The 144,179-nt window shown below is 39.9% G+C and overlaps 3 protein-coding genes across 5 annotated transcripts in view; 2 read left to right on the top strand and 1 right to left on the bottom strand.

The window, feature by feature from the left end:
* The window catches only part of atp5mg (ATP synthase membrane subunit g), a gene marked incomplete at its 5' end in the record, with an annotated part of 4,837 nt that extends 3,435 nt beyond the window's left edge, over positions 1-1,402 (top strand). The window contains 2 exon segments of the mRNA NM_001170504.1: positions 675-835; positions 1,234-1,402. Coding sequence (NP_001163975.1) covers positions 675-835; positions 1,234-1,332 — 260 coding nt within the window. The 3' untranslated portion in view covers positions 1,333-1,402.
* A 29,647-nt stretch (positions 1,403-31,049) lies between these two features.
* On the top strand, positions 31,050-126,088 carry kmt2a (lysine methyltransferase 2A). Of its 3 annotated transcripts, none has more exons than XM_031906666.1 (37): positions 31,050-31,487; positions 51,774-51,843; positions 52,491-55,105; positions 57,263-57,440; positions 58,010-58,244; positions 58,333-58,397; positions 58,487-58,888; positions 64,297-64,370; positions 67,143-67,268; positions 67,410-67,523; positions 68,079-68,225; positions 70,782-70,826; positions 71,647-71,739; positions 74,381-74,501; positions 79,350-79,463; positions 79,589-79,773; positions 84,643-84,816; positions 85,647-85,757; positions 86,282-86,355; positions 89,396-89,586; positions 93,155-93,261; positions 94,483-94,620; positions 96,864-97,022; positions 97,217-97,334; positions 97,450-97,528; positions 98,200-98,372; positions 100,076-100,258; positions 100,431-104,427; positions 106,477-106,557; positions 109,667-109,737; positions 109,937-110,104; positions 116,010-116,084; positions 116,629-116,803; positions 118,115-118,222; positions 118,543-118,626; positions 120,839-120,968; positions 122,906-126,088. In XM_031906666.1, the coding sequence occupies exons 1-37, from the start codon at positions 31,200-31,202 to the stop codon at positions 123,179-123,181; spliced, it is 11,544 nt and encodes a 3,847-aa protein (XP_031762526.1). In that variant the 5' UTR covers positions 31,050-31,199; the 3' UTR covers positions 123,182-126,088. The 3 variants fall into 3 exon arrangements, with proteins under 3 accessions (XP_031762526.1, XP_031762525.1, XP_031762527.1); XM_031906665.1 differs by having other exon boundaries at positions 71,644-71,739; XM_031906667.1 differs by lacking the exon at positions 70,782-70,826 and having other exon boundaries at positions 71,644-71,739.
* Positions 126,089-135,318: 9,230 nt separating this feature from the next.
* vps11 (VPS11, CORVET/HOPS core subunit) overlaps positions 135,319-144,179 on the bottom strand; it is a 22,471-nt gene continuing 13,610 nt past the window's right edge. The window contains exons 9-16 of the mRNA NM_001127407.1: positions 143,971-144,114; positions 143,415-143,579; positions 142,438-142,599; positions 141,777-141,916; positions 140,377-140,579; positions 139,760-139,931; positions 139,130-139,352; positions 135,319-136,804 (exon numbers count right to left, since the gene is read on the bottom strand). Of these exons, the coding sequence (NP_001120879.1) occupies positions 136,640-136,804; positions 139,130-139,352; positions 139,760-139,931; positions 140,377-140,579; positions 141,777-141,916; positions 142,438-142,599; positions 143,415-143,579; positions 143,971-144,114 (1,374 nt within the window). The 3' untranslated portion in view covers positions 135,319-136,639. The remainder of the gene's footprint in view (positions 136,805-139,129; positions 139,353-139,759; positions 139,932-140,376; positions 140,580-141,776; positions 141,917-142,437; positions 142,600-143,414; positions 143,580-143,970; positions 144,115-144,179) is intronic.

The raw sequence follows: 144,179 nt of genomic DNA, 5'->3' as shown, positions 1-144,179 counted from the left end.
TTTCTGGGGAAAACACCCCAGTTGTACCTGTGCAGGGCAGCAGTACATTATATTCTAATTACTTTCATTTTTTGGCATTACTGTTCCTTTAAAACAACTGGCACACGAGGAGACTAGTTGCCTGGGATAAATCTTCACTACCACTGGTGATTAGTCTCCTAAATGCTTTAATTCCGGTAATAAAGTAAATCAACAGTTTTTAAAGAGTTGTCTAAACCATTCCTACTTGCTGCTCCTTATATTTGGAATGCCATCCCTAAATTTCTCCAAAGAGAATCTTCCCTCAGTTTCTTCAGAAGTAAACTCAGACTACCTTTGGGGGACAGTTCTGGCACTTACATTGCTGTGTAAACTACTGTAACTTGCAACACTTCCTCTCTGTGTGTTTATCACCCACTTAGATTGTAAGCTGTATGGGGCAGGGACCTCTTTCCTCTTGTCTTTGACACTTAGCACTTAATCTTTAATGTAACTGAATTTATTTGTAATATTGTAATGACCCACGTTTTGTTCTATTGATTTATATACCCACACCTGACAAAGCTCTGTAACTAATTGTCACATCCCCCTATACGTGCTTGTTTCTGCTTTTATTATAAAGTAACTAAATCGATTTAATAAATTTTACGATTAGCAAAATGTGCGAATTGAATAATTGCTTCTCTGTTTTGCAGCTGCTGTCGGTTACTCCCGTCCACGCCTTGCTACATTCTGGTACTATGCCAGAGTTGAGCTCACCCCTCCAAGTCCTGCAGAGGTCCCCAAAGCTATTGAGAGCATAAAGGGTCTGGTCAAGTCTTTCCAGAGTGGCCGCTTGTCTGAGCTCACTGTCCGGGTAAGAAATATGGAAGGAATGTTATCTTGATCACTGAAAAGAACGGGTTTTAGGATGTCCACAGCATGTCTTTAAGTGCCATTGTACAAATTTTGATTAAAAGTGAATTGACATTGTTTATTTTCACTAATGACCACATTTTTTCATTTGACTAATGTACCTGTTCTTTTGATGCTGCATCCTTGCACATATGGGGATGAACAGCAGCAATTTAACTGTATGATGGTATTAAAGGTTGATGCTGTTGAAATGGGCACCTGAGTGGCCCTTTGGACCTTCCTATCCAACCTTCAGTGCACCAAAGTGTGCAGGAACCATGGATAAATTCAAAATGGTTTACAAAGTTTTATACTTTTAGTACATGCTGAGTCTAATTTTCCTCAATCTTGTCTTAACAGGAGGCCCTGCGGAATGGTCTGGTAGCTACAGAGGTCCTTATGTGGTTTTATATTGGGGAGTGCATCGGTAAAGGTGGCCTTGTAGGATACAACGTTTGAGACTCTGTTTTTCCACTTCCACTATTGTGATAATGACATCATGGACTCAATAAACAATATTGAAGCTCTTCTTCCTCAACATCACTCCATTTATTTTGTCAGTCATAAAGGATCTTGTTTCTTTTTCTAGATGGCTGTATTATACCATTATGAAAGCTTAGCCCCTTTTTTCCCAGATGAGTTCAGCTAATTTCTAAGTAATGTGAGTCACTGGTAGTGACGAATGTAATGTTTTGCTGGTTTGTTTGGTAACTAAAGCAGTAGTACTCCTGTGTTTAACATACAGTTGCAAAAAAAGTAATGCGTAAAGGCAATGGGGGTTCAAAATTTTTCATGATGTGTGTTGCTTGTGGAGAACAAGGTTTTGTTTGATTTTTTTGGAGGAACTTAGGTGAGTAATCATTGCCATTTCTAGTCATATGAATAAACACAGATATGCAGATAAATCAGACTCTCTTTAATTTTACAATACAAAAAAGGGGAGCGCTCACTGGTTATTATGTGGCAAAAAATATGTATATAATTTTATTTATTTATGCAACATTATACCCAGTAAATTCTCCCCTTTTGTGTATTGTAAAATTAAAGAGAGCCTTATTTAAGATATCAAGCACTCGCTCCATTCTTTTAATTCATGGTATAATTGTGTGTGTGTGTGTGTGTGTGTGTGTGTGTGGGGCCAAGATTGCTGAACCAACCTTTAAGATTTTAAAGTACAGATAACACCTAATGACTGCTACATTGCTGTATGTCTCCACCTGCTGTGGGAATGGGTGCCCATAAAACCAGAGCCACAGGTCCACAACACAGTACAGCACATTTTAATACTGACCTTTAGTAGAGTTCTGTTATTATATATATATTTTATATATTTTTTTTTTTTTTTTCTGTTATGAGAGATTCTGATATCCGGTATTTGTAAAGGTTATGCAGTCAATGCATTTGTTTCTTTTTAGCTCAAGTAAAAGTGGCCATAAACGGGCGATAAAAGCTGCCGTTGGTCTAAGTCGTCGGCTTATCAGCCTGTGTGCAGGGCCCTCAGACAGGGCTCCACCTGACTGATATCTGACCTAAAATCACCCAGATGTAGATCAGCCAGGTTTAAAAATCCGGATGAGGTGAGGAGCACATTGGGAGGATAAGGACCACATCAATGAACCAATGGCCTGCCTGCATTCTGCCAATGTGATCTGATTGTTTGGCACTTGGGTCAGTCTAATATTGGCCACCTCATGCTGGCAGTATCGGTGAAAAATACTTATGACACTTAAACAACTGGCACATGGGACATATCTGTATCATGCAGTGCATGATGGCTAGGTTTTAAAGCCCCTGGTCAGTTGTTAATTCTCCTTCTTAGTCAACCACCAACAACAAAGGTTTCTTTCCCTCTTAACCTTTCAGTTAACTTTTAGAATGTTATAATGGCCTATTCTCAATAACTTTTCATTTGGTCTTCATTTTTTGGGCTTATGTCTGACGGGGAGATTAGTCGCCCACGATAAATCTCTGCTACCATGAATTGTGTTCCCACCAGCATTATTGTGAATTGCTGGTGGGAAAGCATATGCACAGCTAAGTCACCTAAAGTTTTCTCGCGAAGGAAACTTTGGGCGACTTAGCTGAAGAGAGGCAGCAGAGAATAATATAATGAAACAAAAATAAATGCCAATTGAAAATGACTAACAATAGGACATTCAATAACATACCAAAACAAAAAAGTGATATTCTGACATTTGCAGCTCTTCATTTCTTCAGCTGTTCATGTATTTTATTTGTGATTTTTTTTAAATTTAGCTTTTTGTTTAAAAGTTCACTCATTTAGAATTTCAGCAGCTGTCTGGTTGATAGGGTCTGATTTTTGGAGAGCTGCTGAGAGGAAAAAAAGCTAAATAATTAAAATAACAAAAAGACCAGTTACACTGCCTACATCATACTAAAAGTTATTTTAAAGGTAAGATGTCAACCCAAAATGTAAGACTTTGGGTAATGTTTCTATGCTTTGCTATGAAGTGCGGTTATTGGGACATAAAATTACCTTATTTCAGACAATGTTGTTCTCCAGCAATCGGTTATTCTTAGGCTGTATTCTTCTGAATCCCCAGGAGTGTGGGAGTGACTGGCAATCCCTGACTCACACACAGTGCATTTCCACTACTTAGGAACGCCAGTCCTCATAATTCATTACTACTTACATCATCACTTCTTCCTGACACATATAGCAAAGGAACCCTAATCCTGAGCAGAACAGTAACAGGTTTAGCAGTAACTTTTGGATGCTATTCACCATCTTTTTACCCAGGATGCCACAGTGTACATGTAGTAGATGCGTGTTATATAATAGCACCCAGTGCGTCAAAATGTGCCCAGTTGTGCTGGCATTTTCACATGAATCTTGATGATGACTGTCTTCACTGTGTTCCATGGTATATCTAATGCCTTGGAAATTCTTTTGTACCCTTCTCCTGACTGATATCTTTTAACAATGAGATCCCTCTGATGCTTTGGAAGCTCTCTGTGGACCATGGCTTTTGCTGTGGGATGCGACTAAAAAAATGTCAGGAAAGACCAACTAGAGCAGCTGAACTTTATTTGGGGTTAATCAGAGGCACTTTAAATGATGGCAGGTGTATGCTGACTCCTATTTAACATGATTTTGAACGTGATTGCTTAATTCTGAACACAGCTACATCCCCAGTTAGAAGAGGGTGTGCACACTTATGCAACCAAATTATTTTAGTTTTTTTTGTTTTCTTCCCTCCACCTAAAAGATTTCAGTTTGTTTTTCAATTGAGTGTACAGTTTATAGGTCACATTAAAGGTGGAAAAAGTTCTGAAATGATATATCTTTGTCTCATTTTTGTACAGCACAGGAACCTGACATTTTACCAGGGGTGTGTAGACTTTTTATATCCACTGTATGCTGTACCTATTGACATAGTCATAGTGGGAACCCGGGAGGAGGCAACAGTAGCTCCAGGATTCCCCTGCAACAATAGGCGTGCTATATAAGGAAGTGGAAGGGAGTGTCTTGGATACAAGTATCTCTAATGAATAGTGCCAAGGCATATAACCACTGCATCCATTTTTCATCACCACAATTGCATTGTAAATGAGCCCTATAATCTGCACAGTTACTTTCAGTTCATTTAATTGCAGCAGATTATAGAGATCTGGACAGATATACCAGTTAGTTTTTTTTTTTTTTTTTTATAAGCAACCATACACTTGCCCTAAATGTTATTTCAGCATGGGCTGATCTCTCTAATTCTACATCAATGAATAGTACATTTACAGGCTAGCAGATTTCTCTATCTCTTTATCCTATTGTGAAAGTGATCCTTTAAAGGAGAAGGAAAGGAAAAGTCACTTGGTGCCAAAATGTTAGGCACCCCCAAGTGACTTGAATTGCATACCTTTTACCCCGGGCTGGTGCCCCTGTTCAGAGATAACAGCACCAGCCTGGGGTAGCAGCGATCGCTTCCTCCTTCCTGTATTGCTCACGCACGCATGTGCATTAGAGTGAAAAGACGAACTTTAACAGCGAAGTCGGCTTTTCACTCTACTGTGCATGTGCCTATCTCCCAGGTGCTTGACATCCAGCTTGGGCCAGTAACAAAAGTCCTAAAGGCCAAAAACTGGCATGAAATTGGCCAGATCTCGATCGGGCAGGTTTATAAATTATTCGGATCGACGGACACCTATACCCGTTATTCTAATTCGATCGTTTGTCCCCAGCGCCAAACAACCGAATTAGCCCACCTTTACAGTAGGTGGGGATATCAGGAGAAGATTTGCTCACTTGGTGACCTCGCCAAGTGAGCGGATCTTAGCGTGTACGGCCACCTTAATGTTCAGAGCTTAATTAACAAAAGGATTCTGCCCCTATCTGATGATTTAGTACTAAATATTTGCCAGTGCTCGGGCGCTAATTGTTTTCCAAACGGCTTAATCAACAAGACTACCAATATCCAATGCCTTTGCTGAAATCAGTCGCCATGTCTCCTGCCATACACTTACCGGTTATCTTTCATTTGATATTATTGATGTGTGTATGGCCACCTTTAGGCCCCTATAACATTTAAACTATGGTCAATTTTAACAGGAATAAATAAACTTGCCTGTATGTTTTAAGAGAAAACCCATGCAGAAAACATACAAACTACTTGCAGGTAGTGACCAAGCTAGAACCAAACTCTGCAAAGCAGATGTGCCTACTGAGCCATTGTGCTGAGCCATTGTGCTGCCCTAAATTTAACAACAAGGTAACAAAACAAACAAAGTATTCTCAGAGGATATAACATATTACACAGTTTGTTATCTACAAAAATCCCAAAATCCTTCTCAATTAAGGATACCCCAAACACACATCATTTGGTGTATAACTCTCATTAATGTTTTTTTCTAATGAGATGCATAACCTTGAATTTATCAACATTGAACCTCATTTACCATTTTGCTGGTCTCAATCTAATTTGGTAGCATATACTAGATCAGTGCTGTCCAACTGGCGGCCCGCGGACATCCTGTGTGGCCCCTTACCTGTCTGGCTGCTGTGACTGCTTACCTTTGTGTAAGATTTAAATGGTATCAGTACTGAGATTCAGGGCTGGAACTAGGGGTAGGCAGAAGAGGCACCTGCCTAGGGTGCAACGGTGGGGGGAGGGCGCCAGGCATGTACCTCTTCTTTCACCTACCTCTAGTTCTGGCATTTTCCCCCTTAACTGCAGTTCCACCGCCAGCGGCCACAAACCTGTCGCCCTGTGTCGGCTTGGCCTGGCACTGCTGAGATTAACTCGCCCCCTGCATTGTTCACACCTCAGATTCAGGCTGAAAACCCCTGGAGAAATTTGTTGAGGGCTCTGCTAAAATTTTGGTTAATAGTTTAATATCAATATTCATTACCGATATTGGCCTACAATTTGTGCATTCAAGATGATCCTTCCAAGGTTTCGATATGAAGGATTATTGAGCCTTTAGAGATTCCCTGGTACATCTTTCTCCTGATCTGATTGCCTTAAACATGTTTATTAAGTGTGGGGTCAGGAGAGTACCTAATTTTTTTTATAATAAAGCCCTGAGAGGTCATCTGGTCCTGGAGATTTGGCCACCTTTAAATTTTTGATTGCTTTCGCTGCCACTTCATCTGTAATATGAACATCTAACGATTCTGATTGTGAGGCGGATAGCGTTGGAAATTGTAATGTAGATAAAAGTTTGTTAGAGACTGTTGAGGGAAATGGTTTGCTCTAAGTATATAATGCAGAATAGTATGTAGAAAATTCTTGAAGTATTTTTTGGGGTTTACTTGTTAAATCACTTGTTCTCGTACGCATCATAGTTGGTGGTGGAGTATGATAAGCCGGTTGATTTAGTTTCCGAGCCAAAAGTGTTCCTATCTTATTGCTTTGGGCAGTGCTGTCCAACTTCTGTGGTGCCGAGGGCCGGAAATTCTCTAGCGTGCATGGTGGAGGGCCGCTAATGGAAGCCAGTTTTGACCACTCCCCTTTTTGAAACCACACCCACTTCAAACCACACCTATTTTATCACAATGGTGGTAGCACAGTAAAATCCCAAATGCTTGGTCCTTACTGTGGGGATATCAACTGTCATTCATATGTGAAAGAATTATATTATGTCAAATTAAGATATACCCTTAAATTCCATATGCCTCCCCTGTGGATAGCACAGCAACCCCCAGCACATAACTACACACCTTAGGGACCATTTAATGGCTATTTCCAACTGCTAACAAACTCCCACAACAAACCCCTGCCAGGTTCACCTCCAACAAGCAGCATAGGGCAGGCAGAGTATGGCACACACAGGCAGCTCTCTGCCTCTCCTATGCTGTCTGTGTGTGCCATACTCTGCCTGCCCTACCCTGCCTGTGTGTGCCATACTCTACCTGCCCTATGCTGCCTGTGTGTGCCATACTTTGCCTGCCCTTAGCTGCCTGTGTGTGCCGTGCTCTGCCTGCCCTACCCTTCCTGTGTGTGCCATACCCTCCCTGCCCTATGCTGGCTGTGTGTGCCATACTCTGCCTGCCCTTAGCTGCCTGTGTGCCATACTCTGCCTGCCTACCCTTCCTGTGTGTGCCATACCCTCCCTGCCCTATGCTGGCTGTGTGTGCCATACTCTGCCTGCCCTTAGCTGCGTGTGTGTGCCATACTCTGCCTGCCCTTAGCTACGTGTGTGTGCCATGCTCTGCCTGTCCTATGCTGGCTGTGTGTGCCATACTCTGCCTGCCCTATGCTGCCTGTGTGTGCCATACTCTGCCTGCCCTTAGCTGCATGTGTGTGTCATACTCTGCCTGCCCTACCCTGCCTGTGTGTGCCATACTCTGCCTACCCTATGCTCCCTGTGTGTGCCATACATAGATACATACATACCTACAGTACCTATGTCTGAGGTGTGGACAGGTGAACAATGTGGGTGATTTCAGCCTGAGCCTGAGGTGTGAACACTGCAGGGGTTGAACAATGCAGGTATTAAAAGGTGTGAACAGCACAGGGGATTACAGGAGGATTACAGCCTGAATCTGAGGTGAGAACCATGCAGGGGGCCAGGTAATCTCAGTACTGATACCATTTAAATCTTACACAAAGGTAAACCATCAAAGCAGGCAGACAGGTGGGGGGGCCACACAGAGTATAAAACCTTTTGTTTAGTCCATTGTAATTGCTTCTCAGTTGCTTGTGATAGGAGGAGATCTAAATCAGTACGTAAGCAGCTTATAGTAGCCTTTAAAGTTGGGGAAGGTAAAGATTGGTCTTGCTGTATTGTATCATAAAGTTGTTGTTCTAGTTTTTTATTGTTCTTGGAGCTTGCTTTTTCTTTCTATTTCTTTCTTTTCTATTTTTATAATTTCCCCCCTTATTACAGTTTTGTGGACTTCCCAGAGTGTAATTGGGGAGGAAACTGAACCTTGATTTTCTGCAAAGTAATTTTCTACTGCTTGTTTTATCGGAGTGAAGGTGAATTTAATTTTTAGTAGGGATCATTTAATCGTCAATTAAAGTCGGTTGGTCTCTGCCAGAGGCTGGTAAACATGAGAGTGATAGGGGAATGATCTGACCACAGAGTGGTCAAAATATGGGCCTGATAGGCATTGGGAATTAGTATTTGTGACACAAATATGTGGTCAATTCGTGAATATGTACCGTATACATATAGTTCTCCTATCAAAATAAGATATCGGCCCTGGTCATCTTAGATTTGTTGAGATATCGCCAGAGGTAAGTTTTTGCGAAAAAGCTATAAGAACTCCTTTAGTTTTGTTTGGGCCGGAGGAAGAATAAAAAATGGGGAAATGGTGAGAGAGATATTTCACGTTGGAGGAGAGAAATGTGCTTCTTGGATGCAGACTATGGGGCCGATTGACTAAAGGTCGATAAAACGAGCGCTATTTATAGCATGTATTAAAAATGTTATCACTTCTTATTTTTTGTGACTTAACGATCGATTCACTAAAAGGACAATTGTCATAATTAAAAAGCGATGTTGTTTGCGTTATTTATCTGGCTATGAGCAATTTTGTGCGTTACATTCCGCAGCGCGTGGTAATTTTCGCCACGTGCAATATATTTCAAATGCGATATTAACGCTCGATTTTCTGCACGGAAGCGTAACACTGTGTGTACCACATGACTAATGCCATTTTGTGCAGTTCCGCTGTGAGTGTTGAGATGGAGAGCAAGGCGAGGCAAGCAATGGAGAGGAGGGATGAGAGTGATGTTGAAGCCAGCAGTGGCAGTATGAAAAAGATGGCAAAACTGAAGGAACACTGAAGGTAGGCTAGGGCATGAGAGAGCCTACATGAGCCTACATGAACCAAGCAGGTTCTACGTGAGAGATTTATTTCACACCACCAAAGCTGCACAGGAAAGGATACTTGCAAAACCAACACCTGCAAGTATTCCTACTTCTGCCCTGTCACATGTCTCCAGCAGTGACAGTGAGGAAGAAAGGCCTGGCTACATTAGCAGCCCAGATTTGTCTGATATTGAAGGAATAGATAAAGATTATCAGCCAGAGGAAGCAAGTGAAGTGGAAAGTGAGGAACTTAACCCCCCTCCTCATCCAAACCAAGCAAGAAAAAAAGGAGAGCAGACTCAGAAATCTGATATTTTCTTAATTTGAGAATAAGGCTCTAATTGAGAAGCCAGTGCCTGTGTATGACCAAATAATCGGCAAATATGCATCAAAAACAGCTACAGCTTTTAAAAACAGAGTATGGAATGACATAGCTGACCATGTGAACAGTGTCAGGGTCTGTCTGAGGAGTGTGCAACATTGTAAAAAACAATATCAGGACATCAAAAGGGTCCTGAAGAAAAAACTTGCGGTTTACTATAGGTAAATATCTTACATTCATATTTCTATTTAACACTTGCTCATCTGTTTTTCTCCTCAATCTGCTTTTCCTTTTGGCTTACTGACTTTCCTTCCTTTTTGGCTTCTTTCCGCCTATCTTTACTTGTATGTTGTGTATGTATGAATGTACGTATGTATGTACATACGCACGCCTATCATTATGTGCAATACTTATGTACCAAAAGCTGTGGAGTACAACCACAAATTAAGACAGTAAATAGGGGGGTCATTAACATAATATTTACCAAAATAGTTAATGCCCTGTACTCTTCTTTATGAAGGAGGATTATTGTGGAAGCATTGTTTAATACAGAATATAAGGGAGAGCCGTGGGAGTTAGTGAGGCCACTTAGTAGCAACTTGCAGCATTTTAGTAGGGTTTGTGTCAGAGCATGAAAGAAAGGGGATTGATTGAGGCAACAATGACTAACAAAAAGTGACTAAATTGTTATGGGATTGCCTATTGTAGGCAACACAATAAAAGCATTCATATATTTTATTTAGGTCTGGAACTGGAGGAGGTCCTTCAAAAAAGGGGTAGTACACCAGCTACGAGTAGCAGCTTATGCCTTGTATCCATGGAGACAGCGTCACTGGTGTCACAGGGATCTTTGATTCTGACAGAAATGTCAGCAAAGGTAGGTGTAATAACATTAATACAAGTGTATTTTCTCTTGCAGAGAAGCTTAATATTAATGGAATACAATGTTTTCTAAAACAGATTCATCCTTACCACCACCTGTCAGAAGCAAAGGCAGACAATCCTCACTTTCTACCATTCCAGGTACTATTGTTTCCTAATTTTGTAGGACATGTGTTTTGTGTCAGGCTTGTGCAATGGCATGAGAGTGAATTGTGTCCGTGTATATTGCAGGTGTTTTAATTACAGAAGTTCAGTGTACAGGGGCGCTTCTGCCATTAGGCGAGTTGAGAAATTCGCCTCAGGCGGCAGAAGCACCCCAGTTACCAGGGGCGGCAAAAAGCCGCTCCTGGTAACTTTAAGAGCCGAATTTCCGGTTTTTAAACCGGAAATTCGTCTCTTCTAGTGCAGAGAGCGCAATTGCGCTCTCTGCACTAGCAATCTCACCACCCCCGGACCCGCTCCTGCGCTCAGAAGGTAAGCGCTGGGGAGCGGGCGGCATCCAGGAGCCGCCTCAGGTGGCGATATGTCCAGAATCGCCCCTGTCAGTGTATTAGTAATAAGATAGGTGTGTTATAGGACAAGTGTGTCTTGCTGGGTTAGGTGCAGTCAGTTCATCTTGTACTTTTGCCCACTCAATATTTTCAACTTGTTTTTGCCCTTGCACTCTGTATGACCAAACATTTTAGCATTTTTTGCTCATTTGGAAAAAAAAAACATTTTTCCAAATCAACTTTGTAATGTTGTTAAAGAAATGATAAACATTATTGTCCATGAAGTTTTCCTGCCATCATGAACATAATTGAAAACATTGTAATTAACATTTTTTTTTTTAAAAAAGGTGGCAAAAGATACTCGGCTGGACACTCCTCAAGTCAGCTCCACTTGCCACACCGACAGGATCCTGTAATTGAACAAAGAATGTTTAGTGGTGATAGTGCAAGACAGTCTGGTGAATGTTTCAGTGATGTTGCACTTTTTTCAGATGATGAGCCCTCGGAAACTCCCCAAAAACCACTTATTACACATAAGTCTAAAACCCCAATATCTCAGCTCCCCACCCAAATAATGGAAGGTGAAAAAGATTGTTTCCACAAGTCACTTATACAGTATCACAAGTCGCTCATGAAAAAAATGCACATTGTATACCTAGACTTGTGTGTTGCCACAACAGCTTACAATGACAGTCAGGCATGACAAGCCTCATACGAGGCAGCTATGTTAAACCTGCATGAGGACACTCGAAGGTCCAGCAACAAAAAATTGCTTTGTTGGAAAAACAAAATTCACTTTTAGAGAACATGAGTCATACACATACATATCAAAACTTGAGTTGTACAAACAAGTTGAGTAGTGCCAACATGCTCTACTACTATAGATAGTGCAGATAGTTCAGCAAGCACTTCTGCAGCTCCAACTAAACAGCTGTGTAAAAAAAAAAAAATAGCCATGTTTTCTTGATGTGCTGAGGGACACATTTGTTTCAATTGTTTCATTATACTTCCTCACTGTACATTTACATAAGAAATCTTATATTTTTCTATTTGTCATAGGCAAATTTGGTATTAAGCAAGAATATTAATACACATTAGTCCTATGTGCTAATGAGAAATCAAATAAATAAGCATTTCTTTTGTAGGTGTGCAACTATTTTCACTGTAAATAAAAACAGTATTGTTTGAGATGTTGTTTTGTGGTTCTTTTTTATGGTATTAAAGATTGTAGATACTTACAGGCAAAGTAATTGTTAATGATTTCTGCCTGGACTTGATTGCCTCTGTCATCCGCACTTTGGACAGGATGGATGGGATGAATTGGGTCATCCAGGTCCTCAGCCACAAAACCAGGTAAGTCATGCTGGTTATCTACATTGTGCAGGACAGCACAGGCTACAACTATCTGGGCAACTTTAGTGGGGCTGAACATGCAGCTGCCTCCCGACTTGTCCAGGCAGTGGAAGCGGCCTTTAAGAACCCCAAAAGTTTTCTCAATCATAAACCGCGTTCTGATATGTGCTTCGTTAAAAGCACGTTCCGCCCGTGTACGCGGCCTGGGAATGGGGGTGATCTCCTGAAATAAAATAAGATGGAATAAGTTGCTGAACAAAATAAGCTGCTTTCAGTCTCCCACTGTGAAAAGAGGGCCCTTTTGCAACAGATGGGACAGTGTGAGACTGATAGCTGACACTACAAGTAGCTGCTTTGACTCAACCACTGTCAAAAGAGGGCCCTTTTGCAATTGCAAACCATGCTTATGGCAGGCAGGCCCTGGTTTGACAGTGGGAGACAGAAAGCAAATGTGGGCAAGTTGTGCTAGACATGACACAAATACTTACCTAAAAGCCACCCGTGAGGCATTTGTCCGGTTTGAAAACCATCATAAAGTCCGGACTGCCTTACAATGTAAACATCGCGTGAGGAGCCTGGAAATCCAGACACAATGCTCCTGATATTCATGTTAGCATCACAGACCACTTGTATATTCAGTGAATGGTAACTTTTCCGGTTCCTGAATGCATGCTCTCTGTCTTGGGGTGGATTTAAAGCTACATGGGTGAAATCTATGGCACCCAACACATTGGGGATGCCACTCACACCATAGAACTGCCTTTTGATGGTGTTCCACTCATTTTTATCAGTGGAAAATGAAATGTAATTGGCAGACACCGAGCATATGGCATCCAGGACCTGGCCAAGGCACCATGAGAACGTGGGCTGTGACACTCCCCCATAGATCCCTCTAACCTTCTGAAAACTTCCCGTGGCAAAATAATGCAGGGAGCACAGCAGTTTGACCATGCCAGGAACAGTATGGCTTCTGCGTGTTAGTGGCTGCAGGTAAGGCTACAGTACCTCATACAGGCTGTATATTGCTGCTCTTTTTAGCCTGTAGCACCTCACTTTTTCCTCCTCTGTTAAGCCCTCTAGAGTTGACCTTTCCCTGAAAACTCTAGGATGCATCACTCTAGGACGTTCACAAACTTGCTGATCCTCTTCTTCCAAATACATCAAAAATCCAACTGCAAACTCTTGTCTTGTCTTCACAAACACTCAAAAATCGCAATGTTGTTTAAGTACCGCCTCCCCCAAGTAGGTGTTAATATTAGCACAGATTATCGCAATATTTTGTGCGTTTAACGCTTCATATGCGTTTGTGAATCATGCGTTAGTATTCTTTCCATTCTATAATTATCACAATGCGATAAAAATAATGCATTGCGGTAATGTGCTTTTTAACGCATGCGATATGAGTGATAACACATGTGAAATAACACTGATGAATCGGTACTTATTTATCGCATGCTTTTTAATGCAAAAAAACATGCAATAAGCGTTATCGACCTATAGTGAATTGACCCCTATGTCTGCGTGGGTAGGTTTGTAAAATGTAAATGCCTTAGTACGTTTGTGGGGGGAATTAAAACCTTGTACATTATGTGATATTACCTTTAAATGAGTAGCCATGCAGAGAAAAGTAAAGACTGATAATGTATTATACTCACTACCCTTCTTATCAAAGAAACCGCTTCAGACTCCCAGAGATGCTGAACCAAAATGGCAGAATCCTCTCTTACACATACACCCAGATCAATCATCAGTAGAATAGGAGAAATTGAGAAACTAACATCTAAAACATGAAAAAGTGAAATTAGCACAAGAAACCATAACATCATATACAACAGAAAAAGTGTAAACTTGGTCTTGTTTTTGTTAAGATCAGCAAATCAATCATATAAAGCATGTGACTCAAAGATCATATTGGGGGGTAGCCCAAGCGTAACCATGGAAAATGGTATAGGGAGGCCCTCGGCCATCCAGGGTAAAGGATTCAATTATGATAATATTATCCAGCGTTCAATCTGGTTTTGGTGATTGACCAGGAGAGGGTGAGGCATTTGTTGTGTTCCGGCATGTCCATAATGGAGTAAGTGCAGGTGATCCAGATGAACTTTGTGAGGTGATGGTTAATCCAGAGGGGCAAGTTGTGTTCTCTGTTGGATTTCCCATGCTTCGTTGTGGGAGGTTGGAGAGTATTGTCTGCCTTTGTATGTGAATAGAAGGTGGAAAGGGAACACCCGAAGGTAGCGAATATTTCCTTGTTGCAGAATTGTTAGGATTGGTTTGAGGGTTCATCTCCTCTGAATGGTTTGGGGGGACTAGGTCAGTAAACATTTGTATTGGATGGTCTTGGTATATTATCTGACCTGCTTTCCGAGAGGCTCGTAGCAGTAATTCCTTCGTCTGGAAAAAATGTTGTTTTGCAAGTACCTGATCTAGATTTTTATATGTTTCTGGAAGGCCTCATATTCTCAGGTTGGATCTTTGGGACCTGTTCTGTAGGTTTTCCAACTTAGACAACTGTGTCGTGATTTGTGCCCATCCAGGACAGTAATGGCATCGTCCATTTTGTTCTCTAAAGCATCTGTTCTTTGACCTAGTTCTTTTATTCCTCTGGATATTGATCTCATAATTTTCTCTGATGTCTTTTCCAGTTGGAATCGGTGTAGAATCGGTGTCAGATCCGGGTCTTTTATGGGTTTGATGAATTTTGAGGGTTTTGAGGTACTCCCTCTTGTTGGTTTTGTTGCATAGGTTCGGTGTCAGAGGCCATTTCTATTTCCTCGGATGGTTGTTGGTTTGGCCTGGAAAGGAAAGAGTCCAGTTGGTTTATTGGTTGCGCATACCACGCTGAGCTTTAGGTAATTTACCCACTTTGGTGGTATGCAGCTATTGGAAAATAAAGTCTCCCACAGTCAGTATTACAAATATATATATAGTACACAGGGAGGAGCACACCCTATACAAATCCAAATGCCCTTGGTTCAGGTCAAAAACAAAAATATAATAGAAAGAGTGCCGCACTCACAGGGACTTGATGCAAAAGAAAAAGTGTTTTTACTGAAAAAATTCCAACATTTTGAGCACAACCAGTGCTCTTCCTTAGGGACAAACCAACAGACCATATCCCAACACCCACAGTAAATACCCCCACCACATAAACTGGCGCAAAAAAAAAAATTGGCCATAGTTACCATGGCAACCAGTGTAAACAAGCCCCACACCCACCAGATCAAGGTAAATTCAAATGGCAACATATACAGGCAAATAGAATGGGAGTGCAGTGCTAAAAACAAGGTTAACTTTAAAATCATGTAGCTAGTAGGCAAATGGATACATGTTGCAAAAGATATATGTTGCAAAAAACTATACAGAGAATGTTCCCAGTCAGAGACGTCAAGCATTTCACTGTGCTAAGTGATGAATGCCTTAGTTGCTAAGAGCAAAAGATTATAGAGGATAATTATTTATTGGAGATGACAGGCGTTGGGTATTAAACCCAGGACCCATGTCCGGATGCACCAGAGAAGCAAGAAGTATAAAGGAACGCAGAAAAATCTTCAGTCTGTATATGTGATCATCATGTGGAGCAGATCATCGCCCATGAAGGCAATGCCCAGTCAAATATTGCGGACGCTGGTCGGGCGTATTCAATTAGCATGCTGAATTGTAGGGAGTGTGGGGCGCACTGTTGCCTAGTTACCATGTATACAAGGCACCCCAGCTGGCACCCCAGCTGGCAACCATATACATCAGTGTTTGTAATATATATTCTAATGGAGTAAACCAGGGGACATGCCAACTGTCACTATCTATTTATGGGCCATCAATCTTTGTAGGAGCGGGTGCTGGTGATTTTAACATTTTATATACAGTAGATCTGGTGGTTCGGCATACTTGAGCGACACGTGAAATTTCTTATGGGCTCACTTCATGGGCCCTTATTGTTCTTATGAATATCCCTGGAGTGTTACTGCGGGCCTTTCCAATTGGCCCTATAAGTCCAGGTCCTTTTTGAAGGCGGTATGCATTAACTAGAATTGGACACGTGAGAGTTGTAGTTGCGCCTGGATGCGCTCTCCACCACTCCGTGTAGCCCATTGGCGTCACTTGCTGCACTTCATCTCCTGCAGATCGCCAGGGACTGAAGCTGGACCCTTGTACTCCTCACTGTCTGCCAGCCGAACCTAGATATTTGCGTTGGTTGCCTATTGGGCACATCTAACTTGTGCCCCTGGTGCCAGATGGGGTGCCTTGTATACATGGTAACTAGGCAACAGTGCGCCCCACACTCCCTACAATTCGGCACGCTAATTGAATACGCCCGACCAGCATCCGCAATATTTGGCTGGGCATTGCCTCCGTGGGCGATGATCTGCTCCACATGATGATCACATTTACAGACTGAAGTTTAGCGATTGCTGGGTACAGTTGACAGGTGGTGGCTCTTCTCTCTGTGCGTTCCTTTATACTTCTTGCTTCTCTTGTGCATCTGGACATGGGTCCTGGGTTTAATACCCAACGCCTGTCATCTCCAATAAATAATTATCCTCTATAACAGTGCTGTCCAACTTCTGTGGTGCCGAGGGCCGGAATTTCTCTCGCATACATGGTGGAGGGCCACTAATGGAAGCCAGTTTTGGCCACTCCCCCACTTCAAACCACACCGATTTTATCACAATGGTGGCTGCAGGGATATCAACCATCATTCATATGTTAAAGAATGATATTATGTTATATTTAAGACACACCCTTAAACCCATATGCCTCCTCCTCCCCTGTGGATAGCACAGCAACCCCCAGCATATAATTACACACCTTAGGGACCATTTAATGGCTATTTCCAACTGCTAACAAACTCCCAGAACAAACCCCTGCCAGGTTCACCTCCCACAGGCAGCATAGAGTATGGCACACACAGGCAGCACTCTGCCTGTCCTATGCTGCCTGTGTGTGCCATACTCTGCCTGTCCTATGCTGCCTGTGGGTGCCATCCTCTGCCTGCCCTGCCTGTTTGTGCCATACCCTCCCTGACCTATGCTGCCTATGTGCCATACTCTGCATACCCTATGCTGCCTATACACAGGCAGCATAGGCCAGGCAGTACATACAATGTCTGAGGCGTGAAGAGGTGAACAATGTGGGTGATTACAGCCTGAGCCTGAGGTGTGAACACTGCAGGGGGTGAACAATGCAGAGATTAAAAGGTGTGAACAACACTGGGGATTACATTTTTAAACAATGCAGAGGGATTACAGCCTGAATCTGAGGTGATAACCATGCAGGGGGCCAGTTAATCTCAGTACTGATACCATTTAAAGCTTACACAAAAGTAAGCCATCAAAGCAGCCAGACAGGTGGGGGGCCACACAGAGGGGGGTCGAGGGCCACATGCGGCCCGCGGGCCGCCAGTTGGACAGCACTGCTCTATAATCTTTTGCTCCTAGCAACTAAGGCATTCATCACTTAGCACAGTGAAATGCTTGACGTCTCTGACTGGGAACATTCTCTGTATAGTTTTTTGCAACATTATTTGCAACATATATCTTTTGCAACATGTATCTATTTGCCTACTAGCTACATGATTTTAAACTTAACCTTGTTTTCTAGCACTGCACTCCCATTCTATTTGCCTGTTTATGTTGACATTTGAATTTACCTTGCTCTGGTAGGTGTGGGGCTTGTTTACACTAGTTGCCATGGTAACTATGGCCATTTTTTGTGGTGGGGGTCATTTTATGTGGTTGGGGTATTTACTGTGGGTGTTGGGATATGGTCTGTTGGTTTGTCCGTGATATAATCTCCCTGATATGACATCCCACTGGCGAAAATGTAAATCGTCGGTGTGATGGCATACGCGGCGTGGTGATTTGCAGAAATGCCCGAAGTTGACTCTCGAGGCAGCTTCGGCGAACGCACCACCGCGTATGCCATATCGGGGAGATTATATCAAATCTCCCTTGTTGCGGGCGACTAATCTCCCTCGTGTGCCAGAGCCCTAAGGGTTAATAATGTATATTGTAAAAGGCTGAGGTAATGTTTGCTTGCTATAGTAGTCCAGTGTAGGATCTACCTGTACTGGAGGGTCCTGTAACTTTGGAGAAGTAGTTGTATAAGGGCTTGGTTAAGGACCTTTTATGTAGTATCAGGTGTCCAAAAGTTGTAAAGAAGGGCCGTACTGGTTAAATGAGGGGACCCCAAGGCAAGAGTATGTTCTCAATGCGTTCCCCTGGTTACCTCACCATCCAGTTATCTGTGCAGCCTTGTCTGTTAAATTTGTGCTTTACGATGGCCCCTTTGTTGTTGTATTCAAGGTGCCTCCGATGTTGCGTCATGTAAGAAGCCCTAGCCAGTGCTCCTACACATCCGATGCATGTTAGGCCCAAAGTGCGCACTTGTTTATCTGTAGGTCGCATGGTAAGTGGACCGCAAAAAAGTTTTGGTATCCACTGGTGCGGGGACAGCAGGGGAGCTGAATGCGCCATTTAAGGAGGGTAAATCCCTGTAATATTTGGGGTTTTCCGCTGATGTAGTGTCTGGCTAAAGCAGAGCACTTCTATGGAGCAGCAGTTGTGGATGCTAGAGCGCCCTGTAATTCATCTTTATTATTGAAAATGTTTCATTTTGAAGCTACAGACTCTCTTCTGCTCTCTCGTCTCTCTTTCTAAGAAATGGGCACCCACTTGCATTCTACTCAAACAGAAAGTTCACACTGAACTGGTTACTGGGCATGTCTTCTCTCTCCTGCTTTATTTACATTTACGGTAATTCATCTGATTAGTTGAATCTAGCCAGCCTTCACCCTCATGCTTTTAGCAGGTTATGGGACTCCGAGGTCACTTCTAATAGCCCTGCTGCAGCAAAATTTTGAAAATGTGCTCCCATACGGAGCAATGGGGACCTCTCCCCACTGCTCCGTATGGGAGTTTGAAAGTTTGCACATGCGCGCTTGTGCGCGGGGAGCAGGATGGGGGCGGCCTTGGGGCGCCCGAAGTTGAACTGACACCTGGGCCCACTGGGAATTTTTCTGGTATCCCTGTGGGCCAGTCCGACACTGCTACTGCTCATCAAATAATAAGAAAGTGTAAGAAGGAGATGCCAGAGCGGAGCTCAGACAGACTGGTAGAAAAAACTTAGCAATCTATTTCACTGTTTTCACTGTGAAATAGGCTTTATATGTCCTTTAAGCAGAAGTCTGCTCAGGCAAGGTAAAAATGGCAAAACTGGAATTAAAAGGCAATCTGGCCAGAGTGAGCAAAGTCACAAAACAAGTTTCAACAACACTTATGAGCATTTCATGATGTCACTGCATGTGTCATAATGCACACTGTGGTGTAAAGAAGCATTTGCTTATCTGCAGTAGGACACTGGAGCATATTCATGTAGAAGGACACCAGAGTGCACCCAACAACCAGTGTGCCTGAAGGTAAGAAAGTGTACCAAACCAGTGTCACAGTAGACCATTATGGGGCTCCCATGGGACCAGAAAAATTCTGTAAAAGCATCTAACAAACCAGAGAGCATGAGTGTTTTTTGATTCCACCCAAGATCTCTTCACAGACAGCAACATTTATTTGCGGCAGACATCTGATGAGAGAAAGATTTTAGAAGAGCTGGATAGACACAATAACATATATCCTTTAATTCTGAACCAAAGATTCTGCAGCAGAAGCATTAGTAGTAGGTAGAGCCTGAAGGTGTGCTAGGGGAAGACAAAAAAAGAAGAAACCAGAAATTCATGCCTAAGATTATTGTGAGCAAACTCAGAGCAGGGAAATAGTTTGGAAAAATTATCCTAGTTAAAAGACCTGGAGTTTGCACATAAGCTAGGTATGATGAAATGAGCAAGTGATAGGAAGTGGTGATCAGAAGAACTGTGAAATACATCATAGCACAAAATTATTAGTATGATATTATCACAGGATCCTGGATAGAAGATATGGGCATTTGATTGTAATGGCAGTGTGTCTGCAAGTGCAGTTTTTTTGTGACAACGTTTTCTTGCTGAAACAGTTTTACATGTACAAGTAAGAAAAAAAAGAAAAAGAAACAAAGGAGAAACAGAGCAACCATAAGCCACAAGATTTTTTTTAATCAAAGCATGACAGAATTTACTGCATGTGTGGGCCAAGGTGATCACCGCATCAGAGGCCACCTTTTTAGATTAGAGGAAAGGAACTTTCATTTTGAAGCAGCATAGGTGGTTTTTCACGTTGAGGACAGTGAGGTTGTTAAGCGCCTTTCTGTCCAGCACTGCAGGAGTTAAGGAGCTGGGACACAACTGGCCAATCAGAGAATTAGACAGGGAGATGAATGGAAGACGACATTCAGGCTCTGTAACACCCCCACAACGTTTCAATTTTTGGTTATTGACATTTTCTGGGATCTTTTAGATCAGTATGTTATATATATATATATATATAGTATAGTTTATCTTGATGATATATTAATTTTCTATAGTACCCTTGAGGAACATAGACGGCATGTAACTGAGATCCTTACAAGATTAAGGGCTCACCATCTCTATGCTAAGTTAAATTTCGAAATGACGCATATTCATTTTCTTGGGTTTGGGATCTCCCATAAGGGAATTAAGATGGATGAGCGCAAGGTTTCAGCAGTTCTCCAATGGTCTGTTCCTACTAGTATTAAAGAAGTTCAATGATTCATTGGCTTGGCCAATTTCTATCGGAGAATTATTAAGAATTTTTCTGCCATTACTTCACCCATTACCCAACTTACCCGTAAAGGTAGTTCCTTTTCTTGGACTTTGGCAGCACAGAAAGCCTTTGATGAACTTAAGAAGAGATTCACAGCAGCACCAAAACTAGTTCATCCGGATCTTTCAAAGCCCTTTATTGTGGAGACAGATGCCTCAGATGTGGCCATTGGTGCAGTATTATCTCAGCATCATGGTCCGAAGAAATTGCTACATCCTTGTGTGTTTCTTTCAAGGAAATTAACTAATATGGAAAGACACTACTATATCAGGATTAAAGAGCTTCTGGCGATTAAAGGGGCTTTCGTAGAGTGGAGACACTTTTTAGAGGGGGGCTCTAGTCCAATCCTTGTATTTATGGACCACAAGAACTTGGAGTTTTTAAAATCAACTAAGAGGCTAAATACCAGGCAGGCTTGGGCCTTATTCTTTTCTCGATTTAATTTTGTAGTTACCTACCGCCCTGGGAAAGCAGACTCTCTTTCCAGGTCTACTTCAAGGGAACCAATGCTCCCTAAGTCTGAAGTTCCTATCTTGGTAAGGAGATGCTTCCTTTTTTCACAAGTGCATGTGGATCTGTGGAGTCAGATCAGGGACTCACAATCCAGGGACTCTGAAACCAAACTTCTTGTCAGTTCGGGATCATTGATCCTCCATGGTGAATTTTATTGCCATGATAGTTGTATTTTCGTTCTGTCTGATCTGAGGGAGAAGGTTATTTCTCTGATTCATGATTCCATAATTGCCAGTCATCCTAGAATCAGAAAGACGAAGAGTCTAGCTGGTAGATACTTTTGGTGGCCCAAGATGTATCTGGATATCCGCGACTATGTTGTGTCATGCTGACATGTTGCATCTGTGCAAGAAATAAGGCTGTCAGGAAGTCGCCTGCAGGTCTGTTGGTACCCTTGCCGGTTCCTAGTCGTCCGTGGGGGTCAATTGCATTAGATTTTATTATGGTTGTGGTTGAAAGGTTGACAAAATTTGCGCACTTCATTCCCATTAAGGGGGTTCCATCAGCTTCATTTACAGTGGATTTGGTGATGCGAGAAGTCTTCAGAATACATGGTGCCCCAGAGACGTTTATTTCGGACAGAGGAACTCAGTTCACATCTAGATTCTGGCAAGAATTTTGCAGACTGTTGGATGTTAAAGTCTGCTTATCCTCGGCTTACCACCCTCAATCGAATGGTCAAACGGAGAGGGTTAACCAGATATTTTAACAGTATTTGCGGTGCTTTGTCACCTTCCTTCAGGATGATTGGTTCTCTTATGTACATACTGCAGAATTCGCCTATAACAATTCTACTCATTCCTCTACAAATCAATCTCCTTTTTATGTGAATTACGGCTACCATCCAGCAATCCTGCCGCAAACCCCCGGATCATCCTCTCCGCCTGCTGTGATGAATAGGGTTGAGTTTTTACACCAACTCCAAGACAGGCTTATCCAGGAGCTGAAGGGTATGCAGAAATGAGCGAAGAAGTTTGCACATTCTAAGAGATCGGTAGAACCAACATTTGCAGTGAGAGATAAAAGGGTTGATTCACTAAAGTGCATTAAAACGAGTGCTATTTAAAGCATAAACATTTTATCGTGTCTAATTTTTCGTGTCTTAACGCACGATTCACTAAAAGTATAATTTAGATGCAATGCTGTTTGCGTTATTTAAGTTGCGAAGACTATTTTTGTGCGGTATTTGATGCAATGCGCGCTACTTGTCGTGCACGCTAATTAATGCAAATGCACTACTTTTAGTGTGCACGCCATATTAGCCATACACACCATTACGTTCGTAAAACTACTTTTTTTGAAAATGACCATTTCCCTGCAAACTGGAGGCTGCATCACTCTAGGGCCAACTCATACTTGAATAAATCAAACTGCAAAGTCCATATTGTGTTGCCAAAAGCTCATGAACTGCACTTTTCTATAATTACCGCCTGCTCCAAGTAGGTGTTAATTTTTGCATAGTGTAATGCGATATTTAGCGCTTCTAAGTGTTTGTGAATCATGCGTTAGTATTATTTCTGCTCACTAATTGACGCAATGCGGTAAAATTAACGCATGCGGTTGCACGCTAATTAACGCATGTGATAATACTTTAGCGAATTGCGTGTTTTTTCGCGTCAATTTTAACGCAATAAAGCATGCGCTACCGATTATCGCACTTTAGTGAATCAACCCTAAAGTGTGGCTGGCTTCTAAGAATCTGCGTCTGAAGATTCCGTCACCTAAATTAGGGCTGAAGTTTTTCGGACCTTTTCATGTTTTGAAACAGATTTATCCAGTAACTTATCACCTTGAACAACCCTCTACACTGAAGATACACCCAGTGTTTCATGTCTCCCTCCTCAAGCCTTGGTGACAGACTCGCTTTCACTCATCAGACACTACGCCTCCTCCACCAGTGGTGATCGGAGATCAGGAGGAATTTGTAGTTGCAGCCATCTTAGACTCCCGTATTGTTCAGGGACAACTGCATTATCTGATTGACTGGGAAGGGTTCAGTCCCAAAGAAAGGTCTTGGGAACCACTCAAGAACATTCATGCAGGTTGACTACTTGTGGATTTTCATCGGCTACATCCAGATAGGCCGGGTCAACCAGTGCCCAGAGGGCACTCCTGAGGGGGGAGTGATGTCCACTCCATACCTTTCTATCCAGCACTGCAGGAGTTAAGGAGCTGAGATGCAACTGGCCAATCAGGAGGAAAGGAGAGGCTATTTGTAGTCCTTCCGCTCATTGACAAGTTGCCACTGCAATTCGTTACTCGTAGTTACAAGTTGCTACATATTGTTGGCTCCTGTTAGAAACTAACTGTTCCGCTGTCATCAGTTACCTCTGATCCCTTCCCTCTGTTCGGCTCCCCGCTCGGCTAGTTCACGTGCCGTACTCGGCTATTTCACGCGGCGGTGCTCAGTGCTTACTGCACTAATTAGGCTGCCCACCCAGCCCCCCATACTGCGGTGCTCATTCCTGCAACCGGGCTCCGTGTATACACTAACAGGTTGTGGAATGCCCTTCCTAGTGATGTTGTAATGGCAGATTCTGTTAATGCCTTTAAGAGGGGCTTGGATGAGTTCTTGAACAAGCATAGTACCCAAGGCTATTGTTATACTAAAATCCACAGTTAGTATTGATGTTGGTATTTATAGTTTATTGATGTGAGTCTATAGATATGTCAGTATAGATTTGTGTGTGCTGGGTTTACTTGAAAGGGTTGAACTTAATGGACTCTGATCTTTTTTCAACCCTATGTATGTAACTATGTAAGGACTTTTATGGTTGATTTTATATGTAATAAGACCTTTGCATGGTTCTGTTAAAGGAGAACTATACCATAAAAATGTGTATGGCTAGAAATGTAATTTTTTATATACTGAACTTACTGCACCAGCCTAAAGTTTCTATAGTAGTAATGATCCAGGTCTTCACAGTTGTCACAGAAGCTTCTTATTTTGGATTCTGTTAGAAGTATCTGTGACTCTCACATGCTCAGTGCAATCTGGGCAGCTTTTGAGCAGCTAAACTCAGGGGTTGTCGAAGATTGTCAAGCAAAAAATGAGGTTTGTCGGTCATGTAAGCTGATGCTAACTGCACAGGTTTCTGTGCTGCAATGTAATGTGAAGCTGAATTAATTACTAATCAGCCTTATATGTATATGAGTAAGAGGCACAGTAAAGAAGGTGTTTAGGTAGGTAGGATTTATGCTTACAGTGTAAGAGGGTAAAGTGTGGGTAGGTGTAGGAGGGTAAAGTGCTATTAAAGACTTTTGTTTGAAGCATAAGATTAAATTGTATTCTGAAAGGTAAGGGAAGGCATTTCAATGAGTGGACAAGAAAAGAAACAAGTACGAAAAATTATGGCAAAAAATATAAACTATTAGATGAAGAAGAAAAAGATAACCCCTTAATTAGAAAAATATAAACTATAGTAAGGTTTCTGAAGCAAACACACAACGTTTACCAATGCAGGGATATAGTACATAATACAGTATAATAATTATTTTGATACACTTTCATTTTTTGGTGTTACTGTTCCTTTAACAATGATTCTTGCTAACAAACCAGTCACAACAGAGGGTAAAGGGAGGGGGTGCATAGTAGTCATTTAATTATCTACATCACAAGAACCAAACATGGAGTGCTTCTGTCTCTGTTAGCCCTGTTTAGTGCAAGAAATTACACAAAACACATAGGGGTTGATTCACTAAAGTGCGTTAAAACGAGCGATATTTATAGCATGCGGTAAAAATGTTATTGCTTCTTATTTTTTGCGACTTAATGCACGATTCACTAAAAGCATGCTTGCGTTAATTTAGACGCGATGTTGTTTGTGTTATTTAAGTTGCTATGAGTGTTTTCTTGCATTATTTACCGCCGCGTGCGTTAATTCCTGCTGTGCGCAATATATTTTGCCGCCTGCTATATTAGCACACGAATTAACGCATGATTTAACGCGCGTAACCATTACGTTCGTAAAACTACTTTTCTGAAAATCACCATTTCCCTGAAAACTAGAGGATGCATCACTCTAAAGTCCATGTTGTGTTGCCAAAAGCTCACAAACCACAATTTTCTTTAAGTACCGCCTGCCCCAAGTAGGAGTTAATCTTCGCACATACAGTACTCATGCGATATTTAGTGCATCTAACGCTTCATGCGTTAGGACTATTTCTATGAGCTAATTAGCGCAATGTATTAAAATTAACGCCTTGCGATGATGCGTTATTTAGCGCATGCGATATGCATCTTAACCCATGCGAAAAGACTTTGATGAATCGGTACTTATCGGGTCAATTTTAACGCAAAAAAGCATGCGATAACGCTTATTGCACTTCAGTGAATCAGCCCCATAGATTTTTTTGTGATTACAACAATAAGCAAAAGTATGCTCAGCATGACCCTACATATTGCACTCATGATGAAAAGTGGATTCCTGATAATGGCAGTTGGTTGTTATGTGTTAACTGAAAGGATAAGAAATCAGACAAGGAAAGATAGATAGGGAATGCTGGACCCAAATGAGCTGAAAAGAGCCTTGTGGCGCTCTAGTTGATAATGGCAAATAAAGAATGGTTTCAAAAATGGTTACAAAAAACCTGCATAGTTTTCAGATAGTATACCAGTTGATTTAGGAATACATACTCTAGGATAAGTTATAAATTCCTGGTTGTGCACCGGAACTTGAAAATTTGGGTAAACAAAGAGTACTCTTCTCAACAATTCCTAAACTTCTTTTTGTGTTTTGCTAGCCCATGACATGCTTTCTCCTTTCATTGTGTTGGGTTGAAAAACCCAACATACTGTTCTTCGACTTCAGCTTATTCTTCCGCTTTTTCTTCTTCTTCTTAGCACCCCCCATTTTCTAAACGCTACTCCTCCTACCGTTTTAGGGATACAGCACCCAAACTCTCCACACTTCTTTGCCCTATAGCGGAACAGGTGCTTGTGCTTTGCTAAGAGATCCGCCCCCCGTCTTTTTGTGGTTGCTCCGAACCCCCCAATCAGGGGCGGGCCAAGCCGACCGGGTGCCCTAGGCAACCCGGTCGGCCAACTCCACCCACCTCCCCACCCCCCACCGAACGGCGCATGCGCGCCAAAGCACAGGAGAAGGTTCGGGGGGCGGAGCGATTAGATCGGTCATTGCCTCCGCCGCTAATGACAAGCGGTGGAGGCAATGACAAAGTAGCACTAGGGGTAGGCAGGAGAGGCTCCTGCCTGGCGCCCCTCAATCGTTGCGCCCTAGGCAGCTGCCTCTTCTGCCTTCCCCTAGTTCCGGCCCTGCCCCCAATTTTCCCATTGATTTTGACAGGGAAGATTTTCAAACTGCTGCCACACTTACAGCTTTGAAGCTACACTCCGCAAGCTGAGTAACATAGTAATTGGGTCACCCCGAATGTCGCAGAAACAGCGACATTTGTTGGATGACCCCAAAGTGGGAGGGGCCAACAGCAGCCAATCAAATTTTACCCATTGGCTTTTATGGGGAAATTGAAACTGCTGCCAATCTTACAGCTTTGAGGCTACACTCCCCAAACTTGAATCACATAGTCATGGGGTCGGCCTGAATGAAAATATTATGATTATTTGATGCCCAAATGTGGGCGGAGCTGTGAAGAGCCAATCAGATTGTACCTATTGACTTGGTAGAAATCCAACGTGCTGCCATTCTCACAGTAATAACACTGGGGTCCCCAATCTTTGCAGGATTAGGCACCAGGTAACTGCGGTTCAAGGTTAGAAAAACCGGGCAGAGCCACCAACAGCCAGTCAGATTTTAACTATTGACTCAGTGGGGAAATTCAACCTGCTGCCATTCTCACAGTATTACAGGTGTGGGATCCCTTATCCGGAAACCCATTATCCAGAAAGCTCCGAATTACAGAAAGCCCCTCTCCCATAGACTCCATTTTAATCAAATAATTTAGAATTTTAAAACTGATTTCCTTTTTCTCTGTAGTAATAAAACAGTACCTTGTAATTGATCCCAACTAAGATATAATTAATCCTTATTGGATGCAAAACAATCCTATTGGGTTTAATTACTGTGTTATTGATTTTTTAGTAGACTTAAGGTATGGAGATCCAAATTATGAAAAGACCCCTTATCCGGAATACCCTTGGTCCTGAGCATTCTGGATAACGGGTCCTATACCTGTAACACCAGGGTCCACAAACTTTTCACAGTTGGTCACTAGGGCACTGCAGTTTTAAGTTTTAAAAGTGGGCGGAGCCACCAACAGCCAATCAGATGTCACCTAATTTAATCTGCTGCCATTCTCACAGTATTAACACCAAGGTCCCCAAACTTTTCTCAGTTGGTCACTAGGGGACTGCAGTTTTAGCCAGATTTCACCTATTGAATTTTATTGGTTTGATGCCAGGGTTCCCAAACTTTGCACAGTCAGTCACTGGGCGACTTCGTACTTAAGGTTAGAAAAAGTGGGTGAGGCCACCAAATGCCAATCACATATATTTCATTGTTTTCAGTGGGGAAATTTTAACTGCTGCAATTCTCACATGTTTAATGTCAGGGTCCCCAAACTTTGCACAGTTTGTCACTGGGTGACTATGTTCCAAGTTTAGAAAAGTGAGCCAATCAGATTTCACCTATAGACTTCATTTGTTTAAATTTAAACTGCTGCCATTCTTAAAATATTAATACTAAGGTCCCAAAACTTTGCAGAGCTAGTCACTAGGGGGCACATTTACTAAGCCACGAACGGGCCGAATGCGGCCGATTGCGTTTTTTTCGTAATGATCGGTATGTTGCGATTTTTTCGGAAAAATGTCGCGACTTTTTCGTTACTAATACGATTTGTGCGAAAAAACGTGAGTTTTTCGTAGCCATTCCGAAAGTTGCGCAAAATCTGGCGATTTTTCGTAGCGTTAAAACTTGCGCAAAAAGTTGCGCTTTTTTCGTAGCGTTAAAACTTGCGCGAAACGTTGCACCTTTTAAGTTTTAACGCTACGAAAAAGGCGCAACTTTTCGCGCAAGTTTTAACGCTACGAAAAAATCGGGCGATTTTGCCCAACTTTCGGAATGGCTACGAAAAACTCGCGTTTTTTCGCGCAAATCGTATTGGTAACGAAAAAGTCGCGACAATTTCCGAAAAGTCGTAAAGACGCCGAAAAAATCGCAAAAAATACGAAAAAGTCGCAAAATGTTCGTTTTCAAGTCGGAATTTTTCCAATACGGTTCAGATTCGTGTCTGCGATTCAGAGTTAGAAAAAATGGGTGGAGCCACCAGCAGCCAATCAGATTTTAACTATTGGTTTTGCATTTTTAGGTTTTAAAAAGTGAGTGGAGCTACCAACAGCCAGTCACACTTCACCTATTTATTTTTTTTTTGTTTAAATTTATGTCAGGGTTCCCAAACTTTGCACATTCAGGGTTAGAACAAGTGGGCAGAGCCACCAACAGCCAATCCATTTTCACCCATTAAATTTTATTGGTTTATATTTAACTGATGCCATTATTTAAGTATTAATTCCAGAGTTGTTAAACTTTCCAGAGTTAGTCATTGGGTATTTGCCGTTCAAAGTTAGAAAAAAGTGGGTGGAGACACCAACAAGGAGACTACTTTCACAGATCACGCTAGGGCAGAAGTCCTCAAACTTTTTAAACAGGGGGCCAGTTCACAATCCCTCAGACTGTTGGGGAGCCGGACTATAGTTTGAAAAAAAAAAACATGAATAAATTCCCATGCACACTACACATATCTTATTTTCTTATTTGTAGTGCAAGAAGACATAAAAGAGCAATACAATATTTTATGTTTTTAGGGCCTGACTGGCAGCATTGATGGCCTGCTATTGTGTAAGCAGCTAGTAACTGAGCAGCTAGTAGTAATAGGGGGCCCTGTTCTGGGCCTGGCTACTACCTGTCTTCATAGTGATGGTGACTCGGCTCAGCATGTCATCATCCCTGGCTACTACCTGTCTGCCTCAGTGTGGTCCTCAGCCCCAGTGCATCATTTCACCACGTCACACTGGCTGGACACATCAATAGAGTCAGCTGGTGCAACGCGGTGACGTGATGCGCTGGGGCTGAGGACAGCGCTGAGGCAGACAGGTAGTAGCCAGGGGTGAGGACACAACAGGGGTGGGGGCCATGTAAATGACCTTGGGGGGCTGTAGTTTGAGGACCACTGCCTTAAGGCTTTTGGCTTCTAGTCAAGTTTTGACTTGGAAAGTGGTGTTTTGGAGCAGCCTCTGTACAGTTCAACCTCAGAACTGACTTCTTGCTATAAAGTACAAACTTGTATTGCAAAGAGGTTGTCACTGAGATTAATAATTGGCCCTGGCATTTCCAGTAGCCCAATGACCCGTAGTAAAACGTAGGGAAGCAGGGGCATGACAGACACGTTGGACAGACTTAGCCACTCCCAGTTGCAGGTGATTGGTTAGTTCGTAAGGGGTATAAAATGCTGGTAACTGTTCCCGCTTCTCACTCCATTTTAGTCAGCAGAGTAAAACGCCCACCCTCCCTCCCTATAGAGGTGGAGGTAGTGGAGTGTCGTTGGCGGGGTGATTAAGTTGGGGGAAAGCAATGGTTGGGTTAGGAGGGGAGTTTTATAGTTAAGTGGGGCTGGCATGCTTGGAACCTCAGGGGTAAGAAAGTGGATTAGGAGGTGAGTTTTGTTGGGTAGTTGGTTCCGGGCCAGAAGGGCAGCTGGCAGCGCCAGTTGCGCTGCGCAGTTATTGGATTGTTACAGTGTTTGGCTATTTAAAAGTTGATTTGTTTGTTATACAAACATTTGTGTTATGTTTGAGATGTTGTTTCACATTTGTTATTTATGTTATGTTTTAAATTAAAACTTCACTTGTTGTTAATAAATTTTCTGCGGCCATTTTTATCCCAAGAATTGGTGTCTGTGTGTTTATTGGGGATGGTAAGTAAAGAGGTAAAAAGGGGGTTGTTGGTTGGGAGAAGGGCGGGTCAAGTTCCAACGTTACTCATGTCAAGTACAGAGAGGCTCAAGCAGCCCCACACGGGCCCAAAGTAGTAGTGGCTGTGTAATGCACCTTACAGCAGCCCCACCAGCATTTAGCCAGGGAAGTTGACAGTCCAGGCCTAATTACACAGAAATGTTTTCAAATTAGGGCGGCACTATATAAAATCGGAATCCTTTAATTTAATTGGCATATTTTAATTTGTTTTGAAAAAAAACCCAAAAAACATAATTTGGTTGACGTCATTAGATCAAGCTTCACTGCCGAGCGAATTTACTCTTGAACAGAGTAACTGTTCACACAACTGTGTGAATTCTCAATTATGCCTACAGGCAGAGAAAACGTGTCGCACCCAGACAGTTCAATTACTGTATTTTGCAAAGTGTGACTTTGAAAGCCCGTTGGCGATTCAGCCCATTCAGTCTGTCTGGCCCTTTACTAGACCCCTACTAGGACTGTTTACATTGAGGTCTGTATGTATTCACATGACTGTGTCTGTGAGGAGAGAGCGTGTTACGGCACAGGAGGAGGGTTCTGCTCAATAAACTGTCTGCAATCCCATTCCAGGGCCCCACCTCTGCCCTAGCCAGGCCCTCTGTATGTGTAAGTCATAGCCAGTGTGCATCGCTAGGCCTGTGCTTATTGTTACAGGCATTTTCAGGGGCGCCTACTTGTCACAGCCCTGTGCCCTGCTTATCCAATACGATGTTCATAGACTCACATGGGAGGTGTTTCCTTCTCCATAGTCTCGGCATCTGAGTCTCTCCACCCCCAGCCCCGCTCAGTGCTGCTGCGCTCCAGCCCGCGGTGATAATAAGATCCCAGGACACAAAATGGCGCACAGCTGTCGGTGGCGGTTCCCTGCTCGGCCCGGGACTGGCCGGAGGCTGGGGGCCCGGCACCGATTATCAGCTATACTGATAGACGATGTGAGCGAGTACAGAAGCAACCCTGGCGCCTCTGGGAGCGCTGGCGCAAGCTCTGCGGGCACATTGGCCCCCGGGGGCCCTGGGAACTGTTTGGGGGTTGCACTCGGGTTTGATGCAGCGCTGCAGGTGTCGGCGGCAATTGGAAACAACCTGAGAAGATTTAGGGACGTGTCCGGAGGAAGCAGCGGAGAGGTGAGAGGAAGGGCTGGGCGGGGGTGTACGCAAGGGGGATAGACATGTGTGCGTTAGGCGAGGGGGCTAAGTGTGTTTACTAGATGGAAAGGGGCGCCGAGGTGCGCACTTGGATGAAATAAGGGGACACGGGTGTGGTGGAAGAATAAAGGGGGCACAGTAAGAAAGGAGGTGAATGGTTCTGTTTGTGTGAGTCAAAGGGGGTGTGTGCGCGCCACTTGCAAGGATGGGTGCAAGGATTGCAACTTGCGGCCCACTAGCATTTACTGCGCTACAACTCCGAGCGGCACTGGCGGGCGATGTGGGATTTGTAGCTAAAAATCTTTGGGGTGGGGTTGTAGGCTTGGCAGCGCTGGAGTTGGGCATCCTTCTCTTGGTGATTGGTACTAGGGTCTGGGAGAAGGATGTAGATGAACTGGTTCAAGGGACAAGTGGAAGCAATAGGGGCTAAATGGGGGGAAGCGGGGGCAAGTGGCTAGAAGGGGCGGGAGCAGGGGGTACACGTATGGGGGAAGGGCTGAGGGGTAGGAGTGTGACAGATCATTTAGCAGTGGATGCAGCTAATGATAAGCGTCAGTTAGGGGCACAGATATGGGAGCGCTTTCCCCGACTCTTGCCTTAGGGGCTGGAGGACATTATTGTACTTATGTTTATGCATAACAGGGATTCCATGTGGAACCCCTAATACTCGCATGTTGCAGAATAATGGCTCTGCTGCGTACATGGAGATCATAGACATGTGTGTTGCGTACCAGAAGTGATTTTATGGCCGCGGGCATGTCTGAAAAGCTAGTGTGGCAAGGACTGGTGGTGGCTGTAAGCGCCTGAGTCATAGAGCACAGAGGGCAGTGGGGGAGAATGGGGGCAGTGTATAGCAAGGTGCCGCACATGCAGCCAAAGGGGGTGTGTGGTCCTTGGAGAGAGGAGCGCGTCGCGTAGGCATGGGGAAGTGTGTGTAGGAGAGAATGAGATGGAAGCACTGGTGGTACAGGGGATGCTGAGAGGTGGGTGTGCTGCTGGTACACGGGGTGAGAGCCTTTGGCAGATGCAGCAGACAAAGGTGTTTGAGGGGGTGTGTGCCACTAGCAGCGGGTCTGTAGAGCATAGTGCGTATGTGTAGCGCGGGTGTTGCCTACACCAAATGATGGAGAGGCGGGGTCGCTTCCCTGTCATTCTCTATCCTATGTGTATTTAGGGGAGATGCTTAGAATGTTGGGTCAGAAAATGGAGAAGTTCATGTGAAGGTTGCAAGGGTACCATTATCATACTAATAAGGTGCCTGTATGTGTGGAGAGACCGTGAGGGACATTATTAACGTTACCGGTTGTAACCCGTTATGAAAACACGGGATGGGTTGGTCTGCCTGAATGGATCCCTCTCTGCCATCTCAGAAGTATATCACTGCGCATGCATTTCTCCAACTACAACTCATTGTAAACAATGTTGGTGTGTACACGCTGTATGCATAAAATATACAGGCCCGTGGAGATGCAGCCGCGCTACTCGGAAGAGGAGACAATTCCTTTCTCGTGTGTCTTCATTTGTATATTTCATGCAAATCTGTGCTATTAGTGCAGTGGTGCAATGTGCGCCGTTTATGTACTATACGGGAGGGGGTGTGTCTCAGATGTGTAACGTGATGCTCTATGGAAATGTTTCTTGCTGTATAGCCCTGTACAGTCCTGAGAATTTGTCTGTGCTCAATAAACCATGCCGCAAATGCCGCTTAATGATAACTGTGTTACCAATGTTTTGAGACACTGTATCCAATCTGTAGATGTTTTTTTTTTTTGAGATTCTGTATCTTTATATAATACTTGATTTTGTGTGTGCTGTATATCTGTTTGTGAGTGATTTATATATGGATACATACATTGCTGCTTGCTCTCTGCCTGTTTATATAATAAATACATATAAAGGACGCTTGGCAAATAGCTCTTTAGTCAGATTGGCATATTTCATAATGGGCTATTTGCAGAGGTAGTAATTGTTTTCACTACCTACAGATACACTATTTAACTGCACCTGTGGTGCTCGGTCTTATTCTGTATTTTTGAGTTTTCCCCAGTAGTTGCTGTACCTCCTGATCTCATACTTATAAAATGTTTATGAAGCATCAAAACATGGTGCGCTGAAGTAGTAGAGGTGGAGTTTTAAGTATTTCTAGTGCAGTTTACCTGTTTTTGGTGACCTGACTTATTTTTTAGTATCTTTTGCAGAAGCATGTAGCATTAGCAAGACTTGTGTTATAGGTTCCAAATGGCAACTTAAAAACTAATGAATAGTACTGTTTTTAATGTCTCATTTCCCGTAGACTCCCATTTTAATCAGATAATTCAGATTTTTAAAAAATGTGCTCCTTTTTCTCTGTAGTAATAAAACTGTACCATGTACTTGATCCCAACTAATATGTAATTAATCCTTATTGGAGACAAAACATTTGTATTTTGTTTATTTTAGACTTAAGGTATGGAGATCCAAATTTCAGAAATACTCCTTATCTGGAAAGCCCCAGGTCCTGAGCATTCTTGATAACATGTCACAAACCTATATACAATTATATTATAGTGTGTGTTTATATATTGAGGCACAGATTGCCTGCAATCTGTGCTTTGCGTGGCATATGTTCAAAAAGGAAGACTCTCTTGTATAAGATCAGTGCAGATTTTAGTGGTTCTAGTGTTATTTACAGTACACAGTTGTAGTTATGATCTGCTGCTTGTGCACTACGCAGTTACATATTCTGAGGCTATGCTGTGTTTCTATTGCTTTGTCACTGTAGGAACACGTGAGAAAGAGGAGGAGGTGTGGCTGAGTTACTGCAGCTTCTATCCAAGAAAGAGTTCTGTGTGTGTATATGTATGTGCTTTGTACTAATTTGATAATGTTTGAAAAATACATATACTGAATCCCTATGTATCTTTTATCAATAAATGTATTTAGCAGCACTGTATATGTTAAGGGTGAGTGTTTCTTACTGTATACTAAAGATGTGTAGAAATTTTAAGATTGCTTAGCAGCAGCTTAGTAGCAGCTAACCAGTCTTGTATAGAGCATGGTGGCTCAGTGGGTAATACTTGCAGCTCCTGAGAGGTCCTGAGCTCAATTTGTGCTTGATCCACTCTGTGTGCCAGTTCAGTGGCTCTGGGTGAAGGCACATTAAGAAGCTTTTAGGAGCATAGGAGTGTATAATGCAGGCACACGCATTCACATTAGTATCAGCACCTGTGGTACTTACAGTCTTTAAAGGAACAGTAACACCAAAAAATGAAAGTGTATAAAAGTAATTACAATATAATGTACTGTTGCCCTGGATTGCTACAACTGGTGCGTTTGCCTCAGAAACACTACTATAGTTTATATAAGTAAGCTGCTGTGTAGCCATAGGGGCAGCCATTCAAAGGAGAAAAGGCACAGGTTACTTAGCAGATAACAGATAAACCCCCATTATATGGGGCTTATCTACTAGTTATCTGCTATGTAACTTGTGCCTTTTTTCCAGCTTGAATGGCTGCCCCCATGGCTACACAGCAGCTTATTTATATAGTAGCTTTTCTGTAGCAAAAACACAATTTTTTTGCAGAGCAACAGCACATTATATTTTAATTACTTTAAAACACTTTAATTTTTTGATGTTACTGTTCCTTTAACAGGGGTCCCCAGAGCCATTGTCAAATGTAAAAAGACTTGGAGAGCAACACAAGCATCATATAAGTTCATGCAGGTGCCAAATAAGAGTTAAGATTGTCTATTTGGCAGGCTTTATGCACACTATCAGCTTACAGGAGGCTTTATTTGGTAGTAAATCTTGTTTTTATTCATCCAAAACTTGCCCCAAGCCTTGAATTCAAAAATAACTACCTGGTTTGGGGGCATTGAAAGCAACATCCAAGGGATTGGAGAGCAACATGTTGCTCACGAGCCACTGGCTGGGGATCACTGGTCTATAAGAAGCACGCCTATTCTCCTGAAAGCTTCTTGATCTGATGTGCCTGCACCTGAAGCTATTGCTTTGGCCATTGCTTAGGACACAGAATTGTTTGACAATGCAATTAGCTGCAGGCACGCTAATAACTTTTAGGAGTGTGGCAGTAGCCTAAAGCGGTGCAGAAATGCGTTAGTGATATATATATATATATATATATATATATATCACTATCACTATCACTATTTGTTTGCATTAGAATTTATGTGCACAGGATGTTTTTCAGAATATTAAACCTGTAAGCAGAACTTTACATTTACACAATTTTGTGTTTCCTGCATAGTCAGAACAGGACAGAGTGGAATGAGCTACATGCAAACCTCAGAAGGTCTTGTGACCAAGCTCATCTGTGGGTGTATTTTATATACACATTAAGTTTTAACTGTCAGCTACTGCTGTGCAGTAAGTGACTGCTTATATGATTACTGTATCTTTGTACTATTAGGGCAGTGACATGCAGGGAGACGTGTACGCAGCCTAAACTACAGTTGGCTACAAATCTCCCTGAAAATGTCTTGCCATAGGCTGCCATTGGAATTGCTGGGAGTAAAACATGTTATTTGCGGTGATCTGGCTTATTTGTGGGAATTTGACTCCCCTCTACCTTTGTCGAGATTTGTGGCCAACGGGCTACGAATCTCCATGTGTGTCATGGCCCTTAAAGATGCTGTCATGGTAGCCAGCTGAGCCTCTGTTTTATAATAAATTCTAACATCCTTTCATCCATTACCCTTGATGTTGTTGACTTTTTTTTCTTTACTGCTCTGCACAAAAATCTTATCAGTAGATCTCACAAATAGTTTACTACTTAGTTTTCCCAAATAACCACTAGAGGGTGTGCACAGTATACGTTCTTGTATAGTGCTAACCTAAATCTGTTATTCATCTAAATCAGTGCTGTCCAACGTCTGGTACCAAGGGCAAGAATTGTTCTTGCCTACATAGTGAAGGGCTGATAATGGAAGCCAGTTTTGACCACTCCCCTTTTTTAAACTGCTCCCACTTCAAACCACACCCATGTTATCACATGAGCTTTTAAGACCATACCCACATTAATTGTGGTAGCGCAGCAAAAACCTAAATGGTTAGTGCTCTCTGTAGGGATATCGCCCTTCATTCATATGTGAAATAATTATATTATGTCATATTAAGACACACCCTTAAATCCATATACCTCCTCCCCCCCTGTGGATAGCACAGCCACCCCAGCAAATAATTACACACCTTAGGGACCATATAATGACTATTTTCAAATGCTAACAAACTCCCAGAACAAACCCCTGCCAGATTCACCTCCCACAGGCAGCATAGGGCAGGCAGAGTATGGCACACACAGGTAGCATAGGGCAGGTAGAGTATGGTACACACAGTATGTCTGTGTGTGTCATACTCTGCCTGCCTTATTCTGCCAGTGTGTCTCATACTATGCCTGCCATATTCTGCCAGTGTGTCTCATACTATGCCTGCCCTATTCTGCCAGTGTGTGCCATACTCGCTGCCCTACCCTGACTATCATAGGCGGAGGGTGACTTTTTTTGTTTGGGGAGGCTAAATATGGGCCGTACACAGACTGACCTACAGCTAATGTGACACTTACTGAATTCGCTGCTGGCATAAAAAGTTAACCTCCCAACTACCTCTTGCCGTTCCCACTGACTCCCAGGGATACTGTACAAAAGTGCGGGTGGGGGTGCTTTTTTTACCCTAAAATGTTTAGGATGTAAAAGTATTCATCATACGCGCACTTCTGTTAGGGGATCTGCAAACATTTGTGTTTGTGATCAGTTAGCTTAATGGGGTAGTTCGCATTCGCATTCACTTTTAATTTTAATGGTTTTTCAGTTATTTAGCTTTTTGTTCAGCAGCTCTCCATTTGGTATTTCAGCAGCTATCTGGTTGCTAGGGTCTTATTTACCCTAGCAACCAGGTAGTGGTTTAAACAAGAGATGGGAATATGAATAGTTAAGGGGCCTACTTGGAAAAATAAGTAATACAAAATTATAATAATAATAATAAAATTGTAGCCTCACAGAGCAATATTTTTTGGCCCCCATTTGAAATCTGGAAAGAGGCAGAAGAGAGGCAAATTATTCAAAAGAATTAATTAGGAAGACCAATTGCAAAGTTGCTAGGAATAGGCCATTTTATAACATACTAAAGGTTAACTTAAAAGTGAACCACCCCTTTAGATGTGTTTATGTTAGTTTTATAGAAAGAAAGGCAGTGGGTACTGACTCCCCATTATATACAGTGAGACGCAGTCCTTATTTACAAAACCAGCACATTATATAAAGTGAAACACAGTGGGTACTGATGGCAGATATTCAGGCCCTGGCACTATAACACTGGCACTGATACACAGCATTGGCCCCACTGTAACTTACTATAAATGAACAAAACAATGAAAAAAAAAAAAATAGTAAGTGCAAAAAACAACAACAAATATATAAACACACAATGAGCTTTTTCAGAGGGAAAGAGTTAACTTACCCTCCATCTGTTAGGGTAGGGGATAGATTATAAATTATTATAGATGTCCGGTACCTGTGTATAGTGCCTGTGTATAGTACCTGTGGGATGAAAACTGCAGCAAAAGTTGAGAGTTGGTTCTTAGGTAAAGTTACAGCTGCAGATTCTTCTTTTCAGTCTTCATTTCTGCTCACACTGCTTCCAGTTTGCAAAATCTCCCGATCCCTGTGTGCATCTGTGCTCTGATTGGTCAATTTTACTGTCTGTCAAGAAAGCTGTGCTCTGATTGGAGAATCCACAAGAAGAAAGATCCAATCGGAGCACAGCAAAACGGGCTTGCAGGTACAGATTTCCAGCACAGTACAGAAACGGAGTAAGGTTTTTTTTGTTTTGTTTTTTTTGTTTTTTAATGTGCCAAGCAGGTTTGGGGAGGCTTAGCCTCCCCTAGCCTTATGGAAAATCCGCCTATGCTGACTATTTGTGCCATACTCACTGCCATACTCTGCCTGCCCTATGCTGCCTGTGTGCGCCATACTCTGCCTGCCCTACCTGCCTGTGTGTACCATACACACATGTACTAAAGGTGGCCATACATGCTACAATTACGACCTTTCCCACAACCATTGGCTGTAAAAAAGATCATTTGTCCACTCTACTAACGTTAATAGCTGAATTGTCAGATATGCAGGTAAAAACAAAGAAATTCTTTACCCCATCACGATTCAGCATTAACGTTATGATGTTAGGGTACCTTCAAAGGCACCCGATCAAAATTCTGTTCTGTCCGAGGCAAAAGAAGGCTTTTACTGATATCAGTCGGCTTGTCTCCCACCATACACACACGGATTATTGTGGGAAATAATATCTGTGCGTTACACTAAAAGATCTGCTTGTTTGTCAACCTCACCAAATGAGCAGATCTTTCCCAACATATGGCCCACCTAATGTGGGCCTTATCGTTCTAATCCAGTTGTTTTGCCCTAGGGCCAAACAATTGAATTGCAAAGAAGGGGATACAATGACCGCCTCTATAAACTTGCCTGTCAGAGGGCAGGTAAGCCTGAACTGGTTTGAAGGACCTGAATAGGTAGCTTAAATCTGCCTGTGTATAGCAACCTTAAAGGTACTTTTCAGAATGAAGCATGATTGGATGGAGCAAATAACAAGTGTACATTGCAAGATAACTTGTTTGGTCATTTGAAAACAAAGAATTCATATTTCAGTAGCATGATGATTAGATGAAAACTATATAGATGAAAATTATATATTGCCTAAAGCCTTTACTGTAGCTTAATTGAGAAATGTAGAGTTATGTAGCTTCACTGGATTGAGGGACTTAGTAATAGGTAAAGAAGAACTGATAGAGGTATTTAGAGTATTTAGTTTACTGATACTAGTTCCATTTATGATAATAATGCTGCTGGCTATGCATCCTTTGACAAAGACAAAAGTGTGTTACTAGACTTGATTTAAATATAATGCATGGGGTGGTGAAGCTGATAATCAAAAGCTGCTTTGGCTTGCGATGTAATGCACAGATGATAGATTCTGCATCTCTCAACTCCCCTTAAAGGCATACTGTCGTGATTTTTATGGTGTATTTTTTATTTCTGAATTACACTGTTTACATTGCAAATAATTCATTTAACATTTAAAATGTTATTGTTTAACCAACAAATGTATTTTTTTTTTTTAGTTGTAATATTGGTGTGTAGGCAGCCATCTCAGTGCATTGTGCCTGATTCTGGGCTTTTCGTACACATTAGAACTGTTTTCAGGTAACCTATTGTTTCTCCTACTCCCATGGAACTGGAGGAGTCCCAAACTGGACTTGGGTTTCTTACTATTGAGTCCTCTGATTGGCTGCTGGGGGGAAAGGGAGGGGTGATATCACTCCAACTTGCAGCCCAGCAATAAAGTGTGACTGAAGTTTATCCGAGCAGAGGTCACATGACTAGCACCCTGTGAATTGAAGAATATGGCTAGCCCCATGTGAAATTTTAAAAATAAATATTAAAAAAATCTGTGTTTTAAAGAAAAAAAAAATGGATTTCAATGCAGGATTCTGCTGGCGAAGCTTAATTAACTGATGTGTTTTGACAAGTTTTCCTAAAACAGTATTCTTTTAAAGGAGAACTACACCTTAAAAATTAATAAGGCTATGAATGTCATATTTTATAATATAAACGGACTGCACTAGCTTAAAATTTCAGCATCTTTATAGTAGTAATGATATAGGTTGTTACAGTTGTCACAGGAGCTTCCTATCTTTGATTCTGCCCCCCCCCCCCCACAGTGGGCTCTGAGCAGCTGTTGAGAAGCTGAGCTTAGGGGTCGTTGCAAATTATGAAGCAGAAAATGAGTGTTGTCTGTCATATAAACTGATGCTACAGGGCTAATTATTCAATTCTGATGCTAATTGCACTGGTTTCAGAACTGCCGTGTAATGTGAATCTGAATGAATTATCAGCCTTTTACTGTTACATTTATATTCTATATATACAGTATATTGTGAATTGGCCCCTACGCTCAGTAACTGACAGCAGCACAGAGCATGTGCAGGAAGTCATTAAAAAAGAAGATGGGCAGTTTCTGGGGCATCTTTGGGGGCACAGATCTTCCCTGCTTTGAGGGCTGTGGTTACCTTGGGCTGGTACAGAAGCTCCAACTCATAATGTACAACATTTCTGCCCTACTTCTTTAGTTAGGCTTTAGTTCTCCTTTAAGTTAATAGTTTGTTACGGGCTTGCTATAGAAAGCAGAAGCACTCATTTACAGGCAAAGGTATTTCAGTGTGTGCTCCATTTGATGTAGGTTTTTTTTTGTATATTGTAATGTATATTTCATTTGTATGCTGTTTTAGATTTTTTTTACCCTACTCTCTAAGTCCATTGACTGTGGTTTTCTGTTATATGTAAGGGTTAAACCCTTCCTGCTAGATTTATAAAAAGAAAAGCCTTTGACTAAAATAGCACTTTCAGTGGCACCAAAAGCTCAGAATAGAATTTTGCCCCATGTGCTTCTCTGCAAGCCTATAGATACAAGCAGTCCTATGGAACAAAAGGTTTTACACCCCCACATCTCTCCCAGTACTCACTACTGAGTAGTGTTTTTCTTAAACTGGGTCTTGATGTGTGTTCTATGTTTGATATTTTTATAAACCCTTCTATAGGTACTGCTGTTTACAGAGAGGCTGACTAAACAGTGTTTATGTATGAATGTATTGCATGTATGTAGTTGTCTTCTCTATTTGTAATACCTGAGATTTGACCAAAATAAGCAACATTTGTCTGGTCTTTCAAACAGCGCAAGTACTAGAATATTGTTTAACCCTTTAAGTGCCAGCAGAATTTCACATCTCAATTACAAGAAATGTCAGATGTTTTCAGAACAGTTTATGCTAAATCTACCTGAGTTTTTGTATTTTTCCCACTTTTGGAACTAGATTTAGAGCTCTAAATACTCCCCAAAATCATTGCTATTTTTATGATATAGCTATGTATACCAGAAAAATTTTATTTTATGGAAACCATACATTTTCAAAACTACACATCTTGCCAGATCTAAAATGGGTAACCATGTCTTTCTAATCCTAAGTACCAAACAGCAAAAAATTCTAAAAAAAAAAATCACCTCAAAGCTTCCACTTTCAAACATCTTATCTCCCACATAGCATTTGGTATCAAGAAAACCATTGTAAATATGAATGCCGGTGGGCCACTGAATAGATTGATGCCCATTGTACAAAGGATTGCCAAAGTATCTGGCATTTAGAGACCCCAAAATAAAGTTAGTGCATACAAATTGCCACTGTGACCACTTCAGGCACTGAAAATTAACACTTTTACTGCAAATGCGTTATAAAATAAAATACATTGACTCCCCCAAAACCATATATTTTTGGAAAGTACACATTCGGACGAATAAAAAAAAAATATGGGCACCCATGTCTTTCTACTCCAAACTTCAGTCACAATGCTTTCCCAAAATTCGCGATTTTGATGAAATACCTGAAAATTGCCTCAAAGCGTCTGCTTTCAGGCATCTCCCACAAAGCATTAGGTACCAAAAAAAGAACATCCAAGATATGAAAGTCAAGGGTCCACTGAGAATGATGCCCAGTATGCATAGATTTAGCAAAATGTGTGGATGAAAATAGTGCAAATGAATTTTCACATCTGACACTTTGCTGCAATATAAGCTCCCGGTATGTATGTATGTATATCTTTATTTATGAAGTGCTTCTTATGTACGCAGCACTGTAGCGGTATGTGTATTATCTGCCATAAGACCCACTAACAGTGCGAAGACCCTAGAAGACCATATATTTTCCAGAATTCCACATTCTGACAAAACCGAAATGGGTAAATGTCTTTCTACTGCGAACTACCAAACTACAAAGCTATGCTAATCATAATGGTTTTAATTAAACTTCTGAAAATCATCACAAAGCTTTCAATTTACCCCATTATATACCCCACATTTTGTAAAGTACCGACATAAACCATCCTAAATATGAACACCAGGGGTCTACTGAATGGTTTGATGCCCAATATGTATAGATTTACCAAACAGTGGCGTACAGGGGCATCCAATGAAAATAGTGCACATGAATTTTCATGTAGACACTCTGACTGCTGCAATATAAGCACCCGCACCCGGTATGCATATTATGTGCCTTAAAGGGAAAGTAACACTAAAAAAGTTTAAGTAAAAAATCTATTCTACCCTGCCCCAATAATTGCCCTATCCTGCAAACCATTTATTTTTTTGAATGCTTTATTAGAAAATACCTGTTAAAACTTGGCTTCCGGTCATTTGAAAAAAGGTGATACTGCAATGCAGGGGAAGCGTCCACTATGTGACAATCGATTAATCGATCCTAGCCTTCCTTCTGTATAGGAAGGAGTCAGGCTAGGATCGATCACTTCCAGGTCTGGAAGCAGAGGAGGCTTTGTGTCGATTTTCAGAAATTTCATAAAAAGCACTGCATTTAGCATAGCTTTGCCATTTGGTTTCCATACTGTTAGGGCGTCTTAAAGGAAAAGTAACACTAAAAATTTTTAAGTAAAAAATCTATTCTACCCTGCCCCAATAATTGCCCTATCCTGCAAACCATTTATTAATTTGATGCTTTATTAGAAAATACCTGTTAAAACTTGGCTTCCGGTCATTTGAAAAAAGGGCGATACGGTGATGCAGGGGAAGCATCCATTATGCGACAATCGATTGATCGATCCTAGCCTTCCTTCTGTGTAGGAAGGAGTCAGGCTAGGCTCAATCAATCGATCGCCACATAGTGGATGCTTCCCCTGCATCGCCATATCGCCTTTTTCCAAATGACCGGAAGTCAAGTTTTAACAGGTATTTTCTAATAAAGCATCAAATTAATAAATGGTTTGCAGGATAGGGCAATTATTGGGGCAGGGTAGAATAGATTTTTTACTTAAAAATTTTTAGTGTTACTTTTCCTTTAAGACGCCCTAACAGTATGGAAACCAAATGGCAAAGCTATGCTAAATGCAGTGCTTTTTATGAAATTTCTGAAAATCGACACAAAGCCTCCTCTGCTTCCAGACCTGGAAGTGCAGCAGAATGTAGAATCTATATTTGATTTGGATTGTTACTGAAAAATCCCTCATTTCCCTTTGATCTCTTGCACTACAGCTAAAAAAGATACAACTTTAATTAAAAAGTAGCTTTTGGCAGAGAGCCCAGAAATCTTAACTAGCTTCAACTGCACTTTAGAAACATTGCTTCTCACATTTAATTATATAAGTGGGCTTTTGGCAGAGAGCCCTGAAAGGTAAAAAGCCCCACCTGCACTGAGATACAACTGTAACTAATAAGCTAAACATGTCTATTGGGGGAATTGAGATTTGCAGCTTAAAGGGCAATTTCACCTTTTTTAACAACTGTAATAACACATAAAACAAAAACCCCAGAAATGTGTTTAAACTTTAAATAACCTGCCAAATTTAGTCAAATGGGAGTGGTATTTAGGGGGTGAGATTTAAAAAATGGGCATGGCATTTCTTTTTGTCCCTCTTTCCATTTTCAAAATGTTGGGAGGTATGACTTAGGTACTTTTATGCACAGAACTTAGATTCTATGTTTTATGGCACTTAGAGGGTTAAGTGCGCATAGAATTGTAAGCAGTTTTGCTCTGTCCATTTTTATTAGGAAATATCTGTTTATAAAATATATTGGGCTTATTTACTTTGTGTAATACATTCAGTAGTAGTCTAGAGCTTAGATGAGCATATAGGCAAAAGGGAGGGGCAGTGAGTAGAAGAGTGGTTGCCAAAACCAAAAATAAACTTTAATGGCGTATCCTGTGAGTGGAGTTTGAACTTGCTAAAAATTCTTATGTAATACTTGGCTTTGCTGAAAGTTTATATAATGTTTGGAAGTAGTTATACTGGAAGGGCAGTTCTGTTGCTTTCTAAGATTTGTCTGCTAGTGATAGCATACAGCTTTCAGCTTCTCTTCTGTCTAATGTGTAGCATTATTGAAAATTACACATTACAAAAAACATTACTTAAAAAAAAAAAAGTTACCCCCAGAATCTGAAAAACATTATATTTTAGTAATATTGAATATTCTACGCCTACATCTAGCTAGCTATTCTGAAATAAATACTTGGATATATCTTACTTGTTAATTAATATACATTTTTTTAATTGTTCATTTGTAATTGTCTTCCAGAAATATGGCAAGCAGATCATGCATACACTATTTCCTACACTAGTTTCTCTTTTTCAGCTCTCTAACTTGTTAGTCGGAGACTAGAAGCGGGGCCATATATGACATAACATATGTTAAGTTAGTTTGCTTTTGATCCTTAGCACCCAGGTCACATTCAGAAGCAAACAAACTAAACAATTATGTCCCATGTGACTTCCCTCAAGTCACTGGTTACTTTTAAAAGGCAAGAGAGCTGCAAAGGAGAAAGTAGTGTTCTGGCTATTTCATTTGGTATCTGTTCACACCAGCCTTTATAATTCACATCAAAAAGGTAGTTTATTTATGGGGTCCCCACACACTTTACAAGTTTGTTATAAGGCACTTGCTGTTTAGTGCGGTTACAATATTTTACTCTGGTCATGTATCTAAGGTCATACCTAGGAATTTAATCTCTTCTTTGGAGTAAGGGATGACTACACCCAATCTATTTTTTGAGTTTTGATTACTCTGCAAGATGTACTTCTATTAAAGGAAGTTTTGCCTTTATAAAAATATTATCCAATACAGAATTATTTCCATTGTTCTTTTTCTTAAGTTGGCAGTGTTCTATTGTTCTCTAATTTGAACATTCTAAACCACTAATCAAAGCTGTGGAGTGGGAGTTGGAAGCAATTTTGGGTACCTGGAGTCTGGAAATAAATTTAAATTGTAATGAAAATAAATATAATATGTTACAATGTCCTATTTCACAGATAGTAGTCATAATAAAGTACTTCTCGGCTGTAAGAATAAAGCCCATTGGTTAGTTGTTTCACTAGTGTGAGGTCCAGCTGAGCTATTATAACCTTATTTTTTGTTTTGTTTTATTCATTAAACCTAAAGTTTTAACAAGTTTATAGTTTCTTTAATAAATAAAAAGCCATAACCTTAGTTATAGATTTAGATTCATACTTAAACAGTATCTTCACTCATGTTGGCAGTGATAGACTTGGATTTCCAATAGGGTAGTGCGTCCGCTTGACTACCAGTAGTTCTTAGTTTTGTACTCAAAAGCAGGCTCCATCTTTGCTGAGCTTTGACACCGATGAAATGCCTTGTATGTTGTGTTCTTTCAATCAACAAAGATATTTTGGTAGCATAATAAGTTTTTTATAATCATGCAAACTCTGATCAATAAATACATTGCTGAAAGGATGTAAGTATATTTTTTTAGTGCGGGAAGTGCCTAACAAATCACACCATTGATTTTGACTTTGATTTTCTTGTCCTTTGATACGTTCCTCTTTTTTTTTTTTTTTTTTGCCTGAAATTAGTTATACATAAGGGAAGGTTTTATGTTTTTTCATGACCTAATAAGTAAATAAAGTTTGAATTACTGTCCTATTAAACGTAGGATCCCTTTCCATGGTTGATATCAATTCTACAGATGGCTATTGAAATTTCAGCTTTTGTTGATGTAATGGCTCAAATCAGTACAAATTCAAGATTTTTTACCTTTAATAATAAATGTAGCAAATACGTATTTGAAAGGCAGATTAATTGTAGCGATAAAGATAAGTAAAATTTTCTTTGCCTTGCTTGCGAAGTGTACACGCTCTTTAAAATAATTGTTTAAAATGGTGTTTCTATTTTAACCAAGTCAACCATCACTTACAAGGGTAATTTGCCTTCACCTGGGATTGATTCAAGTGATTATGTTTAGCCCTAATTAATGAAGTGTTCCTATAGATTTTCCCAAAAGGATTCTTGAATGTACAAGAGATAACTGTGATTCACAAGAAGAAGAAAAAAAGATTTATGGGATCTTACTGCTAAAATGTATCAGCGGAGGGGATATAAATAATTTCTAGGGCATGACACATTATGGGACACAGAAAATTATTATCAACAAGTGAAGGAAATTTCACTGCACCAAGATAAAGAGGAGGATACACCTTATGACAGCCAGGTAGAAAGCTTATCAGGGAACCAACTCAAGGCTGATGTCCCATGGAGCGTGTTAGTCACCCTTTGCTTCAGTTTTTTGGTGAGAAGTTTCTTCCAGATCTTGATCCGGCAGGTTTGATTTTCCAGTGGAACAGGGATTGCATCAGTCCTTAATCAGACGGAGCCTATGCCCGCCATTATGCTTATTAAGCATATGCTAATTAGGATTCGGTTCGGCCAGGGCTGTTGATTTGGCTGAATCCGAACCCTGCCGAAAAAGGCAGAATCCAGGCCGAACACTGAACTGAATCCTTGATTTGGTGCATCTCTACTTTGGAGGTACGGGTCTTTACTGCTAAAGGTTTTGGTTGCCTTGGGCTGGTACAAAAGCCCCAAACATAATGTACAACATTTCTACATAGCGCCCAAGTGGCCCAATTTTCTCGGTACAAGTCTTTTGACAGCTCAACCCGCAGTCCCGGATTCTTACTAAAAAGTCCCTCCTTTCCCTTTGATCTCCTGCATGAACTCTAAAAAAGATACAAATTTAATTAAAAAGTAGCTTTTGGCAAAGAGCCCAGAAAGTTGAACAAGCTTTATCTGCATTTAGATTCAAACGTATAGAAATCTTAACAAGCTTCACCTACGCTTAGAAACATTGTTTCTCACATTTAATTAAATAAGTGGCCTTTTGGCAGAGAGCCATAAATTTAACAAGCCACACCTGCACTTAGATACAATTGTAACTAATAAGTTAAACAAGACTCTTGGGGGAACTGAGACTTGCAGCATAAACAGCAATTTCAACTTTTATAACAAAACTTAAAAAAAACAACAACATAAAAACAAAACCCCCAGAAATGACCTTTCCATTTTCAAAATGTTGGGAGATGGGCTAGAAACATATTCCTTTAGTTAAGCTTTAGTTCTCCTTTTAGTCCCCTTTATCCCTTTAAGTGCCAGCAGAATTTGACATTTCGGTTCCCCAGACGTTTTGTAAACATTCTGTGCTCTCTCAATTTAGGGGCTTTTACTGGGGGCAGGGTTAAGTTTAGGTAGTCAAACTATATATTGTTTTTTTCAGGAGAACCTGAGCTTTCCAAATCTGCCTGAGTTTTTATGTATTTCCACTTCTGGAACAAGATTTAGAGCTTGAAATACAAAAAAAAAATTAAAAAAAAAAATGCTATTTTTCATGCTATAGGGAGTTATACCAGAAACATATTTTTTTATGGACAAAAATTCAACTGATTTGGAAAGCCTCATGTCTCCCGAACGTGCCAATACCTGATATGTATAGTTTTATTGAGATTTCTGACTTCTATAGATCAAAAACTCCCAGCAGTAAATTACTAAATTTTCAAAGCATTACAGCAGAATACGGCATACTTTACATTCCAAAGCCAAAAATCCTGGAACATTAGGTTTACCCCAGGAAACCATACATTTTTGAAAAGTACACATTCTGACGAATCCGAAATGGGTAACTATGTCTTCCAACTCCTAAGTACCAAACGGCAATGCTTTTACTGAATTTAGCATTTTCTATAAAAAAATTATGAAAATTCTAAAAAATCGCCTCAAATCTTCCACTTTCAAGCATCATATCTCCCACATAATATTAGGTACCAAGAAAATACATCTTAAATATGAAAGCCAAGGGTCCACTGAACAGTTTGATGCCCATTGTGCATAGGATCACCAATGTATCTGGAATTTAGAAGCCCCAAAAGGAAGTTAGTACATACAAATTGCCCCGGAGATCTCTTTAGCTACTGAAAATTCAACACGTTTACTGCATTTTCTGTGGGATAAAAACACAAAAAAATACATTGACCCCCCAAAACCATATATTTTTGGAAAGTACACATTTGGACGAATTCAAAATTGGTACCCATGTCTTTCTACTCCAAACTACAGAGTCGCAGTGCTTTCCCAAAATTGCCAGTTTTGGTGAAATACCTGAAAATCACATCAAATCTTCCACTTTCAAGCACCTTATCTCCCACATAACATTAGGTACCAAGAAAACACACCCTAAATATGAAAGCCAAGAGTCCACTGAACAGTTTGATGCCCATTGTGCATAGGATCACCAATGTATCTGGCATTTAGAGACCCCAAAAGGAAGTTAGTGCATACAAAATGTATACGCTGCAATATAAGCTACCGGCATGTGCATTATGTGCTATAAGACCCCCTAACAGTAAGGAGACCCTAGAAAACTATACATTATCCGAAAGTACACATTCTGACAAAACAAAATGGGTAAATACATCTTTCTACAGCAAACTACCAAACTACAAAGCTATACTAAACAGAACGTTTTTTTTTTTTACATTTCTGAAAATCGTCACAAAGCTTGCATTTTTTCCACACTATGTACCCCCACATTTTGTAACGTATCAACATAAAACATTCTAAATGTGAACACCAGGGGTTTATTGAACAGTTTGATGCCCTATATGCATAGATTTACCAAACTACAGGGGCACCCAAATAAAAATAGTGCATATGAATTTTCACATAATATGCTCCAGCTCGTGCAAATTTTGCACCCGGTATGTGTATTATGTGCCATAAGACCCCCTAACAGTATGGACACCCTAGAAAACCATATATTTTCCAAAAGTACACATTCTGACAAAACAAAAATAGGTAAATACAACTTTCTACTGCAAACTACCAAACTACAAAGCTATGCTAAACAGAACGGTTTTTATGGCATTTCTGAAAATCGTCACAAAGCTTGCATTTTACCTCATTACGTACCCCACATTTTGTAACGTATCAACATAAAACTTTCTAAATATGAACGCCAGGGGCCTACTGAACAGTTTTGTGCCCAATATGCATAGATTTCCCAAACTAAGTGGGGTACACAGGATGCCAAATTTAAATACAGCAGACAAAATATCCATGTGCAAATACAAGTAATAAAAAACAATATGAAATGCAATAAAATTGATTAAAAATAAAGAAAAATCACTAAAATCATATTTGAATTATTGGAGTCACCTTTATCACATGCAGTCACACATTCTGATGCTAAGCCTTTTTCAGATTTATTTTTCACTAGCTTACCATTAATTAAGGAAGGTATGACACTTTTGAAAGAAACCTTTAAGGCAAGCTTATTGCCTATGCCACAGGGATCTAACACGTGTATCTGTGAAAGTAGTGACACATGTTTCCTTCTTCTGCTTCTTATGAAACAGGGAAGAAACAGCGTCCAGACTTGAGTCAGCAATGCCAGGTACACATCCCTCTCTGCCTTTGTCAAAAATATACATACTCTGCATTTTACAATCACCCTCTGCCTTAAAATATACACATACACCTTTCTGCAGCCAGCAATGTTGACTTTTCTAATAAACTTTTGGCTTAAACTTTAAGCAAATGATCACCAGATACACTCTGCCTTCTAATAGCATTTACTTCTTGCCCATAGATTTGTGTCATAGAGTCTGGCACACATTCATTGTTAACAAGCAGTAAGCATTATTTGTATCAGCATTTAACCCATTCTTTGACCCTTTCTATCTGCAAGACTCATTTCACAGCAGATAACATAGGACTGATGACTTCACCTTTTCAATTTTAAATTGACTTCACTTCCTTCAGAGTCACCCCATTACTACCATTGACAACCACATAAACATGTGAAAGCTTGAATAATCTGACTTGAATCCAGCATAGCCTCTCTACCTGGCATGCTGCACTTGTGCCTATTGCTGGGGCTCCAACCTTGGGGCATCACCTCTTTAGCCTTTTGTGTTACCTCTTAAAAACTGTTTTCTAACTTTCATTCAGATGTAGCGGCCTCCTTTGCTCCTCGCAAATTCTTTCTCACTTTCTTTGCCATCTGCTGCAAATCCACAGGCTACTTGTTCCTTTTAAAGCTACTGGTGCAAGGGTGTATCTCTTTTAAAGCTTCTTCCTGCCTGCATCCTCCACCAGTTGAGACAAGCCGTCTGCCCGCTTTTGGGGGAAATGAGCTATGGTAGGTCGAGCTGTGGAGTCAGTGTTGTTGAGTGGTAGGAGTCGAAGGATTTATGTATTGAATTCACAGCACTGATCTTATGCAGGTTAGTGTAGGATCTGGAGCATAGAGACAGGGACACCACGTTTTTGGGCAAAACATAGGTTTATTTTGGCCGAACTCTGAATATTCTGGCTTCTCACTAAGCCCTGCTGACTCTCCCCTCCAGGGATACCAGCTCACCTTCTGTTGACCATCCCCCTCATGCTGCATTCCACCTGTTTTTGCTGTTTACATGCACCTGTATTAGAACTTTTAATTACACAGTGGACTCATATATCATATATCTGTATTGTTGATCTGTCTGTTGAAATATGTTAGTTAAAAATTGTGTTGTGTACAAGATTCTGCCTCTGACTTGCAATGACCCCCCCCCCCCCCCCCACACACCTCTCTTAGACTGGCAAAGTTTTTCATCCCTCCCCACCTTGTTCCATGAGGTGATGGATTTAAGAACACAAAGTCCCTCTTCTCTCTAATTAATCTGTGTGCCACCCACCATAAAAATCAGGCACACTTCAAGTCTCAAAATCTTTTCATTTGTAGTATGTTTAGACTTTAAAGGAGAAGGACATTTTGACATTTTACTGCCAATATATTTGCCGCATTAGTGCCACCTAGAACAATATATTTATTCTGCAGAAAGCATTTCCATACCCGAGTAAAGAGCCCTAGAAGTTTTCTCTGTTTGCTTAGGACAGCAGCTGCCATTTTAAATAGCTTTCTGCTCCAGCTTTAGCCCTTAGAGCTGAGATCACACATTCCTAAGGGTGGGGGAAGGGAGTTCTTAGCATTCTTATGGGAGGGGTGAGCAGGCGAATGGAGGGAGGAGAGACCTGCGCAGACCCTGGCCACAGGAATTAAGGATGTTTCTGAGAGAGGAAGTCAGACACCCAAACAACATATTTACAAAAATGAAGACAAGACATCCTGTGTTTCTTTTGATAGAGGACTCAGTGCAGCGTTTCTGTGAGTGGTTATGGCTGTACTTACATAGACCTTTCTGGTATAGCTTACTTAGTTGTTACCATTCCTTCTGCTTTAATTTGAAGGAGACCATAATATAATTGAATTTAGAAAGTTTTGGGGTTTGTCACAGTTGTTTACTTTTGCAGTCAAAAATAATACAATGTAAATGCTAATGGCAGTATACTAATTTAAGTATATTTCTCTGTAGGAGGAGCAGTTTCTAGGATTTGGCTCAGATGAGGAAGTTAAAGGTCGCAGCCCTGCAAAATCACCCAAAGGTAACTGAAAACGGATGGAGAAATATTATAGAAGAATTGACAGGATTCATGCATTGTGCTTTGCAACTGTTTTATGCATGCTTATGCTTATTTGAAACCTGATATGTCCTCTTTAAAGAATGTTAGATACATTTAATGGACTAAAAATTGCTCTAAATCCTGATGTGGCAACAAAAACTATTTGAGTAGATTGGTGACTTGATAGATTAACTCAGTGGTTCTCAACCTTCCCAATTCCGCAACCCTTTCATGTTGTGGTGACCCCCAACCATAGAGGAGCGGTGTTTCAGTTCCTAAGACCATTGGAAATATGTGTTTTCTGATAGTCTTTGGCGACCCCTGTAAAAGGGTCATTTGACCCCAAAAGGGGTCCTGACCCACAGGTTGAGAGCCGCTGGATTAAATGGTGGGAATAATGCATGTGTCGTCTTCTGTGCTTTTATTACTTAACTCAGTGGGAACATGGTTTTACACCTAAGTGATAATGAGTATAAAAGGGATTAAAACATTGACAGTAAAATGCTTGTTTGATAAATTACTAAAATATGGCATGCTTTATAGGGGGAATCCCTTTTTTCTGAATAAGCTTAAATAGCTTTAGCTACTTTGTGCCTTGTGGTAATTTGCTCTTCAATCTTTTATCTTAGACCAGACAACACAAAGAAAACCTCGCGGTAGACCCCGCAACAGTCTGTCCCGGTGTTCTGATGCGTCATCCAATCTTTGTGAAAACACCACATCAACCCTAAATAAACAGGAGACCAGACTCTTAGATAAAGTAAAGAAGCCTGAGAGTAAAACAGAAGAGAAAAAACGGGGAAGACCCCCAGCACATGGCAATGTTAAGTTTAAACTGCCACAGGAGAAAAGGGATGGCACTGAATCCATCAAAGCTCCCTGTGAAGAAAAATCAAAAAGGAGAAAACCATCTGCCACATTCCAGCATGCTGCCAAAATCAAGAAGCTCAGAGCAGGCAAACTATCTCCTTTAAAGTCAAAGTTTAAGAGCAATAAATTAAAGTTAGGTAGAAAAGGAGGGGTCTCTATTGTCCGAAGGCGTGGAAGACCACCATCTTCTGAAAGGTTCAAGACAGACACTCATGGTTCATTTCCAAAGCAGGTTCCCACAGATCGAAGTCAACGGGGTAATAAGGATGTGTCGCCACAACCTTCAAAAGAAGATACCAGAGTGTCAGTAAGGCAGAGCCCACGTAGAATGAAGCCTGTGAGGATTATTCCTTCCTCCAAGAGGACAGACACTGCCATTGCCAAGCAACTTTTGCAGAAGGCCAAAAAAGGGGCTCAGAAAAAAATGGAGTTGGAAGCAGCAAAACTTCAAGGCCGCAAGGGTGGGACGCAGTTAAAGAATATACGTCAGTTCATTATGCCTGTAGTTAGCACAGTCTCATCCCGTATCATCAAGACACCAAGAAGGTTTATTGAAGATGAGGACTATGAACCTCCAATAAAGATAGCTCGTTTAGAATCAGCCCCCAACGGTAGTCGATTTAGCACTGCCTCATGTGGATCCAGTGAGAAGTCAAGTGCTGCATCTCAGCAGTCTTCACAAGCCACCTCAGATGACTCTCGCTCTAGCAGTCCTAGTGTCGACACCTCAACAGAGTCTCAAGCCTCAGAGGAGACACCAGTTGTGTCTGAGCCACAGGGACGAGTTGCTGAGACCATTACATCAGTCCCAACCCAACAACAGCCCCTAGAAAGTAATGGTGTAAGGACCCGAAGGTTACCTGTCTGCAATAAGAACTTTAGTTCAAGGCCGGCTAAGAAGATAGTTTTACGTCCATCTTTTCAGCAAAAGTCCTCTGTGTCTCCACCTCCCCCACTTCTAAGTCCACCCACACCTCTACAGCCTTCTGCCAGCCTCCCTGATCACACACCTTGGTTGATGCCCGCTATTCCTATGGCAACACCTTTTATCTCTGCCTCACGCATGCACGAGAAACGAAGGTCTATATTACGGGAACCAACTTTCCGCTGGACTTCCCTTAAACATTCCAGATTAGAGTCTCAGTACTTTTCTTCTGCTAAATATGCCAAAGAAGGACTCATAAGGAAACCAATCTTTGACAATTTTAGACCACCTCCTCTAACTCCAGAAGATGTAGGATTAGCTACTGCATCAGGATTCCCTTCACATACTGTTGTGGGGCCCGGAAGACTCTTTTCACATATCCATTCTTCAGGTGCTAGGTTTGATGTGCACAAAAGAAGCCCTCTTCTTCGTGCACCCAGGTTCACTCCTAGTGAAGCACATTCTCGCATATTTGAATCAGTCACCCTTCCACCTTCTGCTGGTCGTGCCAGCGGGACATCTTCCATGATGGGCATTTCTCGGAGAAGTAAAAGGAGGGTTTTTAATCCCATCCGCAGCTCTGAGCCTAAATCACCATCTCACTCCATGAGGACACGGAGCAGGAGAGTAGGCAACAGCAGTTTGTCTGTGCTTGCTTCACCTCCATCCAGTTCACTTACAGACATTTCAGTAAGTCCCCTTGCCACCAGTGCCTTAAACCCTAGTTTCCCTTTCTCCTCCTCTTCAGTTACTCCAGCATCTGTAGATATTGCAGAGAAAATTCAGAAACCGCGAAAACCAACCAGCACTCCTGCAGAACACTTTACTTCTTCACCCAGCAGCTCTCCAGCCCTCTTCCCATGGTTCCCTTCAAGTGTACAGATGGAGAAAGGAAAAAGTAAAAATAGGGGATCAGTGGAATCTTCCAAAGAAAGGGAAGTTGAGAAAAACAGGGAGAAAGACCGTGAAAAAGAAAATTCCCGTGATTCCAGGAGGGATAAACGAAAAAAGAGCTCAGACTCTGGGTGTAAAATAAGCAGGGAGAGAAATGATGAAGAAGGAATCGTGACTGCCACTCAGATTAAAATGTCAGTGAGAAAGAAGCCTGTCACAGTGGAATCTAATGTAGATATTTCTCCAGCCTCAATCCATACAGATCAGATACCTGCCAAAAACAAAATATCAAAAAAAGGCAGGCCAGTATCTGAAAAGACCGAGCTGGATACCTGTGCCAAATCTCCTACAGCAGAGACTCAAGCACAGCTCCCAGCCCAACCTGTCAGTGCCCTAAAGCATCCCTCTACATCTATTAGCTCTATGCTGGCTCAAGCAGACAAGTTTCCTGTCTCTGACAAACATGTGGCTACTCTTCTGAGAAAGGCAAAAGCCCAGCTGTGTAAGATTGAGAAGAGCAAGTTTCTGAAACAAACAGACCAGCCCAAGGCTCAGGTATGTAACTTCATAATCAATGGCTGCTTGCCCTTTATTACATTACATTAAGGTGGCCATACATGGTAAGATCCGCTCGCTCGGCAAGGTTGCGAGCAGATCTTTTCCCGATATCCTTACCTATGGGTGGTTAATATCAGGCTAATCCGATTTAGAATGGGTATAGGTGCCTTCGGTTCGGGGACCGCATCAACAAGCCAATGCTGTCCCCGTTCCGACAGAAAACCTGTTCGATTTAGATCTGGCCTATATCTGCAGCTAGAATCGTCCCGTGTATGCCCACCTTTACTCTTTTTTGTTGATTAAAATGTTTTTATCATAACCCTTTTTGCTTAAAATTCTAATGCTTGAGAATTGGCTTTGAAACTGACCATACATGGGCTTGTGTAACTTAGCGATTTTTCCCTTTATAACCAAATGTCCTCTTATTGGCCTGTGTATGGGGCCCGGTTGACAGGCCTGCCCAACATATATATGTCTCAAAATTGTCCATATATCTGTGGGGTAAGTTATTACCACATTAACAGGGTCCTCTCCCAACAGGTCTGCCCAGGCTTGTGTTATGAGCTGATTGTTGGACTGGTGCCAAATAACTGAATTTTCCCAATTTGGTAACCTGTATTCAGGTTCATATTGGGGATAGTGGGTCAGGGTCAGGCTCGTGCTCTGGTTTACAAAAACACCTGGGCGACAAAAAAACAATTTCTTGTCTCCCAGGGATCCCTCACAGCCATTGTGCACTGTGCATGTGCTCAGAGTTAAAAGCCGAATTTAGAAGCAAAAAAAAAGCCGCTTTTCAGTCTTCTGTGCATGTACACCCCACCAGGGCCGTTAAAGAGAGGAAGAATGTGACCTGGGGCTCCTACAGTAGTACCCCCTGGTTGTTACTGTTTTCAGTGAACAGGAACACTGGCCTAGGTTCTCTGGTAGGTGACTAATCACTGGGTGATCATACATTTCCTTCTCCTTTTATTTCTCTTGTGCATATCTGCCTGCACATACTCCTTTGTTTCAGTTGTATTCCGGTAGACCTTCACTCAAAAATGGCTTACATTTTCTACAACATTATTTTGTGGTATGACTCTTCTAGAAAAGCAGTTGTGTAAATTACACACTGAATAGTATTTTCAGGGTCTTTTAGCAGACATACAAACAGCAATACTAGTTACTTTTCTGTCATCCTCAATTCCAGCTTCTTACTATTGTATGATTGCATTTACAGCCAAACTTCCATATTTGCAAGCTCCAAAACTTTAGAAAAAATATTTAATGTGTTGTGCTGCATTGACAATAATGAATGCTCATGAGGCCCAGATGTTTGATATCAGTGAATGAAACCAATGCTGTTTGTACTTGGCTTATTAGTTTACACATGGACAATGTTTGCTATTTTTATTTTCCTTTCCTTGTGTATAAACTGCCTTTTTATATTTATATATTCAGAGCCCAGTTTTAATCTTAAAGTGATACTGACACAAAAAAACTACTTTTCAAAATATTAATGTGCATTAAAAGTTACCTATAGGTCATGTTGATCATTTTTTTTCTGATAGGCATGCTTTTGTAAGTAATTGTTAAAGTTCCTAAACCTTACTGTTTTGCCAACCTGACTGTCTTTTCTCAGCCTGTCAGTTATAGCTTCTAATGCTAACAGATTACTGCTGCACAAACATGGATGCCCCCTCATAGAGGAGCAATAGGGATCAGTTAGGTAATGTTAAAGCTTCGGACAAATACTTTTATGGCAAAATTCTAAAGCTCATGCAAATACCATTTAATGATAAATGTAAACAGTTTGTCAGTATCTCTTTAAATTTACAGCATAATAAGCACTAATAACTTATCGCTGAAATTTTAGGGTCAAGACTCAATTTGTTTCATAGGCATTGCAAATCCAGTAACTGTGTCAGATTGACGATCTTACTGTTTTAGGTAACCGCATTCCAGGGATATTTTATGAAGTGCCAACAGGGTTGTAACACAATCACGAATCATCTGCAGAGTTTTAACAACAAAGGGGTTAAAATTGAAAGATTATTTTTTCTTAAATAGTGAAATAGTGATATTATGTACAGTAAAATGACAACCCTTTACTGGAAGATGTATAAATATTGCAAGGCCTATTTAAATACATTTCAAATGTCGTGTTTACTTCAGGGCCAAGAAAGTGACTCCTCAGAGGCATCTGTTCGTGGTCCAAGGATAAAACATGTTTGTCGTCGAGCTGCTGTAGCCTTGGGGCGCAAAAGGGCAGTTTTTCCAGATGACATGCCGACATTGAGTGCCTTACCTTGGGAGGAAAGAGAGAAGGTCCTGTCTTCCATGGGAAATGATGGTGAGGTTATAGTTAGAAGCAAAATAAGTATAGGTTTTACAGTTCACTGCTTCTATTCTTACATGACAGGGGTTTCCAGCATCAGGAAGGTTTTTTTTTTTAATTTATATAAGGCGTGCTCTTTTACATGCTGTTGTAATACAAGTAGTAGGCAATCTTACCCATTAAATTTTATTTGGTGCACATAACAATTGTGACTATTCAAAAATAATGTAACCATACCAAAAGGACAAAGGTGCCTCTGTGCTGCATGGTCCCTGAGTTCCTGTGTTTTGCATCACTGGACACTTCATTAGGGGTGAAGTGTCCAATGACCTGAAATGTGTTAGTAAAGTGGAGCTTAGGGAGCACTGAGGTTCTTCTGTCCTTTTGATGTGGTTACATTTTTTATAATTTTGGATAAATCTGCCTACTTCTTTATTACTTTATTGTTTATTCAGGGTCTAGGGCAATGTTCACGAGTATATAAGATGGCTTACCCCTAAGTACTTGCTATAGTTTTATTGCTGTTAAGGTTTTTTGTATGTGTTTGCATTCAGGTCCCTGTTTGCCCTTCTTTTGTCCAACAGACAAGTCCTCCATTGCTGGATCAGAGGATGCTGATCAGCCAGCTCCACCTCTCAAACCCATCAAACAAATCACACGCAACAAGGCACAGCAAGAGCCTCCTGTGAAAAAGGGGCGCAGATCACGGCGCTGTGGACAGTGTCCAGGCTGCCAGGTTCCTGATGACTGTGGCATATGTACTAACTGTCTTGATAAACCTAAATTTGGTGGACGCAACATAAAAAAACAGTGTTGCAAGTAAGTTGTCTTTATAGCTACCTCTCACATTAAAAATGCTAAGGTGAGAAAGACATTTTTCTTCCAATGCTTTACATTTTTTCTGCAGGATGCGGAAATGCCAGAACTTGCAGTGGATGCCATCTAAGGCTTATCTTCAGAAGCAGGCTAAAGGTAAGATGTACTATCAAATTCAACCATCAAACTGCCCCAGACCAGACCTTCTACTTATGGTTAGAACTGAACATTTTTCTCTCTCTCAGCTGCAAAGAAGAAAGAAAGAAAATGCAAGGTGACTGAAAAGAAAGAATTGCTACCTGTTAAGAGCCCTTCGGAACTCATTGTAAAACCTGTCTCAGCACCTGGCACCAGCTCTCCCCCTGTGCAAGAAGAACCTGCAACCCCATCTCTGCCTCAAAAAAAGAATGAACCTCCCAAGAAACAGACTGAGGAAAAATCAGAAGAACAAATTCCTGCTGCTTCCACAAGTGAAACCAAGCAATCTCCTAATTCCCGTAAAACCACCAAGCAGCCTCCTTCACAGCCTTCCACTACCATTGCAATGACCCCATTAACTGCCACACCATCTACAAAGAAAGAGGCTCCTAAGCCAATTCCTCCAGAATCGAGGAAAAAGCAGCCACCAGTGCTCCCAGACAATACCTGTAAGTAAGACTGTATTCTTTTCTAAGACAGTGTTAGAAAGCAAGGATTGTTTCCCTATGAAAACACTGCTGGGTAAATAAAAGTTACATTTTTTTCATTAGTAAAGATTACCATTCCTTCCCTGTAAATAGGCATTCATAGTGGTTCTACTGTGGACTTGTGTATACCTCTGCTAAGTAGAGTAGTAAGTAGAGTAGTGTCTCTCTTTCATGGAAAATTTATACAAGTATGGTATGTGTACTTTTACTTTATTACAGATGTAGTAATTCAAGCACTTAACCTTATTGATACTAAATTGTCTCGAAAATGGTCTAGAAATAACTATGGTTGTTTGCTTCAGTGTTCAGAATAATTAAATTATAATTGTTTCTGGAGTGTGCTTCCCAAATAACCGATTATTATTATTAATATTATTAACATTTATTTATAAAGCACCAACATATTCCGCAGCGCTGTACAATAAGTGGGTTTCATACAATCCAAATATAGAGGAGAGCACCATAAAGCAGAATTCTGCTAAAATGCTATTTATTTCAGACCAAAATACACAACATGTTTCGGGCAATGTGACGCCCTTTATCAAGTGTAAGTATTACTTAAACAAGGTGAACCATTTAAACCATAACTCCACCCTCTGTGTCCATTGATTGATTGAGAAAATTTTGACTTTTGATGGACACTTCTGAATACCAATCAATGGACACAGACGGTGGAGTTATGGTTTAAATGGTTCACCTTGTTCAAGTAATACTTACACTTGATAAAGGGCGTCACATTGCCCAAAACATGTTGTGTATTTTGGTCTGAAATAAATAGCATTTTAGCAGAATTCTGCTTTATGGTGCTCTCCTCTATATTTGGATTGTATTGAATGGCTCAGCGGTGTGCCTTGCGAGGATTGATGCATCAAGCCTGATCTAAGGGCTGTGCGGTTGAATACCTATTTGAAGTGGGTTTTATACATTGGACATACAGAGTAAACGATACAAGAGGTGGAGGGCCCTGCCCAAAAGAGCTTACAATCTACAAGGATATAAAAAAAAGTATATGCCTCTGCTTTTTAAAGTCCTGTATCTGCAGTTTAATGGGAAATTCTCTGTAACAGACTTAAAATGGTTAACTTTTAGTATGATGTAGAGCAGCATGCGGCCCGCGACCCCCCTCTGTGTGGCCCCCCACCTGTCTGGCTGCTTTGATGGCTTACTCTTGTGTAAACTTTAAATGGTATCAGTACTGTGATTAACTGGGCCCCCTGCATGATTCTCACCTCAGATTCAGGCTGTAATCCCTCTGTATTGTTTAAATATGTAATCCCCTGTGTTGTTCACACCTTTTAATCTCTGCATTGTTCCCCCCCTGCAGTGTTCACACCTCAGGCTCAGGCTGTAATCACCCCCATTGTTCCCCTGTTCACACCTCAGGAGCAGTAGAAACCCACAAATAATCCCTGCACACTACAAAAAGAACATATACTGAGGTGGTACTGCAATTAAAAAGTTTAATATATACAGTAGTTATTGTGCAGACTGTAGGAGCAATGCCAGCATTGTGTCACTGTAGGCTGCATGTGTGTGCCATACACACAGGCATCATAGGGCAAGCAGAGTATGGCACACACAGGCAGGGTAGGGAAGGCAGAGTATGGCACACACAGGCAGGGTAGGGAAGGCAGAGTATGGCACACACAGGCCAAGTATGGCACAAACCAGCCAAGAATGGCAAACACAGTGAAAGTATGGCACATGCAGGCAGGGTAGGGAAGGCAGAGTATGGCACACACAGGCAGGGTAGGGCAGGCAGAGTATGGCACACACAGGCCAAGTATGGCACAAACCAGCCAAGTATGGCACACAGGCATGGTAGGGAAGGCAGAGTATGGCACACACAGCCAGGGTAGGGAAGGCAGAGTATGGCACACACAGGCAGGGTAGGGCAGGCAGAGTATGGCAAGTTTTTGCTGTACTACAACCATTAATATGGGTATGGTCATGTGATAACATGGGTGTGTTCAAGTGGGTGCGGTTTCAAAAAGGGGAGTAGTCAAAACTGGCTTCCATTATCGGCCCTCCACCACGTAGGTCGGAAAAATTCCGGCCCTCGGTACCACAGAAGTTGGACAGCACTGATGTAGAGAGTTGGTCCCCAACCTTTTTTTTCAGTATGCCTTTCAAAATAAAATCTAAATGTGTATGGCTACCTTAAGGGATCCAGTAAAGGTTTATTCACCAGGGAAGTTCCATCTATTAAATTCTATTCCTTGCATGTGCCAAATGCTACAAGCATCTTCCTCTAGTTCATTGGGATGCACTTTGCACGTTCTGTAAATACTTTACCAGAGCCTGGAACTCGTCAGGCCCTGCAGCCCCATGGACTAATTTTCCTCAGATGACCCTATAGTCACCCATAGAGAACCCCATGGTGCACAGACCGTTCTGATCTGGACAAGCTCATGTCTCATCTGGGCAGCCCTTAGGCCAGAACATCCAAATGCTCTTTCCCCCTTCAAAAGAAAAAAAAAAAAGTAAAGGGGAATTCTTGACCCCTTTTCTCCTCCAACGGGAACTGCGTCTTTGCGATGGCAAGTTATCCTCTGGCTTCGATCAAGAGGATGATGAAGAGATAAATAATCTTCTATGGACTGTTCTCATCCGTTTAAGAGATTCTTTACCTCTAGGAACCAGAGGCTCTCTCTAACCCCTACAAAGCCTATTGGATTAAAGCTTTTGGGGTTGTTAAGCTCTCTTATTGGCCTAAGGCATGCCTTTGCCCAGTTCTTTCCATGGCTTGGATTAGCAGGGCTGTGAAGTCTTGGTTGGACTCCTTCTTTTAGGCGATCCTTTCTGGGGCTCTTCAACCACCCTCATCCCAATAGCTTAACCGCACCTGGTTCTTAGACCTTCTGAACTTGCCAGTGGTGGGCCCTGGCTTCTTCCACCAAGATCCACTAAAGCATCCCAATCCATCCAGACTCATTGTAGGGCCTTATCTGAGTAGTGCATCCCATGTTTTTGCCTGCAAACCGCTATCTGCAACAAAAGTGTTTTGTTTGTTGCTTTGTTTTTTGTTTGTGCGCTTTTTCTCACTTGTGCGGTTCTTTTGATGGGCTGCTTCTTGGTATTGCTCAGATCACAAATTTTAGCCCTATTGGTCTTTTAAAGGTGTCTAGCTGTTCTCACAGATGTTAAAACCTTTCTATAGGGGGTGGTGCTCTGGGCTCTCCATGGGATTTCAGCATTGTCCTACACGCAGTACAAAAGCCACCATTTAAACCTATGGCCTCTGTACCCCTCTTCCTTGGCTCACATGGAAAACCGATTTCTTTTTCCTTGTAACGCATTCTGCGAGACAAGTCTCCAAGATCAGCGCATATCTTGTAAGGCCCCTTCTCCCCAAGGTTGTATCAGCATTTCACCACAATCAAGAGATCCCCATACCCTCCTTCTGTCTGACGCCCTCTAATCCTAATCAGAGTGCTTTAATTCTGCCTACACTGGATGCACATTTTTCATCCTGGCCTGGGACCAGGCATCAATGGAACATCTCTGCAAATCTTCTACTTCATCAATTTTACTAGTTTTGCAGTCTTTACGGCATTTGACACTCACTTTGGCTTGAGAATTCTTCAGGCTGCAGTGGATTCCACATAGGCCTCTTCTTTCTACCCTGTTTGCCAGTGTACATCCCTACTGTTCCTATGTCCTAAAGGTGATGGAGAAAAGATTTAATTTATTTAACATAAAATCTCCCTATTCATTTGCTTCAGGGACACAGGACTTCCTTCCCTAGATATGAGACCTTTCTTCTTGTGCAGACCGTCCTGGTGCATACATCTATGGGACCTCCCAATGCTTGGGGCCTGCAGTTTTCTGGATAAGGGGTCTTAACATAATTAAAATCCATACCTTAAACAGGACATATTTTTGTAGAAAACAATATTATGTTAATGAATTGTTGATTTTAATGAAATTTTATCCAAAACCCCACTAGTCCTGGCCATCTGTTCCACTTCCTGCTGTCTCCTTTCCCAGGCTGTGCAGAAAGGGCCGGCAGCACACTGTAATCCTACACTGTAAGATAGGAACCAATCAGCAGATAGACGGACCTGATAGGGAACTTAAATCTGTCTTTGCTTGTGTGACTGCAGGGTTTTGATTAACTATCCCCCTCCTAGTGTGCTTCTGGCAGGGACCGTTTGGACACGCCCACCCCTTTGAAACTCTGATAAAGGGGGCCAATTTTATAGATAGTATTAATATTTTAGAGCACAGTGAAACCAGCACCATATATTATTCATAATTGGTTACAAGATTAGAGGTTTTTTAATGTATCCTATATTTCTTGTTAAAATGAAAACTATACCCCCTGAATGAATAGATAACCAACAGATAGTTTATATCATATTAAGTGGCCTATTAAAGAATCTGAAATAATGCAGCTTTAACTGTAAGTGTGGAAGCAAAAGACAGAACTCTGTCCATTAATTGGCCAATGTGACCTAGCATGTATGTGTGCCTTGGCTTGTTTGTGTGCATTGGGAATCCTATGATCCCAGGAGGCGGCCCTTAATTCTTAAAATGGCTATTTTCTATTTAGGAGTACTCAGCACATACTAACAAAACAGTACAGGTATGGAATCCCTTATTCGGAAACCTGTTATCCAGAAAGCTCCAAATTACGGAAAGCCCGTCCCCCATAGACTCCATTTTAATCAAATACTCTTCTAAAAATACTATAGGAATGATTAGATTGTTGGTGAATTTTTAAGTATTAAGGCCCAAACTCATATTTTGATAAATCTGCCTTATGTGTGTATTTGGTGTAAACAAATGCTTTGGAATGGAAGACTTTTGCATATGTTTATGATGAGTGTGCAAAGTCTGTCTACCACTCTGTCCTACTGGAATTTAACAAGCATGCCTGGTAAATTATGTTGTAAGCACCATGGTTAGTACACTATGGATACAAACCCCAGAATACTAAATACACTAGTCAGAAATGTTTGTAGTACTTCGGCTACTCTTAAATACTGCCAAGTGAATTCCTTAAACCGGAGTAAAAAAAAATTACTATAAATTTTTCAAACTGTTGCCAGCTTTGACCTTTCAAGCATTTAGTATGTTGACAGCACTGTACTATCATATCTGAAATTTGATATGAAGCATCACTGAACGTTGATAGAAAAGGCTTGGATACATTCTGGCAAACTATTTTTCAAAATGAAACCACAGAAATAAAACAACTGCATGATTAACGTGAATGTTTTTAAGACTGTTTTAAGACATGTTTGATGGGGTGGGCTTAATACTTAAAAAACCGATGTCCAAGAATAAGCATGCATGAATTTTGATGGTAGATTTTTCCATGTTTGTGTTCCTTCCTAAACTGACATGTCATTTGTAACTTTTAGCAACTGAACAGAACAAACAGAAAAAGTTGGCAATGAGGCTTGGGGCTCTGCTGAAATCCAAAGGAAAGGAGAAGGTGAGGAAATATGTATGGCTGGAAGATTTTAACTTGCCACTTAAAGGAACAGTAGCACCAAAAAATTAAAGTGTATAAAAGTAACTAAAATATAATGTGTTGCTGCCCTGCACTGATAAAAGTTGTGTGTTTACTTCAGAAAGTCTACTATAATTTATATAAATAAGCTGCTATGTAGCCATGGAGGCAGCCATTCAAAGGAGAAAAGGCACAGGCACATAGCAGATAACAGTCAAACACTATTGTATTTTAGAGAACTTATCTGTTATCTGCTATGTAACCTGTGCCTTTTCTCCTTTTTTCCAGCTTGAATGGCTGCCCCCGTGGCTACACAGCAGCTTATTATATAAATTATAGTAGTGTTACTGTAGCAAACACACCAGTTTTACCAGTGCAGGTCAACCGTGCATTATATTTTTATTACTTTAAAGCTCTTTAGTGTTACTGTTCCTTTAAGAAATATTGGTAATGTAAATATCTCCCTTCTAGATGTGCCTAAAACTTAAAGGAACAGTAACACCAAAAAATTAAAGTGTATAAAAATAATATATTATGTACTATTGCCCTGCACTGGTAAAAGTTGCGTGTTTGCTTTATAAACACTACTACAGTTTATATAAATACCCTGCTGTGTAGCCATGGGGGCAGCCATTTAAATTGAAAAAAGGAGAAAAGGCACAGGTTACTAAGCAGATAACAGATAAGTAGCATAGATTCCCATTGTATTCTACACAGTTATCTGTTATCTTCTTATGTAACCTGTGCCTTTTCTCCTCCTTTTTTAATTTAAATGGCTACACAACAGCAATTTCTATTAACTACAGTAGTCTTTTTGAAGCAAACACGCAACTTTTACCAGTGCAGGGCAACAGTACATTATATTTTAATTTATTTTAAAACATTTTTATTTTTTAGTGTTACTGTTCCTTTAATGTTAAGGCCTGTTTTTTTGTTTTCATATGTTGCTCAGGTCCATGCCTTTCAGTCTTTGACAGCTGGAAAGACCCTTAATGCATTCCGTAATCCTAACCTGACTGAACTAAAGCAGTCTTCTTCTGCCTGTTCTTTGAGCCCCTTCTTATTATGTTGCTAAATTACAATGTCCACTATTCATGGATGAGTTCTGAGATTTACAACATTGATAGGATTTCATTTGACCTTTCTTAAATGAATATGGTAATTAGTGTATAACTGAAGCACAGTTAGCAAGGGTTCTGGTTAGGATATAGATTAATATCTTAATCTGTATCTTGGCTTCAACATTTAAGTACATTTATATGGCTTGTGATAAATACAAATATTAGGACAGTTCCCTTGGCATCATAAATATTTTTTTTGAAGATATGATTTCAGAGTTCTTGTTTTTGTCACCATTTTATGATAACAATCATGCCACCACTGCTACTATTGACAGGTTTGTGTTACTTGTGTGGCCTAAGGCTCAATAAGACACAACAACCCAATTGAGGCTTTGATTAAGGAACACTGTACGGGACTAAATATATAAGTAGAGCTGTATGAATAAAAATTAGGGATGCACCGAACCCACTTTTTTTGGGTTTGACCAAACCCTGAACCCACCCTCATTGATCCTGCCGAATCCCAAACTGAATGAGAATCATCTGGAAGGGTTAAAAATCCGAAACCGAATCCTTTAAAAAAATGACTGGATTCGGGCCAAATCCCGAACCGAATCTGGGATTTGGTGCATCCCTAATAAAAATATACGTACATACAACACATGTCTGAACACACCTGAGCTACTTAGTAAAATGCAATAAAACCCAAGACTTCAGCATAAAATATTTGTCACGGATAGGAATAAATGCTGTCCTAATTCATCTGTTTCCTGTGTGTGTTAGTTGGCCTTTAAAGAAAAAATAACACCAAATATGAGTCAAAGTAATAAAAATATTATGTACTGTTGCCCTGTACTGGTAAAAGCTATCAGAAACACTACTGTAGTGTAGCCATGAGGGTAGCTATTCAAATTGAAATAGCGCTAAATGGAACAGGTTACATAGCAGATAACAGGCTCTGTGGAATACAGTGTTCTTTTACAGAGATTAGCTGTTATGTAGCCTGTAGTGATGTGCGGGTTGGCAAGTAGTCAACACGCGCCTGACCCATGGCTCCACTTTTATTTATATACCCACCCTCCCGTTCTGTAATGTCAGAGATGGGGTGGGGCAGGGCAGGCATGTGCCTAGAGCTCAAGCTGCGGCCAAAGGCGAAGGCTCTCTTAGGTCCCTTCTGATGTGTGGATGTTGACCCAGACCTGCGGGTTTCGGGCTTGGCCGCACATCTCTAATAACCTGTGCCTTTTTCTCTTTTTTTTTTTTTTTGTCAACAATAGTAGACATACAGTGTTTAGCACAATGATTACCAGTTTGGGACAAAACTACATTATATTTTAATTATATTAAACCTTCTATATTGAAATGCAGCTTGAGTTAGGCCATACTTGGGCTGGGTTAAGCTGCTGATTCAGCCCCTTCTGGTTAACAGTTTGCATTTCTGGCGATGTTAGAACATAAATTTTGATGATGTGGTGGCTTTTAATATCTGATCCTGTTATCTGTTAGAAAGGCACCTCTTTTATTGCTTTATGTTTTCATGAATTTAGACCTACAACTTCATTAGTATGTCCCTTCACATGTCAATGTCTGTTTAGAAAGACATGTTTCAAAACAAGTTTATATTAGGCATTTAGGCTTTGGTTCGGTATACAAATTTTTCTGTGTTGATAAGATGTTCAACCTTTTTCTATAGGACAAGCCTCAACCCCCCAGCAAGCCTGAAGTCAGTTTTAATTTGTTGAACACTTTATGTAATGGTGGAATCACCAAACAGAAGCCACCTTCTGATGGGGTACACAGAATTCGTGTAGATTTTAAGGTATGTTTTTCCTTCTACTTAAAGCTGGTTCATGGAAAAGCATAAGGAAACAGTAACCTGTTTGATATATGTTTGTATGTTCTGTATTTATTTATAATACACTAATCTTTTGCTAAAATTGGATTTTTCCGTCCTAAACAGCACGATTGTGAAGTAGAGAATGTATGGGACATGGGAGGTATCAGCCTGCTGACAACTGCACCTGTCACCCCACGTGTTGTCTGCTTTCTCTGTGCCAGCAGTGGTCATGTTGAGGTTAGTTACCCTAAATTCCCAAAAATACTATTTCAGCATACTTTTTATAAGTACATAAAACACTGCTTGCTGTGGTGATATGCCCATAAAAATTTGAAATTTTGAAAGAGAACCTGTCATTGATATAAACATGCCCACAACTGTAGGTGTAATTCATTCTTTTTTCATATATAGGTATTATTTTCTTCTTATATTTATTGAGAGTAATTTTGTATTTGTGTTTTCCTACTGCAAACAACTCACACGTGTGTTAGTAGCGCATTGCAAATTAGAGTATGGGAAGACTGTCAGTGCCGAAACTTTTTTTGGTTGAGCTCTCAAATTGTTTAATATCTAAACATCTATAAGAAAACATATAATCGCTATTTGTGAAGCAGATTTATTAAGCTTAACAACATTTCATAAAATAGCATTTCCCCTATTTTTCTTCTTTCTTTACCATATTACTATGTGATTTGAATCAAATTCATTTGTTTCTCTGCTATATAATTTTTTGCACATCTAATTTACTATTTCTTCATCAGGTGTTCTGATTCTTTTACCCTTCCTTTTTAGTTTGTTTATTGCCAGGTGTGCTGTGAACCATTTCACCGGTTCTGCCTAGAGGAAAGAGAGAGACCTTCTGAAGACCAGATTGAAAACTGGTGTTGCCGTCATTGCAAGTTCTGTCATGTATGTGGGAGACAGCAGCAGGCTACCAAGGTATTGATAAGCTCTTACTCTAGGGTCATGTCACTTAAATGGACGTCAACCGCAAAAATAGTTTTTTTGCCTAATACAGGTATCAGACCCCTTATCCGGAAACCCATTATCCAGAAAGTTTCGAGTTATGGAAAGGACATCTCCCGTAGACTCTATTTTAATCAAATAATTCACGTTTTTAAAAATGATTTCCTTTTTCTCTGTAATAAGATATAATTAATCCTTTTTGGAGGCAAAACAATCCTATTGGGTTTAATTACTGTTTAAATAATGTTTTAGCAGACTTTAGGTAGGAGATCCGAATTACAGAAAGATCCCTTATCCGGAAAACCACAGGTCCCGAGCATTCAGGATAATGGATTCCATACCTGTAATCAAAAACATTATTCCGAGCAACTTCACCAATGTGAACTTACTGAAAATTTTTGATCTAAAGGTTATTTGTAAATGTAATTTCTATTAAAAGCAGCATTTGCTGAACTCCTGGTTGTTGCTTTTTAAACAATGTTGCAAAGGTCAGTCTCCTCCAGCAAGACAGGGCTGTCAGTCTGCTTGCTTGTTTTACATTTGTTTCAAATGCCAGATCCATCAGGGCAGAGAATAGAAAAGGACTGGCAAAAACTTCTAATAGCAGTTATATATACAAATAAGTAAAAAAATTTGAAATGAATGCATATTGCAAAGTTGCATAGAATTAGGTTTTCTTTTATTATAGCTATAATAATTCTTCTTAATGTGCACCAAAGCTCAGCAGCCCTATAGCAATAATAAAATATTTTTTTTAAAGCTGTCCACAGCAGCTTCCATCTTCTGATTCCATCTGATCTTTTAAGGTCATATTTTGCTTACCACTGGCCCTGCACAAAGCTCACTGTGGTCTAGGCTGCTGCTAAATGGGTGGTTCACCTTTCAGTTAACAAACTTTTTAAGCCCTATTTCTTCCACCGTGGATACACAGCAGCTTGTTTTAAATAAACTATATTAGGGTTTCTGAAGCAAACGCCAGCCCAAGGCAACAGTATATTATATTTTTATTACTTTAATGCATCTTTATTTTTTTGATGTTACTGGTCCTTTAAGGCTGTAAAAGGACACATTCATCTTTGAACAGTTACAGTTGTATAAAATATAAACCATACGTCATGAGGGTTAAAACCTTTTTGACACAAAGTAGTTCCAAAAAAACATGTTACTGTTGTAATAATGGCATGATGTAAACGTTGATATTCTAAGATCATTTGCAATTGGTCTTAAATTTTTAAGTAACAATAGCAATAAAATTGTAGCCTCACAAAGCTATAGTTTTTAGCTATCTGGGTCAGTGACCCCCATTTGAAAGCTGAAAAGAGGCAGAGGAGGAAGGCACATAATGCAAAAAATATAAAAAAAATAAATAGTAAAAACCAGTTGCAGTGTTGCTAGGGATAGGACACTCTATAACAACTAAATGTTAACCTAAAGCTGAACAATCCCTTTAACAAAACAGATAGTAAATATTTTCAACACATTCATTCTAAATATACTTAAATACTTTTTTTTTTAACAATTCTTTTATTGAAGTTTTTGAATGTACATATTTTGCAGTATAATGATTATAATATCATTTGTGCTTATTGTACAGAAATTAAATCAAATAAAGTAATAGAGAAAACAAAAACATTACAGTGTCATTTATATTGGTATATACATTGTCTGCCGTTTAACATTCTTCATTGTGTCCTCTTGGCGTACAGGCTATGTGTGAGTGAGTTAAGGCCTTATTATTTTACTCCTTTAAGTGTTTGAATATGGGCTGTGGGGTGGTTATGGAAGAGATTGGGGAATGAGCCCATCCCTAGCTTATGGTAAAGGAGTCTTGGGGGGTTCAGAATGTATCCATGGTGCCCATACTCTGTCGAATTTGTGAGGGCAGCTTCTTCTCATGTATGTAAACTTTTATATAAGGGTATGGCTATTGACCATAGTTTCCCATGCTGCGATTTTTGGGCCCTCAGGTGATTTCCAATATAGAGCAATTTGGTTTTTTTTTGGTTTTTTTTGCGTACATGCACAATATGAGGATTAGTGTACTTTTTCAGCTCTCCTGGGTGACAGGTCTTCTATCTGTTTGAGCAGTATTGCTTTTGGGTCTAATGGAAGTACCAGATTTGTCTTATCACTTATGGTGCTCGCTATTTTCCCCCAAAATCGTTCTGCCCGTGGACAGATCCACACCATGTGCATGAAGTCAGTGTGGGAATAGCGGCATCTAGGGCATTCCTGTCCTATTTCTGAGTTTATTTTATGTAACCTCCTGGGGTGTAAGGTAAATATACGATGGAGATATTTTAGTTGTGTTAATCTGTCCCTGCTGCTAATGACCCCTTCAAAGGTGGACTCAAGGGTGGACAAAGGTAGTAAAATATTGCAAATACTGTGCTTGAAGCAAATGTGCTGTACATATTTTTTGTCTGCATGTGTAGCAGTGACAGCCAGACCTCACTACCTGCTCAGAAGTGTTCACGTAAGCTGTCTTGGCAGGTGTGCAGCATTTTGACCTCCACTTTCTTTGTGCAGGAGAGCATCGGCAGGCAAAACACTATTTCTGACATGAGCCTAAAGGTCAGCTCAATTTAATCATCTAAGCGTTGAGCTCCTACAGTTTTTACACAATTTTTGTTTTTTACTGCAGACAGTATTGGTACAAAATCAAGGAAGTCCTCCACCCAGAAACTGTTTTTAATTCATAAGAGAATGAAGTAAAATTCTAAACAGCTTTCCAGTGTACATTAATTAAATGTTTGCAATGGTTTGAAATTAGTGAGAAAATATAATTGTTGTTAAAAGCAGTTAGGGATTCACCAAATCCAGGATTTGCCAAGATTCAACCATTTTTGCAGGATTCAAATTCAGCCAAATCCAAGTGCCTGGCCATGAACGCAGAAGTTTAAAAAAAAAAAAAATCTAAAAAAATCTAACCCTTAGTGGTCACTTTACAAATAAAAACATATTGTCAACAATCCGTATCGGCCCTTCTTGCTTGCATAATGCTTAGCATTTCTGTTTGACAAGCATGTGTTCCAAATACTAGTGATGTATGGGTCAGGAAAAACTTAACTTACATCAAACCCTAACCCGCAAAATGTTGCCACTGTAAGACAGTCTTCTTGTTCTGTAAGCTACTTGCTCATGCCTGTGGTTCCAAGACAGGGTGACTTTGGGAGCAGAGGAGGAGTGTACTTCCCCAGTCTGACCCTCACCCAATCCAAACCCATAGTGTTCTCTCAAATTTCAAACCGTACCCGCCTGACCCTTGGTTTTTGGGGAAACTCGCACATCACCACCAGATACATATTTTTTTACCTGTATTAAATATTGTGTAATTCTTCCTGCTGTATATTCTGTGGTAATTTACATGAACCTTTGTTTCAAAACACAGCAGTTACTGGAGTGTAACAAGTGCCGCAACAGCTACCATCCGGAGTGCCTCGGACCAAATTACCCTACCAAACCAACCAAGAAGAAGAGAGTATGGGTAAGTTCCTAAATGTATATAAAAACTTGCCATGCTTCCTAAGGATTATTTTAAGAGTTCTATAGTCTGCAAATAAATATTATTACAATAACTACTTTTCAACCATTGATTCAAGCCATTTAAACTCTGCAGGGTGGGCTAGTAAAGGGGGAAGTCTCTAAGGCAGGTCCATGTGATGAGAACTTCAGGGTTGCAACAAACAGTGTTTCTTTAGTTGTCTATACTCTGAGATACAGGGAGAGTAGGTAAAACATCCACCACTAGAAAGCAGATCACTGGAGAATATGACTCTTCCACCTGCTGATATACCCCCACTGGTTTCCAGGGCAATTCAAGAATTCCTTAGACAAGTCCAATTCTGCATGACGGGTTTGCCTCTCACTTCAGCCTGTCTATTGCAATCCTCTAGTGATTGCACCAGATGCCATGACAGTTAATGGGATTTCAAGCTGCATTATGTGTACCCCCCCTTCCTCTGTTACATAGTGTCCTCAGAAAAGATCAGAGACTGCAGTGCCCAGTCCCAATCAGGATGTACAAATCCAAATCACTCCCTGCTGGCCCCGGCAGGCTTGGTTTCCTTACCTAGTCAACATGAGCTGTTAACCCCATGGATCCTTCTTCCAGACCTACTTTCCCAGGGCCCTATCAACCATCCCAATCCAGGGATGCTCAATTCGACGGCGTGGTTGATTCGCTGTCGCAAAGGCTTCTCAGCCTTTGTGTCATTGGCACAATTCTTTGCAGCTAGACAGCCTATCTCCTGCAAAACCTTTCACAGAGTGGCACCTTTCTCATTATCTCTCTCCTTCAAGTCCTTTTCGACATCCCATATCCTGGACTTCCTACAGTTGGGTATGGATAAGGGTCTTTCCCCAGGATCTCATAAATCACAGGCCTCGGCCATCTCTGTTATACTCCAATGCAAACTGGCAATCTTGCTAGATGTGCACACCTTCTTCAAGGGGCAACTCAATTTATGCCCCCCTACTGTGAGCCCCTCCTTCCGTGGCACCTTAATCTCATCCTCACAGTGCTACAGGCCCCACCATTCTAACCTCTGACTTTACAGGCCAGCCATGGCATAGGGATTAAAGTGGCATTCCTCATGGCCATATACTCCTCTCAGAGGATTTCTGAAGTCTGTGTGCTGTTTGTCAGCCTCCCTTCCTAATTTTCCACCCATGCATAGTGGTGGTTCCTTCCTTTGTTCAAATTGCACAAAAATACTGGCACAACAGGACTTATTTAAACATGATAAACCATGCTGATTTTTACTAGTAGCAAACCATATAACGTTTTCGGGACACACCCCTTCGTCCTTTCTTTGTCCTTAATATGATGTCCGAATTCCACATCAGGAAATCACTATGCCCTTCTTCTGCCCCATCTGAAAAATCCTAATGAGGCAGCTCTTCACTTACTGGACCCGGTCAAGGCCCTCAAGTTCGGCCTCCAACGAATGAAGGACATCCGCACCACTTCTGCACTGTTCATCTTACAATCTGGAACCTGCAAGGGCTCCCCAGCCTCTAAGGCAGTGATCCCCAACTTGTGGCTCACGAGCAACATGTTGTTTACCAACCACTTGGATGTTGCTCCCAGTGCCTGCCTCAAAGCAGGTGCTTATTTTTAAATTCCTGGCTTAAATGCAGTCTTTATTTGCAATAAAGTAGTACCAAACAAAGCCTTATGTATGGTATTAGTTCAGATAGGGGCTACCAATAGCCAACCATAGCCCATATTTTGCACCCCCAGGAAATTTTCCATGCTTATGTTGCTCGCCAGCTCTTTTTACATTTGAATGTGGCTCACAAGTAAAAATAGTTTGGGTCCCCTGCTCTACCAATATATCAGCAAGGTCATCCACAGACCATATGTGGCAAAGGAAATATTGTGGCTGCAATCTTCCTCCATCCACGCCTTCACCAAATTCTGCAATTTGAAATGTTTTCAACGTTGCGGTATCTGACACACTTTGTAGGAAGGTGCTGCAGGCCTCAGTTGTTTAACGGCCTTGCTTCCTCCCTCCCTACTTCGGGGGCTGCTTTTGTTTATTCAACTGTCCCAGTATCCCACAGACAGCTGTAAGAGGAAATTAGCTTTTTGTGTTACTTGTCCTTAAATCCTTTTCTCTTGGCTTTTCTGCAGGGCACATTATGTCCTGCCCTGGAAGTGATCCCTCTGTATATTCCTTAGTATGGGTTAGCGTAAGCATGTAAATAGCAAAGGGAGGAGTTATCTTTATCTTCTTTAATGTTCTGCCTCCTAGTGGCGGATGTTAATCCCCACTCCCCCTGTTAAAAAGGATTTAATGGTAAGTAACACAAAATCCACTTTTTCATCTTACCCACCTTTTGTAGATGCAAAGCTCATGCATGCTTGGAGTAAGCACAGGCTGCAGGCACATCTGTTCCTCAGGCAACACTATAAACTGATTTATAGTAATATACGTTAACTGGGGGAATATAAATCTCTTTTGAATGTTATACACGTAAAGATTTTTAATAAACTGATTTTTTTTTTTCCTTTAGGAAGCTTAACTATTGCTTTAGGTTTACTGATTTCATGAATAATAGAACATATTTTCTGCACTGGTAGTCTATTTGAATGTTTGTATATGAGTTTGCCTGTCTTTCAGATTTGCACAAAATGTGTAAGATGTAAGAGTTGTGGTTCCACTACACCTGGGAAGGGCTGGGATGCACAGTGGTCACATGACTTCTCCCTGTGCCATGACTGTGCCAAACTGTTTGCTAAGGGTAAGACAATTGGCTTTTCAACAACTATACATTATTTTTTGCAACTAGTTTGCCCTGTAGCAGTTACCCATAAGAGCCAAAAAGATGCTTGCTTTTAAACAGGTGACCAGTAAATTCTACCTGTTTGGCTGCTTTGGTAACTTCTCCTGGGCCAATTTAGTGCCCTTTATTACATAATCCCAATAATGGTAATTTACATAGTGCCACGTGTGAAAAGTGCAGTGTTTTAGTGCATCATACTTATACAAGGTTTATATATTTACATACTAGGGAGTGTTTTTAACTGAATTAGGCAGTATAGAGGAAAAAATTATATACTTGGATGTTACATACTGTGAGTTCATGCAATTCAAATGTCTAGGTGGCATATATGTTACCTGCTTTTTTTCTCTTACGGCATGGAACCACTGGGTTAAGCTCCTCTCACCAGCAGGACATTTTCTTTTTAATGATGCTAATTAAAAGTTACGTTTTTTTCTTACTAAAAAATACCTTTTGTGGGGGTTTAGCTGGTAGCAGCCGTTAGCGTATGGCAATCAGATGGGATTCACAGATGGGACAGGCAACTCTGACTTGCAACAAAATGATCAGGCTTTATTTCCCACAGCAAAACAGTATCGCAGCATTGTATTTGCTAGAGAGCAGTCTCTGCCATCCTCCGTGCCATCCAAGTTCATCATAGGTAATGACTAGTGATAAGCGAATTTTCTTGCCAGGCATGGATTTGCAGCGAATCTCTGCATTTTACCATTGACAAATTGTTTAACTAAACTTCAGCTGCTGAAAATTTTGTTGTGCTTCAAAAAAAGTAATGGGCACAGTTGCATCAAAATGGGCATGAGCGACAAAAAAAAGACGCAGGAAACGTGTTTCGCAAATTTTCTTTTCTTGGGACATATTCGTTCATCACTAGTAGTGACACTTCCACTTTGACCTTACCTGGAGAGGCATCTGGAATGGAGCGTGGGCAAGTATGGCACTGGCCACTTGGCATTGGCAGCTCGATGAACCCTGTGACTGAAGAACTGGTCGGCAGATTTAAGGTCCAAAAAATCGCTTACTTCCATCGAATTTATGGGTAAATGCCTGTTTGGAGAGGAGTTAGAGAAAATAATTTCTCAAGCAACAGGTCAACCCAAGTCGCGGGCAAACACAGCCATTTCTTTCAGGTGTCTGGGTTTTGGAATCCCAAAGGATCCCCAATTTTGGCACCCAACCGATGCAAGGGTAAGTTTCAACAGCGAAACAGGCAGACGTAGAGCTGGGCGGTATGACCAAAAATTTATATCACGGTATTTTTCAAAATTATATCGGTATCACGGTATTTGACGGTATATAAATAAAAAATAAATAATAAATATTGGTGGCCCCCCACCCCCCCCAACAACAACCCCAACAACCCCCGCCCAGCACTAGGCAGACGTGGCAGCCCCTTCTGCGGACAAACTAGAATTCCAAAAATGTTTTGTTTTCCAGAGTTCCCTTGCGAATTGGTAGTGTCTGTTCTGCCAGAGCAATGTTTTCAAAGGATTTTATTCCAATTTATTCATAGTACCCAAGAAGAATGTGTTCTTCAGTCCCGTACTGGAAGAAACAGAGACACCACGTATCACCTATGCCCACTACAGCTGTGCATTCTATGCAATTGAAAGAGGGGTTGTCTCAACCAGACGATGGATCTCGACTTGCTAAACCGTGAATGCTTGGACTGGTGGACGGAATCCGTTAACCTGACTAGGGGTTGTTCCTGAGAGGAGCCTTAGTGGTTGTTAATAACAGACGCTAGCCTACAAGGATGAGGAGCAAGATTCAAACACAGGTCAGCTCAAGGCATTTGGTCTCCTGCGGAATCCAGACTGTCCATAAATGTTCTTTGGAGTGATATATTTGGCGCTATTTCAGTGGCAACATCTGTTGCATCAGAAGTGTGTAAAGATACAAACAGACAATGCAACCTGCAGTGGCTTATCTGTACCATCAAGGGGGCATTTGGAGTGCAGCGGCCTGGGGAAAAATGAGAAAGATTGTGGACTGGGTAGAAGTTCATACTCTGGAAATAAAAGTGATTCATATACCCAGCATCCTCAACTGGCAAGCCACAGCAAATTGGATCCCGGAGAGTGAGAAATCCTTTCGGAGCAATTCGACTTGCTGGTTCAGAGGTGGGGTTAGACTTAATGGCATCTCATCACAATGCGAAGACTCAGAGTTTCCTTTCCAGATGCAAGAATCCAAAGGCAGAAGGGGTGGATGCAATGACCTTTCCGTGGACATTCCACTAGGTATATGTTTTCCCTCTGATCCCCGTGTTACAGAGAATCGTCAAGAGGTTCTGTCTGGAGAAACTAAGCCTGATGGACATAGCCCCATTTTGGCCCAGAAGAACATGGTTCACAGATCTGATCAACCTAGCAAAAGGAAACTGGTTTCGGCTCCCAGTACACACCACTTACGTTAGGGTTCAATTCTTCTCTTGAACCCCCTGCTGATGTCTTTGATGGCGTGGCTGTTGAGACCACCATCTTGAAACGAAAAGGATTGTCAGAAGGTGGTATGGCGACTATGATCATGGCCAGAAAACCTGTGTCTTCTAAGGCCTACTACTGGGTATGGAAGACCTACTCAAAGTGGTGTGAAGATTTGACAGATGTGACAGTTTGAGATAGCTAACATACTACAATTCCTACAAAAAGGTTTAGATGGTGGACTGGTTATTGTCTATCAAGGTACAGGTTTTAGCGTTATCAGTACAGTTTCAAGACTGGTTGGACCTAAGGGATGACGTACGTATTTTCATTCAGGGAGCTGCTCATGTGACTCCATTATTTTGTCAACCGACCCCGACATGGAATCTGATACAGTAAATACAGCCATTCAAACCAATGGCTTTGATTTAATTGGAAATACTGACATGGAAGGTGGCCTCTCTTTTGGCCTTTGTGTCAGCAAGATGGGTTTCAGAGTTGAGTGCTCTGTTGGTTTTTCACAGGGACAAGGTTGTAATAAGGACATCCATTCATTGGTGTTAATCAAAATTGAGCGGGAGGCATTAAGCAAGGTGTGTATATATATATATATATATATATTATATTATATTATATATATATATTATATTATATATATATATTATATTATATATATATATTATATTATATATATATATATTATATTATAATATATAATATAATATATAATATAATATATTATATAATATTATATTATTATATAATATTATAATATATTATATTATAATATTATATTATATTATAATATTATATTATATTATAATATTATATTATAATATTATAATATTATAATATATTATAATATTATAATATATTATAATATTATAATATTATATTATAATATTATAATATTATATTATAATATTATATTATAATATTATATTATATTATATTATAATATTATATTATATTATATTATAATATTATATTATATTATAATATTATATTATATTATAATATTATATTATTTTATAATATTATATTATTTTATAATATTATAATATTATATTATAATATTATATTATAATATTATATATATATATAATATAAAAAAAATTTGATTAACAACTTTGTAACAGGAGCAATATATATATATTATAATATGGAAGGGGAGAAGGCATTTTAGTTTTTTTGTCCATGTCCTGCCTCCTGGTGAGAGGAGCTTAACCCTTTTCAGTTTCTGATTTGCATAAGTAGAAACCAATGATAATGCTACAGCAGCCTCTAGCTACTTCCTGTTTGGCAATTTTATGGTATAGAATAGTACTAAAAGCTTTCTTTTAGAACTCCCACTATTTGTGCCCATCTTACAGCCCTAATGTGTGTTTAAGGAATTTTCATGCCTTTTCACTATAAAGCAGGGGTCGGGAACCTTTTTGGCTGAGAGAGCCATAAACACCACATATTTTAAAATGTAATTCCGTGAGAGCCATACATTATGTTTGGCTGCGGGGCAAGGTAGGGTGGGTGCTAAGGATGCCGGATGCGATGCAGAGGAGGGCATGGCCTGCGCTCGGCGGATAGAAGACATGTTTTAAGGCTTAGAACATGTGTTCTATCCGCCGAGCGCAGGGGCAAGGTAGGGTGGGTGCCAAGGATGCCAGATGCGATGTGGAGAAGGGCGTGGCCTGCGCTCGGCGGATAGAATTTGTGTTATAAGGCATAGAACACGTCATCTATCCTCCAAGTGCAGGCCACCCCCCCCCGTTATTTTTTTTATTAAAGATTTGGCAGCGAGCCAGATGCAGCCATCAAAAGAGCCACATCTGGCTCCCGAGCCATAGGTTCCCTACCCCTGCTATAAAGGATGGACATAAATTTGCTTATATTTTCTGGTGAATACTTTTTTTCTAAACTAACCTTGTTATAAGAAATGTTGCATCTGTTTGTTACTTACAATGGGAGATTTTGACATCAAAATTTACTATATCCCAAGTTAATATTTTGCTGTTCGACATGTTTACAGTAGTAGTGTAATAATGTTTAATAATGTAATTTAATAATGCAAAGCTTAATATCAATAAGTAATTTAAGAATGTAATGTTTAAATTTCCAGTACAGTGAGGACTGTAACATAATAGGTACACATAAAATAAATAATGGTTGAAACACCTATGCCATATCTGATATGGCTGTTAATTGCAAAAAAAGATACTGTTTTATAAATATTATATAAACAAAATAATCATAATGTATAGATGCACTTTTATGTAACCACTACTGTAAAATGCTTTTTCTTATCTGGCATTTTAACAAAATTAAACTATAAGTGGGGGAGTGCATTTGACTCTTCTGTAGTTATATGTTAATCTGCTTCCAACAGGAAACTTCTGCCCTTTGTGTAATAAGTGCTATGATGATGATGATTATGAAAGCAAGATGATGCAGTGTGGGAAGTGTGACCGCTGGGTACATTCCAAATGTGAGAACCTGACAGGTGAGTCCATGAAAAAAAGACTTATGACTTAATTTATTATTATTTATGAAGATGTAAGCTTAATATCCAGTAGTAGTAAAATACTGTCAGAACATGCATTAAGTAATTTGTTGTCTATTTAACAGATGAAATGTATGAGATTCTCTCAAATCTTCCGGAAAGTGTGGCCTACACTTGTATAAACTGTACAGAGAGACACCCTGCTGAGTGGAGGATGGCACTGACAAATGAACTGCAGGCCTCCCTCAGATATGTACTAACAGCACTTCTGAATTCCCGTACCTCTAGCCACCTGCTGCGCTGTCGGCAGGTAAGACGCATGCAAAATGGTGGAAATCTGAAAATGTTTCTACAGCAGAAATATCCAGGCTGTCAGGTTGGGCCCCCAGGGAGTGTGAGATCGGTGGATGGCATTGTCTCACAACCTCTACAGGCTCTTTCAACAAATAGAAAGTAATAGAGTGGTGAAAATGGAGTGGGGAAAGTGGTTTGGACACCCTTCCAAATGGATTATTAAAGGGAAACCTATATATCCCTGTGCTTTGCAGGACTCTAAAATTTGTGCGATTTATCTTATTAAAACACATGGGTTTGTCCCTCGTTTCACAAGCAATCCTGTGTGATGACAATTTTCGGGTAATTGGTAAGATTATATCACATATACATACATAACAATAAAGCCCTTTCATAAAAGCTATACTTTTATGATACGTACTTCTGTATAACCCCAAATCGAAAAACTTAAGTGTTTCAGTTAGAAGCTGCTTTATTTCCTGACAGGTGATCTCTGAGGGAGCATCACAAAATCGTGACTTAAAATAAAAGATGTTAAAAGGCAATATTTACTTATATGTACTTATGAAGGTGGTGTTTGTTTGTTACAAAAGAGTCTCTGTTTTTTCTACCCATTTAGTCTTTAGTCAGGCGAAGACTCTTCTAAGTCTGAGAAAATAAGTTGTTGCCAGCAAAGTGGCACAGTGGTTAGCAATGCTTTCTTACAGTGCTGGGGTACTAAGTTCAGTTCCAGCCAGGGCATGTGTGTATGTTCTCCATGTGCTTGCACGGGTTTCCTCCCAAACAGGCAGGTTAACTGGATTCTGTTAAAATTCTGATAACAGTGTGTGTGTGATATAGTAAGTTCTGCCAGGGCCAGGACTGACAAGTGCTGCCAATCATGTTGGTTTTTTATAAATAAGGTTGCTAACTATTTAAACAGTGCTAAGGCAGGGTATAGATAATCAAGTTAACAGCTTCGATAGAACTTCATGAAAAGTGTTAATATACACTGGAAATACACACTCCTGCAAAAAAAAAAAAAAAAAAGATAAATCCTGTCAGAACTTTTATTTCAAAATTGTCATCTACACTATGTAGTTGAAAATCATGCAAAAACCTGTCTGCGGGGCGTGGTTTGATGGCTGCCTGAGACGGACGTGTTCTGAATGGGCCCCTGCTCTCGGGACTCGGTACCGACGCTACATTGACCTTTATTCAGCACAATGGGGAAAGCACAGAAGTCCTCTGGCCCCTCTGCACCCCCCAAAAACCAACAACACAAAAAAGGACAAAGAAATAGGTCACTTTTTCAATGAAAACCCTCCGTCACCCGATACAGACGAAGGATCCAAAATGGCGGACGAGACCCCAGAGTCAGAACACTCTCTTGACTCAGTGGATGTCCCCGCCACTACCTCTGTAAACAGCGCTGACCTGCTGAGCTTGATCGCTGCTTTACCACAGAAGGCAGACCTAGCGAAACTGATGTCCGACGTCCAAAAAAGCCAACCACAGGAAACCCAGGTAATTTAAAACAAAAATACAAACGTTAAACACAAAAATGGCTGACCTAGAGGAACGCTACTTTAACCTTACCCAAATAGTAACTGAGAACTCACAGAGACTAACTACACAACAGGGGCGACACATATTTAACTTATACCGCCTCCTTGAAGCTGCAGAATATAGGAATGTTATCAAAATAAACATAATACCCAGGATTCTATATGTATTCCAAACCCTCCCTCTACATATTCCAGAATCCATATTAGATTCAATCCAAGCCACTATTACCAGATTTATATGGCAGGGCAAAAAACCTAGACTTCGCTATAAAACACTAACAAAAGATAAAACGCAGGGAGGAGTATTGTTACCCGACTGTAGACTATATTACCTAGCCTCTGTACTGGGGCGTATTATTGATTGGTCCCACCATGCTGATACGAAGCGATCAGCGAGCGGATCTTCACCCGATACCCCTCCCCAATATCGCCACCCGTAGGTCGGGGTATCGGGTGAAGATCCGCTCGCTTGGCGACATCTGCCCGTGTATGGCCAGCTTTACTAATGAATACCCTTGCAATCTGGGATAAGTGTCGCTTAAAACATAAACTTACACAATTCCCATCTCCCCTCTTGCCACTAATTAACAATCCAGCCTTCCCCATGGGACAGCAACCAAATTACTTAGCAAACTGGTTGATAGAAGAAAACTTACAACTAATCCACTTTATTGATAAGGGAGAATTTATAGACAAACAGAAACTCCAAGCAATCAAACCATTCTCAAGCATAGACCACCTGAAATAAACACTACTACCAAAGCCTGGGAGGCACATCTACAATGGGCAGATCTTTATCCTCCTTTGAAGCATTAACTGCTATGTCACTACCACCCACACACACCATCTCCCAGCTATACAAAAACCTTAGACAATCACATACATTTGCAAAACCTACATTCCTTGAATCTTGGTCTAGAGATACGGGCATACAGTTCCAGGAGGAACAATTCAGCAACTTAATGAACAAATTACTTAAAAGCTCTAGATGCAGTAGAATTCAAGAAACAAATTACAAAATTGCCACAGGATGGTACTATACCCCATCTAAATTGAAAATAATCTATAAACATACTAGCGATATCTGCTGGAGATGCAACAAAGAAAAAGGCTCATTGCTACACATATTCTGGACGTGTCCACTTATCCAACCCTACTGGAAAAACATCAGAAAAGCAATATACCATATCACAAATATTGAAGTACCTAAAGTTCCTGAATATATTCTACTATTCCACATGGAAAAACCATTGTCCACCTTTAAAAACTCACTTGAACCGCACCTATTAAACGCAGCCAAAATACTGATACCGCAAATATGGAAACAAACTACTACTACAACATTGCAAGACTGGTACAAGAAAGTTGAAGAAATGTCTCTTTCATCCCCGGAACACTACAACGCTTACAGCACAACCTGGCTCCACCCCCCCCCCCCCCCTTATTCCTTCCCACACCCGCCTCCCCCTCATGGTTTAACCTAACAAATTGAAACATTGTATAATTTCGAATGAATACAATATGTAAGATGCAAATATGTGTACCTACCCCTCCTTGTTTTCCAATGTTACCCAAATCAATAAAAATCATATTGAGTAAAAAAAAAAACCTGGCTGCATTACTGTGCACACCCTTAAATATCCAAAGCTGCATTCAGAATCAACCAATCACATTCAGTCTCATCTCAAGTATTAGTTAGTATAAACACCAATTAAAGTGGCTCTGATTGAGCCAGATAAAGTTTGGCTGTTCTGTAGGATTATTTCTCTTGGTCTCATACTCCAAAAGGCATGGTCAACAAAAGAACCTTTTTTTAAATCATGAAAGGGGTCTAATCATTGAAAGGTTTCAGTCAGGACAGGGGTATAAAAACATATCCAAAGCACTAAACATTCCATGGAGCACGGTAAAAACAGTCATCAACAAGTGGACAAAATATGGCTCAATGGTGACTGTCCCACCAAGATTGATGAGAAGACATGGAGAAAACTGGTCAGGGAGACCACCAAGAAGCCTACAGCAATTTTAAAGGAGCTGCAGGATTTCTTGGCAAATATTGGTCGTTTGTTACATGTGACAACAATCCATGGTGTTCTTAATATGTCTGGTTCGTGGGGTAGGGTATCAAGAAGAAACCTTTACTTACAAAGACAAACATCCAAGCCTGGCTAAACTTTGCAAAAAGGTATACACAATCTCCCACAACCATGTGGAAAAAATGTATTATGGTCTGATGTGACCAAGGTTGAACTATTTGACCACAATTCCAAAAGGTATGTTTGTCATAAAAATAACACAACGCATCATTACAAGAACACCATACCCACAGTGATGCATGGTGGAGGCAGCATCATACTTTGGGGGCTGATTTTTTAAAGCTGGAACTGGCACTTTATTCAAGGTGGATGAAATCATGGAGAGCTCAAACGGTCAGTTTATTTTGTCACAAAAACCTTCAAGCATCGGCTAGGAAGCTGAAGATGAAGGGAGACTTCACCTTTAAGAATTACAATGTGGTTTCACAAAAGGAGGAGGGGCCCAGCCAAAGCCCAGAACTTAATCCGAATGAAAATCTGTTGGGGGACTTGAAGATAGCTGTGCACAGAATATGCCCTCACAATTTGATAGATCGGCAAAAAAATTTTGCAGGAGTGGACAAAAGTTGCCAAGTCCAGATGTGCCAAACTGATAGACTCTTACCCAAAAAGAGTGCTGTAATGAAATCAAAAGGTGCTTCAACCAAGTATAAGTTTAGGGGGTGTGCACATTAATGGAACCAGGTTTTTGTATGATTTATTTTTTCCTTATTTTCACTAAAATGGTTTGATTGTTTTTTTATAGGTTTCAATTTTGCAATAAAGGTGGAATAAGTTCTGGCATGATTTTTATATCTGCTTTTTTATTTATTTATTTATTTACACAGAAATCTGACAGTTTGCATGGGTGTGTAGACTTCTTATATCTAGTGTATGCAAGGCATAAAATATGTTCAACATAAGCCCAAATCATTAAACTCAGGTTAAACAAGAGGTTTATATAGCCCTTTGAAACCTTTGTATTCTGACTTATTGTTTCCCATCAATGTTATATGTTGTCCAGTTAGAGGGCAGTACTCAGCAGACCTGTATGAATTGGTGCCCGTGTGTATTTAGTATAAATGCTTTATTTCTTTGACCAGATACTGACTATTGCTTGTTTGTGTGCTGTGTTTTTTTTTTTTTTTCAATTGGAACAGGGTTCCGTCAAGTAGCTTATAGATTGTGGAACTAGCCTGCTTTTAAACTAAACTATAATCTACCTTTTACAATATCTTTACATTTTCTCTCTCTTTTACGCAGGCAGCAAAACCACCTGATTTAAATCCAGAACCAGATGAGAATATGCCATCCCGTAGCTCTGCTGAAGGACCAGACCCTCCTATTCTGACTCAGGTCGGCAAGCAAGATGAGCAGCCACCTCTCGATCTAGAGGGAGTTAAAAGGAAAATGGACCACGGCAAGTACAAATCAGTGGTACGTTATCATAGGGATCTTCTCAAAGCTTTTGTATTTTGAATGTTATGCCTTTTGTAATTCAACATAACTTGAGGCTTTTTTAGTCAATTGATTGCATCTTACTGTTTGTAACCATTATTTTAATTTGCATAGCTCAATGTTATACTAAAAAGGTTGTAAAAGAAAAATTTTTATGCTTTTGGTAAAGATTAAGGAAAAGCCGTCTACCATGGTTGAAAAAATTATTCTCTTCTTTAAGGGGTGGTTCACCTTTAAGATAACTTTTAGTATGTTATAGAATGTACTATTTCTAGCAAATTCATCTTCATTATTTTTTATTTTTTTTTTATAGTTCTTAAATTAGTGTGGTAGTGGTGTGCAGGTTGCCCGAAACAATGCAGGTTTGCCTACACAAGATTTGCGGTTCCAGAGGGGGGTTCAGGCCAAACTCTTTCTTCTGCCCTCCCCGCCTGTGACTTTACTGTGCCCCACTTTCGCCTCCAGCATCCTCTATAGGTCTATAAATAGAGGCGGATTGCCAGGGGGGGTGGGAGTGGGCAGATTCGGTTTGGCAGGTAGAATTTTAGTTGATCCACACACCACATAATATGACCTTAAAAATAAAAACTTTTTTTTTCTCTTTTTTTCATATATTCTTATTTTTTGCACAATGTTTACACAATTTTAATTTTAGAAACCCTCACTTACATCATGTTTATTTGAAACAAACTATTTTAGAGAAAACAATGTTGCATTGTGTTGGTGTTTGTAATGTGAAAATAATGGAAGTTACCACCAAAATGTAATATTGCCTTTTATCTATTCTAAAAATGTTATTCCTCCTTTAGCTGGAGATGAGTGATGACATTGTGAGAATTATCCAGGCTGCGATGAATGCAGATGGGGGCCAGCCAGAGCTGAAGAAGGCAAACAGTATGGTGAAATCTTTCTTTACAAGGGTGAGCAAGAGTTTAGCTGTCTGTACTGCAGCAACAAAACAGTTCTAAGCTGTAGATCAGGAAAAGGGTTCATGCTTAAGTTGTGCATAGTAGGAATGTGCTCAGTTGTCCACTAAGTGTAATCAGTGGAGTGGAAATTCAGTTCTTAACTCCTGAAGTGTATTTTGCTCGAAAATAAGCTACCTTGTTTAAGCAGCTCTCCTGTACATAACACAACTGATCGATCCAGGAAAGCAGTCAGTACCCAACTATAAGTAGTGATGTCACCACAGTGATTAATCAGTCCCATGCCTGGTACTGAGTATTATCACAGTAACCAGGAGATTCAAGATGTCAAAGATGGGCAGGAAGCAAAATGAAATGGTACCAGGGCTCCTATAAAACATAGGAAAGGATTAGGATTATAATTTCTATCATAATCATAATTATTATCCTCTATTCTTATAGTGCCTTTTATGCTCTTTCTAGAAATTTGCATCTTTCCTTGCTTTTGTATTCTAATATGTAGTTTTCCTTCCCACTAGCAAATGGAGCGTGTTTTTCCATGGTTTAGTGTGAAGAAGTCAAGGTTTTGGGAGCCTAACAAAGTTACTAGCAAGTAAGTACAATAAAAGAAAAGGTAAAAAAATCACTGAAAAACTGCCATTGTCAGCTTGCTTTAATGGTGATATGCTTTCCATTTATGGTATCTCAGCAGGTTTTAAAGGGGATCTGTCACAGTAAGAAATAGTTCCAAACTGTATTTTGTCATGTAAATCTAGCAAAGTAAACCTTACTTTCACTAAAACATTTATTGAAATTTTTTTTCCTTCCTTCTCTTTGAATCCACAATTTGAGCATACAGGCATATAGTGAGGAGTGAGGGGGCTTGTGAGGATGTCAGTGATGTGAAGGAACTGCACAAATGAAAGTAAAAGTGATTACTGTCCCTTGAGGCATAGAGGTAGGGAAGTGAAAGTATGTTATTTAAATAGGTTTATTATTTTAAGTGTGGATGCTTAAAATCTGCAGTTATTGATCAAGGCTTGGAATTAAATTTCATTTTGTGGCTGAGGTGTTTTTTTTGTTTTTAAGAAGGAAAGGATAATAAAGAGTTAATCTCAATCTGCAGGCATACCTTCAGTTGTCTCAATAGTGCCCTTAAGTCTCCCCATATTTCTCCTATTCAGAAGATCTGAAGCCAAACAGGAAGAAAAAACGCTGAGCTGTGTAAAGAAAGTTCCCATAATGCCTCACTCCTGCACAGACACCCAGACCAAGTGAACATGCTCAGTTAGTAAGACTGAGTCAGCTTCCTGCTGATTGGCTCAGATCCACATTCCTAAGGGGGGGGGGGTGAGTTCTTAGCATTCTTGAGGGAGGGGGATCAGGAAAGAGCAGAGAACAGAAAGCTGCATGTCTCTGGCACAGGAATTACAGACACAACTAATCTTTTTTCAGAGAAGTCAGTGCAGTGTTTCTGTGAGTGCTTATTGCTGTACTTACATAGACCTTTCTGATAAAGCTTACTTAGTTTTTACCTTTCTTTCTCCTTTAAGCATTACATTTGTGGCAATTGAAAGGTGCGCAAAAGTTGTCCAACAAACCTGAAGAATACCTATACCTTCCATAATGTGTTTGTAGTCAATAATATCTGCTGGAATTATGCAAACCAATGGCAATGCAGTACATTACTTTAAGTAGTAATTCCAAATTCATTTCTGGTGTGTTTGTCAAGCAAAATAAACTTCACTTACACTATATACAGTGGTGAGAAAAACTATTTGCCCCCTTCCTGATTTCTTATTCTTTTGCATGTTTGTCACACTTAAATGTTTCTGCTCATCAAAAACCGTTAACTATTAGTCAAAGATAACATAATTGAACACAAAATGCAGTTTTTAAATGAAGGTTTACGTTATTAAGGGAGAAAAAAAACTCCAAATCTACATGGCCCTGTGTGAAAAAGTGATTGCCCCCCTTGTTAAAAAATAACTTAACTGTGGTTTATCACACCTGAGTTCAATTTCTGTAGTCACCCCCAGGCCTGATTACTGCCACACCTGTTTCAATCAAGAAATCACTTAAATAGGAGCTACCTGACACAGAGAAGTAGACCAAAAGCACCTCAAAAGCTAGACATCATGCCAAGATCCAAAGAAATTGAGGAACAAATGAGAACAAAAGTAATTGAGATCTATCAGTCTGGTAAAGGTTATAAAGCCATTTCTAAAGCTTTGGGAATCCAGCGAACCACAATGAGAGCCATTATCCACAAATGGCAAAAACATGGAACAGTGGTGAACCTTCCCAGGAGTGGCCGGCCGACCAAAATTACCCCAAGAGCGCAGAGACAACTCATCCGAGAGGCCACAAAAGACCCCAGGACAACATCTAAAGAACTGCAGGCCTCACTTGCCTCAATTAAGGTCAGTGTTCACGACTCCACCATAAGAAAGAGACTGGGCAAAAACGGCCTGCATGGCAGATTTCCAAGGCGCAAACCACTTTTAAGCAAAAAGAACATTATGGCTCGTCTCAATTTTGCTAAAAAACCTCTCAATGATTGCCAAGACTTTTGGGAAAATACCTTGTGGACCGACGAGACAAAAGTTGAACTTTTTGGAAGGTGCGTGTCCCGTTACATCTGGCGTAAAAGTAACACAGCATTTCAGAAAAATAACATCATACCAACAGTAAAATATGGTGGTGGTAGTGTGATGGTCTGGGGTTGTTTTGCTGCTTCAGGACCTGGAAGGCTTGCTGTGATAGATGGAACCATGAATTCTACTGTCTACCAAAAAATCCTGAAGGAGAATGTCCGGCCATCTGTTTGTCAACTCAAGCTGAAGCGATCTTGGGTGCTGCAGCAGGACAATGACCCAAAACACACCAGCAAATCCACCTCTGAATGGCTGAAGAAAAACAAAATGAAGACTTTGGAGTGGCCTAGTCAAAGTCCTGACCTGAATCCTATTGAGATGTTGTGGCATGACCTTAAAAAGGCGGTTCATGCTAGAAAACCCTCAAATAAAGCTGAATTACAACAATTCTGCAAAGATGAGTGGGCCAAAATTCCTCCAGAGCGCTGTAAAAGACTCGTTGCAAGTTATTGCAAACGCTTGATTGCAGTTATTGCTGCTAAGGGTGGCCCAACCACTTATTAGGTTCAGGGGGCAATTACTTTTTCACACAGGGCCATGTAGGTTTGGATTTTTTTTCTCCCTAAATAATAAAAACCCTCATTGAAAAACTGCATTTTGTGTTTACTTGTGGTATCTTTGACTAATAGTTACATGTGTTTGATGAGCAGAAACATTTTGTGTGACAAACATGCAAAAGAATAAGAAATCAGGAAGGGGGCAAATAGTTTTTCACACCACTGTAAGTGATCTTGTCACCTTTAGTGACAAGTAATGGTTATGGATTGGGTTTCATGTTTAATTTGAAAAGGACTTTTGTTATACAGCTTTTTATGTCTGTGTGGAAGGTCCCCTTTAAAACCTAATTTTTAGCCAAAATCATTGATTGCTTATTTTTTTCAAAGACCAGTTTATAGCATGTTGTAGTTAGGATGGCTAAAACTTTTGGTATGCTTGGAATCATTTGTAGTGAATCATTCTTGTTTTCCTTTTGCTATAAACTGTCTTCTTTTACAGCAGCAGCATGTTGCCCAATGCAGTGCTTCCCCCATCTCTGGACCACAACTATGCTCAGTGGCAGGAAAGGGAAAACAGATTGGCAATGCAGCCAGTGCTGATGAAGAAAATAATCCCTGCTCCAAAGCCTAGATCTCCAGGGGACCCAGAATCTCCACAGCCAGTACAACCATCAACCCCACCAGCACCAAGTGAGTGAGCAATAGCTCAACTCTTCAGTAATTAAGTGACCGTTTGTACCAAAAATACTAAAGAAGGGTTTTTTATGATTAAAATGTAGCATACTTTTAATTAAAATTGATATCTCAAGATTTATAAAATCATGTGTTCATATCTCGAGCTAACGCACAATGCAAGGCAGTACTTTATTTGTTTTAACAGCTGCTGAGTTATTGTCTAGAGTTACATAGTTTGTTAGCCCCAAAATACCCCCAAATCCACCTTATTGAAGAAGGTCCCTAACACACTATAGTGTACAACAGTGTTCCCCAACCAGTGGCTTGGATGTTGGATGTTGCTCCCAGTGGCCTCAAAGCAGGTGCTCATTTTTGAATTTCTGGTAAAGAGACAAGTTTTGGTTGCATAAAAACCACGTATAATGCCAAACAGAGCCTTCTGTAGGCTAGCAGTCCACATAGGGGTTATTAAGTAGCCAATTTCTACCTCCATGAACCTTTTTCATGCTTGTGTTGCTCCCCAACATTTTTTCAATTTAAATGTGGCTCACGGGTATAAAAGGTTGGGGATCCCTGGTGTACAAAATGCATTTATGTTAATTCTACCAAAGAGCATAACCTTGCTTCTATGAAGATTTAATCTTATTTGCCAATTTGCTACCAGTTATCTGCATGGAACTTATAGTTTCACACAATTTAGTATCATAAGCAAAAATGGACATAGTACCTACAATCAATGTTACCTCTTATTTACACTTGGCTTTTCATGCAAAATTACCACAATTTATTGTGTGTGCTGTCCTCAAAATTTGTGTACGAGCACACAGGGCCGGGCCAAGGTATTTTGGCACCATAGGCAAGGGCTTCAATCAGCCCCCCCCCCCCCCCCCCCCCATTACAATTTCACACCTTACCATTATATGGTTTAAAAATTTTTTTTTTAACTCTTTTTTTTTTTTTTTCTACAGAACTTATCTGTTATCTGCTATGTAACCTGTGCCTTTTCTCCTTTTTTCCAGCTTGAATGGCTGACCCCGTGGCTACACAGCAGCTTATTATATAAATTATAGTAGTGTTACTGTAGCAAACACACCAGTTTTACCAGTGCAGGGCAACAGTGCATTATATTTTTATTACTTTAAAGTTCTTTCATTTTTTGGTGTTACTGTTCCTTTAAAGTGGTCCCTAGCACCCATATAGCTGCTGGAAATGTTTGGAGAGCTGCTAAACAAAAATCTACATAATTGAAAAAATCACAAAAAAAATCAAGACCAACTGCAAATTGTCACTATCTACATCACAGAATGGTAGACACAACACAGAGCAGGACATGTGCCAGCAGCCAAGCCAGCCCTCATATTGCCCCCCATCTGTACTGTGCCAGCAGCCAAGCCCCCCCTCATATTGCGCCCCCAGGCCCCAGCATCTGTACCTGTGTCAGCAGCCAAGCCACCCCTCATATTGCCCCCCATCTGTACTGTGCCAGCAGCCAAGCCCCCCCTCATATTGCCCCCCATCTGTACTGTGCCAGCACCCAAGCCACCCCTCATATTGCGCCCCCAGGCCCTAGCATCTGTACCTGTGCCAGCAGCCAAGCCACCCCTCATATTGCCCCCATCTATACTGTGCCAGCAGCCAAGCCAGCCCTCATATTGCGCCCCCACGCCCCAGCATCTGTACCTGTGTCAGCAGCCAAGCCACCCCTCATATTGCCCCCATCTGTACTGTGCCAGCAGCCAAGCCACCCCTCATATTGCGCCCCCAGGCCCCAGCATCTGTACCTGTGTCAGCAGCCAAGCCACCCCTCATATTGCCCCCCATCTGTACTGTGCCAGCAGCCAAGCCCCCCCTCATATTGCGCCCCCAGGCCCCAGCATCTGTACCTGTGTCAGCAGCCAAGCCACCCCTCATATTGCCCCCCATCTGTACTGTGCCAGCAGCCAAGCCCCCCCTCATATTGCCCCCCATCTGTACTGTGCCAGCACCCAAGCCACCCCTCATATTGCGCCCCCAGGCCTAGCATCTGTACCTGTGTCAGCAGCCAAGCCACCCCTCATATTGCCCCCCATCTGTACTGTGCCAGCAGCCAAGCCCCCCCTCATATTGCCCCCCATCTGTACTGTGCCAGCAGCCAAGCCACCCCTCATATTGCCCCCCATCTGTACTGTGCCAGCAGCCAAGCCACCCCTCATATTGCGCCCCCATCTGTACTGTGCCCAGGCCCGGATTTGTGGAGAGGCCACAAAGGCCCGGGCCTAGGGCGGCAGAAGCTTAGGGGCGGCATAAATACTGTTAAAACTAAAAAAAAAACTAAAAAAAAATTTTTTTTCCTTTAATATGCACCCCCAAGTGATTGCGCCCTAGGCAGGCGCCTACTCTGCCTACCCCTAGTTCCGGCCCTGCGAGCACACAGCTTAGAGGGAACAGTGTCTGCAATGCTAAAGTCATTAATAAATTTAAAAGGCAGAGGACCAAGCACAGACCCTTGCGGTACCACTAGCAACACTAGTCCAATTAGAAAATGATCCATTTACCAACACTTCCTAATCTATTTTTTAGCAAGTTTTTTTCTATCCAAGTACAAATAGTATGTTCAAGGCCAATATTTCATAGTATAATCAGTAATCTTTTGTGTGTTACTTCATCAAATGATCCCATAAGCTGCCACTAAAATGTTAGGCTACAGCTCACCATCTCATAGAAGTCAATAAAATTTGGCAATATCATTTTATGGTTGTGCAAAAAACTCTGCTGGCACAAAAGTTCATTATTGTGATTTGCAATGTATTTAAGGATCTTAACCCTCATTGCCCCTCCAAAAGCTTTTCTACCGCTGATGTTTAACAGGCCTATAGTTTTCAGGCTGAGAACAGGAATCCTTATTGTATAGCAATCACAAAGCTAAGTGCTTTTAGTATCCTGGGACAAGCTAAAAGGGTTGAGGAGACCGCCTCATACGTATGCAAATAAGTCATAAAGGGATTCTGGGAACAAATTCCTTTAGGCTCTTAGAAAAGTCCCATTTACATCGGCTTGTCCCATTTACATGGGTTTATCCTATAGACTAATGCTTACCCACTGGGTTTTCAATGCAAAACTACAGACCGGTTTCGCCCTTCTTGGGTCTCCTCAACCTCACGCTTGTTCGTGAATCCCCACCCTGCACTACACTGATGAGCCCCAAGAAGGGCGAAACGGGTCTGTAGTTGGGAATCTGATCAGCTATGATCTTGGCTTTTGCATTGAAAACCCAGTGGGTAAGCATTAGGGCCATTTATCAAGACTGGGCAAATGTACTTGTGGGCAGTAACCAATGGCAGCCAATCCGATTGTTGCATTCTTTGTTCAATCTGCAGCTGGCTGAAAAACAGCCTAGTATAGTCTTCACCCAGTCTTGATGAATGAGCCCTACTCTTTTATAGGCGTTTCTGATTTATAAAGTTTCATTTATGGGTTGACCTTCTCTCTGTAATGCTAGTTATCGTTTCCCTCATATGTTTGCATTTTTACAGATGAAAGGATGACAAGATCTGTTTGTTATAGAATGAATTTCCACATGATGCTCTCTTTGTTTTGTCTGCAGCCACAGAGCTCAACAGGGAGGAGAGTCCAGAACTTCCTCCTCCACCAGGGTTGGAAGATAACCGGCAGTGTGCTTTGTGCCTAAAGTATGGTGATGACAATGCCAATGTAAGCATAAAGCATTTTTTTTTTTTTACACAGACTTCTCAATCCACAGGTTCTCTGACAAACTGTTTCCCTATATCACTAAAGGTGACCATAGATGCATGGATGTTATCCATTTTATACTTTGCCTTGTTGATCGGACATTAAAGAAATTTTTTATTGGGTGCCTTTGAATGCACCTGAACATCTGCAAATTTTAATGCTGAATCATCAGATAGAAATTTAATACTTTTGTGTCTACCTGCACATCTGACGATTCATCTTTTAACGTTAGTAGAGAAAACAGATGATCTTTCCTGTGACCAGTGGTTGCAGGATTGCAGGAAAGATTGTAATTGTAACATATGGCCACCTTTAGGCTGACAGTCTAATGTAAACCTTCCCTCACTTTGTTCCATTGTTACCCAATTGATTCTGGGACTTGAAATTCCTCTGCTTTCCATAGTAGGCAGTCTTTAAATTCTCTGAAAAGCAGAGCAACTTGATAGTATCTATTGCTATAGTTTTCGTTGATTGATCAAATATGCCTAAAGCTTCTCGTGATATAACAGCACTATAGATATAAAGGGAAAGTAAAATCTCTTAATTGTTTTTTTTGTTTTTTTTTGTTTTTTTTTTTTTTAAGTGCTGTGGAATGATTATCCGTTATACACAAACAGATATTATGCTAACATGGTATAATAAGAAAAGAGTGCAGTGTATTGTTTTTTTTTCTTTTTACTTGTCAGGGTAATAGTGGTTTGTAAGGTTATTTTGCTCCTAATGCAGTTGCAGCTGTTTTGGTAAACTATAGGCTAATGCCACACTAGCCAAAAAACGCTTGCCAAAAATACGCTCCTACCTGTGCCTGCACCCGAATGAATGAAATACGCTCAAGTGCAGCACATGTAGCGGGAAATCTGCATAAAAATGTGAGACTTTGCATTGTTTTGCATTTTTATGCACATTTCGGCTACATGTGCCTTGCACCCAAGCGTATTCCATTTATTTGGCCCAGACTGATATTTTTCTTAAATAGCCTTATGTTCTGACAGCAAGGTGAGCTGGGGAGAGTTCATATTTTTATTTCTTTTTTTTTACTGCTTCTCTGACCGTGTTCCTTCATTGGCTACTATACCAACAGTGTTGGTGATTTCAACATTGAATTATAGCATAAAAAGTAAACTGAAGTATACTATATTGCTGCCTTTTAATTTTTAAAATATTTGAATTCTACTTTAACAGGATGCTGGTCGGCTGCTTTATATAGGACAGGATGAGTGGACACATGTAAACTGTGCCTTGTGGTCAGCAGAGGTATTTGAAGATGATGATGGCTCTCTAAAAAATGTTCACATGGCTGTTATCAGAGGCAAGCAGCTGGTAAGTACTGTAGCAATAGCATGCCAAATGCTAGAACCTGTGTGCATTTACCATCACAAGATGAGAGGCAGAATCCCCCCCCCCCCCCAAAAAAAAGAAAATTAACAGTTAACATTCAGATTTAAAAATACATTTGGTATAATTTTGAATGCAAATGGACCCCCCTTCATATTCTGTGCCTTTAAATACAATTCACAAAGGTATTTGCAACTGTACACTGTTTTTTCAGCGTATAGTTGTTATAGTGGCAATATGCTGATTCAGCCTGCTTCAGTGAATTGTGTACAAGGTGCAAAGTTTAGGGCACACAGAAGCAAGGAAGCTTGGAACATGCCTTTAAGAAAATGATATTCTCATTATTTGACTAACTTTAATAAATTCATAACCGAAGGTCTGTGAATTTCAAAGTGGATATACCAGAATTACCTCTATGGTGTGGAGAGCTCCAGGGAAGAGAATTCAAGCTTGCTTGGATAGGGGCATTATCACTTTTTTTTAAAATAGTTGTTTTTCTTTTAGGGCTAAAGTACAAGGGAGCTTTTGATCAAATGATGTGGGTCAGATTTTATGTGACTCACAAATCTTGTTACACAACAGCATGCAATAGCACAAGATTTTGATCCGATCCCCACAGCTGTAATGCAAGTTGGCTCAGATAAAACAGATGGAGTGTTTTTTTATGTATCCGCATCAGGCAGTTAGTGTATTTAAATGAAAAAAAAAAAAGTCTTTCAAACACCATCAGATTTAATCTTGTCGGATGCATACAGAGCATGCAGCGTTCCCTTCCTACAGGTGTCTCATGTTGGATGGCAAATCTTCCATGTAGTTTACACATGACATTTTTCATTCAGTCCCATTATTTTTTAACTTCTTGACTTGTAGGATGCAATCTGTCGATCCAATACCATCTTACAAAATCTTACAAAGAACCACCTTTCAAAATGGAATGGATTCCCATTATGTTAAGGTGTATCCATATAAATGGCCCACCCTGTAGAAAGAATAATTTATCTCATGATTTATCATGTGAAAATTTATGGATGAGATTAAATTTAAGGAGAAAATTTTTTTATTCTAATTCAGTTCCAGTTTTTTCCTCATAGACTAAATAGAGTTTTAAATATAGAGTTTTAATGTGATAAATCATGAGAAGTTTTTCTGAATTGAATTGCACCTCAAATTGTATTTCGTCCATCAGTTTTCACGTGATAAACCTATTTCTCACTGAACTAAATCTGGCCCAATGTCTTGCTGCTTTAGATTTTATATTTAAATATTATGTTTTCAATTCTTTTTAAGATTAACTGCAAAACCTCTATAGTTTTCTTAAGGTTACAATCTGACCTTAAGGAGTCTATGGTAGGAGAGAATGCAGATAATAAGGAAAGGGCCTCCTCTGTGAAAAAATGAGAGCATATTTATGAAAATGTTTTAATAGGGTCACAATCAATAAAGTGTATATAGGCCTATTTAATGGGGGGAAAAGCTCATTATACATCATAGAAGCCCTACAGAGCACCAGTTAATGAACAGCACATCCACATTACTGGGCGTAGCTCCCCCAACAGGGGACATCTAATGCATGTTTATAACATTCTAAAGGTAGGGCCATTCAGTTGTATCAAAGGCTTTTCTTTTCTAAAGAAGACATCAGCTGTAGCCCACTTGTGTGGTATTTTTGTTGACTCGAGTCTGCACAAATTAATGTTGAGCACCCATCTGCTCTAAGCAGCATCATACCTTTAGGAGGTAATTTATATTACAGGCAGCTCCATCTTAATTTCCCAGTTATAACTGGTAAAGCAAGTTTAGTTTCTGTGTACTGTGCTTAATGAAGGTGGTTGCAACTGCTTTAATATGGCCGTGTTAAACTAAATGGGTGTAGCTAAATTTGAGTTTAGAGAGAATTCCATCTTTTCATGTGAGTAGACTATATTGCTTACCTCCACAGATACAAATAGAAAATTATCTATGAAATATCAGGCTCTGGCATGTAATTACTTGTATACAGTAACTGCAGAACACAGATGGAGTATGTTTTTCCTTCCGCCCTCAAATATATGCAGATAGGAAGTGAATGAATAGCTATGCCTTCATGTTTGTGCAGTATTCAAGAAAAAAAATCTTAACATATTTAAATAGGGTCTGCATGTCAGCATTTGTAGATGTTTCATATCGCTCTTAACGTTTATTTTCTATCAAGAATAATTCTTACTTCCCACTGTTTCTTTTTTACTTAGCGTTGTGAATTGTGCCTAAAGTTGGGTGCCACAGTTGGCTGCTGCCTAACTTCTTGTACTAGCAACTACCATTTTATGTGCTCACGGAAAAAGAACTGTGTATTCTTAGAAGACAAAAAGGTTTACTGCCAGAAACACAAGGATTTAATTAAAGGAGAGGTGAGTGAATAGTCACAGTGGTGTGTTTTGAAATTTGTTAAGACTTTGTGCTATATTTTGGTAGCTATGACGATTTTGTGAGTTTGTGTATAAATATTTCAGCTTAATGCTATTATATGTACACTTCACTCATTACAGGTAATAACATACAATATCTTAAAGTACTTTTTGTAAGCAGCTTTCTTTTTCTTCAGATTGTTTCTGATAATGGCTTTGAGGTCCTACGGAGAGTTTTTGTTGATTTTGAAGGGATCACCCTACGCAGAAAGTTTCTAAATGGGTTGGAACCAGATAATATCCACATAATGATTGGTAAATTGTCATACTACCCTTCTTTTGCAGTTGTTCTTTTTCCACTCCTATTCACTCATTATTCCAAATTCCTCCCTTTTTACCTTTCCTACATGACTTTTTGCTTCTGTTTTAGGTTCCATGACCATTGACTGCCTTGGAATTCTGAGTGATCTCTCAGACTGTGAGCAGAAACTTTTCCCCATTGGATATCAGTATGTGTTTTTATTTATAATCTGGTATACTTGTACAGTATTTTTCTGTGTTTAGAATATCCCAAATCGCATAAGGCATCCACCCCCACCTTGGGATAGCAGTGAACTCGGCTCTAGAGGAACAAAGCAGTGTCCCCCTTTGAAAGGGACTTAGTACTCTGCATAACTCATATAGCAAAGAGCAATATTGTGTAACTTTAATGGTACTATGTCCCTGATAAAAGACCTTTTAAGTCTTTTTATTGCAGAAATAGCTAATTTATAAGCATATTAACAGGTGTGCTTTCTGCATGTTTCATTTAAATTTTCCACATATGGTTCTTGGCTCTGTTACTATTAGGAAGGCATTCTACTTTCATAGGAGTACCTTATACAGAATTTTCCCTTGAATGTTTAATAATTAAATGATAAAGTTGGTCATACACAGGCCAAAGTTGGTTGTTAACTGGCCTACTCCAGACCAGCTTGACAGCTTATTGGCCTATATATTGGGCACTGCTTGCTTAGAACCAAATGGGTGTTATAAGGATATTTGGTGCTGAAGAGTATAGTTGATGGGCCGATGTGCTACAGTATATATACATGTTTTTTTGCATCCATTGTTTGTATTGCATGATGCTATTCACATGTTTTATAAAGTTTGGCTGAATAATTTAATATATTGTCCTTAGGTGTTCCCGTGTGTACTGGAGTACAACAGATGCCCGTAAGCGTTGTGTGTATACATGCAAGATTCTTGAATGTCGCCCTCCACCTGCTGATCCTGATATTAACAGCACAGTACAACATGAGGAGAACCGCACAATTGCACACAGCCCCCAAAGCCTCCATAGTGATGTACAGGGTGAGTAACAATGTCAGATGTTGTTTTTACTCTTCTTACACTTTTTTCACACTATATTTTAATTCTTGAGCCATGAGCCAGTCAAAAAAAACTTGCTGTTTTATGTAGCATTGGTGGCAAAGGCAAAAATAGTATATACATGTTCTAAAAAAAAATACATAATGAAATCATAATGTTGATCATGCCTAGATATTCATGCAACACGTTCCTCAGATCTTTCCTCTCTTCTTGACCGTGCAACTCATTTCTCATATGCAGGGTAAAGTGATACAGAATAGGCATCAAAGTTCTTCTCTTTCTAGAGAGGGAACAGTGAAATAAGTCATCAGATAGAGTGTAAAATTTTAACAGAAAGATCAGTAAAAAGAATTTAGAAAGAAAATTAACATCATCCATTAGTGAAGTAGTCCACTTCCACCTGAACAAAACCAGTCCATCTCGAAAACAAAGCTGGGGAATGCATTTCCCCCAGAACGAGGGAGACTTCCTTTTTTTTTTTTTTCTTTTTTCCCTTCTAGTTCTAGTTTTTTTTTTTTTAAAACTAGTTTAATCAAGCTAGTTGCCTTTTGGGTTGAGATTACACATCATATTACTGAATTACACAGTATTCAAGTCAGCCTCACAGAGCTTCAGACACTGGTAAGCCTAATCGTAAAATCTTTTGACATTTACATTCTAAATGTTTTAGGCAATATTATTTGTAGCAGTTCAATCATGTAATGTTGGGCAAATGCATACTGCCTAACAAAGCAAGGTTGGGAATGAAAAATTTTATATTCCATGCAACTCCAGTGGGTCCTTGCACTACAAGACAAAGAATTCAGACGTCTCCCACTATTTATTATATTTTATATAAATATTTGGCAACATGTTATTATAACACATGTACATAAAATTTAATAATAACTTTAATCGAATGCAGAAACTATACTAAATGTGAATATGAACTTGTGTGGTTGGGCTGCACCCTTATTACTGTACTATATTGTCATTGAAGGAAAAGTCAACCCAAAGCAAACCTAAGCAACTTTGCAATATACATTCTTAATAAATTTGCAGTGGTTTTTTACTTTATATATATATATATATATATATATATATATATATATATATATATATATATATATATATATATATATATATATATATATATATATAAATTGCCATTAGAAATAGTGTTTGCCAGTCCTTTTCTATTCTCTGCTCTGGTGGTTCTGGCATTTGAAACAATGTAACACAAGGCAGCAGATTGACAGACCTGTTTTTGCTGGAGGAGACGGACCTTTGCAACATTGTCTAAAATAATGTTCAGCAAATTCTACTTTCAATAACCATTAATAACCATTAATTTACAAATAACTTTTAAAGCACTAACATTTTTAATAAATTCAGTTGCTTGGAATTATATTATCTTTTATTAGGAAAAAAAATATTTTTGGGGTTGACACATCTTTTAACACCAAACCATGCTTTCCTGTCTTTGTTTTAAACACAAAAATTACCTAGAAAAAAAACTAGGTTCATTTTTCTGGCTTGAGGAACTCATAGTACCTGAAATCCAAGTACAGAAAACCAAGTAGATTTATAAAATGTATTGTTCGTCTAATTATGCTACTAGAAATGTCAGATGTTTATGTAAGGTGCGTAAGGTATGCTGTATATTTTAAAAACATTGCAACATATGCTTCCTTTCATCTACACAGAAAATCAGAGCACAGATGGTATAAAATGTATTGAGACTCTTTGCCTCTCATCTCCGGATTCAGTCAGTGCCGCCTCAGTTACCAAACCCTGGGAAGTAGGACGACCTTCTGGATGTAGAACCCATATACCTCGCTATTCCCCATCACAAAGGTCACCTGGATCTCGACCTCTGCCATCAGCTGGTAAGATAGTACTTGGGTATGTTAAACTGTTTAGGCAACAAGATGATATAACCACTGTTGCTGATGCTTCGTGTTCCTTGCAAGATTTGTATTCAGTCAACACTATATATACATACATCATTTTTAATAAACGGTAAATGTTTGCTTAAAGAGCTGTTTTTTCTTTTTTTAGGAAGTCCATCTCCAGTTACTCATGAGATTGTGACTGTTGGGGACCCGCTTCTATCTTCTGGCCTACGCAAAATTGGTTCAAGAAGGCATAGTTCCTCCTCTTTATCACCCCAGCAGCATAAAAAAATCTTCTCCCCTCATCCACAGACTGATATATCTAGATTTGGCCAACCTCTGCAAGGTATTCCGGTAAACTCTCTTGAAAACAGTGGAAATGGAGACCCTGTGTGTATAGGAGCATCTACAATATCAAGTAAGAGTAGTTGTTCACCAAACACTGGCCAGAAAGCCATAGAATGTAAACTGGAGAAGGCACCAGAAGCAAGACGAACTGGTTTCCTGGAAACCCCTTCAAAAGTCTCCACCCCCAAAACAGAAAAGGTAAAAACAGCTAGTCCAAGAGTTTCTGATCCTTCCTCTGAACATCCAAGCCCCAAGGTTCCCTCTCAAGTGCAGGAGATGACAGCAGATGCTAGCAAAAACAAAGCTGGGTGTTTGAAGGACAGTTCTCCAGCACTTTTAAACTTTAAAACTTCATCCAATATGCAGCACCAAAAAGTAATAAGAAGAGATAATGATCGACAGTCAGTTGTTACACAAGGTGAAACCCCTTCCTTGGAAAAAGGAAAAAATTCCCAAATTCTTGCAAGCAATCATGGGATCTCAGTCCACAAAGATAGAAGAGTAAAAACCAAGAGGTCCATGCTAGACAATTCAAAAGATAAACATTCAAGTAAACCCCCTTCTGACAATGAGCATGCACCAGACAATAGACAGAATGAACCAGACACTAATGGCAATCACATGTTATCTGACACTTTGAGCTTTAGAGCACACTTGCTGAAAAAGTCTATAGACAACGGTATATCTTCTCCAGGCAACTCACAATCAGAGGAGACTTTGGTGAGTGCTGGGAAGCTACCTCAGACAAAAATGGGAATAGATGGAGGATGTAATATTGAAATTGCAAAACAAACTACAAGCTCTGCTAATCAGTCTGCAGAATTGGCTGACAATGAAAAGCATAAGTGTGTTTCTGATGGCACAGGAGATGTGCCAGTCAGCCAAACAAACTCAAATGCAGATTCTGAACCCCAAACTGGCAGTGCATACCCTATTCAGGAATCCAGTCTGGTCCACCAAGATGGAAGCAAAACTCAGGAGGATGGTTCCTATAAAAGGAGATATCCACGAAGAAGTGCCAGGGCACGCTCAAACATGTTTTTTGGACTCACACCGTTATATGGAGTGCGCTCTTATGGCGAGGAAGACCTGCCCTTTTGTAGTAGTACTCCTGGGAAAAAACGGGGAAAAAGGGCAGCTGAAGGGCAGGTGGATGGTGCAGATGACATTAGCACGTCTGATGATGATGATGTATATTATTATAACTTTTCTAGAACAGTGGTAACTCCTGGAGATGAAAGGTTGGGCATTCATACCTTGTTTAGACAGGATGATCAGAGAGATCTTCACAAGATACCACAGCTTGATGGTGTTGATGATGAAGCAGAGTGTAATACAAGTGTTACTGTCACAAAATCCAGCCAAGCAGGCAAAAGAAGCGGCAAACAAAATGGAGCAGGGAAGCTTCAAACACCAGAGGGGCAGTTAGAAAAGTCTCATGTAGGCAAGGGTCAAAAGACATCAGAGCCAAAAATAGAAAACTGTCATGCCGTAAAGCAGGATACACTTGAAGCACAGCTGGCTTTAGATACTCCACGTAGGGCCCATAGTGGATCTGAAAAGAATTTGTTGGATACTTTTAACTCTGACCTACTTAAATCTGACTCTGATAATAACAACAGTGATGACTGTGGAAACATACTACCCAGTGATATAATGGATTTTGTGTTGAAGAATACACCGTCCATGCAAGCTCTTGGGGAGAGTCCAGAATCATCATCATCTGAGCTTCTGACATTAGGGGATGGTTTGGGCCTGGACAATAACCGTGGCAAAGAAATGGGATTGTTTGAGGTTTTCTCCCAGCAACTGCCCACATCAGAGCCAGTTGATGGTGCTGTTCCAACCACAATATCTGGAGAAGAGCAGTTTGAGCTACCACTAGAGTTGCCTTCGGATCTTTCAGTATTAACCACTCGAAGTCCTGCTCTTCCTAGCCAAAACCATAGTAGACTTGGGGTCATAACAGATTCCCAGCTGTCTACTTCTGGTGAAAGATCTCTTTTGGCTATCACTACATCTTCAGACACAGTGGAGAAAAGAGTAACCGTCACAGAAAAGTCTGGGACTCCTGGTGATGGGGATTCTTCCCTTTTGGGTCAAAATTTAGACAGGGCTTCTGAAGGACACATAACTCCAGACAGGTTTATCACTGGGCATATAGATCAAGAGCATATTTCCAGTCCAACTTGTGGACAGGTAGACCATACAGGACGTGAAGAACGAGCACGAAATAGTAGTACCCCAAACCTTCAAGTTTCAGTGTCCCCATCTGTGTCAATTCAAAACCAGAAATATATACCCAGTTCATCAGAAAGCCCAGGGACATCACAAATTCCTAGCAATACCATTCAAAGTACACCTCAGCATCTCAAATCCCCAGCTGAAAAACTTGTTGTAGTAAATCAGAATATGCAGCCTCTCTATGTCCTGCAGACATTACCTAATGGAGTTACACAAAAAATACAACTTGCCCCCTCTGTGCCAACAAGCAGTAGCCGAACAGAGGGAGAGGTGCCTGTTTTGAGTCCAATGGGTGGAGGACTTACTTTGGCAACAGCCTTGAATCCTACCCTTACTTCAACATTTCCTTCTGCTAGCAAAGGCATCCTTCCAATGTCTCACCATCCACACCTTCAACCTTTCCCTGGTGGCCCCCAAACTACATTCCTTCCTAACCTTAACAACCAGTCCTCTGGTCTTCTTATTGGTGTGCAACCATCAAGTGAACCATCACTCCTAGTTTCAGAAACAGGCCAGAGATCAGATGTTGGAAGTACTTCTAACACATCTGCTCCTGGCATGAATAAGAAAAGGCAGATCACTCGTTTGCACACCAGAAAGAACAAAAAGTTAGCACCTTCTGTATCTCCAGCATCTAGACATGCCCCAGATGTTGTCTCTAATATGACTCTTATAAACTTTGCTCCTTCTCAGATTACAGGAGCATTAACTAGTCACACAGGTTTGATTGACTTGGGCACCATTGGAAATACTGCCCCACATCGTAATATTCCCAGTATCATTAAAACATCTAAATCTGGAGTCATGTACTTTGACCAGACGCCACTCCTCCCTCAGAATGTTGGTACCTCAAGTTCTATGGGCACTGCACCCAGTGTCATTGGTTTGGATACAGGTCACCTACCTGGACAGGTAACAAGCCTAGCCACTGGATCTCCTGTCCTTAATGTTGTATCCATGCAACCAGCTTCTGCTGCTCCTCCTGTTTCAGGTCATGTGACTTTGACAAGTCCAGGAATTCTTAATCCATCAGAGTTGAACTCAATAAGTAATTTTCTGATTAAAACAAGTCCACAGGGTTTGGGCATCCAAGATAATCATGTCACTCTTCCCTCTGGGCCAGGAATGTTTTCTCAGTGTTCAACATCTGCTACAATAGCCACCACCTCAAGTATATGTGTGGTACCTAGTTCTCAGTCTGTTGGCATGACTCTTTCCCAACCCATAAATGATCCAGATTGTCATTATCCAATTTCCCATCACATGAATAGGCTTCTTAATAGCAGACCACAAATCCTTCCTGAATCATCAAGTGAAACTAATGCCAGGGCACCAGCACTTCAGATGTTAGCAGAATCCGAAACAAAATTAACAGTACCCACCTCTGCTCTTGGATTGCAAAGAAATCCTGTAGCAGTACCCCAGAAAACAAAGAGTAAAGCAAAGAGGCAAACGGCACCAGCTGACAAGACAAGCAGAAAAAAACAGAAGACTTTGCACCTCACTCCCAATCCTCCCACAGTACAAGAATCTGAAAGGCATGACAAACCAGCAGCATCAGATCACACAGGGTATGTTTCATTTCAAATGAATCTTCTAAAATAATTGCCAATTCTAGATCAGGGCCTAAAACTATACTTTAATTGTTTCATAATTTTCTCTAGATGCTTAAGTGCTTCAAAATATATTTTTCTTTTATGCAGTTATGAAATATGGAAATGCTATAGCCCATAGAAGAATAATTATACAAATGTTACTTTGTGTTGATTAGCTTTTTTTCTATAATAATGTTGATGTTATCTAAGCTAACCAACATATATCAGTGCTGATTGCAAAGTGCCACCTATTGGGGTTTTTAAATGGGTAAATGTTTAATAGCCCCTTAAGGCATTGAAAGATCCCTTCATTAAGAAAAATATATATAAATATATAGTTATAGAATGATCAACTCTGCACTGAGAGTGAAAAATCTAGGGGTATAAATAATAGGGAGACAGGCAGGGGCTCAATATTAATGTTTAAAATGTTGTTTTTCAAATGGCATAATTTGTAAATATTTTACCTAGTGTTACTTAAAATGAATGAATCACAAATGGGGTGATGTGTACAGTACATATGCAAGATCTTCAGTCTGCAACCTAAGAATTAGGAACATAGGACATTCTAATCACACCTGAGTATAAGCAATAATTGAGCCATACTTTTTTCTGCAGTGCAAAGCCTATACACAAAAACTTTTCAAAATCAATGGCATATGACCCACTGCAGTCTTTAATATTTTGATAATTTCTAGCAGCATTCAAATGCTTCATGCATCACGACCTTTGTGGTTAATGTATAACTCTTTATTAAAAGTAGTGTTCTGACACTGGAACATGTTTACATATATCTAACAATAATTTGGCTTGTTACATGCTCCCCCTTTTTCTCCTTCAGTGGAGAAAACTTTGATTTAACCCCTTTGTCTCCTATGTTTTACATTGACAGCTCTGGAATCTGCCAGTCTAGTTTTTGGACATAAAAACATCAGCAGAGAAAACGCTACCTGTGGCATAAGCTTCAATGTCAATACATGAAATGAGTATAGTTAGGAAAAGTATCTATTTAAGCAAATCGCTTTTTGTGACTGTATAGAAAAACGTTCTTCCTGGTGTTAATTTTTTCTAATTCAGCCTTGCTCTCTACAAAAACATGCAAGATAAGAAATGTAACAACATACACACAGAACTATATTTATCTAACAGGCCAATTAACATTTACTACACTGTTGTGTGGTAAGGTCTGAGTGGCAGAGGTAAGTATTCTGGCTATGGCCTAACAAATTTAGCCACCAAGCCTACATAATACTTACATTATATGAATTTTGTATTGAGTGGTTTTCAGACTCTGTAGCTATGTAAGCCAACACTTAGCCCAGGATTTTCAGACTCTGTAGCTATGTAAGCCAACACTTAGCCCAGGGGTCCCCAACCTTTCTTACTCGTGAGCTAAAGTCAAATTTAAAAAGACTTGGAGATCAACACAAGCATCATAAAAGTTCATGGAGGTGCCAAATAAGGTCTAAGATTGGCTATTAACTACCTGGTTTGGGGGCACTGAGAGCAACATCCAAGGGGTTGGTAACATTTTGCTCAGGAGCCACTGGTTGGGGATCACTGACTTAGGGCTCTGGCACACGGGGAGATTAGTCGCCCGCGACAAATCTCCCTTGTCACGGGCGACTAGTCTCCCTGAACTACCATCCCACCTGCGAAAATGTAAGTCGCCGGTGGGATGGCACACGCTGCGCAGGCGATTTCGGCAGATCGCCGAAGTTGCCTCGCGAGGCGAGGCCTAGGCTAAGCCTAGGTATTTTCTATTAAAGCATTTAAAATACTAAGTGGTTTGCAGGATAGGCCAGTTATTGGTGAAGGGTAGAATAGCTTTTTTACTTAAAAAATGTTAGTGTTACTTTTCCTTTAAAAACACTGTTTACAATATTGCAATACACTAATTGAGAATAAATGTAAGCAAGGCAATATAAACTGCTTCACATAGGTTTTATATATGTATATTGTAAAGTTAAGCTTCTGCTTACTTAAAAAGCTAAAAATATTAATATTACATTGTATTATTCTTAGGGCCCACGAGGAAAAAGTCAATACTAGTGAACTAATGGTACCATCCATGAAAAACACAGCTGAGCCCCCGCTGCCTGCAGGGTGAGTGATTTTGTAGTATTTTCTGCCATTGCTGAAAATGTTCAAAATATTTTGTCACAATCAGAGGACCAGGCAAAAACATTTGTAAAATATGCACACTCCCCATTGAACATAATATGCATTCACAAAAATGTTTTATTACTGAATTTTTATACTAGTCTAAGGTACCAATAACCAAATTGCTATTTGTTATGTGAAATTTCAGGTGCCAAAATTATAAGTAAAATATATATAATAGTTTAAAGCACTGTAGCTATTGTAAAATAATATGTGCATATATTTCCTCCTCCTTTGTTGTTCATGCTACAGAATAACAAATATCAGACTGAAGGTTTCTTCGTGATATGGAAACTCAATTTTTTGAGTTTTAATAAATACATTGCATTGGTATTCAATGCCTTTGGTTTAGTTTTAAATTTTTATAGCCATAAGTGCTTTTGGAGTGAGCTTTGTGCACTGTTTGGAGATAATTCTGACCATTCTTCCCAGAGTTTTTATGATTGTGCCACATTTTTTAACAGGATTGATATCAGGGCTTTGACTGTAACAATTTAATTTGGCCATGTGTTTGGTATAATTGTCTTGCAAACTCCTGCAGGAAAAATACAGTAATATAATTGTGTAAGCGCAATAAATGATACAGCGGGCTCAGGTGCACGTGCCCTGAAGCATCTGGCTTGGAAGCAGAATATCCAAGGGAGGTTCTAGCAGGCAAATACAGGTTTAATAGTGCTTATGGTGAACTGGATTTTTCATTTTTTCATCATCATTATCATCAATCATCTTATATAGAGGCCTCAAATTACAAAGCATTTTACATTAATCTATAAAGAACTAAAGCAGATAATACTAAAAAATAAACATGGGAAGGCATCTCATGACATGAGTGAACCCAGCTGTAAAGAGTGGAAATGGTTGAAGTATGGTTTTAATCACCTCATGATATGAGTATGAAGGGTCTTATTATTCAAATTATTATTATTACACTTGTATTTGCATGCAAGTTGTGTAAACTTTAAATAGTATCAGTGCTGAGATTAACTTACCCCCTGCATTGTCCACACTTCTGATTCAGGCTGTAAGCCCCTTTATTGTTCACACTTGCATAGTCATGCATTCTTCACACCTGTAAAACCCTGTATGTTTTACAACTGTAAGTGTCTGGTTTGTTTAGCTGGTCACACAGACTGTAGGAGCAGGGCTGACATTGTGTCACTGTATATACTACAGTACAAACTCATGTTGGAGTGGTTATAAGTTACTCGAGTAGTCATGATAAGTTTCCCTGTCCCCTCCCTACATTGTGCTGCCTATGTGTGCCAAACTCTGCCTACCTATGTGTGACATAATCAGCCTGTTTGCCATACTATGCATACTTGTGTGTGCCATACTCTGCCTGCCTTATGCTGCCTGTGTGTGCCATACTCTGCCTGCCCTACCCTGCCTGTGTGTGACATACTCTGCCTGCCCTACCCTGCCTGTGTGTGTGACATACTCTGCCTGCCCTACGCTGCCTGTGTGTGCCACACTGTGCCTGCCCTATGCTGCCTGTTTGTTCCATACTCTTCCTGTCCTATGCTACTTATGGGAGGTGAACCTGGCAAGGGTTTGTTATGGGAGTTTGTTAGCATTTGTAAATAGTTATTAGGAGGTTCCTAAGGTGTGTAATTATAATGCGTTGGTTGGCTGTACTACCCACAGGGGAGGAGGAGGGAGCATATGGATTTAAGGGTGTGGCTCAATATGATAAACATGTTTTACACAAGTAACGGGATATCCCTGCACTGAGCACCAAGTATTTGGTTTTTTTTGCTGTGCTATGTTCTTAAAAGCTCTTGTGATAACATAGTCGTAGTTTAGGTGTAGCTTGAAATGGGTGTGGTTTCAAAAAGGGGAGTGGCCAAAACTGGCTTCTATTAGCAGCCCTCCACCCCATAGGCCAGAAAATTTCTGTCCCTCGGTATAACAGAAGTTAGACAGCACTGCTCTAAAACTTTTCCCAGAGCTGTATTTTTTCCCTCAGCCAAGACTCCGCTTTTAGTGCCAAGCTATCATCATCATCGTAAGCTTGGCATACACCTTAATATCCACTTGCTTGTGAGGTCGTAAGACAAATAGATCTTTACCCATTATGGCCATTTAGTTAACTGGAATGTATCACTATGCCAATATAAGCCCTAATGTTGCTCATGTTTTCTAATGGAGGTGCAATCTACCATCCCAGTTCACTGCTTACTAATATGGCCCCTGGGCAAACTGAGTGGGGCTCAGTTATAAATGTAGTGCAATACTAAATTATTCGCATAGAGAACAAGTTATACCTGTGCATGTTTATTGTTCTGGGCAAAATGGTGTATTTAATGTGCGAATATAATTACATATTATTATGTACATATGAAATAAAAGATAAAGTCTTTAAAGAATAACATAAAGTTCCATAAAGAATCCGGTTCCATACCAGGTTAGAGGTACAGCCATCTGGCAAAGAATATCCATGTCTCAAAAACTGTACCCTGTTGTTTAAGATACTTCTGGCATTTCTGTCTTGGCTTACAGCTGGTATTTATGCGATTAAAGGAGAAGGAAAGGCTAATAAAGAGTTAATCTCAAGCTGCAGGCATACCTTCAGTTCTCTCAATAGTGCCCTTTAGTCTCCCCATATTTCATCTGTTCAGATGATCAGAAGCCAAACAGGAAGAAAAAACGCTGAGCTGTGTAAAGAAACTTTCCATAATGCCTCACTCCTGCACCAAGATGGAGACCAAGTGAACATGCTCAGTTTGTTAGACTGTGAGTCAGCTTTCTGCTGATTGGCTCAGATCCACATTCCTAAAGGGGGGGAGTGAGTTCTTAGCATTCTTGAGGGAGGGGGAGCAGGAGAGAGCAGAGAGCTGCATGTCTGTGGCACATGAATTACAGACACAACAAATCTTTTGACAGAGAAGTCAGTGCAGCATTTCTGTGAGTGCTTATGGCTGTATTTACATAGACCTTTCTGATAAAGCTTACTTAGTTTTTCCTTTCTTTCTCCTTTAAGTTTAATGAGTTCACAAATGTGGCCATACAACTTTTTGCTCATTCCTAATTTTGATTTTCTTTTTATTTGCAGGCAATTGGCAATTATTTCAGACCCAGAGCCCCTTCTAAAGGAACTGTGTCAACAAGACCCAAAACATGATGGTATGTTTATAATATTGCTGCTCGGTTAAACGTAGTCTCAAGTTAAGCAGTTAAACTACTACTTTTGAAATATCTTATAAAGGAGCTTTGTGAACTATATTTTAGAAAATCCAGGGATGAAATGGAAAATACACCAGAATGTAACGGCTCTAGGAATCAGAGCATAAACTGTACATTTTGTTTTAATTTCCTTCTGCAGATTCCAAACAACGAGAAGAGGACACAGGGTTCAGCTCACCCCTAATGAGACTTTTGCAGCAAGAGCGAAACCGTCAAGGTTCCCCTACAGAGGAGAAACCCAAGACAGGACTTTTGTTTGAGATATCTAGTGATGATGGCTTTCAGATTTCTGCTGGCAGCATTGAAGGTGAGGACAAAAGCAATTAAAACTAAAGTTATTGAGTTGCTAAATATATATATATATATATATATATATATATATATATATACATATACACAGTGGAGGAAATAATTATTTGACCCCTCACTGATTTTGTAAGTTTGTCCAAGGTTTATTTTAACCGTGGCAGATAGCACATCAAAAGGAAAATCGAAAAAATAACTTTAAATAAAAGATAGCAACTGATTTGCATTTCATTGAGTGAAATAAGTTTTTGAACCCTCTAACAAAAAAAGACTTAATACTTAGTGGAAAAACCCTTGTTTGCAAGCACAGAGGTCAAATGTTTCTTGTAATTGATGACCAAGTTTGCGCACATTTTAGGAGGAATGTTGGTCCACTCCTCTTTGCAGATCATCTCTAAATCCCTAAGGTTTCGAGGCTGTCTCTGTGCAACTCTGAGCTTGAGCTCCCTCCATAGGTTTTCTATTGGATTAAGGTCCGGAGACTGACTAGGCCACTCCATGACCTTAATGTGCTTCTTCTTGAGCCACTCCTTTGTTGCCTTTGCTGTATGTTTTGGGTCATTGTCGTGCTGGAACACCCATCCACGACCCATTTTCAGTTTCCTGGCAGAGGGAAGGAGGTTGTCGTTCAGGATTTCACGATACATGGCTCCGTCCATTTTCCCGTTAATGCGAATAAGTTGTCCTGTGCCCTTAGCAGAAAAACACCCCCAAAGCAAAATGTTTCCACCCCCATGCTTGACGGTGGGGACGGTGTTTTGGGGGTCATAGGCAGCATTTTTCTTCCTCCAAACACAGCGAGTTGAGTTAATGCCAAAGAGCTCTATTTTGGTCTCATCAGACCACAGCACCTTCTCCCAGTCACTCACAGAATCATTCAGGTGTTCATTGGCAAACTTCAGACGGGCCTGCACATGTGCCTTCTTGAGCAGGGGGACCTTGCGAGCCCTGCAGGATTTTAATCCATTGCGGTGTAATGTGTTTCCAATGGTTTTCTTGGTGACTGTGGTCCCTGCTAATTTGAGGTCATTAACTAACTCCTCCCGTGTAGTTCTAGGATGCTTTTTCACCTTTCTCAGAATCATTGACACCCCACGAGGTGAGATCTTGCGTGGAGCCCCAGAGCGAGATCGATTGATGGTCATTTTGTGCTCCTTCCATTTTCGAACAATCGCACCAACAGTTGTCACCTTCTCTCCCAGCTTCTTGCTAATGGTTTTGTAGCCCATTCCAACCTTGTGCAGGTCTACAATTTTGTCTCTGACATCCTTGGACAGCTCTTTGGTCTTTCCCATGTTGGAGAGTTTGGAGTCTGCTTGATTGATTGATTCTGTGGACAGGTGTCTTTTATACAGGTGACTAGTTAAGACAGGTGTCCTTAATGAGGTTGACTAATTGAGTAGAAGTGTCTAACCACTCTGTGGGAGCCAGAACTCTTAATGGTTGGTAGGGGTTCAAAAACTTATTTCACTCAATGAAATGCAAATCAGTTGCTATCTTTTATTTAAAGTTATTTTTTCGATTTTCCTTTTGATGTGCTATCTGCCACTGTTAAAATAAACCTACCATTGAAATGATACTGTTCTGAGACTTTTCATTTCTTTGTCATTGGACAAACTTACAAAATCAGTGAGGGGTCAAATAATTATTTCCTCCACTGTATGTATATATATATATATATATATATATATATATATATATATATATATATATATATATATATATATGTATATATATAACAGGCATGGAATGACGGCACTCACAGGATTTTCACACTCAGTCACAGAGTTTTTTGCAGAAAAATAAGAGGTTTATTTTGACCAACGTTTCAGTCCCACACAGGAACTTTCGTCAGGGTTACCTGTGTGGGACTGAAACGTTGGTCAAAATAAACCTCTTGTTATTTTTCTGCAAAAAACTCTGTGACTGAGTGTGAAAATCCTGTGAGTGCCGTCATTCCATGCCTGTTTATATGATTTCCTGCACAGGCACCCGGGTATCATCACTGTTTTATGGTGTGCAGCTCCCAAGCATCCTATTCAGGAAATCACATTGTATGATTTTTTATTTGTATTGCACTGCTGCACAAAAGTATTTGAACACCTGGAAATCGGCACTAATTCTTGCTCTCAAAGACCTGTTACTCTGCCTTTAAATAGTCCACCTCTACTCCACTCTTTTTAATATAAATTAGTAGCACCTGTCTGAGCTCTTTAAAGACACCTGTCCACCCCACAGTCAGCCAGACTCCAACTACTACCATGGCAAGACCAAAGAGCTGTTAAAACACACCAGACACAAAATTGTGGACCTCCACAAGGCTGGAAAGGGCTACGGGGCAATTGCCAAGCAGCTTGGTGAAAATAGATTGGAGCAATTGTTAGAAAATGGAAGAGGCTAAATACAACTGTCAAGTCTCCCTATGACTGGGGCCCCATGCAAGATCTTACCTCGTGGGGTATCACTGATGAAAAGAAAGGTGAGGAATCAGCTCAGAACTACAAGGGAGGAGCTGGTCAATGACGTGAAGAGAGCTGGGACCACAGTTTCAAAGGTCACTGTCTGTAGAACACTACGCCGTCATGGTTTCAAATCATGCATTGCACTGAAGGTTCCCCTGCTCAAGTCATCACATGTCCAGGCCTGTCTGAAGTTTGCCAGTGACCATCTGGATGATCCAGAGGAGGCATGGGAGAAAGTCATGTGGTCAGATGAGACCAAAGTAGAACTCTTTGGTCTAAACTTCACTCGCCGTGTTTGGAGGAAAAATAAGGATGAGTTGCATCCCAAGAACACCATCCCTACTGTGAAGCATGGGGGTGGTAACATCATGCTTTGGGGGTGCTATTTTGCGAAGGGGACAGGACGACTGCACTGTATTAAGGAGAGGATGAATGGGGCCATGTATTGTGAGATTTTGAGCAGCAACCTCCTTCCCTCAGTCAGAGCATTGAAGATGGGTCGTGGCTGGGTCTTCCAACATGACAATGACCCGAAGCACACAGCCAGCATAACCAAGGAGTGGCTCCGTAAGAAGCATATCAAGGTTCTGGAGTGCTCTAGCCAGTCTCCAGACCTAAATTCAATAGAAAATCTTTGGAGGGAGATGAAACTCTGTGTTGCTCAGCGACAGCCCCGAAACCTGACAGATCTAGAGGAGGTCTGTGTTGCAGTGTGTGCAAACCTGGTCAAGAACTACAGGAAATGTTTGACCTCTGTAATTGCAAACAAAGGCTTCTGTACCAAATATTAACACTCATTTAAGTGTCATTTCAGGTGTTCAAATACTTAAGACTGTGGGAAAGCATTTTCAAGAGAGTAGTGGCCTGGTGTAGCACAACTAATCTCTGTATGCCAAAAGGTGGAGGAAAGGGGTTATTTGCTGCTTGTCTTATCCACCTCTATTTAGCTATTTTTTGTAATTAAAACAGGCAAAAATATCTTAAGCACAAACACTATTTATTGTGCTCATGTTGGACGAGGTGGTATATTGCCTTTTTTTCCCCTTCAGCTCACTTTTCTGTTTTACCATTTTTCTGCTGTCATCCACTCTTTCCGTGGTTCCAGAACTCCAGCCCTTCCTTAGCTATACTTGTGCAAGAATAACCTTGACCTTCATTCAGTGCACTCCCTTGATCTCCGTTTATGTATAAACCTCTGTTTGTACAGAACTTGTAATTATCTTCACAACACCAATCTGTGTAAACTGGTGGAGGCGGGTGGGTACTTCTTATATCTGCCCCCTTTAGTTTCATATATGCAGGAGAGATTGTCTACGGCTGCCTGGTAATCAGGTTGTCATTTTGGGTTTGTCGGTGATGGTCTGGTGATGGACACCTTTGTGGTTCTCTTTATGTGGGAAGATGGTTCCCTCTATGATGTATAAAGGTGGCCATAGACGTTAAGATTTTTGTCTTCTTCCAATGAACGTTCGGATATCGGTCGTACATTTAAATGCAACAATCTGAAAATAACATTCAGACTGAAATTGTAGGATAAAGCCCTTAAAATACAAATTGGAAGATGTTCTGAACACGGAATAGTTGGCAGACACCAATCATATAAAAGTGACTTCCATTGTAGGTCCGAGGATATAGTTCAGTACACAATACATGTGCCCGATCAACATTGTACAAAAAGTATTGCGGTAATAATTTAGAGCCCATGCGCAAAAAATCACACAAACACAGCAGGGGTCCAGCTCCCTCCTATTGTGGGTCAAATTCACTGGTCTGTCCAGAATACAGGAGAGTTTGTTTAGCCTGAGTATGCACCTCTAGCCCTTCGTTCTACCACACTTCATTCAGTCCTAGTATGTAGCTGAACCTCTGTAATTCAGGTTGCTAGTTGCATTAGTTTGCCTACTTGCTATATTGTTCACACATCCCAGAGACCTATTACCATGTCCATATCCAAGCATAAAATAATTGTTAAACCACCATCCATTTGCTTCTCTTAGTTACTTTGATATTATTAAAATATTATTAAAATTAAAGGGTTTTACATTGGTCCACAACTTCAGTGCCAGCCATGGCATAGGCTCACTCTATTGTGGTGTCCCCATTGTTTGGGGAGTCATTCCTTACTTCTTCAGAAGTACTGATGATAAACTGCCACTAACCAATCACAAGATCTTTCAGGTGTGCTGGCTAACTGGTGAGCTTGACATTTCAGCTGCAGAGGCGTTGAGTTGCTTCACTGCATTTTACACTTAAAATATGAGCCACAAAATAGCTAAAAAAAAGAATTGGCTAAATCATAGCTAACACACACACATAAGCACAAAGTAAACTAAGCAAAATCTGAGTGGATTCACAGAAAATAGAATTTTCATATCTCCAGTATGAAGTTGGTCAATTTTTAGTAATCTGAAATGAGAACTAAACAATATACCAATAACCAATCTTATCGATTCTGTAGAATTTCTGGTGAATAACCTAGCCTTCCCTGAAGTGACTGCTCCAGCAAATTGCCTTTTGTGGGTATCCTGCAAAAATATCCCAGTACATTTCAGATTACTACTTTTCTGTAAGAAAAAAAAATATGCACTGGATGGATAAAACAGCCCCACTGTTAAGGCCTGGAAGCAACTAGTCTATAATGTGATTCCTCTGGGTAAATTAACGTTGCCTTGGGCGTACTGGCTAACCATATAGACGAGTAACCTACCTACGAGTATACTTATGTTATGCTAATAAAGGCCACCAATGCTAATTTCACATGGTAAATCTATAAATAACCTTCTTCAAAGGGAGGATTTGGGCATGTACATCGATATATTGACAATTGTGAAGGATAAAAGATAGGTTTGTGTAATTTAAACAACTGTATATGTGACCTAGAAACTTATACTTGTCTTCTAATGTTTGTATTGTTTTGTATTTCCACTATTTTTACCCATTTTCTTTTCCTATTCTTTTGAAAATAATAAAGTTTACCTGTAAATAAAAAAATAAATTCACCAATACTAAGACTTAATTTGAAAGGAATGGGTAAACCATCTAGAAATAAACTTTTTGTATCCAAAAGAGGCTTGAGAAAGGGCTGGTGCCTGAAACGTTGCCTGGTTTGTTGACACAAAAAGCACTTTCTACATGGAATTGGAGTGCTGCTTGTTTATCAGTAACTTTTTGTATCCGTAACTTAAACAAAAATATGCAGTAAACAAACCTACACAAATCCTTGCAGCTGAATGATAGTGACAGTGTCTGATTTTGTTTCCTGAATCATTTCTTCAGTGTGCGGTGAGTTACCAGAGGGAAATTCAAGTTTTGTTCTTAATGGTGCTGTGTGCTTACATTTTCAAGTATGCAAGTTTTTTTGTTTTTTTTTCTAAACATTCTGTTGTGCTTAAAACTTTTATACTTTACAACAAGTTATCCACTGCTTAATTCTTATATTTGCAGAGGCCTGGAAATCACTGACAGAGAAAGTGCAGGAAGCACGATCTAATGCCCGACTGAAGCAACTGTCCTTTGCAGGTAACAAAGAATTATTACACTTGCACAATTTTGTAGATTCTTAAGCTACTGCCACACAGGGCTGATTTTCAGCCTATGAAGAAACACCCTTTACCGAGTGTGGGCCTCTTGGAAGGAGGTGTAAGAGTAGTAAGCATTCTCTTCCCCCTATGGCATTCAATAACCAGAAGTGACATCACATAAGACACTCCAATTGGCTTCTACAGAGGCGTAAGACAACTTTCTCTGTTCCTTTTTATGCTCCTATCTGATATATGCTGCAATAGCAGCATTGTTACAAGTGGTTTAATTATGAATCCAAGCAATGTTATCAGGCAGGGATACACCCCCTGTCTGTTTAATAGAGTTTCTCTATAATGCAGAAGCATAACCCCTACTATTCTGTATTATTCTTTACAATATGCATAGAGGTTATAGTGTAATTACATTTTATTTCCTAAATTAAGGAACACAAGCAGGCATCTAGGGTACTGGGTTTACACTGGAGTAAGGTACTAAAGGGTTTATAAAGGTTTAAGTGCATTCCCTTGTTTTTTTCTCTAAGGTGTCAGTGGACTGAGGATGCTGGGAATTGTACACGATGCTGTTGTATTTCTGGTAGAGCAGTTGTATGGAGCCAATAGGTGTCGTAACTACAAGTTCCGTTTCCACCGGCCAGAAGGGGAGGAGGAGCCACCAATTAATCCACATGGGTCAGCTCGAGCAGAGGTTCATCGCAGGTAAGGATAAAAATCATGTTAAAGGTTTCCTTTCAAACTACCTTTGGTTGGTGAGACAGCTGATGTTCATAGTCTCAGTTAAGTGCTCAGTTAAGATGAATGAATGTGCTGGCAGAAGTATAAAAAAAATTGCTTCACAAAGATAAACAGTAAATACATAATATTATAATTCAGTAACATGTATATCATTTAACAAAGCTACCAAAATGTGTACAGTATATTAAAAAAACAGTAGTTTCTTTTTTTCCTTTATTTTTCTTCTCCATATGTCCTTCAGATTTATTCATGCTTTTCTGACTATCCTTGCCTTGTACCTGCATGTTTCACCCTCTCTGGTGGAATGTAATTTTAACTTTACTACATCCCTGATAGTCAGCAGCAATTTCTTTTCTCTTGGACAACACTGTACAATACAGCATTAATGCTTGTGCCTATTATTGGACAGTAATACTGTGGCATTTCACCTTTAATGATTGTCTGTAATTGGACAGTAATACTGGCTGGTGGCCAGCATTTGAAACTCCTTCCACAATAACCTTTGGCACATAATAAGGAGGTAGGACAAGGTCCAAGCTCAGTTGGCTAAAGTGTCATAAGTTTTCTGAATATATCACTTTAACAAGGTACAGGGAGGGGTGGGAAGTTGGAAAATGGTCTGTGCAATCATATATATGCTGTACTATCACATGGAAAGATTTAGAACAGTCTGTGTTTTGACCCTGTACACTAGCCTATTTGACATGGGACAGATCATTGTAGGTAATACAAATTTACACACCATATGTACCCCACTGTCTATGTGGGATTCAGAAATGGGTAGAGGGTGAATTGCAAGATTTCCTCGATTGTTAACCTCAACAAAGGCCTTACTTGTTCTGTCTCATATTTTTTTCAGCCCCCATCAAGAAAAACAAACCGCTTTTACTAAATAACACTTTTGTTTCTTTAGGCACTTTTACAGAATACCTATAACTAACATAAGTTTGAATTTTTACAAATACTGTCACCTAATACCACCTGCAAACATACTAAAAAGCTCTTACTACATATGGATAACGATATATAAAATGGCAACAGAAACTAAAAAGTTTATTTCTAAATGCTACTCTTGTATTTAATTCAACCAAGTGCATATTATCAAAATAATATTATATTGGTGTTGTGTTCCATTGAAATTCTACAAAATAATCCACAATGACTCCAGTAAGTGCTGAATGTTTGGTGGGGATGCATTGCTATAAAAATGAAAGATAATTCCTACTCCCAGGATAGTATGTCTCTTTAAAAGGAATATGTCTGTTTTGTTCTCAGGAAGTCTGCTTTTGACATGTTTAACTTCTTAGCATCCAAGCATCGTCAGCCACCAGAGTACAAACCAAATGATGAGGAAGAAGAGGAAGTACAGCTCAAGTCTGCTCGGTATATTTTCTGTGCCATTATGTTAAATTTTATGAAATGTGTTTATGCAGACCAGTGATACATGTACAAATGCTATTTTTGACTCAGATTCTAACTATTTAATTGCTACATATTTTAGTTTCTCTTAACCCTTTTGTATGTTGTTTCTTCATGCCTTGTAGCCATGTCACGCTGCTTGTATGTAGGTTCATATACACTTGTGACCAAAAACATTGGTGCCTTTGCACTTGTTCAAATAATGCTCCAGTTTTACCACAGATTTGATAACACTGCTTTATTTTTAGCTGATCACTGTGTTTTATTTTTTTTTTTTGCTTTAGGAGAGCCACCAGCATGGATCTGCCAATGCCCATGAGATTCCGCCATCTTAAAAAGACCTCAAAAGAGGCTGTGGGTGTTTACAGGTGAGAATAACCACCAGGTGACAGTTATCAGGTCTATTGTTCAGCTGGCTTCTGTTACAGAAGTCAGAACCATTAATGATTATAAACAGACAGACACGTGCAGTTAAGTCTACAAATAAATGTTAAAACCAGTGCAATTTTTAACCAATTGTGTACTGTATTGCTTGCAATTATCCTTATTGTCAGGTATTTTCCATTTATGTAAGTGACTGGCAGCTCAACCCTATTCAGGCACTTCCCCACCAGCTGAAGAACATTTAGAGGAAAATCTGTGTGTGGCGTGGGTCTTACCATGTCGGCAGTTTATCGGCCCATGTATGGGGCCCTCTAACCGGCCTATCCCCAATACCTGCCTGAAAATCAGTCAGGTGTTGATCGGGCTGGTTTAAAAATCCCATTGGGGAAAGTAGCTTGTATCCCGTCAATGTGATCCAATCGCTTGGCCAATCTGATATCGGTGAAAAATCCACCTGCCAGCTTTAAGCTTGTACTGAACATACTTGGGACATATAATTTTTATAAAATATCTATGGTTTTTGTTCTATTTATCTGTGCTCCGGGTAATCTACCTCACAAGGACCATACATTAAGCATCATCATTTTCTCAGTCGTCCCTAGGCAGCACAGGTACTAGTGGGTTAATGCAGTCTTCCCTTTAGGAGGCAGGATAGCAAAGAAAAAGGACTAGGGTCTGTCCCCTGACTCCCCTCCCTTTTCCCTGCATTAGCCCCACATCCTGCTTCCTGGAGGCAGGAGGTTTGGGAGTTCTGCTCACTTCATTTTTACTTATTGGAGGTTCCCCTTGAGACCAGACCTCCTACACCAGGGTGGGCTCCACCACCCTAGGCTGAAAAACCTGGCTCTTACGGCATGGCTATTGAGACCACCATCTGGTCACGGAAGGGCTTCTCCGATAAGGTGACATCCACACTCATGAAAGCCCGTCTCATCCTACCACCGGATCTGGAACACTTTCCTTACACGGTGCACAGAGGCACAACATAATACTTCCAAATGCCATATCCCACACTACTGGACTTCCTCCAAGAAGGCCTGGACAAGGGCTTGGAAGTTAACTCCCTCAAAGTACAAGTGTCCGCCCTTTCAGGGCATTCCTTTAGGCGTCAACACACATCAAGCCCCCATACAAGAACCCAATTCCTCCATGGGATTTGAATCTCCATTGGATTTGAATCTCCAGAGCACACCCTTTGAACCATTGGCTACAATTGATCTGAAGCTTCTAACCTGGAAGGTAGCCTTCTTGGTAGCAATCTCTTCAGCCAGACGAATCTCTTAGGAGCCTTATTCCATAAAACCCCATACTGTATTTTCCATGAGGACACAGTATTACTTCGGATTCTCCCCACATTCCTGCCTAAGGGTTACCTCAGCCTTTCATCTTTATCAGGAGATTGTTCTCCCCTCTCTCTGTCCCAAACCATCATTACCACAAGAAAGATTTCTCCACAACCTAGATGTGGTGAAGGCCCTAAAGTTCTATATTCATAAAACAAAGGACTTCCGCAAGTCAGACTCATTATTCGTCCTATGCGGTCCACAACTTACGGGCTCTAAGGCTTCCAAAGCATCCATCGCCTACTGGATCAAAAACCTGATTACTTCAGCCTACCGGGACAAGAGTCTACCCATTCCATTCAAAACTACGGCTCACACTACCAGAGCCCTTAGCACTTCATGGGCACTGGCCAACGCAGCATCTGCTGAACAGTTATGTAAAGCCGCTACATGGTCCTCCATACATACTTTCACAAAGTTTTACAAGTTCCATGTCTTTTCCTCCGCCTTCGGCCACAAAGTTCTTCAGTCCACGGTGAGGTCATAACGCTCACCCTCAGTTGCCATGTTAGAGCACCTATAGACTTCTGTTATCCTAGGTTTGATCTGTTCCTACTCTTGTTCTCTAATTATCCCACCCGCTCTCACTGCTTTGGGACGAACCCACTAGCACCTGTACTGCCTAGGGACGACCGAAAACCGAACAACACTATACAAACCCCTCCCCCCCCAACTTTTTTTTACGTCTCCGTCATAAAAATTTCACTTTGTGGTGTTTGTGGTCTTTGTTCTATCCTAGATTTTTTTTTAAATTGGTATACCTTTAAAGTACATCATAAGAACACTTTATGAATAGGTATATTTTTGCAAGTCTAGGCACAAAACATTTGAAGTAAAACTATTTTATTCACAGATCTCCAATACATGGCCGGGGACTATTCTGCAGGAGGAACATTGATGCTGGGGAGATGGTGATTGAATACTCTGGAAATGTAATTCGCTCAATCTTGACTGACAAAAGGGAGAAATATTACGATGGAAAGGTGAGTTGGGGCCTAGACACCAAGGAACTTTGGGCACAGAATTCCAACTGAGTGTAACAAAGTTACCCAATATAGTTGGGCCAGCCCTTCCAAGGGAACCCCAGAGAGTACACAGACCTATAACGATCTGTCTATACACAATAACTAATACTCCAAGGAGACCAATTAATTAAATATTTTTAGCCGCAAGAAAAGTTTTAGCAAGACCTTGGAAATCTCCTTCTATAAATTATGTTTTACTTAAGCCGAAAATTGTTTGGATATTTGTAAATGAGAAGCTGATTAGCATCACACTAGAAAAATACTCATCATTTCTTAAAGTATGGGAACCCTGGATAGGCTACAGGTTCGGAGGGACTCTTCCCATTCATCTTTTATCAGCTTAATCGAGTAGTAGTCAATTGTTTTTAAAACCATAGCCATGGTTAATAATTACATTCCTCTGATATTATTTTCTTTCATTCTCTTATTGAGTTATATGTGTAACTGTTATTATTGGAACTGATCGGAAAATATCACTATCGGGATAGAACAAAAATATCCCTAATACCAATTATATAACCTTAAAATACTATGGTAACATCACTGAAATATTTAAAAGGATCTCATAAGCCGACTGGATTTTATGTGGAAATTGTTTATATTTTGTTAAAAATGTATAGTGGTGAGCACAGCTTTCCTGTTGTAATAAAGGGGGTGAACCTTTATTAATATTAATAATTTGTATTAATTGACATTAATGACAAATATTAATAAATATGCAGGATCAATGATTAAGCCTTCTGATAGACTGTTAGTGAGCAATAACTTACACACACACAAGTAATAGAATTAAATAGATTTACTTATCTTAGTATGATTAGTTACAAGTATAGCCAGTTCTGCACAATTCAGCACAATCGGGGAGCCCCACAACCTTTGGCGCAAGACCTTCAGGTTCCCGATAACCAATCGATGATCCAAATGTCCCGGCACTCGTTCAGGAGTCCTAGGCGAAGCTACTGACACATGGTGGAGGCTCCCTTTTATACTAGAGTTCTTAGCAAAACCCCCAACACCAAGTGCTAACTTGTGTACAAACTTTTGTCATGAACAAAACCTATTAACTAGACAGTTTACTAACTTTGTAGAAAGCCTTATTTGTTTCTCAAATAAATTGTACATAAAGTGTATTGTCTATATGCTGTCTGTTTGTTTATTCCAAGGATATTTGCTGGGTAACAATACCTGTGTTTACTGTTTACCCAGCAATATACATAGAACAAAGACATTGTACCTTGAACACTGGACAATAGATGTCCCAAAATCTGCTGGTTTTACTTGACTCAAACCTAAGATTTGATTCATATGTCAAAGCAGATATATAATGTAAATCATTATAAAATCCACCGTGCTACACCTGTTTTTGCTTAACTCTTAAAAGTTGAGTTTTCCACGCACAGAAAAAAACATTCTTTAACTTGCCCATATTGTGTGATAAAGCTGTGGTATATTTTGTTTCTTTTTTGTATTCCATTTAAAATGTTGCCATTTCTTGCATTGGTTTGTATAAAAGTCTGAAAGATGGAGATGGCCTAAGTAAAATGTATTCATAAAAGTAATAATACTAATGAAGCCTTGCAATCCTTTGCTTAGCAAGAAAACAGTAAAAATTTTAATTTTTAGTTATTCAGAATAGGCACAAGTTATTAATCCAATTCAGCAACAAGTTGAATTTTTCTCTTAACTGGAGTTAATGTGCATACAAAAAGTGATGCAGGCAGTTATATTAGGAATTCCTACACCAGTGCTGGGTAACTAAAAACCCTATTAAATTAGTATAGTAAATGTGCTGCCATATATTGTGCCCAAATTCGTTCAGAGGCTTTGTATTGTTGGCATCTAGCAATGTGTTTATCACATTATCCTCTTACAATTGTAAATGTTATCACTTTCAGGGAATTGGTTGCTACATGTTCCGTATTGATGATTCTGAAGTCGTCGATGCCACGATGCATGGAAACGCTGCTCGCTTTATCAACCACTCTTGTGAGCCCAACTGCTACTCTAGAGTCATCCCTATTGATGGTCAGAAGCACATTGTCATCTTTGCCATGAGAAAAATTTACAGAGGGGAGGAGCTTACTTATGACTATAAGTTTCCCATTGAGGATGCAAACAACAAGTTGGCCTGTAACTGTGGGACCAAGAAATGTCGCAAGTTCCTGAACTAACTACAGTTCTTCCGTCGCCCAAATTAAGAAGAAAGTAGGCATTTGCTTTGTTACTTGTGCAGATCTGGTCCTCTTGTTTTCAGATAAGCAGTCTGTGCCATTAATGGTAACCATCACTGCTGCAGTGGCCAGGAATGCAATGCTACTCTGATTATTTGTCTACTTCTAAATAACACACAGTGCTGTATAGTGATGCTGAGTATATTTATACATTAATAGGGAACATGCTGTGTTGTATAATTATGCAGAGTATCCCTATACACCTTGTTGCTGTCATTTGGCAGTGAAGAATATTTGATAGTTTATTTTCTATTTTAATCTATTTTTGTATGTACCTTACATTGCATGGCACTGCTGGGACTCATAGCTGTGAATACGACCTAGGGAAATGTGCTGATAATACAGATGTGGGGGTTTTGAATCATTTCTTGGGGGGGGGGGAAAGGCCTTTTTATGTTCTGTCTCCTGATCCTACCCCATACATTTTAGGAACAGGAGATAATAGATATAGGGCTGAGACATCTCTGGGTGTAGGTGTCTGTACACAGTGGGCTTCTGAAATGTTGCAGGTCATTGGTATGACTTTGTTTGGAACCAAGTCATGGTGGGTTGCAAGCAAGAGGACTTTCTTCTTCAGTCCTGTGCAGACAGTACAGTTCTCCTGGGGAAACTGTGGACCTCAAAGAGAACTGCAAGCTGGCAATGCAGACGAAACAATGTTTTACTTGTTTGGTGGCCAGTGACCATTCACTCCAGGGTCCTTCTATATACCTCTTCCCCTCCACTGAGGTATGCTCCTCCTGTGCTTAGCAGGCAGTGGCAGTATATGCACTGACCAACAAGGTAGTTTTAGAAATCTTCAGGGACTTGTGTCTCGTATTTTATTGGAGGTTAATTATACAAGCATGCAGGGGGTATCTAGAAATTGTCTCCTTTACCTGCCGTTAGTATTAATAAGGCACTTAAGTGGGTGGACTACCCTAAGGGCATTAATGCAGATGCCTATAATATGTCAAGTTAGCTTGCATGGAATTCCAGGACAAGGGATGAACAAAATTCCAGACCCTCATAATCACAAGAACTAATGTAAAAGGCTTATACTCCATTCTCAAAGTCTGTGCATAAACTAAGGCAATCCTAGTGTTCATTCCTTGAAATTTCATCTAAAAACATTTTAAATCTCTTTCTTTAAAACATGTGTTGTAACTGTGTCTAAATATTCTGTTAGCAAATACAGAACAGGAACTAAGTGGCAAGTGAGAGAAATTAGGGATGAAAAATGGGTTGAGCAGGAAACATTTGTATAAAATGTGCAAGACAGTTTAAAATCATGCAATATTAAATTATCCATTCTCCTGGAAGGGACTCAGGAGATATGTTTACACAGTGACACTACACAGTGCTTCATTGCTCCCGTCCCCACAGTGCAGAGTCCTAATCTCTTAGATTATTAACCAATCCCTTCCTGGTCTGACCAAGGAGAACAGGTTTAAATTCCTGCAACACAAGCCCATTTGTGAGATTCACCTCCCACTTCCTGTAAGATTTTCTTCACCTCCCATGTTCCGTTTACATGTTCTATGTTTTTTTTTTCGTAGTATTTAAAAGAAAAAAAGGAAAATTTTTTACAAAATGTATATAGACTCTATTTTTCTATTGGAAGCACTTATTAGTAAAGGAAGCACTTAAAATAGGGAGGGAAAGGACTGAATTTGGGTTCTTAAGGTTTATTTTTGAAAAGGTAACGGATTTCTTCTTTAATCTGTAAAATCTTATTTTATCACAGGCTGCTGCAGAGGGAATATTTTGGTTAGTAACGGAGCTTTGGTTTTGCCCCTCATTCCTTTCCTTGTAACCCTTTGTTTTACATTGGGCCCTTGCAAAACTGTACAATTAGAGGTGGGTTTTATAATTATGCAGTATAGACACTGTGCCATGAATCTGTTCTTAGCATTTCATTTTTGTTCAAAGATTATTGCTTGGTTTGTATCCAGCCTGCTTTGCTTATTGCCGGCTGCTGAGACGGGGGAATTATGTACACACATAAAAAACAAGTCTCTTAAATAGGTCTTGGGCTAAAATGTATTCTCGCAAAATAGTTATATCAACACGGGAGCACTTACCGCCATTCATCCGCGTGTGCTGCTCACCGACCAACTCCCAATGGCCCCAAACAAGTAGAAAAATTCCAGAAAAAGCGGAGCACCACGTGTTGAAAAATAAAATCAGTCTTTATTCAGTCACATTAACACGGCACATGTATAACATCAGGACTTCAATTTTTCTGCTAAAATGTATTCTGCCTATAGTTTTATTCCAACCACAAAAGTCCATACACTCACGGTTACTTTTTAAGACACTCATGTAGATTATGCGTTGGTGCAGTTTTCTGAAGTCACCGGGCTCAGTGTGCAATTAATTACAAGAAGTAGGAAGGACAGACACGGAGGTATTTATTACGCCATTTGCAATCCTCTAAGTGTTTACTGCAGAGTGCACATGAAATAAGCCAAATGTTTCAAGGGCTCCTCACCCCTTAATCAGTGGAGAGTTTTTGTGTGCATTTTTCCACTGATGAAGGGGTGAGGAGCCCTTGAAACATTTGGCTTTTTCATGTGCACTCTGCAGTAAACACTTGGAGGTATTTATTACACCATTTAAAATTGTCTGTGTCTATCCTTCCTACTTCTTCTGAATTAAACATCTTTTATTAAATACTGCAGAACAGGAACTCTCTCTCCCCAATGTGCTGGGGCATAATAAAGCTAATTATCTATACAGAGGGTAATGAACTGGAAACAGTTTGAATGAATCCCTCTCCTGCCTCAATAACTCTTCTGTTACATAAGTTTTATTTAGTTTTTCAGGAGCAACATTTAATAAATCAACAAGGTTTTTCTTGCCTGATGTTGAAATGAGGTGTCTGCTGTTCCATCATAACTATTATCCTTACATGCTTAAACCACGTTTGTCTTGTAAAGTGGAACTTCCTGACCATAGAATACCAAAGGAAAGGCTTTCTCACACATACAAGTATCTATACAAGTATATGATTTTTTATTTAGTCGTCGCCAGAAAACACTATATATCATTAAACATGGGGCAGCTAGTTCATTTATATGGCTGTACAGAGTACACTTTGGAAATGAGTGTATTATAAAGACAAAATTCTTTATACAAAGGTGTTGGGTCTGTTGCCTAGAATGCTTGGGACTAAGGTTTTACAGATATGGGGTTCTTTCTTTCATGCGGAACACCATTCCTTAAAGAGGTATTTCACCTTTAAATTATGAGGCATATTTTAGCAACATTCAGCAGCTTTCCAGTATGGAATTCAGCAGCTATCTGGTTGCTAGGGTCATGAATAGGAGAAGGCCTGCATAAAAACTAAGTAGTAAAGTAACAGTAACATTGGCTGCCGGGGTCAGCAACCCCCATTCCAAAGCTGAAAAGAGGCAAATCCGTTAAGAAAATAATTCAAAAACTATTTAAAAAAAAATTAAAATTAAAATCAATTGCAGTGTTGTTAGGGATAGGACATTCTGTAATATCCTAAAAGTTACCTTAAAGGTGAAGCATCCCTTTTTGGATACTAACAAACATTTAATTAATAAACTGAAGCTTTCTTTAGCCACCAGCCTAGATTTCAGCTAGCGTAGTTATCATTAAACACACACATAAAATATGGCATATATATATATATATGTGCCATATTTTATTTCTAAAATTGTGGCACAAGGTGGGGCATATCTTTTATAACCCACTGAAATTTAAGTGAATAGTAAACTACATCATTTTGGCTGTTTTAAAATTTAAAATGTTTAATATGTTTTGTAAAGTCACTTAAATGGCAAAATGTTATTTGTTGGCTTACATACGCTTTAAGGATGTTCAAGGTGTATCATGTTGTGCGGAATGTCCATTTCCATTAGAATATACAAGCAGCCCGTATGGCCAGTGAACTAGACCCATCATAGTTAATATAAGGAGCATAAGGCCTAGGTACATTTTGTCCAATGAGAAGGACTGTGTTTTGGAATTAGCAATATTGCTGTTCATCTATCAGATTGCTTTCTAGCCATTCGACCCAGAATGCCATTCATCATTGCCAACGCAGACTGTGCTGGATTTAGTGGATTGCCAGCTCTCTGATCAGGTTTTAATATAAGAATATCCTCATATTAATATCGCTTCCTGCTAATATAAGGTTTCTCCAGACTGCGGCTTATCAGTAATTGCAGATAGCGCAGATCTTATCTTATTTCGTTTGGATTTACTGTAGATTAACTACATTATTTAATTTTTTTTGCAATATAAACACCCATGGTACTTGTGGAAGTCTTAATGCTGTTACTTTTCCCCAAACAAGCCGCCACAATAGAAGATGGTTGGCTATATGTGCATTTTATGTGACCCAAATATATAGATTTTATTGTTTTGGACATAGTTACCAAAATAAATCAAGCACAGCTGCCTTCACTCACAGAGGATCATGGGAGACCGTGACTTTGTTGCTGCAATTTGTAGTAGAAGTAATAGAGGCAAAACCCTGCAAGTACTATAACCCATTAGCCAGATATGCACACGTTTGGGCAGCTATGGCAGGGAGATTGAGCCACTACTTACAGTTGGGCTCGGGGATATATGATATCCTTAATCAGCAGCTCTTCCCTTTCTGTATCTTGTACAGTGAAAGACAAAGTTAAACCGTAGTCTTAGAAGGGAAGGATTATTTATGGAATGTACCCATATATATATCTTTGATCAAGTTTTCTTGTTTAGAACAGATTCTTTCAAAAATGAGTTCCATGTTGTATTGCTTTAAACAAAAAATGTATTTTGCTGTTAAAATGAAATACAACGTGTTCTTATTTCAGTACCGTTCAGTCTGATACACAGACATTTGCTCAACCAACCATGTTACTGCTTACTATTTCAATGAAGTGCACTTTGGTTTTTATCGTTGTGATCATTTAGAGAGGAACGTGGGGATCTTATGTCTGCACTCACTGCTTCCTGATGTTCTCTTGCTGATCTGCAGCGCCACACACACACACACACACACACACACACACACACACACACACACACACACACACACACACACACAAAACCAACGTTGCACGAATGTAACCTACATGCCTGCCGCTCTGTCTCCATAAAGTAATAACTTCCAACCACACAGCTTAAAAAGTGCCTTCTGGAAATGGGATCTGCCCCAATAACTTCTGGAACTGCCCCAATAACTGGGGGACAGAGACCACTCATATTCTAGACTTCACCTTTATGGTATTCTAATACAAGTGCAAGTATCACAAATGTTCTAGCAGCTCACACAAAACATATAATAACATTTTTAGTGGCCAAGAACACAACAGAGTCCTCATGGCAAGTGTTTAAATGTGCAGTAAGATTAGTGACTAGAGACTGGTTTCACTAACAGACATACACACTGGAAATACACACGTATACTGTAATTGGGTAGAATGTGCCGAATTCAGCTGCTGCCAGGTTCAGATAAACGGCTTTGTAAGCAGAAAGCACCAGTTTCAATTACAGACTTACTGTATTCCCCAGCTCTTGGTGTGATTCCCACTGGCTCCCATCTCATGGGCATAAAAACGGAATGATTTGCCTCTCTTTTATTCTAATGCACGCTTCCCCTTTTATTATACAGGTATGGGATCCCTTATCCTGAAACCCATTATCCAGAAAACTCAGAATTACGGAAACCCTGTCTCCCATAGACTCCATTTTAATCAAATAATTCAGAATTTTAAAACTGATTTCCTTTTTCTCTGTAGTAATAAAACAGTACCATGTAATTGATCCCAACTAAGATATAAATAATCCTTATTGGATGCAAAACAATCCTATTATTAATTAATGGTTTATTGATTTTTTTAGTAGACAAGGTATGGATGTCCAAATTATGGAAAGACCCCTCATCTGGAATACCCTTGGTCCCGAGCATTCTGGATAACGGGTCTTATACCTTTACCTGTTCCCTTGAAGTACTAGCCCTTCAAAGAGCCGTTCTCTCTTGCCGGTCATTGCATTCCTGTTGAATGTTTCCCTCTCAGACCTTCCCAAAGACGTGTTCCATCCTATTCTAATATGGCCGTGGCACTGCTGGGGGTGCAGCTCTGGCTTGTTTCCTTTGAATTCTGCACAAATCAATTTATTCATCTCGTACAATATCATGTCTTGTTTTGTATTCAAATCTCCAATGTCTCCATTCAGTAGCACTGAATTATACAAAGCAGCCAGAAGGCCAGAGCTGAGGGCAAAACTACATGCGGTATAAGAATCCTAATAGATACTGTTTAACCTAGTCTGATTCTTACTTCAAGTTAACTTTTGCAACCTTGAAAAACTTTAATCAGGAAGTTGTTCAGTCCATTAATTCATTATAATAGCAACAGTCCACATACAATTATCAGATAGCAACTCTATCCTGTGAATATGCACGCCAATGTCCTACACACAGAGCACAGGCATCTACTGCAATAACAATCCATCCATTTTATGCGCTTCCCTCGGCAAATGTTTCCGCAGAGAAAACTTCAGTTTGCTGTCGCTGGAGGTTCCAAATATTTTTTCCTGTATAGTCATTCTTTGTACAAAGTCTCATATTTCCTCTATATATTCTGTTTCCGAAACTATAGGGGCCTTGGCCCATGCATTTAATGTTGAAATAAAACAAACTGGTGTTCTTGTGATCTTTGACTCTGTTCTAAATATCTAACTATATATCCGTGTCTTTCAAACCAGCCTGCATCACAGGTCTAACACTTTTCTTTCTTTTAAATCTGTCGATGCAAAGGAACTATTCTATCTATCCGCTCACTGGCAATCTAGAAGCGCCATCCCGTGTAGCCTCTTCATGCTCTTTCCTGCTGCTCTTCCAGACCTCCCTTTGTGTTTTATTTAGTTCCACAGGTTTTCTTGTTTTAATATTTAAACAAAAGAGGAAAGTGTCGTAGTTTATCAGTGTTATTTAAAAAAAAATAAATAAAAAACGTATACAAAAAAAGTATCCGTGTTAACGGAACTGAAGGAAAAAATGTACAACTGTTTCATACTGAACAGAAATTGTGGGGGCTGTTTGAATGTAAAGTGTATATAGTTGTAAAATTACTCCAACAGAGTCGTTTTAAAAACATGTTTGCTTTTTTTTCTATGCACTTTTTTAATTTAAGTGATTAGGTTACTTAATAAACATGTCTGTTTTATTGATGTTAAAATGTGTAGAGCCTTATTTCAATCAGCAGGGGCCAAATGCCTTTCTCAATGGTGGGGATTGTCTGAGAATACAATAAAACCCTGATTTCATGTTTCCCTGTGGGGCATCAAAACAGTGTAAATTCTTGGAAAATGTTGGATTAAAAAATAAAAAAACTCATCTCATCTGTATTGGACCATAAAAACCAGCACTGATTCCTGGAAAACCTTTCATTTGAAGTTCTGTATGTAAGTACTATGAATATCAGTCAGTTCAGGGATCAGGCAGGTGTGAAAATGGTATCTACCCTGTATGCACCAGTACGTGGAACCACAGCTCCTATTCACTTTCAATTGTTGCAGAATTTGGTTTCAGCCTTTGATAGCAACAATTCAACCACCAGGTATTATGATAAGTTAACTATATACACCTACAACCGCCTCTCCCAGTTAAATCATTCTTTGTATGTTTTCATGTACATGTAAATCATAGAGTGAATTAGGACTTCCAGATATGTTGCCGGGGAGGGGGGGGGCAAGGCTGGTCTGAAGCTCCATGAGCCGCCAATAAAAACCGCAACATGATAAATATTTACCCAAAAGATTCGGAGAACTTTCTCTTTCTTTGGAGAGTTCTTCAACGAGTCCTTACTTGAGGGGGAACGGCTGGACACAACAGTAACTCTCATGGCATTGTCTGAAGGAGTCTTTTAAAACGCATCACTGTATCGGGCTGGTTGGCTGCAATACGAGGTAAGACCAACAGAGTGGTGAGACAAAACAGAGTTTCTCCATTTACACTGAAGTAGAAGGAATGGTAAAAACTAAGTAAGCTTTATCAGAAAGGTAAATGTAAATACAGCCATATAGAATCGGTTAACATGTGCTTACACAGTGAAAATAGCTTCTTGCAGCCCCAGGTGCGCGCTGTACCCACTGCCCGGGCAGATAAATTCAAGAATGAAGAAAACAGCAGCACTCCGGTTGTTTTGAAAAATGTGAATCTTTACTAAGTGCCTTTGGCACTTAGTAAAGATTCACATTTTTCAAAACAACCGGAGTGCTGCTGTTTTCTTCATTCTTGTAAATACAGCCATAAGCACTCACAGAAACACTGCACTGAGTCCTCTAAAAAAAAAAACAGGATTTCTTGTCTTCTTTTGTGTATACATGTACTTTGGTATCTGACTTCCTCTCTTAGAAAAATCCTTCAGTCCTGGGCCAGAATCTGCGCTGCTCTCTCCTATCTCCCTTCTACTGCTCCCTCCCCCCCATAAGAATTCACTCCCCCTCTCATCAGAATGTGTGATTTATGCTACCAAGGGCTAGAGCTGCAGCAGGAAGCTAAGGAGACCATGCTAAAATGGCAGCTGCTATCTTTAACAAACAATGGGAGCTTCTAGGACTCTTTACTCAGGTATGGTAAAGCTTTTTGCAGAATAAATATAGCGTTCTAGATGGCACTGATGTGGCGAATCAATTGGCAGTAAAATGCCAAAATTACTTTCCTTTAATAAATAACATAATTACACATAAGCGAACAGCATTTCTGCCACATAAGTAAATTTACTTCATGTAACACAGTTATTGTTGAAATCTAAAAACTCAGTGGAGCCATTTGTTTTAGTAAATAGAGCAAGATTAATTAGACCAGGAAATATTTTTCCATTTTTTTCTATCAAGCATCTCAGTAACCGTGAAAGTCGATGAAGAGAAATCTTGATGCCATTTTGGGCTCGTCTAAAGTGGCATGTTGTGCACTTACTCATACAGTGCCCTCCGTAATGTTTGGGACAAAGACACTTTTTTTTTTTTAAATTTACTCCTCTGCTGCAACTGAAATGTATGCAAATAACTTTAGTCTGGAATGTGCATTTTTTTTTTAATCATTTTATTGAAGTTTTGCAATAAACATGTAGGATGAATAATGACAAATTATTTAAATAAAGGCTGTACAACAATCGTCACATTCGACAGTTTGTCCTTCAAAAAGATACGAAATGAAGAAAATAGAATGCTTACAGAGAAACAAAAGAAGTAATTTAAATAGAGAAAAACAAAACAAATTAACTAACTGTGCCCAGTGGGTAAACTATAAAAAGAAAAGAAAAGTTTCCTACAGTGCAAAATCAAGGATAATTTAGCTTATATGTTCATGAATTACTGAAATAAATCTATATATGCAGCATTTTATAAATCTGATCCTTATTACTTATATCTATAGCATTAAAGAAAAATTAAAAGGAATCCTGGATTTAGGTTCACTTGTTTTTGCTTTGATGGCCTCTTGCCAGCTAAGCTGATTCAGATAAGAAATCATTTCTGTTATAGGAGGGGTTTCCTCTTTAAACCAATAATAAAATAATGCTTTTTAGAGGCAGCCATAAACAAAAATAATAATTTATCAATTTTTTGTGCTTAGGCTGATGCCACACGCGGCGTAGGACTGATTTTTTCGGCAAGCGGAAAAACGCTTGCCGAAAAATCAGCCCTACGCCTCGTGTGGCATTAGCCTAAGGAGACTGGTGAAATGCTTATAACACCTCCTCTTCTTTAATGTGTAATAGAGCGAAACTAGGAGATAACTTTTAAATTCAACCTGTGGTTCAAGAATCTTTCCACCATGTTCCAGAAGTTACCAATCTTCAGACAAGACCATAGGTAGTGGAATAAATTAACACCACTTTCGTTACATTTGGGGCAAAAAGAGTTTGTTTTAAAGCACTTATTACGAACAAAAAGTTTTCCATATCCTAAAAGTTTGAATTGCTGAATCCTCCAGCTTTCAGCAAAAATCAGATTGTTGAATTCATGCATAGACTTAACCAATTGCGAAGGGGATATAAAGTGTTGTAGATAAACAGACCACTTAGCAGACACATTCTCTAAGGGATGATTATCTTGGGTAAAAACATCCCAGAATGTACCAGAAAGAATGTTGATTTTTATATTATGTGGTTTGTCATTAAATTCTAATATTGCCTCTGCCAGTCTATGTTTAGTGACAACAAAATTGTCTTTATTGTGAGTTACTGATAAACCACATTGGCAGGCTAAGTAAAAGTATTTATCAATTTCAAGTAACTTGAATTTTTCTTTAAACAATGGGCAGGGAATTAAAGAATAATTGTTTGGATCTAGTAGGTCTTTCATCAATATGATGTTTTTTTTCTCAGATGTTCGTAAAAAGGAAGAAGACCTTAATGGGTCAGAGGTTTTCAATAGAAGTTTAACTGGCATGAAGGGAGTTTGAGAGTAACTGAAGCCACAGCTGGAGAATAGATATTTCCATACAAAAATAGTGTCCCAATATAGAGGATTCCTTTTAATATCTCTTGGTAAATTACTCCATTTACTATGTAATGCAGAAAATATATCAGAATAAGTTCATGGAGTAATTCTATTTCTGGGTTGGTGTATTTGTTACTTTGAAAGATCCATTCAATAAGGTATCTTGTTAGAGCAGACAGATTAAATGTTCTAAAATTCGGTATTTTAAGTCCACCAAGTTTAGCAGGTCCCCTTAATTTGGACAAAGCTATTTTCGATTTTTTTCATTCCAAATAAATTTCACAAGTGCAGAATCTAGCTTTCTAATATGGCACGTAACTTCTAAAGATCAATTTGTTTGTTTTTCTAAATCGAATAAACTCGTATATTGAACACTCGCCTATTTATTAATGTGGTAAATTTGTGTGACTGAAGAAACTCGAACGCCTTGAATTTTTGAGTTTACAAACTTAAATAAAACTTGAAAACTTGAATATTCTTAATTGAAAATATGGCTTGACACTGTCTGGGACAATTCCCATTGAATTCTATAGAAATTGCATAGCGTTTAGATGGTGAAGTTTTACATTTGAGTTTTTGTTTTTTTTGCACTTAATTAATACCAGACATTTGAGTTTTGCCCCATAACTCAAACTGTGAGTTTTAGTGCTAGAAAACCCGAATCCTAAAGAAGTAACTGACAAATCTCACCCCCCCCCAGTTTATTCATAGATTCTTGGGTAATACAATTTGAAACCTTAAAGGTCCTTTATATGGAGATCTTATTACTATTATACTATTCACATCTTATAAATGATGACAGATACTACTGGCTGAAGGATTCTCAATCGGTTCGTCGAGCATAAAGATGAATGCAATAAAACAGGTCACACATTGGTTCTACCTAATTGTTACTTTACAATGCTTAATTATTTTCGCTGAATTCTGTTATCCAACTTCACTGTCAAATAATCTGCTGGATTATTTCAAAACTCAATAAACAGAATTTAAAAGAAAAGATATAGTGAATTATTGTCAAAGAAAATGGAGAAAGGACCATATATTTGCAGCATTCCATGTTTTCACATGACATTTCATTGAGTTCTGCACCAGAGTTCTGGGTCTATAATTGTGATGGGCAGTGTAGGCTGTCGGTTTCTCCTCTACTTGCTTAATAAAGTGCTAGGCCCCTCACTTTAATCATATGACAGGTTGTAAGGACAACAGTAGTGCCCCTCCTGACTGTCAGTCTTACACCCAAAACATTATAACAACATTGTTTCTTAGAGCAGTTATTGAGAACAATGAACTGACAATGCAGAGGAATGGCTGTCTGGGGCCGGGGTTCCTCTGGGTGCCCTCCAAGCCCTATGATCATAATTGCCTCTATGCAGGCTATCGGACCAAGGACTGAATCAATGCACAGATCCGGTTCTCAATCTAAGAAGACAACCAAACTGCCTGGTTAACATCTGACTGATTGATGGCCACATATCGGCTGAGTAGGCCCATCGGAGGGCCCCTTACACGATCTGAAAAGCTGGTGACTCGGCCAATTTGCAGTCTTTATCGCCCGTGTATGCCCACTTTTAGCCTTAGAAATTGAATAGACACAAGACACAGCACAGACTGGTAGAATGAAATATGTTGTTTAACATTGTTTATTTGAATTTGCCCTCTCCTTCACCATAAAGCATAGTGATTGGTAGCCTTGTAGGGAGGGAAAAACCACATCCATGAAAACAAGTACTAGCAGTTAGGCAAGTTTGGCTTAGAGAAAATTGGTTGAACTTGACCAACATTGTTTTTTTTCCCCAACCTCATCTACTATGTTATTAGATCTTGTGCACATTCTGACAAGAACATCTTGGTTTTTGTTTAGTCATCATAAGTGAACAAGAAATGGCAGTAACTAAGGTACAGTACTGTATAAAGACCAGGCTTACTGAGCCAGTAATTGCAAACTCCAAATTACACCTCTGCTTACACATGTAAACCAAGAAGAAGAATGTACATTAACCCCTGATAAAGTCTGACCATAGTGTATATGAATGTGGCAGGGACACTGATTGCAAGCTACATTGGCACAGGGGCTGATGAATAAACTTTATAAAGCTATACTGCAATAATCATAGGATAATACTGTTGGGCAGATTGTTAACTCAATTGATTTCAGGTTTGTTTAATATGCCCCCCTGCTATATATTCAGGCACCCCATTATTGCCGTAATTGACCTTCAGGGTTGGACTTGTTATCTTTTGTTACTCCCAACGCAACGGGGCTACAGTTTTGTAGTTGGTACACAGTTAAGTGCCTACATGACATTTCTATGGTTACTAAGAAGCCTCATTTTATTAAATAAATATAACAACAGGGTAAGTTTCCCAATCTGGGGAGATACTGCTTAAATAAAATGTAAATAAAACTAATTTTAAACCATCTGTTTAAGAATTTTGCATTTAAACAGCTTTGTTATTCTGTACAAAATGGGACAGGCAGTGGGAAAAAAACTCCTGTTATGAATGCAACATATTGCTAAGCAACACACAGATCTGCTGGCCTTCCAACCGTTTGCCACCATAGAGCAATCACTATACACAGGGCGGGCATATATACAATTTTATATACAAGCGTTTTTATCAGACTTGACACATTTCAGAAAACCATTAATTCACAATATATAACCCTAACAGCATTTTGTTTTGGGTTCTCTACCTGGCTGTTTGGAAAAGTTCTTATGTGCCCATATAATATACCCTGGCCTAATTCTATTACTTAGTTACTGCCCCTTACTCCCAACCCTCTCTCTGCAAAGGTTTATTTATGAAGATAATGTGTGGTATTTATCATACATTATCCAGGAAACAACAGCTGCAGTCTCTATAAAACCATTTTAGAAATGGAGTAAATGTGCAAGAGTGAATGTTGCTTTGTTGGGGAGCTGGATCTGGTCATTCAGCGGATTACGCTTTCCTCTTGGTGTTGATCAGAAGTTCTCGCTGCAGGCCGGCTTCCTTCGACTTGCCCATTCTCCCAGTAGGTGCATCTGTTATGAGTGTCAATTTGTTGAAAACCCCACGGCCAAAATAATCTGCCACAACACTAAATCCATCGCTTGAATGCTTTAACTACAACAGGAGAAATGCATAGCGTTGAATACAGATAGCGAAACATTTATGAACGTTATTTCCAATAAAATACAATAAAGTTCTCAACAATACATGTTGCCACACCCAACAGGAGTCCTTAAAGGAGTTGTACACCCTCTTGTTCAACATGAGTTCAAGGGATTGGGTTTGTGCAGAACATAGTTTTTGCCTATTGTTTTCTTCAGCTAAACAGGGAGAGCTTCCCAAGTACAGCAGCCCTACGCAAAGGACTTGTAAACCTCACAGACAAGAATGTAATCAGTGAACAGCCTCTTTGAAACCTTTCCATACCTGCACCCTCCCCATAATCACTTAAAATTCCCTCTCCTCCTGTAACCCACTCAGCCCCTCCCTCAGGGATTTGCTTTGGCTCTTGGCATTGCAGAAAATTTTGTTGTGAGGGGCCCAGCGATTACTGATGGCGGCCCTGCTGCTGCTATCAGTAAACATGCCACAATGCGCAGTACAAAGAATGCTGCATGATGGTAGCAGCAGTCAGGCAGTTATACTGAAAACTGTGTATTGGTCACTGTATTGGCTGCAGCTACAGAGTATTTGTAAGCAAGAGGCTTTCACAGTATTTAAAAACCTACTAATACATACATACCCATTTTTAAAATGGGTTTTAAAGGAAGTAAACCTTTAAAATAAGTGAATGTAAAATTGACGAGAGTGTTATTCTAAGCACTTTTGCAATTTAAATTATTTTATTTACCAAGATACGAAGATATTAAGGGGAATGTGAACTTTTAATATGAATGAATTTTGTTACAACAGCTCCACCCACTGGTCTGTTTTTGACCATGATCCAGTTGAGGAAATTGTCATGAAAGAAAGAGGGTTTCTCTATTGTTCTTCTGCTAAGGAAATACATTAAAAACCTCATAACATTTTGCACATATTTACTAAGAAGCACATCAGACACCAAACCTTTCTTTCATCTGACTATTTCCTCAACTGGATCAAGGTCAGAAACAGACCAGCATATTCATTCATATTTATTTATTTTAATAGTACATATTCCCCTTAATATGAGTGTAAATTGCAGTAGTGCTTAGAATACTACTCTCATCAATTTTAATTACATTGAAGGTTTACTTAGCACTTAAACCCAAACATGTATTCCAGAAACTGCTACATTTGCCATATTAGAATGAGGTTAATGGTTATCTGCGGTTATCTGGAACTACCACATGGCTTTAAAGGAGAAGGAAAGGCATTTTGGCATTTTACGGTCACTAGATTAGCCACATTAGTGCAAACTAGAACGCTACATTTACTCTGCAGAAAGATTTACCATGCATGAATAAACAGCCCTAGAAGTTCCCACTGTTTAAGATAGCAGCTGGCTATACCCCAGGTGCAAACTTTATCCATATGGTCTGGTCATGCCCCCCTATAAAGGGATTTTGGAAGAACATAATGAAGACCCTGGCCCTTGAACTGGGTACTCCTCAAATAGTTGACCCTGTGGTCTGCTAACTGGGGGTTGTTGATGATGTTGTACCTAACTACGCAGCCAGAATTTGGCTCCGTACACTTGTGTTTTATGCCAAAAAGACCTCCCTGAACTTCTGAAGACAGTTAGTTTAATGAGTGGAAGGGCTCTATCCACTAACATAAGAAACATGAGGAGCTGTTGCCCTATAGCATTGTTAGGGTTTCCTTATTTTTGTTTGATATATGTTTAAACTTAAATTTACCTATAAAAAAAGATAACAGCTGCCATTTTAGCTTGGTGTCAGTAGCTTTAGTGCTGTGGCTCTAGATGCTGGTAGCTCAGGTTACACATTTGGGAGTTGGGAGGGAGAGCAAATGCTGATGATAGGGGGGTGGCGGGGGGGGGAACAAACTGAGCAGACTCCTGCCCATGCCCTAAAGATTTTTTTCTGAGAGAAGGAAGTCTGACACTAAAGAACATGTGTACACAAAAGAAGAAAATAAATCCTGCATTTCTTTTGAGAGGAATCTGTGTTTCTGCGAGTGTTAATGGCTTATTTACATAGTCTTTTCTGATAAAGCTTACTTAGTTTTTACCTTTCCTTCTCCTTTAATCTTTAAGATTATTGTGAGCTAACAAAGCCCTACAGAGAGAATACATTATAACCATACACTAAGAAATGTTCTTTAAATCTGAAATATGCTATCTAAATAACATCTTATTATAATTCTTTAAATTCTACACACTGCAGTTAATCTATTGACCTATTAGGGCACTGTCACATTATCTGATTAAATTTATCTCTGAGCCTTTACTAGGTCAGTGAGAATATCCCTGTCAATATTAGGGTCTGGAGTTCATACCTGGTGCTGGAACTGGTCATAAAGTTCTCTCTTCTCCTCCTGTGCTTGGATCATATCTAAGACTTTCCTGTTCTCAGGCAGGCAGGTAGGGCAGTCCACATCATTTTCTGCATAGCTCTCAAAGCAGTGCTGGTGGAAGGAGTGACCACACAAGAAATGCACAGATGGCAGCTCAAGACTGCTGCTACATATACTGCACTTTGTCTTCTGGAAAATTTTGGGGCTAAAGAAGAGAGACAAAAAAAAAATTCTATTGGGTCCTTTGTCACAGGATTAGAAGACCATGCAAGGCTGGTAGAGCTCTCTCATCTACTTTACCTCTCTGCCTTCAAATATATATTTCAGTTTCACTATTAACCTGTGCAAAAGCACTTGGATTTACCCAAATGAGAGATATTTAAGCTATGACTGAACAGCAACAAACAATAACTGTTTGTAATAGCTACAGATACCAACTGAACTTAGCATATACTTAGCATGTATAATGTACTGCATGGCATCACAACATATCTTGTTGGTACTACAAAGCTTGTTTCAAAGCTTAGTCATTTAATCTTCCTGGTTCTCAAAGCTTACAACTGGGTAATGTCACTTTTTCAGTGTCTCTGCTTTTTATGGTTCACCTCTCACCTGGTGCGGAGTTCTTGGATCTCTCGGCGAATGCGTGCAGTATCCTCTCTGTACTGATGCACTGTTCTCTCATCCTCCTCAATCTTCTGGCTCAGCTTCTGCATTTTGTTGATCAAGTACTCACGAATTACAGACAGAGTCGCAGTGGAGTTATGTGCCAGGGTTTGAACAACTACAAAAGGTAAAAAAGAAGTCCACTGACAAGAATAAACTGGTTTACAGTTCTGTAAAACAATGCAGCAGTTTATAGAATTCCTATGCACTGGTGTTTATTGCCTTCTGTGTGCTTTTCTCTAAGCCCATTTTCTTATATACATGTATTTAAAAAAAACAGTTGTGGACATTTTGTAGGGGATGCCATGTAAAATACCATAGCCAAGAGCCAGAGACTGAGACTGGGTGAAATGTTGTATTTATTATCTCTCCTTCTTGGAACATCTTATTTAAAAAACAATATACACAAATGCACAGGGCAATACTAATGCCCATTTGGACAGTAAAGTCAATAGATGGACTGGGCAATATGCTATTCTGGATACTTCTTGAACTATGCTTTACTGTATCTCTAAGTGTACAGTATAAATACTTCCTAACCTGCAAATGCAAATAATTCTCACCCAACAGTGGTGGCATGAGGTTCCTGTTCTCAATGTGCCCCAAAACCATAGCAATGTATTCCTTGCAGTCTTCTTCCTTTCTGGCAAAGTAGCTAAGTGCTTGCTCCCAAAGACAGGTCTCCTGCTCTCCATATCGCTCACAGGCTTCTATGACTTTCTGATACTGATCATTCTGCATGTGATAATGCATGATCTGCTGGAAGCTGCCGGGGATAGGAAGCAGTGATACAGAAAGTGGATAAAGAACACTTTTATGTGAGATTAACTAAACAATGACTCTCATTTTGTTACTCAGATAATGTTAGCAATGAGTACTTTACACTGGAGGTGAAAAATGGTTTCATAATTGTGTGCGCAAACTAGATACTCTACACTTTTACTTTCTATTATATTATCATTCATGGTGCCTGTGCAATTCTAGCCCGAAAACACGTGTCAAGGTACTGGCATTTTATCTGTACAGTGGAAAAATATAATAAACATAACAAGCCATTTACTATCACCCTTAGTGGAAATCCTGCTCATATAAATGTGATATTTACTTAAAGGGTAAGCCTTTTATCTTAAAAGCCCCCCAAAATACTCTATACATCCCCCAGAGAAACATACCTTTCTCCCTACACTCAATCTCATGTAGATTTTCTATCACAAGCAGCTCAACTCACTGTTACTTCCTAGTCTTGTGTGTGAAGCTTGGTCCCCCTTTCTTTGCTGAACTCTTCTCTTTCTTTCTATGAAGATGGTTGAAGAGGTGCCTACTACACATGCTTGCTTAAGCACCTCTTTGACCAGGTAAATTTTTATTTGTTTTACAAAAATCAAACAAAACAATAAAATGAGACATAAGTATTGCCATACATTTTGTTATAATAAATCAATACGATATATTACAGTGTGTGCATTATTTCACTTCATGTTAAGGTTAACTACTGCTGGTGGCGAGTCGGTGTGCTGATATGGTTGGTGCTGGTCTATGGTAAAACTACGGGCCCTCGGGGTCTGGGTTGCACCAGACACTCCACACTTTTTCAAACTTGTCCATTGCTCCCCTGGTTTCGTATGTGAGTTTAATGAGCGGAAGGGTGTTATCTACAAACTGCCTCCAGTAGTTCAGTGTGGGCAGATTATTCCCCATCCAGTGCATAATGACTGTCTTTTTTGCGTAAAACATAAGAGTACGGAATCTAATTCTGGCTGCATTGGTCGATAGGATATCATCAATAACCCCCAGCAGGCAGACTACAGGGTCAACTATTTGAGGAGTGCCCAATTCTTGAGCCAAAGTGCCAATTACATCCTTCCAAAATCTATTTATAGGGGGACATGCCCAAATCATATGGAAGGTTTACTTATTTTTTAATGGCATTTTCCTTTAAAAAAAACAAAAAAAAAACACTTACAGTTTACCCTGCTCGTACAGGTACAGCACTCCATTCTGAAAATTGTGCATCTGGCACAAGACTAGAGCCTTATCAAACACATTCTTAAAGCGACCACTCTTCAGTAGGGATATAGCATCATCATGAAGCTGATTCTTTAACTAAACAAAGGCAGGAGATTCGAATTAGTTATCCCCACAAACTCTATTAGAACTATTTTCTATGTTCATGCACATAACTAATTTCCACGATAATGCAACCATGGTTACATATATCAATTGAAGCCTTTTTACATACTGTGGAGAGAATAAAAAAATCAAGCAAGAAAATCAAGAAAAAAAAAAAAAAGATGTTCTACAGTTGTGTTCTGTATTTTAAATGTGAGTGATCTAAAGAAAAAGAGATACATTTAAACAGTAACAGTGCAATCAGTTTTAAAATCATAAGCATATTATATAAGTATCTACTTAATCATTACACCATTAGAAAGCATTTGTGTCACAATTGTGAGCTATCCCAGCATTCAATCAGATGTGGTATAAATATCTACTATTTGTGCATTCTAGAAATATGGCAAGACAAAAGGCTCTATCTTGTTTTAAAAACAAATAATTTGGGAAGAAAGTGGGCATTCGTAGCTTGCTGGAAGCACTAGAGACACAATAGACACATTTTAGATTACCTGTGGGTCCAACTCATGAGCCCAATTCTGCAACCGCAGCTCCAACAGTGTGTCATAGACACCCTGAGGGGAATCACTGTGCTCTTTTATCATGTGCTCAAGAAATGTCTTCAGCTCTGAAGGGTTGTTCGCAAAGATTGGAATAAACTCCTCAGGATTGGCCTGTATGGTAACACAAATGAAGTTAGAGGCAAAATACACAGCTTGACATCAACAACATTTTGAATTATTCAAAGAAAAATAGTGAAAACATTACCGGGCCTAGCAAGCATTAGAAATATCTTTTCGGTTTTTCGGTTAGATATATTAACTTTTACTCATTGAAAATCTATTTATGTAATGTTTGTGCTTACCTCTTCTACACAGAAGCATCTGGCACAAGGATGCAAAATACTTTAGCTCAGAACTGGGCTTAAGCACTTGTCTAAAAGCAGTAGGCATTAGGTATAAGGTTCCCTACTGAATGGTGCGCAAACAAGGGTGTACTCATGGATGCTCACGAGAGGGGCATATCCCATGACAGTATATTTATTGCCCCAAATGAACACCAGTCAATAACAAGTCTTTTTGGCACTGGAATCAAGTATAACTATTTGCTACTTACAGCAGTGTATAAATTTGCATTTTAGAAAATGGTGCATTTTTGGTAAAATCATGTCAATTAGCATTTTATTTTCTTTTTGCTCACTGTACCATTACAGGAAAAGACTATGCTATGCTCCATTTTCATAAATTGCTGTTCAGCTGGTAGCCTAAGGAACACTGGTGTCACTGTCTCAGCAGAACAGTTACAGTGTTACTAATGCCAGCACATATGCAAATAACTTTACTGTTTCATGCAAGCTTTTATGCAGCAGACAATGACACTCAATATTTAGTCAACAAGTATGTAATTACATTCTAAAGACAGACCTAAAAATTTCATTTATTTTAAGAGAAAACATATGTCATAGCATGTTGTAGACTGATTGACTTACCCTGCTACCCTCACCATTCTGAGGGAAACTAGTACACAGATTATTCAGTAACTGGGTGGTCTCATTGGGTACATGACACATAAGAGTTTTCCCATAGCGTTTCATGTTACTCTCAGCTTGAGGGAAGGGAAGACGTCCAATGTACTGAAGTGCCTCCTGAAAATTCTTACACAGTGAAAGAGACACAGGATAATATTAAAAGTTCTTCAAGAACTGTACAATCAAATCAGCAATTGTTTTGATTTTAAAAGTAAATGCAAAATAGAAAGGTTTATTACTCGACATTTTGGGCTCACACAGAAACCTTCATCTGGAGTGAAAAGAAACCTTTACTCCAGATGAAGGTTTCTGTGCGAGACCGAAATATTATATATATATTATATATATATTATATATATATATAATATGCACCAGCTAAATTCTAATACTATCTGACAAACCTGTAGTAAATATCTTATTTAAAATTATAAACAATATGATCCCTATACTACATTGATTTAAAGGCATGAACCAATCTATTTAAAGATAATCTAGTTAAAGATAGGAGTTATGTCACCTTAATGTCCTCAAGTTGAATCTTTAGGTACCACTCATGATGGGCATGCTTTTCTGCAAGGTAGAGGGCATGAGAGTGATACCCAGCTTGTCGAAGAACCTTTATGGCTATTTCTACATCGAACCGCACCTCTCCTTCACTGGCCTAAGGGGGAAAGCATTGGAAATAGGTTAACAGTAAATGCAGCACAACACACTGAAAAGCATCAA

Source organism: Xenopus tropicalis, chromosome 7 (genome assembly GCF_000004195.4).
Source record: "Xenopus tropicalis strain Nigerian chromosome 7, UCB_Xtro_10.0, whole genome shotgun sequence".
Taxonomy (NCBI): Eukaryota; Metazoa; Chordata; class Amphibia; order Anura; family Pipidae; genus Xenopus; species Xenopus tropicalis.
This window is presented reverse-complemented; position numbering and strand designations above follow the sequence as displayed.

What these genes read in the sequence shown, in the direction of transcription:
- kmt2a (XM_031906665.1), top strand. Translation starts at nt 31,200, where the DNA reads ATGGCGCACAGCTGTCGGTGGCGGTTCCCTGCTCGGCCCGGGACTGGC. An exon ending in ATAAAAAAACAGTGTTGCAA is followed by an intron (nt 58,245 to 58,332) that starts GTAAGTTGTCTT and finishes TTTTTTCTGCAG; the next exon opens with GATGCGGAAATGCCAGAACT. An exon ending in AGGATTTAATTAAAGGAGAG is followed by an intron (nt 97,023 to 97,216) that starts GTGAGTGAATAG and finishes CTTTTTCTTCAG; the next exon opens with ATTGTTTCTGATAATGGCTT.